The sequence below is a fragment of the Martes martes genome (assembly GCF_963455335.1).
Source record: "Martes martes genome assembly, chromosome: 1".
NCBI lineage: Eukaryota > Metazoa > Chordata > Mammalia > Carnivora > Mustelidae > Martes > Martes martes.
In genome coordinates, this window is record NC_137888.1 from 24,743,267 (window position 1) to 24,863,923 (window position 120,657).

Consider the following 120,657-nt stretch of genomic DNA (forward strand, 5'->3'; position numbering starts at 1 on the left):
ACACCACGCTCAGCATGGAGTCTGCTTGAGATTTTCTTTCTCCCTCTTATTCTGCCCCCTCCCCCTCCAGCTCTCTCTCTCAAATAAATAAATCTTTTAAAAAATCACATAGTTGTTGAGCAAATACATAGATTATGATAGGCACCATGAAACTTAACCTCTGGTTCTTCTGCTTCTGTAACATTAACAAGAGCTTCATTTTCTTAGCTGTGCTATTTTTATCCTTTCATTCATTTCAGGCAAAGATATTTATAACCCATGGGGCGCCTGGGTGGCTCAGTGGGTTAAAGCCTCTGCCATCGGCTCACGTCATGATCCCAGAGTCCTGGGATAGAGCCCTGCATCGGGCTCTCTACTCATTGCGGAGCCTGTTTCCTCTCTCTCTCTCTGCCTGCTTCTCTGCCTACTTGTGATCTCTGTCTATCAAATAAATAAACAAGATCTTAAAAAAAAAATGATATTTATAACCCTCTCATAAGAACCCCCAAAACTTCGGCATTGGCTCTACCTATTCCATCTCTCACTATATTCAAGTCTTCCTCCTTCATTCTTCACAAAACCAGAAACTATCATTCCCATCACTGAAATGGCCACAGTTATTTCCCCACTGAAAGCTTCATTATGACTATTAATGATGCTTACCTACCCAGAGCTACATATTTTCTTAGTCACCATCCCAAATGTATTATACCTATACTCCTTCTAGATCATCTTAGCTTTTATGGTTAAATATTTTAAATGTATGTTTAAAATAAATGTTTTACTCTCCTGTAGATATTCAAAGACTTCTATTAAGATGGCGGGGAGGGGTTTTCTGTAATTTCTACATTTCTGTAGTAGGAAATTCTATGCATAAAGTTCCAAAAATTTAATGAGCATTTAATAAAGAATAAAATATCACAAGAACTTCAGTCACATGCTTCCCTTTTCTATATATGTAAAATGGCAAAATGCAGAATAGCATTAACTCATACGTCCTAATCATCTAGCTCTGTCATTAGTGGTTCACTAATTTATTTCAAAATTTTAAGAGAACTAGCACAATACAAATATAGTTGAAGCCCCCTGGGTTGGTATACCATTCCAGCACTATCCTCCCCACTTCCTGCTTAAAAGTTACTACTCCTTAGTTGGAATAACTTGGAGAATTTTCCTCACTGTCTCACACAATCCCCAGCAGGATTATGTTCCTGGGCCCATGGGGATAAATGGCTTGGTTATACATAAAAGCCTTTATTGGCTTTATTTTTCCCCCTTTTTATTTCCCAGCTCCTCTCATGGACTTTCCTTAGGCGGCCCCCCAAATAAATTTAAGAAATCCATACAAAATCTTTCCCTCAATTCTGTTCTGTTGTTGCCAAAATAAAACAACCATAGTTGAAAGAAAGAAGGAAAAAAAAAAAAGAAAGAAAGAAAACCTCTTCTAGTATGTGTCTTGATTCTTACTTTGTTTTTGATAACCTTTGTTTCAAGAAAAAAGGGTGTTGTTGGGGTGCCTGGGTGGCTCAGTCTGTTAAGCATCAGGTCATGATCTCAGGGTCCTGGGATTGAGCCCCAGGTCAGGCTCCTTGCTCAATGGGGAGTCTGGCTTGTCCCTCTGCCCCTCCCCCTACTCATTCTCTTTCAAATAACTCTGTGATGAGCTTTATTATCTGGTAAGGCAAGTTCTATTTTATTTTACTAATTTTTTTAAATTTTAAGACATGTGATTTGTTCTTTTTCACATTGACCTGTTTGTCTTATTTTAGTCTATCCTTCGGAAATTATTGTCTCTTTTAAAGAAAGCTATTTGCTCACTCATTTTAAGTATGATTACTGAAAGCATATAATTTGAGGAGAATGTGTAATATGAATGCTGATTTCATTTCTGAACCTAAGTATATAATTTTTGGTTTTCAATCTCATACTTAATGTATTTTTACTCTGTGCTTAGAGTAGAGCGTGTGAACTCATTGTGCTCACTTCTCCTTCCCTTCTATAATAAAGTCCAAAGAAATATAACTAAGTTCTACTTCATTTTCTGAAAAGCAATTTCATCTGCATCAGCCGTAATACAGAAAACAGCAATTTTACTTCCAATTTCTTGGCTTCCCCAATTCATGGGTCACTCTTCAGTCTCCAACTTTAATGAAGGGTCTGGCCTATTATTAGAATCATCTCCTAGAATATAAGTAAAATGAACCTGTCCCAACACCGTCAGTAGTATCTCTCACTCCATGAGGATTTTAAAGGATGGAACAATATAATTGGTATTAATTCAGTTAAATAAAAAATAAAAGTGTATTCCATGAAATGCACTTAATTTTCATATCCTAGTTTTTATCAGCAAGGATTTCAGAGTACAACATATAATTCTCTTTTTTCAAGAAGAAAGAAAAGTGGAAATGGCTAATGCTTATTGCAGCCTATTATAATATGCCACAATTTCAGTGTATTAAAGCCCTCTGATCAAGACCTTCCTTATCTCTGGCCAATTTCACTTACCAGGACAAAAGCCAAACTGGTTTACTTCAGAATAGGTTTGGTTTTACCTATTAATGTTCAATTCTAGAGTCATTGCTTACTCAAAACATGGAAGTTCCCATCCCATGATAAACTGTTCTTTAATTATTAGAAAACAGTCTTGGTTTTCCCATAAAGTATAGGTTTACCATTGACCTGTTCTCTAACCTATTCTCTTATTACAATTAGCATGTTTAAAAAGATAAGGTTCAGAACAAGTGAGCAATGTCTTCCCCACCCAGAATACTTTCTTAAAATAGAAACAATTTTTTTTTCTGCTCTCTCAGCAGCTACTCCCATTCACTGGTCACCCTATAAGGCCATAAAGAGTAGACATGTGATGCCTTGTTAAAGTAGACTTTCCTTTAAGATAAATCAATACTACCTAACATTGCATGACTTCACATGGGTATTATGAAGATTACAAAATCTGTGATTATTTCAGTAGGGAATGCATATATGTGTATACAAATAAACATATATCCACACACACACACAGAGAGAGGAAGAGGGATGGAGGAAGGGAAGGAGGAGGAAGGTGGGGGAGAGGGAGAGCGAGATCTATAAATACATATGTTGGGCTTAATACATACCTGTACATAAAAGTTATTTTTAGAATGTCTACACCTACCTAGAACAGGAGAAATGCCTTAATAATGACCTGAGTCAGAGGGTAGAAGGTTGATCTGTTAGAGAGTCTTTTCAAATATCAAGTACATCTGCCTAATGACTAATTTGTTGGCCATGAATTTCACATTTTTCTTACTAGTTCTCAAAATGATAGTGTCATTTTTGTTTACAACATGTATTTAATTTCATTCACCTCAACAAATGGTTCGGGTGATTAACATTTATAACTCCGGACATATCTTTACTCATTAATATCTTCTTAAAGATTAACCACCCTTTTTAAACTATTTAACGTATAGAGACGTAATGTTGCTGAAAAGACATACACAGTTCATTTATGTTGATTAGTAACACTAAGGTAGACTCATGTGGTCGCTTTATAAATCCTAGACAACTTAAGAGGTTTTGAGCTCTGGTTGGCTGAAGGCTCTATATTCTTTTCCAGTTCTTAGATTAGCATACTTTCGAAAGCCAAAAATGGTGTCAAAAAGAAATAAACCTTCAAGGCACCTGTCTCTCAGCACCTATGAAGTCCTGTTCGCAGCTCTCTTTGTCTTATTGGTAGTCGTCTGTGCTGGATTATTTGCAGTGTCCTGGCTGGCAATCAAGGACTCGGAAAGAGGTAAGTCCCTTGGCTTTGGTTGCTGAAGCAGTTCCCAGATGAATGTGCCCATTTTAATCTCAGTTCTCCCGCCAATATGTTTTATTCATCGCTATACTTCCATGACAGGATATCTATGTTCCATTCAGATACTTTCAGTAGTTCACTTCATAAAATATTGGAAAATTAGCTCATGTATAATTTGAAATTTAATTCATAATTCAAGCATGAGACTAAGCTTTTAAAATGAAAAGTGTTAAGTTTTTAACTTGAACATATAACAAAGTAGATTTCACAGCCCCTGGATTCCTTCTGATACGATTTAAATCATAAACATATTAAAATATTGTTGACTGGTCAAGTCAATAAATAGGCAAGTTTAAAGAAAATACATTGCTTATTTCTAGAGAACAATATTTTCATGTTCTTATTAGTCCAACGATTTGAATTGCAACAATATAAGGGAGCTTGGATGTAATTGTAGACTTAGAAAGACCTCAAGATGCCTGAATAGCAATTTGTAATGAATAGAAATAGGAAAAAGTAACTATTATTTAGAGTTAAATTATCTATACCAGGAGATTTTCAATGATCTTCAAATATATTCTTTTCTTACAACAAACTTATGAGTTAGTTGTTATAGTTACCCTCCTTTTATTTATTTGTTTGTTTGTTTGTTTTTAAAGATTTATTTATTTATTTCAGAGAGAAAGAGAGAAGGATAAAGAGAGCACAAGTGGGAAGGGCAAAGGAAGAGGGAGAGAGAGAATCCCAGACAGACTCCGTTTCCTGATGAGCCCTGAGCCCTACTTCAGGCTCAATCTCATGACCATGAGATCATGACATGAGCCAAAACCAAGAGTTGGACACCTAACCAACTATACCACTCAGGTGCCCCATAGTTAGCCTCATTTTAGAGGTGAGGAATCAGAGGCTAATTTAAGTAACTTCTTAAATGTGATCAGTACTTAATAGTTTTATAAAATAATTCCAATATAATCTCATTTAAATACTATAGCTATCTACAAGGGATGTATTTTAGGAGAAAGAAGATTTGGGGTATTTTATGCAGAGATTCACTTAGATTTTTAGAACAGCGGCTGCTTTGGTTTTACTTAAATGCTGTAAATAACCAGAAGGATATGTAATCATTTTAAAGTCCATTAGAATCTTTAATGCTCAATGAAGGTACAAAAGCTATTTTATAAGTTAAATTAAAATAAATATTTATAAATGTTAACATGATTTAATAATGAACTACTAAATACAAAAAGAGTTGAGTTAAATCTGTAATAGAGCTCCAGAAGACATAAGTCATGCTACCTTCCATACACTGTGTTACTTTTTATTGATAATCATTTTAGACTTACAAAAAGGTTGCAAAAATTGTAGAGTTCTTACGTAAACTTTTCCTAGCTTCCCCTAATGTCGTATGTTATATATCCATAGTACAGTTGGCACAACCAAGAAACTAACATTGGTATAGTATTATTAACAGAACCACACATTTTAATCACGTTTTACCAGTTTTCCTACTAATGCTCTTTACCTGTTCAGGATCCAAAGCGGATTCCTACGCAGGATTTAGTTATCCTGTTCCCTCAGCCTCCTCCAATGCAGGACAGTTCTTCAGTCTTTCCTTGTCTTTCACATTTAAACATGCAAATCTAAATGTAATTTTGAGTACTTAAGAACAAATAAAATGACATAAATGATAATAGTTAATTGATTATGCAATGATAGCTGTTTAGACTGAATGCCAGTTTATTGCTTAAAATATTATTTCTAATGTTCCTCCCGGACTGGGAAGTTTGGCATCAATATATGACAGATCCTGGGTTCTAAATTGTGTCAATCCTATATCCAAATTCCAAACCTGTCACTGACTAACTTTATCACCTTGGGAAATTTTCATAGCGAATCTTAGTTCCAATTTCCCCACCTGGGAAAAGAAAAAATAACATCTTCTCCTATTACAATGTGAGAATTATGTATCACTCTTAATACATTTGCAAAGGATTTCATCATTGTGTCTCAGTTGAAGAGTCTCATTTTAAATTTAAATATATATCAAAAAAGATATTCTGATAAAGGGATTACGTGAGACTTGATGGCACAATTTATCACCCACATTTATATTCAATTTGTTACCTTTTCCCGTACATTTTCTTATATTGAGTTAATACACTTTCTGCGACATTCTCAGTAACTTCTCCAATAACAATGGTCACTGTCTAACGGCAAAATGTCGTACATGCCAACTTTATCATTATTAGAATAAAAGAAGTAATTTCAAGTCTACGTTTCAAAGTAACACACACACTGAAACCTTCACAGCAATCCATTGTAGAAAACCAACAGTGTCCCTGGATGCTAGATGTTCAAGAAGTATCTGAAAGCAACTACAGAACTTTTAAAACTTTTAATGGTCCATTTCTCACCATGAATCCCTGAATCAGTTCCCAAAATTGGTGAATGTTTATCCCTTATCTTCCAACAGGAATCTCAGTAGTTAAACACACACACACACACACACACACACACACACTTGGAAGCTTAGACTGTGGGGTAGATTTCAAAGAAAGAAAAACAAATTAGTAGGATAAAGAAGATTATTTTTAATTCTATAAAACAACCAATATAACCACACACACACAAATGCACCTAATAATGGAACATGAAGTCTGTAAAGAACAAGCAGGAACTACCACATCAACGCATGAAGCAAGAACATTACTTCTGAGTATTAGCTGGAATGTGCATCTTCTCTCTTATTCATAACTCACATTCCTAGTGTTTTATTTCTTATTAATTCATGTAGATGCAGTGTTTGGAGAAAGTCACAAAACCAGAGGGACCTTGAAAATAACATCTGGAGCAACATACAATCCTAATTTACAAGACAAACTCTCAGCGGATTTCAAAATTCTTGCTTTTGACCTTCAGCAAATGGTAGGAGACTGTCTTTTTCCAGCTGATTTAAAATTTCAAAACATAGTTTCACGAACTACTTGCCAGAAGATATGTAGATCCATTTTCTTACTTTGAGAAAATTAGTAAATAAATGTAACATACCCAGGGAGCTTAAATGTTTGAGTTCCATCCCCACCGAAAAGGAAAAATGTCTGTAATCCAATTCTAATCAGAACAGAAAGATCAGTTTGTTTGAAGTGTTTAACAAAAGTTTGTCTTAAATATAATATGCTTTTTTAAAACATTTTTTTAGATGGATGAGATCTTTCAATCAAGTAATCTGAAAAATGAATATAAAAACTCAAGAATTTTACAATTTGAGTAAGTATAGCTCAAAAATTTTCTATTGATAAAAAGAACACAATCGTAAAATAGGGACATTTTGCTAATATTTACTAATATTTGCTAGAGAGTCTTATAGTTAGAAGAAAAGGGAACATTTAAAATTTTCAACATTTTCCTGAGGATTTTGTGAGAAAAGTGGCACGGCATAAACTTTCATATTAGTAGCAAATAATTACTCTGGGTAATTTATCTTATGTTAACTTGTTCCTCTCTCCTGAGTAAAACCTTGCAGAGACCCATGGAAGGGACTGAGGTTGAATGTATGCAAATGACGATAGAGTTTGATGTGCTCTGAACATGTGGAAGACATTCACTCATTACATTCCATTTACACTGTAAGTCATAGGAGAGAGAAGGAGATTTTAAATGATGTCATCTAGCCCTTGCTTCCCTGCTTCAGGCTGGAATGCCCACAGCCTTGGTTGGAAATTCATTGTCATCCAACAAAAGAAAGAGATTCATACAGTTTAGAATGGATTCTCTCATACAAGGATATCTGATAAGAATTAGTAATCCATTTTTTCAACATTGCTGTGAGCACCACTGTTACTGGTTTTTTTTATTTGTTTCTAACTTCAGTTGCTAGAAGATTATTTCTGATTTCCAACCATGTCTATTTCTTTGGCTCTCACCCACTGATCCTCGTTGTAGTTCTTAATTTTTTGCAGAATAAATGAATTTCTACCTTTGTATGCTGCATCAGTTCTTCTTCCTGTACCAGAAAGGGTATCCCTTTCTCCTCTCCTTGGGTAGTCTTGTCTCCTGCCTCTCAGACTGTGTCTTGCATCTTTCACAAAGCCTTCCACCACCTGCCTTTCCAACCTAAGGGACTCTTGAATTCATAACACTCCTGTGCTTCCAGAGAGCTAGTTTAGATTTTTCTAATTAAAATTCTATTCTAATGAAAGTTAATGCCCTTGTAAACGTATATTTATTTTTATATCTGTAGGACAAGTTAAAGAAAACATGTAGCACCTAACATAGTACTCAGTATGTCAACAACAGGTATCAAGGGAAAGGTTTATTTATTTTCTAGAACTTTATATAAAGAGCACATATACTGCAATAGACATTAACTAGGCTCTGGAAATACAGATATCAAAGACATATTCTTTACTCCGAGGGAGTTCGTATTCTAACAAGAGAGACAAATTGACAATTATATTATGGTATGACAATTGTTACTTTATATGTTGGTACAAGACACTGAGTAAGCAGATTGGGGACAAACCTTACTGGGGCTAGAGTGTCAGGTAAGAATCCCTGCAGGAGGTGACCTGGACTGGTTCTTAATGGCTTCTAAAGGATGGGTTGTAAACGTGCATGCAATGCATAGAAAGGGAGAAGCGTATTAATTATATTTCTGGCTGTCCATGAGTGTCCACCAAGATGTTGCGACATCAGGAGGGTGTGCAATGGAAAGTCCAGGAGCCTGAGGTTTAACCTTTTCTCAAATGGAAGCCATAGGTCATTGGATAAATGCAAGGAGTCTAACTACGCAGAAAGACTAATCTCCTACCTCAGATCACAGACAACTGAGTCAGACCGCCTGGCGACAAACGTAGTGGATAACCATTCTTGACAAGAGTACCGACGTTAATGAAAGAATCCTTTCTTCTTAGTGGCCAAATAGGGGAAGGAAGTTCAAGTCAAAGTCAGAGATCATGCTTAGAAAAACAGTGACAAGTCAAATGAGGATTATTTCATGAGCAGAAGAAAACTCAGGGCCTCACCATTTCTTGTCACAAAACTAATTCTATTGGTGGAGTCACAATGAAAACACCAAGAACAGAAAGATGATAAATCTCTCTCTCTCACTCTCTCTCTCTTTCTTTCTTTCCTTTTTTTCTTCTTTCTCACCTATTTGTCTACCTACAACTCATCATTCTTTAATCTCATTGCATATTCATGACATCTTGGTTCCCGTGGCCAGACAGCCCTACACCCCCGACTGCCTTCATTCCTACCTATTGTACAGAGGCTTCTACTCTTGTTTTCCGGGGCTTATTATCTCTGAAAATCTCTTTCATTGGCTCAATATCAGTACTGGAAGGAGACATGTGGACTCTTAGGAAAGATTTTTGTTTGTATACTTGCTTGTTTTTGTTTATTTTGTTGTTGTTTTTTGTCATTCTCAAAGGGGTATTTTTAACATGTTTATTCAATACTCCGTGAGGATAAAAATGCTCATACAAGATTTTTTTTTTTTTTTTTTTTTGCCACTTTAAGCAATTTGTCTATTTTGGAGTGTGTGGATCCAATTTCCCTTTTCCAGTTTTGTAGAGGATTGAGTGTGGAGCTCTGCATTAAAGCATTAATTCAGATTTCTCAAAGGTTTTTGCATTTCCAAAGAAGAGGTATCCCAGGTACTTGCCTCTCCTTATATCAGGCTCTGCCCAGTGACATACATACAAAGCCTGGAGTCTATTGCAGAATTTATTAGGATAGTTTTGCTAATGGAATTCTTCCTATCCACATGTTTACAACAAGCTGGATAACTTTATTTTCACTAGATTGGGAAAAATTGCTGAATATAGAATTTTATATACAGTCTTGGTGGGTTATCAAAACCCCAGCATTTTCTCTGATGTTTAATAAGAACTCTTTTATTTCTCTAGATGGTAAAAATCACTATATTGGAAACTATAAATTATTCGGGCTGAGGAATTATTTCTTTATCCTCCTTTATAGCTACCTAGAAAAGCAATGTAGTATCTAAACCTTGGTATATATTTTATAATGATTTACAAATAATTCACTTTGTCATTGTAGAGATACTCACACCCAGATGTAGCTAAACTATTTTTAAATCAGAAGTGAGTTTTTTAACTCCTTTGCATTGCATGCAAAGGAATTTCATGAAAATATCTGTAAGATAAATTATAAGTGTCAGCTCTCTGGGAGACTGAGAAGAGAAGGATAGGAAAAGAAATTCAGAAGCAAGAAAGAAAGCAACAAGCAAACAATTAGGTTTAGTTAAATAATCATTTATAAAATGACATATTCAGAATAAAGTGGCAGACTCCTAATTAGCTTTATGAATTTTTTTTTAAGATTTTATTTATTTATTTGACAGACAGAGATCACAAGCAGGCAGAGAGGCAGGCAGAGAGAGAGGAAGGGAAGCAGGCTCCCTGCTGAACAGGGAGCCCAATGAGGGGCTGGATCCCAGGACCCTGGGATCCTGACCTGAGCCGAAGGCAGAGGTTTTAACCCACAGAGCCACCCAGGCACCCCTTTACAAATTATTTTAAACTCCAGTTGATAAAATCAGGCAACAGAAATAAGTAAGTTCTCAACTAACTACCACATGAACTATGAAAAATATATAAAAAATCCTTTAAAATACCTATTTTCCTTTTGGTTAGTGATTTCAATTCAACTCACCCTATATTCATGGGTATATGGTCAAATTAGAGCAGTCAGAAAACTAAACTGAGTCATCAAGGTATCCTTTCTTCCTTTTAAAAACATTACTGTATGGTGTCTAACATAACATAATGAAAAAACACTCTAAAAAGTTAAAAATTAAAAATTAAAAAAAATTAAAAATAAAACAAAAAAATAAAAATAAAAACATTACTTGATGTCAGTTCCCAGATTGTGTGTTAAATTGTGCTTGTGCATGTGCGTGTGTGAGTGTGTGTGTGTGTGTGTGTGTGGCCACTCTCGTGAGTTTGCTCTCTCCTCTGGGAACACTATGTTATGCTGCTTTGTGGAAAGTGTTTTGGGCATTTAGCCCAAATGCTTAGGCATTTAGCAGTTGATTCTTTTAATAAAATGCTCTTTACCCTTTGTGGCAATATGTGACTTATTTTGCCCTTTGAGCACAGATGAATCACAAAGTTAGGAAAAAAGACTTTTGTTTACTCAGCAACTCTAGAGGTTATCAATATCATTAAGAAAATAAGAGATAAGAAACATTTTGATTTATTGCACACAGGCTTTCTGCACAATGATAGAATTTATCTGCTTTAAGAAAAAAGAAAACAGATATTACACTGAAATAAGTACTTTGAAATGAAAATAGCCATTCTTAGGTGGTGGTGGTTGTTTTCCTAAAAGAAGAATTCTTATTTACTTTAATAAACAAAATCAATCTCACAGCAGTGATCAGGATCAGTATCCAACTAATCAAATAACAGCTTTCGAGTTCTCATTAGGTAAAACACAAATATTTATTATGATTTTCCTGATTTCTACATATTTGTCTCTTATCTCAACCTTTACAGTGAATGAGGAAATAAATTCAAAAAAATAAAACTGTATGTGATAATACGTTAACTAACTGGAATTAAAATAAAAACAACAAAAAAAGAAGTCATTTGTAAAAATAAATAAACAAAGCTGTATGTGGATATAGAATATGAAACTCTTGTCCTTCCAAAGTGTAAATAATTGACCGCACTGTATAATTTGCAAGCAAAAAGATCCATCTTTCATACAAAATGTTTTGTGCCAGAGAATGAACTAGTCTTGTTACTTTCAATTCAGCGAAGGAAAATTCCAGACTTGTACTTTCTCTATCAAAGATGCCTTAGCTCTTTACTCCCTAACTCTAACAAAATAAAGGCAAGTGTTCAGTCAAATTAAACATGAGGAAATTACATAAAGAAATAACTGAGGGGCACCTGGGTGCCTCAGTCAGTTAAGTGGCCAACTCTATTTCAGCTCAGGTCATGATCCCAGGATCTGGGATGGAGCCTCTGTAGGGCTGGGCACACGTTGGGGAATCTCTTAAGGGTTTCTCTGTCTCTCCCACTGTGCCTACCCCTGCTTGTACACTCATACTCTCTCTCAAATAAATAAGTAAATCTTTAAAAAAAGAAAAAGAGAGAGAGAGAAAGAACTGAGATTTTATCAGAATTTAAACTATCTGCTGTGTAACCAAGGGTAGAATTAAAATGTAGTTATGAAGATAGAGAAATTTATTTAATCTTGGTCCATAGTGGATTTAACTATTTGGGGGCAAAGGGCGGTTAAGGAGACATAATTAAAAGAAGAGGGAGGAGGAGAAAAGGGGAAAGACAGGGTGAGAGGGAACTAGGACAGGGGGAAGAGTGTCAGAGAGGAGAAGGGAGAGAGGCAGAGGGAGAAAGAGAGGAAAAGAAAAGAGATTTTATCTCAAAATTATGGAAAGAAAAAATATCTATCCCTTTTTCCCCCAAACCTCAACTAGCTATTTTCCCTATCTATTTTGGATATAAAAATCTGGTACCATTGCAAGATAAAAACCTGGACGTGCATCTAAGTAAATGTATTGTATTGTCTTTCCTCTTGACAGATAGTTCCAATGGTGTTGGTAGTGGCAGTGTTGGTGGTATGGAAATAGGAACTATGTAGAAATGCATCTGGGGAAATGGAGGCTCTGTATTTCATTCCTATCACTTACAGTAATAAGTGTAGAACTCTGGGCAAAGTAACCTACGTTAGTCTGAGTCTCAATCTCCTTATTGCTAAAATAACATTGTTGGCCAATATCAGGTGCAAAAAATAGAGTGATCTTCCTTTCCTGGAGCTTCTCTTTAAATAAATATGGAATAAAGCCTGGAAGTTGTATGACACTTAGGATTTTTAAAACTGCAATTGACAGGATTTTTAAAACTGCAATTCAGTGGGTTAAGCCGCTGCCTTCGGCTCAGGTCATGATCTCAGGGTCCTGGGATCGAGTCCTGCATCGGGCTCTCTGCTCAGCAGGGAGCCTGCTTCCCTCTCTCTCTCTCTCTGCCTGCCTCTCTGCCTCCTTGTGATCTCTCTCTGTCAAATAAATAAAATATTAAAAAAAAAAAACAACAAAAAACTGCAATTGACAGAACACATGACTAAAAATGCCACAGCCAGCAAATGCTTATCATCTGACATCACAAGAAAACTGAAAGTTTCAGCAGAGGTTAATTCAATGGTACAATGACAACCATATAATCAAGAATTTAGTTCCTTCTTTCACTATGCCATCTTTAGCTTGTCAATCATAGTTTGTCTCATGGCCCCAAGGTGGAAATGGCAGTTCCAGCAATCATATATAAATACAATAATGTTCAACAAAGAAGAAGAGTATTCTACTACGAGCCTTCCCCAGTTAGATAGGGACAAACTTTCCCGAAGTTTCGCATCAGTGTCGCCTCAGATTCCACTCAAGTTTCAGTTATATACCCATGAATAAAACCGTCATTGGCATAAGGAATTGTTGGAGAAATCACCTTTCCTGAGAAAATAAAGGGTTATTCTCAAATAAAATTAGGGATGAGCCAGCATGGAAAAATTAGTGAAAGTGGAAAAGTAGATTAAAAAATAGTGTGTGACAACATGTATCATTATCAAAGTAATGATACATACAAAGCAAGTGGTTCCGTGTATGTATGGGTAAATTTGGGGAACCCTGAACTAAACCATTACTAAGGAACCTTCTCATTTATAAGATTTGGTTACTATGATTTAAGCAAAGTCCAACATTCTAACTTTTTACCCTAATCTATTTAATAAAGGTGAAATGTGAAGTTATTATATCAGAGTAAGCCGGTTCATTTCAGAAAAGAAAAACCAGCTATGTAGAAAGGAATCACTTCTGCTAAACTATGAACCTGGATAGTAGCATAGACTTAAAGGAGGACTATCACACCTAGAGGTGATGCCAATCTACTATGATCTTCAAGGAATTTTCTGATCCTATATATAGTTCTAGTGAAAAAAATATATATTCTACACTCTACCAAGGTAGTGGTATGGACAAATAGATAAAGAGGGTTTTTAGAATTGATGAAGTCCTTGAAGAACCTCATTAACTTACAGACACCACAAGGATATGAGTGTAACTGCCCAAATTTCAGAATCAGCAAACATACAATCCACAATTTCACTGTCCCTAGTCTTCCTCTTTAGGATCCGAGTATGCTCTGAGTGCCACCACCCCCCACCCCCAGCTTTCTGAAGGGCATACAATGAAGATCAGGATTAGAATTTGTTTCCTAAGTGTTTTATCCTAAAAGAATACCATAAGCCAAGCATATGTGTGGGCAGGAGAACAAAAGTCTTTCAAGTAGCCCTTTTGGGCCAAAAATTTGTTCATTTTTATGATTCTTTAAACTATAAACAAATCCCCAATGAAGAAAACTTTTTAAATGTATGTTTCAAAACAGGGAGCAAATAAAAAGGAATATGATTTGGGCCATATAATTGAATTCTAATGTTCTAGTCAGAAATAACGTAGGCAAAATAATCCCAGCTTTTGACCATGAGACTGACTGAATAGACCCCAAATCCCAAGTGTATGTGTCTTCTTTCTTTCTATCCCTTGAAATATTTTGATATTTTATATTAAGAACAAAGAAGAAAGGGTAGATATAGATTTGTTGCTCTAAGCTTGCTATCAGACCTTTATATATATATGTAAACATATATATAGGAAACTTCTCTGAAATCAGTAAAACTCTTTTAGATTTCTCCTTACTTAAAAATCACCTGTGAAAAATTACAGATCTGCACTTTTCTTTCCTTAAAACAGTAAATTAAGAGTAAACATCATGATACCATGTGATTGTGTTTTATTTGACACAGATAACCCTGGGAATAACATGGCCTGAGGATTAGGGTTCTAATGCAGAAAACTCAAGATTCCAATTCTGGATATGTCTGTGTTCTTAGAGAAACATTTAGTCTTTCAATTTCTTTTTCTTCCACCTATAAAATAAAGATAATATTTGACATAACCTACCAAGTTTTACTACAAAGGTGTAATAAGGTGAGAACTATAGAGATTTTCAGACACCTTACACGAATTAAGCACAAATCATTTGATGAAAGCTGACTTTTCCCTCTTATATCATCTTTTGCTTTGCAGAAATGGCAGCATTATAGTTATATTTGACCTTTTCTTTGCCCAGTGGGTGTCAGATGAGAATGTAAAAGAAGAACTGATTCAAGGCATTGAAGCAAATAAATCCAGCCAACTGGTCACTTTCCATATTGATTTGAACAGCATAGATATCACAGGTATCTGTGAACACTATTTGATTTCTTTGAATCATTAAGCTATGAAATTAAAATTCTAGCTATATACTAGGGAAGCAGTGGGATCGTCCTTGACTTTAGGAACATGTCTTATTGCCTGAGGTAGCACATTTACATGAGAAATGTGAAATACGGAGAAACCATATTTGAAGGAAAATATCAGTCAGGAAAAGTTTGTAAAATATCAAAAAAGATCGTGAAAATATTGGCATACATACATGTTTGTGGGTCTCATCACATTCTTGGTGTTTGTCAAGCATACCCTGACTTTGCAGGAACCATCCAACAGTTTGTGAATAGTCATTACTTTCTGATAGAGTCATGGGCATTATTAAATTACAAAGTCAAATGTCAAGTCCACTCTCTAATTAAGAACTTAAAAAAAGGATAGGGAAAAATAGAGAGGTCAACGAGTTTGATTCATCCCAGATACTTATTAATAAAAAGTAAAACTTCATTTTTAAAATAAGTAATTTTAAAATAAGAATCAATCAAAGGGCAAGAGAGGCATCAAAAATAATAGCAGAACAATAACGTCTATCAATGCTTAGGTTGTTCTAAATTTTCCATTCTACTTGTCCTCTATTCAATTCAGTTCAACATTTACATTATGTCTTCATTTTGGTTGAGAACAATACTACTGATTTGCCAGGCCCATCATTCCTTATCTGTAAACCTTGGAGTCCAGTATGTTTTGGAATTAGAAATTGTTGGGCTTTAGAAAATGAATCAATATATAAATATCCACATCAAATGGAATAAAGACAAACTTTTAAGCAGTTTTGGCTTTAAATATTTTATTTTTTTATTATCATTTACTTATTTTTTTTACTACAGAATGAGATCAGTCAGTATAGGTTTGTCTCTAAAGCAAATGTATAAAAACCATGCTGACGTTTTTTTATTTGTTTTTGATTTTGTGATAGTAGATCTGAAGCTGCAGACCTCTGGTTGCTTTTCCTTACAGTATTGGTTCATCAAGCACAGTTTTCTCTTTCATTGAGCCTCCTGTTTTATCCTGTTCCACCTGTGTAATGAGAGGGCAACCAATGCTCTTAAGAGCCTCCTCTAGTGATGACTTGGTTCCCTCTGGCACAACTGCTGGAGTGAAGACTGTTTGGGATCTTTGATTCAGATAAGCTAAAAGCTACTACTCTAAGTTAGAATAGGTGCTTTACTTATGACACGTTTAACCCTTATGCTAATTGTATTACATGGTGTCTTTACTGCCACCCCCCATTTTAGAGATGAGAAGACCAAAGCACAGATAACATTGATAAATAGCCTTACATCATACAGTTATTTAGAGTTTGATCTAAGATTCTGACCCAGGTGGTCTAACCCCAATGTCTGTGCTCTTATCCATTACACTCGTTTGTTTACAATGGTTTTATCTCTTTATGGCCTGGATCCATACTTTCTCAATAGTCATTTTCTTCCAGAAACTTGGTTTCTTACTATCTTTAGTTGAATATGCATCAGTTTCTAGAGGTCTTTAATGGCAAATGAATTAACAGATATGCTGAAACTTATTTTCATGACTCCCTACAGTTGGGCTCTTTGGGAGTGGTCTTAAAAAATATTTATTTACTCAATAAAAGCATATCCTCGAGTTAACTTAGAATAAAAACCATGGGTGCAGTAAACCACATCACAACATCAACTCAAGAATATGCTCCACACATTGAAGTTACATTTAATTTGTTGAACTATGTTAGGACATATTCATAAACATGATACCAAGCTTAATTTTAGATATATAAGTTTAATATTTACTTGTCAAGTGTGACTTTTTAAATTTATTACATTTAAAATTGGATGACATGTTCATGAATACCATGGATTTTTGTATAGCTTACAGCCAAATCAGAATAAAAAAGTAAAATATGAAAATCTTTATGAAAAAATCTTATAAATGTTATTTTGTTATCTTTTTCATCAATAATCTACCATATATTATTTATGAAGCTTCTATAGATCTTGTAGGGACAAGACAATGCAGAAATTAAGAAATACTGAAACAAACAACCTAGTTAGTAGAAGAGGCTATAACTCTTCACATACTTATCATAAATACAGTTTTGAATAAAAACAAACTGACTAGATGAGGGTTTTTCATAAGGTATGATTTGGTTTCCTTTATATCTTTCATAGTTGTCATTATATCTTTAAAACTATTAAACATTTTAAAGGAAAACAGCTAGTTTTTACCTTTTATGTGAAAAACCATCTTCATGATTAAAAAGGACTCGGTTCTCAGTAGCTATTATTATGTGCAATATTATTTTGATATCTTCCATATATTTCAGTGCAAAACCATTGATTCTAAGTTTAACATGATGTGGTGTGCAATGTTATAGTACATGTCTTAAATATAAATTATCCTATGTAACTATGATGAATAGGTAGGTATCTTTCTTAAATGAGCAAAAGAAAGCAAATTTCTTGCATAGGTAAATTTTATTGAGAGAACATAGAGATTCTGGAAATCATCAAATGTATTGCAATCAAATAATGATAGAAACATCCAGCATGAGTTAGGATAAAATGGGAACTCTAGAAGAACAGATGCCCTTTGAATTATATTAAAACTGCACTAACTGTTTTGTAATATTTTTATATTATAATACCAAACTTGAAATCAACTTTTTACTTTATTCCAGCATCTTTGGGGAATTTCTCTACAGTAAGTCCTGCAACAACTTCAGGTCAGTACTTATGGCATTTTAAAAAATATAACTTGGTGATCATCAAACTGCATGACATTATAAAAGGATTTTTTTATAGCCCTGGCAGAGACATTTATTCTTCATATTAAAATATAAGAAGTTTATATTTGGTTAAGAACAATGTAATTCATAATCTTGCAGATTTTATAATGCCTAGTTACACATGCCAAAGACATACATTTCCAATTTCAATATTCCTTTCATATTTTAAACTCTATATACAGTTGTATACATGTATGGTGTATGTAAGCTTATATATGTGTGTATGTGTGAGTGTGTAGCATCCTAAAATGTGGCTCAAATCCTGAAGCTTTGGAGATGAATCCATAATATTTCTAAGGTCACTAGGAATAAAGAAAGAAAAAACATTTAAAAGATAATCAAATGATGACTTCAGAACGTACTGTGTTCTTGAGAAAGGAGAATCCAAAGCTCAATGTTAACTTTGTTCTGTTCCAGCATTTCCTTATCCCATCTTTCTAACTACAATTGGTTATTATTGCTCATGAAACTTAGAACTTCCCTTTGTCTGACCAAGATCACACCACTATCAAAAGAGTTTGCTTTGGGAAATTATCAAAAATTTTCAAATTATCCTAATCTATCTCCAAGTGTAAAATTATTATGTTGTAGAAAAATAATTTAAAGTCAGGAACCCTAAACATCAATCCAGGCTCTGCCAACTACCAGAAACACTGGGCACATCTTTTTATTCCTCTGAAAATCTGCTTCCCATAAAATGCAAATAATAAAATTTTTCCAAATATTTCAGACCCATTCTAAATATCAAACTTATATATAAATGCTTTCTAAAAATATAGATTGTTATAATACTATAAAGATATTACTTTTGGTACTATCTAGTATCATGAGCAATTTTATAATATTGGAAAGATCTACATTTTTTTAAAGTATCTACTTGGGCCAGGTACTACATTTTACCACCATTGCCTCATTTAATTCTCAGAATGATGCTGTAGAGATGTAATATTTTTTCCACTTAAAAAGAAATAAGTAAAAAGCAGTGTGCCCTGAGTCACACAGCTATTAGGTGTCAAACTTGGGAATTAAAAGCAATTCCCCTGGCATCCGAAACTCATGGTCTGAGCATATCCCAACCTTCTATTTCAAATAACATCAGATTAACCTAGAACATTTAAGTCCAAAGCCATTGAGAAATTAATGAATCTTTGTGTTTAGTTATTCATAATTGAATAACATGATCTTCTTTACTTAGAAAATAAAAGATGACTTAAAATCTGAAAACCTCTGCTCTACAATTCTAAAAATCAATGAAAACATAAAAGATTTATTCTGACATATCCTTAAACTAATAGATAATCATAATTCACAGTAACTATAAAAACTCTCAGGTTAAGTATTAAACAGAGAAAATATATATTGAAGTTCTAATAATCAGTTTAAAAAGGTAATAGTTGTCTTTATTTATTTTCACAGGCAAGCTAACAACCCACAGTCCTCTGTCAACTCCAGGTCAGTATTAATAATTTTATTTATACCTTTTAAAAAGTTTTCACTTATGTTTTATTTTAGGCTCTTAAGAATTCTCTGCTAACACAGCAGTTAATATTACTCCTATTTTATGGATAAGAAAATTGGAGCATAAAAGTTTGCAGCTTAAGCCTAAGATTTCACCAAAAGTGATCCTAAGTATTTAAGGCTAATGCCCGGATTAGCTGACCTCACTCCAGGCCTCTGTTAGAACCCTGGTTATTATCTGTTGCTAAGAATGCCACCAGTGGATCAAAATGTTTGCCAGAAGAGATGTAGGTTTCATCAGATGTGAAGGTTTTTTTTTTTTTTCCTTTGATTGTTCTGTCTGCATACAAGGTAGAAAAGCTTGCTGTCTCAACACAATATGCCTTGCTAACCCAGCACCAAAATAACGTTGAATTCACTCAAGCAACAAGTTCTCATTAAGTGGCTACTTTGTGCTAACTTCAGACATATCTTTGATGTGTCAGTTTCTCTGGATTCCTAGTAGTCGTTTACTGAGCTTTTGTCTATCTGCTTGTCAACTAAATCGCCTTTTCTGGTCCTAACTTAGTCTTCATGTTGAATAACCTGGGTGTGTTCCTTACTTCTTCAGATAAACTCCACAAAGGTAATATTGTATAGATCTTCAGCTCCTAAATTAACACTGCCATTTTTATGTTATTAGAATCCTTACGAAATGTTACATGTGTACAAGTTTTACATTTATAAAGCTATAAATGCCCTTCTATGTAAGACAATAATTCTTGAATAAATGGTTGGCCTGGTGTTTGAAAAATAAAGGGATGTGTAAATCATTAATCAAAATCCTTTATCCTCCAATCCATCACACCGCCAAATCCAGAGACTGTTAAGGTAGGAAAAGGCTGCTTGGAGTTGTGTTTGGGTGTTATCTCATATAGCAATCCAGCATCCTAAAAAATAAAACTGTTCTTGATCCCAGAGTCTCCTCTCCAATGTGGAAAATTACTTAACAGCGTTTAAAACCACCTTACAACATACTTCAAAAAAAAAAGTTTTGAGGATTGATAATGGCTAATTCCCTCAGTCTAAAAATAAGCTGAAAAAATAATTGGAGCATATTTTGAGAAGTATCTTTCTCAAACTTTGAAAGTCAACAACCAATATCCAAATTAGTGTCTGTTTTCAATTGTCTATTGATTCATTGAGTGATGCACACAAACCACAGTACTGAAGACATCTCAGGTGTATACAGTGTCCTAAGAGAAATACATGGAATGATTGGTCGGGGGTTGAGGGGGGCAGGGAGGGACAGGAATCAGTGTTAAAGCAAGAAAATCTTAGTTTCTTAAACACTTACTTAAAAAGTAAGTGTTCCTCCCTTTCTATCCTGAGATGAACTTGTCAATAATGGAAGAAGTGGCTGAACTTTATGCCAGTTTCCTCTGGCCAAAGGAGATGTTGAATGGGGGTCAAAGAGCATGAGAGTGTTAGTTCACCCATACTTTGCTCTCATGGGAGGTGAAGCAAAAATCTCCTTTCCTATACGTGAGCTACAGGGATGGGATCAGTCCAGAGTCAGCCCTATTCACACTGTAAGCATTTGATATGTAAATTGAAAACCAAAACACAACATTCAGTTCTCCATCATCGAAAAGGCATAGGTAAATCCATCGTTAACTAATTCCACCGATTACTTTGATTACTTTATATGTGGTGTTTGGCAAGCTATTTCCTCTTTTTTAACTTTAGATTAAATTATAGATCTTAGGGGCGCCTGGGTGGCTCAGTGGGTTAAAGCCTCTGCCTTCGGCTCAGGTCGTGATCCCGGAATCCTGGAATCGAGCCCCGCATTGGGCTCTCTGCTCAGCAGGGAGCCTGCTTCCTCCTCTCTCTCTCTCTCTCTGCCTCCTATCTGCCTACTTGTGATCTCTGTCAAATAAATAAATAAAATCTTTAAAAAAAAATTAAAGATCTTAGGGAATGATCATGAGAATTAAAAGAGAGATAATAGAGAATTAAAAGAGAGAGAATAGTACTGTCTGAATTTGTGACTGGCACACCAAGTTAGATTCCTTTTTCCTTCTCCCTTCTGACTTAGGGGGGAAAAAAGCATTTGGATGCTTTTTTTTTTTTTTTTTTTTTTTTAAGAAATATTTAAAGTCAATCAGAGAAAGACAATCATCATATGATCTCTCTGATATGAGGAATTTGAGAGGCAGGGCCGGAGGTCGTGGGGGTAGGGAGGGAAAAAATGAAACAAGATTGGATCAGGAGGAAGACAACCATAAGAGACTTTTAATCTCACTAAACAAACTGAGGGTTGTTGCGGGATCAGGAGGAGGGATAGGTTGGCTGGGTTATGGATATTGGGGAGGGTATGTGCTATGGTGAGTGCTATGAAATGTGTAAGCCTGATGATTACAGGTACAAACCTGTACCCCTAGGGCAAATAATACATGTTAATTTAACAAAAAGAAATATTTAAAAAATAGGACTAGGGTTAAAACAAGATAATTGTATTTGGTAATGCTTACTTAAATCCAATCATTCATTTGACCAAAAACACTCCATTTATTGGAGACTATTGAATTACCTTAATCAAACCTCGAAGAATTATAAGGTAAGGAAGCAGCAACATCTCATACTTCCTCTTACTGGATCCATGAGTCCCCAGTCATCCTTCCCACTTTCCCTCTCCTACAGCGAGATACTATAGATTTATAGAGGGGAACAAGGCAATTAAACTTGAAAACCACAGTTTCCAAGCAGTAATTTATTATGAATATGCCTTTCAGGGATGTTAAGTTTATTTTCATCTATATGCCTGGAAGACAGAGTTAGAGAAAAATCAACAAATGCACACATCATATACCTGGCATTAGTACTATTATAAATTCTGCCAAAGAGAATTTTTGTATGATAGCAGGTACAAAGTCCATGAGGATTATGTTCTATTGTTCAACTGCCTTTGTTGCCAATTACTGTAAAGTTTTATTAACCCGTTTGGAACACTAGAGGAGGGAGATGGGAACTGGGGTTGAATTACACTGATTGATTTCTTGGCTGCTACAGAGTGCCAAGAGGGGCTGTTTTGGGCAATCATTCAAATGCTTGAAGGACTTCTAGAATATAGCTTGTTCCAGTCTTTTGTTGCTTCCTATATAGGCAGTGATTGCAGAAAAACAAAAGTTTCACTATTGTGGGCTTTCTCGATTTCATACAAAATGCAATCTTGCTCCAATATTACTATGTGGGGGGGCTTGGGGATTGAAGAAAAAGAATCGGCTGATTGAGTGAAGAACATGAAATTGCCAAGAGAAGCTAAGGTAGAATTATACTCTTCAGCTGAATTGCCCAAGGACTAAGACACAAGGACTTGATCCAACACCAAATGTAACTTTATTTTTCTTTCTCTCCTTTGGAGAGAACAGCATGTATATTGCTAAGCACACTCCTCTACTTGAAAACATCCCTGTGCATGTGGCTTCCAAACTGTTCAAGTATCTTTCCACTGTAATTGCATTTGGATTGACCAGCCAACTAAAAAAAGATGAAATTAGTTATATCAAAGTTGATAAGAATTTCTGTAAGACGATATTTATTTTTCCAATACAGTGTAGAGAAATTAACTTCGTCTCTAAAGGCTAGTATTTGTGGGTTGAGACTCCATGTTCATTGCTAAGTATGTTATAAGGATTTGTGGCTGAATGTATCTCAAACAGTTTTGTCCACCCAGCATTCTATTTCCCATTTGAATAATAGGAAAAATAAAAATGTAAGATTTCCAAAACATGATTTGCAAGTTATTATCTTGTAGGTAATGCTCTTTGTAACTGGTCTGGAAGGAAAAAAAAAATGATAGATTTCTGTCTTTTTATCCTCTCCAATGCCTCGCACAGGTCCTGCACAAAGTAAACACAGGAGCTTCCTCACCACAAATCACTGAAAATTGTTGTGACTTTGGGTCATTCTGGAGCAATCACATTGAGTTTATACTGAATCATTTATGGTACAAATATAATTGGACAATTAAAACCTTGCATTTGCAGAATCCCAAATAATAGTAACTTCCTGATAGGTTTTCACAAAATGCCAAAGAATTAATTTCCCAAAGATAAAATACCAGATAGATAGAAAAATACATGCACAAACCCCCCAACTCTAGATAATGTAATTAATATTCAGGCAATTTGTTCAGCTTCTGATAAACAAAATCAATTATTATGTTGTCTGTGTACATTTCTTTAAATACAATTACTTAACAGCTTTCCTAGAAATTCTCTATTGAGAATTCTTAGACTTCTTAGACTTCTTAGAGAAGGAGAGATACCAGAGCAAGAATTAAGGAATGAAATGGCAAAGAAAATAATATACAAGTTGAAGAACTCTAACTTTAAGAATGGAAGGCCATTGTTAAAAACCAGCATCTGGCTAGTTTCTGTAACAAGTAATGTTTCAATGAATGGTTTTGTTGGAAATTGTCATCATATATTATGTAAGATGAAAGGAAGACAGAAGACAAGGTAAAAACACAATCTGATAAAATCCCCAGATGTACTGAGCTAACGTAACAATTATATTTTCCATATTGGTTTCAATATGAAAAACTCCTCTTTCTTCATGGACTAAGGCAGCTGAAAACTGTTTGGGAAACAGAGTCTGGAAAAATAGAGTACAACCCAAAGTGGAATACCTCATATTTCCACCTTTGTTTCAAAATACTTCCAATTAGAGTCATTTTCTAATCATTTTCTAATCCCACCAGGGGTTCCTCTTACAATTACCATCATGATTAATTACCATGAATAATTCAACTAAATTTAACTCCCAAAGTGTAGGTATCATTCTTAGCATCCCCCTTTCCACTCTCTTTAGTCAGGGGCACATCTAGTCACTAAAACTCATCTATTCTACTCGTAAAATAGCAATTGAGTCCATGCCCCATCTCCTCTACTAGTGTGAAGTTCCAACCCTTATCCACTAATAAGAGCCAGTCAGAGTTCCAATCATTACCACTTTCACTTTGACCATAAAAACAACTCCTTAGCTTGTCTCCTTATTCTACATGATTTTCCATTTGGTCCCAGAGTTGCCTTAACAAAACATGGACTGATCATACCACACACAGATAAAAACTTTCAATGCCATCACCTACAGAAAAAATATTTCTCACATTTTACAAAAATAAAAAAAGTCTCCTACACTTGAAACCAAACTGCCTTCCTGCCATGGTCTTCACAAACATCCTACCTTCCAGATAGGTTACACTCATCTGTTCTCTGTACATTGTTGTGGTCTTGTCACATCACCATGTATGCATTGCATACATCTCTCTTCCTGGTACATTTCTAACCATCCTTCAAAACCCAGTATGAAGACATTTTCAATTTCTGCCTCAGAAGAAGACTCCTCGACTAATCCTTGGTGTTCCCATAGCACTTTTTTATACGTCTTTTAAAAAAATACTTAATGAACCAGACTTTCACTAAACTCCAAGCTTCATGAGGATAGAAGCTCTGTTATTCACCCTTTTATCTCCATTCCTCAAAAATGTTTGACACAAGTAAATGGATAATAAACACTTGTGGAGTGAATGAATGATCATTATTGAGATCAAAAGATCCCACTGGGTACCACGTGCAAGTGTGGTTTTGGAGGTTCAATCTGTCGAGTTCAGTAAACCACGGAAGACGGGTGACCATCTTGAAGCACAGTTCCCATGAGAAGTGGTAGGACAGACAAAATTTTACATCTTGCCGGCTATAACCCCAAATCTCTTCTTTTAAATGCTGAATACGTAGAATTTTATTAACCGTTGTTAAAATGAGATATAGATTTTCTAGAATAATACTTTTTGTTATTTATTTAGCAAGCATTTATGGAATACTATCAACACTATGCCTTTAATAGATTAGGGACTCAATGATTAAGGACTCTCAATAAGTATCTCATCTATATCAACAGCTATAATATGCTTTAAGTATATTCAATATCAGTCTTATCACTCTTTTTATTATCTTAAATGGGGGTAGTTTGTCCTTTAGGAATGGCTCTGATCTTTATCATGTCTTATTTTAGATATTAGGTGATCCATGAATTTCCCAATGGTTTATATCCATTTTAATTAGAGCCAATTATAAAAATCTAATTTAGTTGAATATATGCCCATCAACCCTGTCCATAAATGTTTCTAATTAGGTATTACCTTAGTAGATTAATTGACACAAGCACTTTTATCTTCCAAATTAATTTCATGGAACATAAGGAGAAATTTCAGAATCAAATATATTTTTAAAACCCAGCAGATGGCAGTGCAGTGCAGAATATGACATTTTTAAGACTCACAGTTAAATTTTCCAAGTTAATTTCTAGAAGTAAAATGTGTTTCTTGGTGCATCTCTATATGTAGGCATGTAGAAGAGCAGGTGACGAGACAGACTGAGAACAGCAAATTGATCAGATTCTGGTCAGAGTATAGCATTGAATTCTCCAGGGGAATGTCTGCATCTTTCCCACGAAGAATCTCTGACCCAAGAAGCAAAGAAATATTGAATGGAAATAGCGATTGGGTTTCTCCACTGCTCCATGTAGCCAGGCAGTGGGAATTTTAAGTGTTTTATTCTGTTATAAAATGCTTTTGCTGACAAATTTTGCTCTGCAGAATGCAAACTTTGACTTCAGCCCCCATATTTTCAAATAGTAAGTTTATAAGTAAATGAAGTTGTTACTAGATACTCCAGATAATATAAAAATGATTCCAATAAATTTCCCCACTGAACACATATAAACAGTTCTAGGAGGTGTAAACATTAGGAGCTAAATGTCCAAACTGTAGTACTGATTTATCAAGGTTAAAACCAACAAACTAAACATTTATATTTAACATCGATGAAGAAATACATATCTTCTTTTCAAAATTTAAAATTCTAAACATTTACAAATGACTAAATGAAATAAATGTTTACATTGGAAACTGAAATATATGCTTATGAGTAAAGAGTTAAATGATGAAAAATACATAATAAATATCCAAACGTTGTACATATGTTTGGAAATTAAATTTACTATGCAAAAAACTTATAAAATCAATCTTTTTTTTTCCTAAAGGAAATGTCTCAATAGAATGTCCACCTGGTTCTAGTCCTTGTGCTGATGCTCTAAAGTGTATAGCAATTGATTTGTTTTGTGATGGAGAATTAAACTGTCCAGATGGTTCTGATGAAGACAATAACACTTGTGGTAAGTAATGCCGTCCACATTTTCTCTCACCACTGCCTTTTCATCCTCCCTCCCTGTCTACACACACACACACACACACACACACACGCACACGCACGCGCGCACACACACATCTCTGAGATAACAGAAACTACTGGAGAATGAGGTATCCCAATACTCATTATTGTAATTTAATATGGAACCTAATAAATAATTATATTAATGTTTTCTTAAGCCATATTATGCAATATTAAATATTAATTAAGTGAAATTCTATTTGATGACTATGGAGAGAATGCTGTGATTAATGTCAGTCATAAGTGAGGGAAGAGAATGTCATTGTTTTTCATCCCTTATTAAACAACTCCAAACTATTATGAATGTGAATGCTCTTTCATGTTTTTTCACCATTATACCATAATATCAATCTTTCTCTTTTTGGCCATTTCAATGGTCCCTCACTCAGTAATTGTCACTCCTTAATTTTCATTGTTCCTTTTGTTTGCCTTTTGACGTAGAAACAACAAATAAACCAAAAAAAATGTGCTGGAGTTATAGTTCTGTGAATAATAGAAACCAGTTATGAATAAGTTCTTGTCTTAGGAATAAAATATTCATGATTTGTACATTTTGCCATCTGTTTAAGTGTTAATATTATTATTATCAACTATTATTATTATTATTTCACACTTAAGTAGTACTTACTCTATACCAAGTATGACTCAAAGTAATTTAAATATATTCACTCTTTGACTTCATTTTATAGCTGGGTAACATATATGAAAGACTATCACATAACTGTAAAAATATATTGATAAGCAAGGTGAACTATTTGAATAACTCTAACTTACAAATAATTCTTAAAGAATTAAACAGAAAGCATGAATTGAACAATTTTTGGTGCTGTTTGTGATCATTATCAAAACAGACCATGAACACAATTATAGTTCCTGAAATGTATAAAGGTTCATCTTCAATTTGCTACACTTTGCTCTTCTTGCTTGTTATTAATTGAAGATGAATGCTCCAATAACAACAAAGCTTGAAAAGTTACCTAACCACTTGGTACTTACTTTAAAAGGCAGTTGGCCTGTTTTCCAGGACCAAGTCAGAAAAAAAGGCAACTTGACTAAAGAGGCTTCTACTAAGCAATCCCAATTCAAATGTTCTTTGATAAAATTCAAACCTTCAAAGTTTAACTACATACTTTGAAGTGCACTCAGTGCATATTGGAAGAAAGTGCAGGCTACAGAATATTTTTTAATCTATTTTATATAACTAAGTTACTCAAAGAAGAAGAAAGCAAAATTCTTTTTTGCTATGGCTTTCAGACAGTTTCCAAAACCTTTTCAGGGAGAATATGATACAAGTGTGCCATCATGAGGTAATAAGGGTGATTTTGCTTAATATTTCAAATAGAATAATGAATGTCAAAGTTAGGCACATAGCTTTATGCCTATTTAACGATGATCGATAAACTTTAGTGGGGAGGAATATGTAAGATGAGTTGAATAATCAGAAAATGTCTTTACTGTCATGGAGTTAATAATGTTCATGGTAAAGTAATAGCAGTGCATTTCCAAAAATAACCATAGAAATATCATGTAAGTGTGACAAAGTTTGTCCTAAAATAAGTTATAAGACCATGAATTCTTTTTCTGAGTCAGTATTGGTGATGCCTTAGTATTAGAGGCATGGCATGAGCCTATGTATTAGAACTGATTTAATTCTTTAAATTTGCCTGAAAGACACAGTCAAACTGCATATTTACTGTTCAATATCATGGAGGTTTGTGTTAATTGAACCTTAGTCTCAACTAACCTTCCATGTCACTAACTTTCTTGAGTCTCTAGATTCTCATTTTTCACTTTTCTTGTCTCTCTTCATTATTTTGTAGTTTAAAATTAGCATTGCATCTAACCTGAAAAATAAATGTAAAGCCTTTGTGGAATAAATGTGGACAAATCAATCAATTAATCTGTCCTTATCCAGCTAGGATTCAGGCCTGTAAGTAGTTCTAGTCATCACTCATCATTAAGGATGGTGAGCCCAAAAGCCCAATGCACTTCACCTCAGCACCAACTTGAACTTTTAGTAGCATAATTTCTACATGAAAGCTTGTGTCCATTAATCTACATTCACAAAAAATTAATTTAAGAGTATTCTTTCTATATGAAATGACCCTTGTGCACGCACACACACACCCTCTCTCTTTCTTCTCCAGCTGTGAGCTCTAATTCTAGTTTGTGTTATTAATAGAGTCACATTAATGTTGACTTCCTCACATAGCTTCCTTTTTTAGCCTTTAGTTATTTAGGTTTTACACAACTTATAGCTGACTATAGCTGAACCAAGACTTCTTTAAATTGTTTTTCTCGTGATTAGAATGGCGTCAGCAGGAAAGTTCACTTTTTAGCTGACCTATGAAAAGGAAAGATGCTGACTCACAGCCTTTAGACCGATGTTCAGACCTATTTGGAAGTTGTCAACTGTCTCTATAGATTGTTTGCATGCCTCTATATATGTGCAAGATAGACCTTGGTGGATGGGCATAGATCATGTTTATCCATCTTGGAGAATTTGAGGACCTAAGCAAACTCACAACTAGTAAATATTCAGCCAGCAGAGGGAGCTCTCATTCGGTTCTAAACGCATGACTTTTAGGAATCCCCTCCTATTACAGGCAACGGTTCAGAGAGCTCAGTAAATGTCTGATATTATTTGATAGGCTCGTTTATTTCCCACTCAGGATTTTTTTCTCACGTTGCACTGTAAAGCACTATGCATTCTAAAAAGTTATAATCCTGAGCAGTCAGTAATCCTACTTATCTGTGGCTGGGTTAGATCTATCTGAAAGCCTAGCCTGCTTCATTGTCTTGTGTAAAATTCACTCCTCCAGAAATGTCCTGAAATTAAATGAAAGAATATATGAGAAAGCCCCTAGAACAAGCCTATCTCTTGAAATAATAATATTTTGGCATTCTGAACTTTGCTATTATAAGTAGTTCAATACTATGATAATTTTATTTTAAATGCCTTCAGGAATATTCTTCTTCTTCTTCTTTTTAAGATTTTATTTATTTGTTTGACAGATAGACAGCTAGAGAGGGAACACAAACGAGGGAGGGGAGCAAGAGAGAGAAGCAGGCTCTCTGCTGAGCAAGAAGCCCAATGGGGAGCTTGATCCCAGGACCCTGGGACCATGACCCCAGCCAAAGGCAGATGCTTAATGACTGAGCCACCCAGCTGCCCCAGGAATATTCTTCTTAAGAATACTTTTATCCTTACATGCAAGAATTCCCCAGAACTTGAAATGTAGATTATCCATTCCCACTGAAACTCAGCAACTTCATAGACAACTGGAAGAACTGATCATATTTTTTAGGATAGGCTAAATACTATGATAAACAATCTTAGCAATTTAAGGCAAAAACAGTTTGCTTATCATATCATGGTCCAAGTTAGAGGGCAAGGGGCTATACTCTGTGTAGGTATCTGGGATGCCAGCTCCTTCAGTAGCCTATCTGTCCCCTGGATCCTTTGCAACCCACTGACAGACAAAGGAAGAATGTCCTAGAAGGTCTTTTTAGAAATCATATCTGGAAATAAATACAATTACCTCCACAATAGTTTAATGGCCAGGATCAGTCACATGGCTCCATTTTTTTTTTCCTAAGATTTTATTTATTTATTAATTTGAGAGAGAGAGAGAATGAGAGAGCATAAGAGGAGAGAGGTCAGCAGGAGAAGCAGACTCCCTGCTGAGCAGGGACTGATGTGAGACTCGATCCTGGGACTCGAGGATCATGACCTGAGCTGGAAGCAGTTGCTTAACCAACTGAGCCACCCAGGCACCGCACATGGCTCCATGTTTAAAAGTGCAGTCTAGTGATGTGCCCCGAAGGGTCTGAAAAAGAGTATCGCAAACCTACAACGATCCTGCCACTGGGGACACAACTCACGTTTTTGGAAAACTATGAATCTTGTTGTATGACCCAGACCTGTTGATACTTCCTTGCAAAGACGCAGTGAATGGGTGTGAAGAAGGGAGGAATCACTGAAATGTTATCAGATTTGCAAATTCGCTTTATAAATTCTTAAACCAGTCCTGTTTTGTGCCCTTTTCACTCTTTTTTGCTTCCTCCTATTTGTTGTAGAATGTTATTGCAAGTACAATGAAAATGATGGAATTCTTCAAAATTTCCTGTTCCTTCTTTTATTTGCAATTCTGCGCACACATACCCTCCTCTCTCTCCCACTTTTCAGTTCAAAGAGGAGATGATAACATCATGATAGCCCTGTATATCGAGGTATAAGGCAGGATAGCCTACTATGCTCAGCAGTAAGATGGCCTGCTTTTAAATTGTCACTAACAAGCTGGGAGAACTTTTGCTGGTTACCTAACCCCTCTGTGCCTCACTTTTGCCACCTATAACTTTATCAGATGGTTGTGAACATTACACTAATACATCTGTAATAACTTCAGAACAGGAGTTGGCACACAGTAAACACTCCATCAGTGCTAGCAGTTATATTCAAATATACCTGGTGGATTGATTGCTCTACTTCATTACATACAAACTATTTACAAAAGCAGTGGACATTCTTGAACTACCTGTAATCTTGAAGTCCATATATATATATATATATATATTTTTTTTTTCTGGAAAACAGATTAAAAGGCTTCAAATATCACCTAAAATATAAGCAGACACCACAGTCATTGACGTGGAAGGACTGACTGTCCCATCTTCTTGGCATGGTCTGCAGTGGGCAGCGAATTGACTTTGAAAAAGATTTCCTTTTACAACTAGAAAATTACTTAAATAACTTAACAACCAGAAAAAACTTAATTAAATAACTTTAATCTGCATTTAAAAATCACATGTTTTACTGTTTATCTTAGAATTGTACCAATTCTCCTTAATTGTCCTCTTCAGCTCCGGGAAGTATTACACGTAAGGAGATTCGGTTCTCTCAACAAGCTCGTATATTCTCCGCCGCCTCTCCCAAATTTGTCATGGATTTTTCAGTGCTTAATCCTTTTATCGTAGAGTATCTTTTCTGTTCTCAGTTTTTGTTATTGTTTATTTGTTGTTTTGCTTTTTGTCTTTTGTTGGGAGTCAGGCTACCAAGTCATAATCCAATGCAATGAATTCTTAGGCCATTATTTTTTAAATAGACTTTATGTCTTACAATTTACAATCTTACAGTCTTATAATCACAAAGTGAATTCTTATGTTTTTTTTAAAAATACCGGAACTAGTAAAAAGCCAACCAAAAACTGTTCACTTTTCAGTTTTTTCTTTTGTCCATATAAAACATTTGATGTCACATAATAGCTTGTATTTTATAACTTGATGGAAATATTGTATACTGTTACATGGGATTTTCCACCCATCCATTTTGGATTAACTTATTCTAGCTCTCAGATTCCAAGAGCACCGATTTAATTTTCATAAATTTCTTTAATCTCCCTACCCTCCATCAATGCTTCTGGCCTATAAGGAATTAACAACCTGCCAAGAGGAAAAGGACACACTCTAGGAGTAGTTATTTTAGAATATGGTGTCAACAGAATCAAGTAACTATATAGAAAATGATCTAAGAAAAATTAACGTTTGTGAAAATAAAATGTGTTTTATTATTTTTATTAAACACATAGTATACATAATAACTGTAAAGGGGACACAGAAAGTAATGAGGCATGGCTCCTGGTTCATGCCCTCAGTACGATTCTAAACTAGTTGGAAATGACTCAGATATAAGTTAAAGACAACTGATAATACATCACATCAAAGAGAAGTATATGAAGTAAATTTGCTATAAGAATTAAAAGAGGAGGGACGCCTGGGTGGCTCAGTGGGTTAAGCCTCTGCCTTTGGCTCAGGTCATGATCCCGGGGTCCTGGGATCGAGTCCCCACATCGGGCTCTCTGCTCAGTGGAGAGCCTGCTTCTCCCTCTGCTTGCCTCTCGCTCTGCCTACTGCTCCCCCTGCTTGTGCTCACTCGATCTCTCGCTCTCTGACAAATAAATAAGTAAAATATTAAAAAAAAAAAAGAATTAAAAGAGGAAAATGAGGGGGGCGCCTGGGTGGCTCAGTGGGTTAAGCCTCTGCCTTCAGCTCAGGTCATGATCTCAGGGCCCTGGGATTGAGCCCTGCATCGGGCTCTCTGTTCAGCGGGGAGCCTGCTTCCCTCTTTCTCTCTGCCTGCCTCTCTGTCTACGATGATCTCTGTCTGTCAAATAAATAAATAAAATCTTTAAAAAAGTAAAAAATAAAAAAATAAAAGAGGAAAATGAGGAATCATAAAAATCAAGACATATTCAGGAATATGTGAAAATACTGAGCTACCGAATTCATACAAAAGAAGCAAGAGGTTTAAAAGAAGGTGGAATAGAGTGGATGGATAGAATTCACCACAGGCCACCGGAAGCACACATATCATTTGCCTGGCCATATTCTGATCATTTTCAGGAGAACACAGTATATAATGCACATACTTGAAATTCACCCTAGCTCCAATTTAATGGGGAAAATAAGACCAAAACAGTTAATAGCTATTTGTCTAAATTAGAAGTTTATAATTTAAATATATTTATTTCCTTAAAAATATGAAAAAAAGTACTGAAAATGAAGCTTAAGTATGAGTATTTAGAAATAGAATGCTTTTCTAAAAGAATCTATGGTGAGTTATGTACATGTATTTGAAAATGGGTAATAGATTTTTTTTTAAAGATTTATTTATTTATTTATTTGACAGAGAGAGAGAGAGAGAGCGATCACAAGTAGGCAGAGAGGCAGGCAGAGAGAGAGGAGGAAGCAGGCTCCCTGCTGAGCAGAGAGCCCAATGCGGGGCTGGATCCCAGGAGCCTGGGATCATGACCTGAGCCGAAGGCAGAGGCTTCAACCCACTGAGCCACCCAGGCGCCCCTGGGCAATAGATTTTAAACATGAGATCTCATCTACTCCCACTTGATCGTTTCAGTTTTGTAAAATGGCCTCATACAGATTTCAGTCATTGATGTTCTAGGTGGTGTTCACTAGATGATTTGAATCCCATTTCATATGAGAAAACTCTCCAGGACTATTTTTTGTCTGACATGAATTCCCACTTGTTTCCACAGCCACAGCTTGTGATGGAAGGTTTTTGTTGACTGGATCTTCTGGGTCCTTCCAGGCTGCTCATTACCCAAAGCCTTCTAAATCGAGTGTTGTTTGCCAGTGGATTATACGGTAATAGAGCATCTTCTATTCCCCGTTAAGCCATTAAGTCTTTCTCTGATACAGTAGGTCCTACCACCTTCAGTAGTCTATTTATTTTTGAACAGTCATTTTCACTGGCTATGAAGCAAAGTCTTCCCAACTGATAACTTGTCCAAGTAGTTTCTCACTCATTCTTCACCTTCAAAAAGGTGTTCTGTGCTATGGATCTTACTGTCTAATAAATAGGGCCATCACTGGACTCTGCAGTAAGTTTTTTTTTTTCCCCCTATGATTGACACAGATCAAGGACTGCCAAGGCGAAGAGCACACATGTATATCTGTATATTGCAATACATAATATTTCCCATCACGTGCATCCTGGCCTCTGAAGAGAAGAGTTCCTTTCTCATTATGCCAGCATCTGTTTGAAAATCTTCTCTGATATGAGTTAGTCATGGCAGATTTAGAGCTGGAGACACCTTCTGTACACATCCTGTTTGCTAGATCTTGAATAACACTGGGATCAGTGACTACGTATTTGCCCTCCAAGCCACTTCAATCCACTAATTCAATCATTGTGATGATCCAAATAATCAGGCTGAAGGCTGACCCACCTTAATATTTATCTAAGCATTTTTCACACAGGACTAGTATCTGATTTTCTTTCCCAATATTCCAAAGGAAAATAATTTGTACCCAAATAAATAAAAGTAACACTGAATAAACTCATTACAACTTTTTTTTTTTTTAAGTCCAGGACTTCTCACAGTTTTGAATAAGTTAACAAGCAGTAAATATCTCAAAAAAAAAAAAAATCTTAAGCCACTAATCATTTTCCTCCACAGAGCATGCAGAATAAATGTTCTATGGAATATACTCTGATAAATGACATTCTGTTAGTTCATCTCTCTTAACAGCTGGATGGGATTATGGTTTCCCAATCCAACCTACTGTATAATAGGTTTTTTTTTTTTAACTTTATATTTTCAGTGTTCCAAGATTCATTGTTTATGCATCACACCCAGTGCTCCATGCAATACGTGCCCTCCTTAATACCCACCACCAGGCTCACCCAACGCCCCACTCCCTCCCCTCTAAAACCCTCAGTTTGTTTCTCAGAGTCCACAGTCTCTCATGGTTCATCTCCCTACTCTTTAATAGTTCTAATCATTGTGATGACTCACCAGAAAACCAGATGACTGACTAGAAAACATAATAGCTGATGAAAGGTTACAAGACAGTACCAAACAAGTTCTTTCCAACCAAATCGTAGAACCCCATAAAGATGCACAGTATTGTTTACTTGTGTAGACATATCCCAGACATGAGATGCATTATGAAGGGAAGATTGTCCTAAACACATTTACTTGGCATTATTCAGGGAAAGAAGAACATTCCATTCTCTTTAAATAATTTCTATTTTGGAGCTCAACCACATGTAAGTTATGTTTTCATGTTCCAGATAACAGATTACTTGTGTGCTAAAGATAAGATTTTGTATTAAAAATGGCAGCTCACTTGTCAAGTGAAGAATTAACCAATTTGGAAGATAGTGTTTCCAATATAATCACATCAAATTTTAAAAGAAACATTTATATGGCTATTAACAATGTTCATAAGTAAAAAGAAAAATATTCTATTCTTTATTTAAAATGTCAACAGAAAGCTATAGAAAAATCTTAAGTTACTTCCTTTGAAAATGGAAAGAACATGAATCCTTAATTACTTCTTCACGCAATCTTTGGAATTTTATTAAACCAAATAAAAATAATTTAATTGTTAAATCCACTGCTTAATAAAGCTCAGTCAAATTTATATGAAAGTTTATAAGCAGAACTTTTGCCATAATAATAGTACCATTTATGTAATAATCACACTATGTTAATTAAGGATTTGTATGGTTTGATTCTTTTTTCTTTCTTCTCTGTTACTTAATTTTTAAAACCATTTTTAAGAAATCCATCATTAGTTTTAGAGGCGAGAAGGGTGGGAGTTGGTTAGCCCAGTGATGGATATTAAAGAGGGCACATATTGCATGGAGCACTGGTTGTTATATACAAACAATGAATCATGGAACATTACATCAAAAACAATGATGTACCGTATAGTGACCAACATAACATAATAAAAAAAAAAGAAAAAGAAATCCACCATTAGGGGCACCTGGGTGGCTCCGTTGGTTAAGCGGCTGCCTTAGGCTTATGTCATGATCCCTGGGATTGAGCCCCACTGGGCTTCCTGCTCAACAGAGTCTGCTTTTCCCTTTCCCTCTGCCTCTACCCCTGCCCTTGCTCTCTCATGCATACTCTCTCTCTCAAATAAATAAAATCTTTAAAAAAAAAAAAAAAGAAAGAAATCCACCATTAGTGCAGCAATGATTTTAAAAACCCAAGGAATCCAAAATATTACCCTAAACACTGTACTTCAAAATGAGATTATAATTTAATTAATCATATAAACAACCTAAATATGTTTTCTTCTCAACCTGATTACTGCAATAGTGATGCATTGTCCTTGATAGTTTGTTTCTCCTAATGGTGATCAAAGTGGGGGTAAAGACAATGATGTTTCCTATAGGATTTGAAGACCGTTTAAAGAGTGGAGAAATGCCTACAATGCAATTAAACTATATTTGGGGCTATCCCATCCTTAGAATTATATTAAAACTACATTTAGCAGAGTGTCAGATATTAAGAATGTGAGCACTAGAAACAGTCTTTGTGAGTTCAAATCTGCCCTACAGATTCAAAATGTGTGATCTCAGGCAAATCATTAAATCTCTCTGACCCAAAATTTCTACATTCATAGAGTTCACAATCTCTAAATTCAGAGGCCAAAGTCACTATTAAATGTAGTAATAAATGTAAAGGGCTTAGCCCCATATCAATATATCAAAAAAGTGGGCTCTAAAGAGATTAACTATTGGTACAAAAATGCAAAATGCATAAATTATATTTAGAAAAAACTCCATTCCCTTCTAAAAATCTTAAGAATATCATGTCTAATATTATAAAAAACATATATTGTATTTTCTAATTAGTCTTATATTTATAAATGACCACATTTTTATTGCAGTTCAGCTAACTTTTCTGAGTCAGAAGAAAGAAATCGAGAACAATATGCACCAGTTTCTCTCTTCTACCTTTGACGTTATATTTTAAAAAAGTAAAAGAATACTGAAAACAAAAGTTTTGAAGGAGATTGTCTTGTATCCTTTGGTTTCTTAGCTTAAAAATATCACATGAAGAAAAACTCACTATATTCCTGCTTAAAGACACCAAAACTTCAATTAAAAAACAGAAATCACCCTTGAAGGCTGCTTCATTTCTTCTTCTTCTGTCTTCTTAAGCTTTGATGCTGGAGTCCCTAGAGTCTCACCAGAAAGCTCACTCAAGTGCCCATTCCTGAATAGTTCTAACAAAGGCAGAATTTTTGTACATGGTCTGCCCACAGATGACAAGATCTTATATGTAGAAAATTATCAAAATGCACACACAAACACACAACTAATCAAAGAATTTAGCAAAGTTACAGAATACAAAATCCGTGTAAAAAAATCACTTATGTTTCCTTACACTAATAATGAACAATAAAAAAAAAAAGAAATTAAGGAAACAGTCCCTTCTCACACACAAACACACATATACACACACACACTCACATAGCAATAGCACCACATCCACCCCACACATAAACAACACGTACACAATTAACACACACCACAAATCCACCATACCCACATCAAACATACATCACACAATCATACCACACATACAGAAAAAAAAAAAATAGAAAGAAATCTTCATAACACTGTTCTTCAATGACTTTAAAAGCATACACAGCTAAAGCAAAAATAGACAAGAGGCATTACATCACATTAAAAAACCTTCTATAGAGCAAAGGAAACAATCAGTAGAGGAAAAGGCAACCTATGAAAGGAATATAATATTTGCAAGCCATATATCTGATAAAGGGTTAATATCCAAAATACGTAAGTAACTTTTACAACTGCATAGCAAAAGAACAAATAATTCAATTAAAAAATGGGCAAAAATCTCAAATAGGTATTTCTCCAAACAAGACATACAAATGGTGAACAGGCATTTGAAAAGTTGCTCAGCATCAATAATCCTCAAGGATATGCAAATTAAAATCACATTGGCTATTACTAAGAAAACAGAAAATGATAAATGTTGGTGAGGGTGTGGAGAAAATGGAACCCTGTGCGCCACTGATGGAATGTAAAATGGTGTGGTCACTATGGAAAACAATATGGGGATTCCTCAAACATTTTTAAATGGAATCCAGCAATCTCATTTCTGGATATTTATCCGAAAGAGTTGAAATCAGAATCTCTAGGAGATATTTACACTCCCATGTTCAGTTGCATTGCAACATTATTCACAAAAACCAAGAAGAGATGGAAGCAACCTAAATGTCCATTTAATGAATGGATAGAGAAAATATGGTACATACATACAATGGAATATTATTCAGCCATTAAAAGAAGGAAATCCTATCATATGCAACAACATGGGTGAAATTTGAGGACCTCATGCCAAGTGAAATAAGCTTTTCACAGAAGAACAAATACCGCATGATTCCATTTACATGAAGCATCTGAAGTATTCAAACTCATAGAGACAGAAAGTAGAATGGTGGTTTCCAGGGACAAGGAGAGGGTGAAATGGGGAGTTACTATTCAGTGGGAATAGTGTTTCAGTCGTGTAAGTTGAAAAAGTTCTAGAGATCTGCTGTACAACATTGTGCTTATAGTTAACAGTTCTGTATCATATACTTAAAAATTTATTAAGTATCATTCTCATGTTATGTCTTTTTTTAATCACAACTAGAAAATACATTCAAATTTTAGAATGCATAAAGAGTTGTAAGAGCCTGTTAAGAGTGTAGTAATCTATTTTTTGCTTTAATTTAGTGTTAATCAAGGACTCTCCATTAAACTGAGCTTCGATTATTTTAATACATATTATACAGATGTATTAAATATTTATGAAGGTGTGGGTACAAGCAAGATTTTAAGAGGTAAGTTAAAACAAATATATAACCCATTATCAAAATGAAAATATGTGGTAAACTCCTTGAAGTAATGTGTTTTCTCTTGATTTTAAACTGAATGTGGACTTGAACTTTAAAATACTGAAAGAAAAAGCAAAACTGGTTCTTATTATAAAAGTTGATAATTTAGTGCCCTATGTCATCAATCTTCTTAGTAATAAAAAGGTTATGGTTTCCATTATTATCCTCTTCTACTTTCAGTTTTTAAAATCATGCGGAAATTTCCAAAGAAATGTAATTATGTCTTTGGTTACTATGCTTTCTTTAATTGTTACTCCCTATTAAGCAAAAATCAGACAAACCCTGAAAATCATTGTTCTCATTTTCTCTAGCATTGCAACTCACAGAATGTCTTGCTATTTTCAACAAGCACACTACTTCTTGGTCTCTTGCTATACTATTTCTACTTCTTGGTCTCTTACTGTACTATTTTGATAAAGTGGATAAAACAATGACTAGCTCAGGACATAAAATCAGTAAATGGTAGGTGTAGGTGGTATTGCTCTTATATAACCATTTGTCATTATGTACATGGACACCCTTAGAAGCTGAAAAGAAGGCAGGGAATGAATGAATATATATATACGCCCACTCCCCTTTATTCTGTTTGGTCTCAAAATGCATGGACCTGCCTACTCATGATAGCCAACAAAAGTAGGGGTGAAATTCCAAGAGGAAATAAAATAAGGATGAAGAAGAGGATATAAGAATGGAGCCCAGCGAATCAGTAGTTTTCCTCACACTTCGAAGGGAGTGTCAAGTATAGAGCTGATACGAGGTTACAGGTGACACCTGTTTTTCAAGTTTATATAATAGTGGCATTTATTTTAACCATTTTGGCTTTCAAATTGTACTTGTGGTAATGAAAAGTGAATCCTACCTAATAAGTGTTTTTGATTAATCAGTTTGAGAAATATTTAAGCATATGATATGCACTTTGAATTGGGTGCTATTGATGTAACATTCACCATACTGTGTGTTATGTATGGATATTCTTATTTAATATTTTCAATAAACCTGTGAAGTATGCATTACAGGAGAGGAAAGTGGGCCCTAAGGGGTTAGACGACCACAAGTCCCTGGAGCTAGTGAGTGTTGGAGGCGAAATCAGACTTAAGACTCTCTAACTTCAAACACAATGCAGTTACTCATTGTGTTTTAAAACCCCCTAGTACAAATATAATAGTGAATATACATAAATCAGATGAACTCAAATAAGTCACGTAAGACTAAAATAGATGGGCCAGCCATTTGATAATTTACTTATTTCTGTGGTTGATAAATCTAGTTCCTTAAAATTATAATCAACATAAGTATTTACATTAATAAACAAATAAACCAAGTCATATAAATTTCTCCAAGGGTTAATGTGATATTAATAATTAGTTTTAGCATACACTAATGACTTGTAATGTGCAAAATAATATTCTAAACATTTTAAGTTAACTAACTCAATAAATGCTTGCCAAAACCATATTATGTAGGTGCTAGTATAATTTTGTTTACTTCTATAGATGATGAAAACAAAATTCATAGAGGCTAACTGCCCAAAAGTTATAAATGTAAGTTACCCTCATGTTCCTCTACCCCTTGAATACCATGATTTGCCTAAATGCTATTCTCACTTATTTTCATGTGCTTAGATTATCAGTGGTTCATAAATAAATCTTAGAATCACCAGGCATAGTGATGTGAATAATGTACAAATAACTATCATAAAAAATCAGCAAAGAAATTAAATATCCAAATAGACAAAAATCTATGAGAGTGTATTTAAATTATAACAAATAGGTAGTTTAAATTTTAAGGTCTTTTTGAAATATAAATCCATTTTAAAGTTTTGAAAATTAAACATTATAATTTTCACTTGAAAAATATGAGAAATGAATTTGGCTATTAAAATTACATTTTAAAGTTAAAAATAATACTTTTTTTAAGAAGGCAATACCATCTTACCTTCGGCATCTAGTACAGTGCCTGATATATTAAAAACTCAGTATTTGTTGATTTAAATTTAAAATAACAGATTTATATGTCATCGTATTATAGCATGTAATACATGAAGATCAATATCATTCCTTAACTCTAAAGTTATTTTATTTTGTAATAACACCAGTACTTAATTCTTGACTCACACTCCCATCTTTTTCTAAATATTTTAGCAAGTTTCTTTGAGAGATACATAAAATGTTTACTTTTAATAAATTCCAATTCAGAATATATACCTCAAACACTGTTATTATTTTATCACATTGAAAATATGTAGATATTTTAATTAAATTAGAAAAAACAAGATTACCTAGAGAAATTATAAAAATGTTTAAGTATCCAGTACCATAAAATAATTATGTACTTGATTAGGGGTAAGTGAATATAAACAAGTTCAAAGGCATTTTCAGTCATTTTTATGTACAGTGATGTAAAAGTTCTCTAACTGGCAGAAAGTGTCAGAGATGGTGATCATTACATAAAGAAAAATGATATAAATTGCAAGAGGATCTTCTCCGAATAATTATGGGGATTGAGGTAAATCAGAATAGAATAACAGGAGAGTTGTTCAATAGATCAATTGGTAAAACAATAAACTGATAAATGCTTGGACAAAAGAATGGATGGATGGATAAACAGATAGAGATGTACATATAATAGTTGTACGTATAGATGTACATATAGATGTACATATAATAGTCATCCTTTATTTTATTATTTATTTATTTATTTATTTATTTTGGTAGCTTCTCTCTGGGAAACCAATCCTGGCACAATTAGGATCTTTTCCAACGAAGTTACTGCCACTTTTCTTATAGAATCTGATGAAAATGATTATATTGGATTTAATGCAATGTATACCGCATTTAACAGCACAGAACTCAATAGTAAGTATTGTTCATTCTTCAGCCTTTGAATCTTCAGATCCTTCAATATTGTAATGGAATTTTAAAAGTAGCAGATAGGACCTGAAATTTTAGAACAAGGTCATAATTTGTCCCATTATGCAAGTTCTTTAATGAGTATCTCTTATATGTAGCTGTCTCTACTTGATAGTTGGAGAAATTGGGAAATTGGAAAATAGTTCATGTTCTTCAAAAGAATCAAATATATATAAATATATATAAATTCCATATAGATGTATATGCATAAAACTAATTCTGAGAATATTCCACATCAACTTGATTTTGACCCAAGTATTTAGTAAAAAGAGGAGAGAAAAATATGAGCCAAAGTTTATGTGGGTAAACCAAAGAGAGGTAAGACGTAAAACTTAAAGAATAGTAAGAACAAGAAGCTTGTCTTTGCTAAAGCCCTACTGGGGTATAGGAAGCATATTAATTTAAGATAGTTGTCAACAAAAAGCAGGTTGTTTGTTTGTTTGTTTTTTAACTAAATAGAATGAAACAGAATTATGATGAATAATGAATTATGATGAATAATAAAAAGATTGTGTGCCTGACAATTATAAGTGTATAGGGAGGGAGGGAAAAATAAAACAAGATGAAATAGGAGAGGGAAAAAAAACCATGAGACTCTTAACCATAGGAAACAAACTGAGGGATGCTGGAAGGGAGGTGGGTGGGAGAATGGGATGATGGGCATTATGGAACACACTTGATCAATGAGCACTGAGTGTTATATGAAACTGATGAATCACTAAATTCTACCTCTAAAACTAATAATACTATATGTTAATTAATTGAATTTAAATTAAATCTAATTTAATTTAAAAATAAGTGTGTAAGACTATATAAGACTAGATTATTTTCAGTGCAATTGATTAAATTAGTTACACTGTGGACTAAAGTTGAAGTGTTTTCTTTTTTTTTTAATTCACAGATTATGAGAAAATTAACTGTAATTTTGAAGATGGCTTTTGTTTCTGGATCCAGGATCTAAATGATGATAATGAATGGGAAAGGATTCAGGGAAACACCTTTCCTCCTTTTACTGGACCAAATTTTGACCATACTTTTGGCAATGAATCAGGTATAATTCATATTTAATTCAAAAATCAAAAGGAAAGTGGTATGTATTTGTAGTTTAATATGAATAGTATTCCAAATTTATTTTCAAATTTTCTTTTTTAAAAAATCATGGGTAATAAATACTTTTAAATGAAAATGGTAATCAAATAAGCTATAAAAGTGAGTATTTAAAAATATATTCTTTTATCCTATATATTCATGAAACATTAAAAAGCACATGGAGCTGGTTACAGACAAGATAGATTATTGCCCTAGATTTGCCACTTACTATTGGCCAATTGGACTTGGAGGAAGCAATTAGCTTTTCTGAACTTTGGTCTACTTTGTCTTAATTTCATTTTCCAAATTATTTATTGCTGCTGTAGAGAAATACAGTTTTTTTTTTGTTGTTGTTGTTATATTGGTCTTGCACCCTACAACTTTGCTGAACTTGTTTATTAACTGGAATAGTTTTTAAATTCTTTCTTAGAATTCTCAATATCCAAGATCATGCTAACTTGGAATAAAGATCTAGGGATAGATTTACTTCTTCTGAGGAGCTGTCTTTGTTTAAGCTGCTGTGGCAGGGTACCACAGACTGCTTTATCTAAACAATAATTTAGTTCTCATAGTTCTGGAGAGGGGAAGTCTGTGGTTGGGGTGCCAGCATGGTCAGGTTCTGATGAGAGCTCTTCTGCTTCATGGACACAGGCTTTCTCACTGTTTTCTCACACAATAGAGGGAGAGAGACAGAGAGACAGAGTCAGAGAGAGACAGGTAGACAGCACTCTTTCCTGTATCTTCTCATAGGGTCACTAATCACTTCATGAGGGTTTCACTCTCTTGACCTAATTGTCTCCCAAAGGCCTTACCTCCAAACACCATCATCTGGAATTAGAGTTTCAACATATAAATTGTGGGGACACAGCCATCCGTCCATACCAAAAGGACGATGAATGAGCTAATTCTAAAGCATGGTCCTGAGGAAAGGGCTGTAAGTTTAAGTAGCTTTTTGTGTGAATATTAGATTTAGATTTCAGGGAGAAAAATAACATTGGAAACAATAATAGTTGATGGGAAAGACCAGAAATCACAGGGAATTATCAGGAGATCAGGAAGTCATAGTGGTAAGACCACCCATGAAAATCCTGAAAGCATGTACTTACGATACCAAATTAATCACTGAACAGGGAGTTACTAAATATAGAAGTAATATGGATCTTAAAAATAAGGAAAATTACAAAAGGACGAATAGAAATTTCTGCATTTAGATCATTTTTTTAGGCAAAATCCATCCTACGATATGACTTGTCAATAGGTTACTGGTGAAAATATGGTTCAATTAAAAAAAAAAAAAGAGCATTACAATCTTCTTTTAACCAGACATGGCTATAGGCATTGAGCACACAGATCTCATATCACCACTTCCATAAAGTCTGTTTAGAACTTCCAAGTTGAAATTTTCCTTTCCATTAAACAATTACAAACACTTCTTTTATTTCTCCTGCCACATGGTATTATATTTTCTTAGTTATTTGTTTATTTTCAGAAACAGGAAACTTGCCTTTTTCATCTTTGAATTCCTAGTACATTCTCAGTATCTGAATCTGATTAACATGTAAATTGTTTTTTAATTTATATGAATGTATATCTACAATTTTGACTCAATGGATAATTTCTGATTGAGTGAGTTATTGACTTACTGAAATTTCTTGTAATTTCACAAAATTGCTCAGGTTAAAAATACCCTGAGCACATGTGCATTATAATTTATTTTCAATGGCCATTTCTATCACAGAGATCAATACACTTATTTTTATGAACAGAAAGTAGCTGATTAAATGTCAATTTTGAATAACATCTGGTAAGAGGACATTAAAGAATTCATTTTTTCAGGCAAAAATGTATCTGACTAATCCTGTTCCTTTAGACAATGCTCTCCCTGGGATAACAAAATTTGGTTCATCATACTACTTCAACTTGATCAAAATATTGCTTAATAAAAAGTGACTTCTTTTGACCCATTTTTAATCTATTTCTATAGTCATCAACAAAAGCCTCAGTTGATTAATTCTTCTATTCCTTTATTCAAGAAGTGTTTGGTTTTTTGTTTGGTTGGTTTTGGGTTTTTTTTGGTTTTTTTGAGTCCTAGTCCCACTCAAGGTACTCAAAATATTATCTTTGACCAGAAATAAAACAGATTTTCTGCAATCATGGGACACGTATTCGGGGTGGGGGAGAAACTTAAAACTACAAACTGAGCAATGTGTATGACAAATTGTGGGTATGCTAGATGTGAGTCAGTGTTCTGAGAAAAATATATAGAACTTTGTAAGGGCAGTGGTGAGGGCAAGTATGCTGAGGTGCTATTGCAGATTACAACAGGGTGATCAGGTGAGTCCCATTGAAAGATGACATTCAAATCAAAACTTTACAGAATTGAAGGAATCAGCCATATAGATTTTTCTACACAGAGAGAACAAGCAGAACAAAGGCTTTAAAAGGACCATGCTTGGCCTATTTAAAGAAAAGCCAGGAGGTCAACATGGATGATATGGAATAAACCATGTCAGTAGAGTGCAGGTAATAATGGGTCTTCTACAGCTTTGGCTTTTTCCTCAGTGAAATGAAGAGCTATTGGAGTTTCTTAAGCAGAGAAGTGATAGGATTCACACTGGCTGGCAGAAGAGTTTATGGAAAGGCAAGAGTGTTGTCAGGGAGAATGGTGGAGAGTTATCACCCAACGGAGAGAAGAGGCCATAGGACTTTCAGATCAGTGGGACCAGATGCAGTGAGAAGAGGTCAGATTCTGGAATTAATCTGAAAGGAAAGGCAATAGGATTCTACTAAATTAGTTAGCAGTGTGGAGCTATGAACAAAAATGTGTTCTGTGTAGATGACCAATCCCATTAGACCAAACATGTTTAGTATTGAAAATGATGACATGCATACTATCATTTGTAGTTAATCTTCTTTGAACGAATGACTTTCCAGAGCCTGAATTTCTATAGATAAATTAGTAATCTGTATAGCTAAAGACTAACTCCAAAGTGATAATCACCCCAGCTCTCTGAAGAAGCCTGGCCTAAAAGAGTCAAATAATTTGACCACATCTTTGTCTTTACTGTAATAAAAAAAAAAAAAAAAAAAAAAGGGCTCTGCCACAGTTGGACAAGAGTAGTTAGAGGAAAGTACAGAAAGCGTTTATATCTATTGACTATGACAGATACCTTTTATGTAGTTGAAATCTTTGATGTTCAAATGATCATTTTTCTACTTTTATGTCATCATAATAAGAGATAAAATAATTCCACTGATATTTGAAGAATGTAAGTACATTACAGGAGAAAAAATGGTTTCAGCTTGCCAACATATTAAATAACTGAAGAAATAGGATGAAAATGACCAAAGTGAAACAGGTTGAATGTCAGGTGGAGGTTTTAAATAGTTGGGTCGGAAATGGAGTCTCAGGAGAAAGTCGTGTAGCTGGAGTTATTTAAAATGAGACAAGTCAGAGCAGTTCAGAGCCCACCAGAGGCCGTGGTGTAATGAGAACGGATGATAGGATTTAATAGGTTCTCTCCAACTCTCATACCAGTGATTTCATAATCTACCAGACATTCCGCCCCCACACCCCCAGGGGCATTTTTCTTCCAACCTGCATTTTTATGTGTCAGAACATCCTACCTCTGAAATGGAAGAGAATTAAATCTCTCCTGCTGTTCCTCTTATCCGTGCAGGGCTTTTTTGTTCTTTGCCTTCACTTTAAATGACAGAAACGTCTAAATGAAACAGATAAACTTTGAATTAACATTGCTTTAGGGAGGAACATCTAAGCCCCTTAACTTTTGGCTCCTTCTAAAGAACTCTCTCCTGGTAGAGCAGAGAGCTATGGCCTCCTAAATCTCTCCACTGTCAAGGCTCCGAGTTTCTCTGTACCTCTTAGAAGCAAAGGGAGTCAGTGGAGATGGTGGCAATGATACAGGGCAGCATCTGGGGGTGCTCAGAACTGGCTCGTTTGTTCAGAACATTGAGAGAAAATGAGGTCAGTTACATGTGAAAACTTCAGAAATGGAGGGGTCACAAGAGGGTAGACAACCCAAAGAAAGCGTTTCTTTGTTGGCCTTTCTGAATGAAATCATAATTGTTTCCAATGCATAGGGGTCAGCATAGTGTAGTAGTAAAGATCATTAAAATAGAGACTCTGAAGTCAGCTAGATTTAAACCAGCACTGCAAGTTATCTGTTCTCTTCTTTGCCTTAGTTCCATCATCTGGGAAATGGGTTGATGATAATAAGACCTGACTTTAGAGGCACGTTTTGATCATTAAATTGGTTACTATGCTTACCAAAAAAAAAAAAAAAAAAGGAAAAGAAAGAAAGAAAGATAAAGAAAATGCCTGGCACATGACAAGTGCTATAGAAATGTTAAGTATTATAACTATTTTCTTGTTGTGATGCAAAAGCATTCAACAGACACAAATTGGCTGTGGTACTGTTGCTTTAAGTGGTAGGCTTGGAGAAAAGTAGTTACATTGCTCAATTTTCAAAAGAATATTAAGCCTTTTAGATATTTGCATTTCATTTAGCATGGATTTTTTTTTCTAAAATAAGTGTGATTTTTGTGTTTTCAAAGTAGTGTTGTCTTTATTCCCTTATCTTTCCTGTGATGTCGAATTTTAGAAAATGATGTTACTTTCTAATATACATAGACTTGAATTTGAACCATTCTATAATCTAAAACTTTCAATATTTATCTGCTAGGTTCCGTTAATTTTACATAGGCATGCACTACCCACAAAATGGTTTATAACAGCTAATTTTCTTCCTGAGAGGGATCTCCAACTTTCCATAAAGTTCTACTGCCTCTCCGGTTGCTGCTATCTCTATACCATATCAGCACATGTTCAACACTTTTTCTCTTTAATTGACGTGTTGGATGTGAAAGGTTAGGTTTGTTTCATGGAGAAATAAGCAGAAAAAGGGATAGAAAGAAGTTGTAAGAAAAACCTAAGGCTCAAGAAAGAGATTCACTGTATGCTTAAATTAACAAAATATATTCAGTCTTCAGGGGTTTAGGCTGACTCTGAGGTTAATTCCAAGTGTTCTCAAAGACATTTCAAGAAATTTGTAGGACTTTAAAAGAAACTATCATTTGACCATAGCAATTCCTGTGTGGTTATGAAAAATATCTATTTAATCATTCCTTTTGTATATTCCTTTATTAATTTAAAATAAAAAAGCAAGTCAAATTGGTATAATAAGAATAAATTAAGCAACATTCAGCTAATCCATATTGAGATTTCAAAAATGAACTAAGTGTCGTTCTTTTCACAAAGTCTAGCAGTTTTAAAAGTCACCGTGAACATGAATATAATAGAACATACATAATAGAACATATAAGTATGTTAGTGACTATAGAACAAATAGAACAAATTAAGTAACATCAGAGAAGTACACATGTAACAGATTCACAAGGAGTGGTCCCATATAATTGGGAGCACAAAGAGGAGCTTTCTAAAGGAGATGGCAGTTTGATTTAATGATCTCAAAAAATTAGTAGGATTTTGACATGTGCAATTGTAAGGAGAAGTAGAGTAACATAAATACACAGAAAAAAAAAAGACCCAAACATCTTAACATTTTTAGGTGTTGAGCAAATTAAAATAATCTAATATTGCAGAAGTGCTGTGTATAAATGAATTATAAGAACTATGGCTAGAAAATAACATTGAAGTCATACATAGTACAGAAGCCTCAAACATTAGAGTAAATATATGTTTGTTTAGTAGGAAATAAGGAGATGGTAAAAGATGTTGAATAAGGGACCAATTAGATTGCGTAGAAGGAGGCGTTATTGAGCAAGAATGTTGGAGATGAATTCTCAGAGAGAGTTGGAGAACTATGAATAAGATAAACTTGGAAATAAATAGTGCCAATGATGTTATAACTTAAATCATAATCCCAAGTGTTAGGATGTCCCTACTTGTACACCTGGTAAGATATTCCAACAGCTATGTTGTATGAACTTCTGGTTTCCATACTCTGAGAGGAATCAACTGGATATACAGCTAATTGAGAGTTTATCAAATGGAGAAACAATTGAAATTGTGCCATATTAAATTATTGAAGGCAAAAAGAATGAATAATCTTGAGAAGTTTTAGAAAAAGCAAAATAGTAACCTTTAAATATTTGTAGAATTAACATAAATTCATTTATCCTTAATGGGCCCAGGAGCAAAATGAGAAAAAATAAGCACACAATAACTTACTTTTTAAAAAGAAAAGAGATTCTAATTGTGTTGAAATGGAATGCACTGCCTTGAACACAATGATTCCTTCTATATCTGAGAGAGATTAAACAGAGGTCAAGTGACCCCCACAAGCAAATGTTGGAGATGAAATTTAAGGACAATTAGGTAGACTAAGTAAATTTTTATGTAAGCAATACTCTATTTTTAAAATTCATGATTTTATGAAGAATTTCCTTCATCTTCTAATTTATTAAGAATTTAACAGGTATCACAGAAATTATTAATGTATTATTTATCATTTATTATTTAGTTTTATTATATTACTTACTATTATGTTATTTTATTTTATATTCCAAAATATGCAACTCTATGTGATATTTAATAGATTATGCTCTTAAAAATTTATTTATGGAAAATTCTTAAGGTACTGTAGTCCACCTAAGTACATGTTATCTGAACAATGAAACAAAACTCATAGCATCATATCTTTATCAAAGCAAAAATCTCATATATATTACTGCTTAATGAGTAAGCAATAGATTAAAAATATTTCTAAATGTAACTAATTGATTGAACATGGACAAACATAAATAGAAGCACAATAGTTTTTATGTTGTATAATTGCTGCTAACTAGAAATATTTCTTAACAGGGTAGCCAGTTCATTATTTATTCAGGGAATTCAATGGCATTTTAATTATTCCCTCCCCAACTATATTCTAATCAACTAAAATTAAGGTCAACTCAAAAGGGATTTGGATTTCAGCACTTAAAGTGTAGATTCTGGCTCATCCCCTCTGTATCTACGCTACAGTTTTTGTTAGACTGAGCGCTAACTATAGAGCTAAAATAAGTACTCATGAAATGCCATAGCATTATATAAAGTAATGTGTTAATATAAAATGTTAAACATGCATTCATTTTCATTTTACATTTTATAACTTAAATCCAGTGGATGTATATTTGTTAATATATTTGACCATGATTTCACCTTGATAAAATATTCATTCTGAGGGTTTTTTTTTTTTTTTTTTGCCTTACCAATCTAAATATAAACTGATATATCTGTTGGCAGTTTTAGTAGTATTTTCTTCACATCTTATCCTTACGCTACATGTTGTAAATGACTAACTCTGAATTTTACACAGCATTGTCTATAAAAATTTCTGTTGGAAAACACAAGAGAGAAGATGCTTGATTTCAAATAAACATTAAATTTCAGCATTTCATAAAAAGCTACACTAATTAGAAATCAGATTTAGAAATTATAAATCAGATTTACCCAATATTGCCTTTTTTCATAGCATATTTTGCTACATGTTTCCTGCTTTCTGTCATAATATCTGAGCAGCAAGCTAAGAATAAAAAAATTCAATTTCCCTAAGAAAATGTTCAAAATTTTCTCACTCTAGCAACTCTTCCCACACTTCAGATGACTCTAGTCATTGGTTGGAATAATGAATTCCAGACCAAAAACACTTTATGCAGTGGCTTGAGCTATTATAGAAAGCTTTTATGTAGATTAGCATGTTTCCTACTCTTCTGTGATCTGATTAGTTACCATTCAAAGGAATATGGAAGATGAAACCATTATAAAATCAGGTAATTTCTTATATAGAGAAATGCAGTATAGTCAATGGAATAAAAAACTGATGGTCTTTGAAACTCTTAACATCACCTTCAAATTTGTGCTTAAATACTTGCATATATCATGAGTTAGTCTACCGGCATATCTAAATACTCTTATGTGATCATTATCTCTAAAGAAGTGAATTGATAAAAACATCTAGTAAGTGGGAATCGAAGTGGTATCTGGTGACAGTAATATGATAAAATAATCATGTGGACTCATAAAAAGTCAGAATTTGATATACCCTTAGAGATGCTCCAGTTCAAGCCTTTTGTTTTATAAATTGGGAGGTCCAGAGTTGTGAAGTGATTTTCCTAAATAATAATGTATTATGGAATCTACCTTCCTTCCCACTCCTTATATTTTCACCTTAAAGTTGTTTCTTTCTCCTTATAACATGATATATCTCACATAATGAAATTGCTGACAGTTAAATGAAGTAAAAACTTCTTTTGTTGTTTTTACAGGATTTTACATTTCCACCCCCACTGGACCAGGAGGGAGAAGAGAAAGAGTAGGACTCTTAAGTCTCCCTTTAGACCCCACTTTAGAACCAGTCTGCCTCAGTTTCTGGTATGTCCTAGACACATGTTAAATACTCTTATTTATGTGTACCATTGCCTTTGTCACATTGCCAGGATTGTGATTTCACTAAGACATCCCAAGTTTTAATGGATTTGCATTATTTTTTCAATTGATAAAATAGCAAAATTCTGGAAGATCCCCCCCACACACAGTTTACTAACAACTCTTTCATTCAAGGAAAAAGGGAATATTCCAGAGAAAGTAAAGGATTCAGAAGAACCTAAACTGCACTTATTCTAATGTTGTAGAAATCTAATCATATGTGCTTGTTTCCAAATTAGGTATTATATGTATGGTGAAAATGTCTATAAATTAAGCATTAATATCAGCAGTGACCAAAACATGGAGAAGACAGTTTTCCAAAAGGAAGGAAATTATGGAGAAAATTGGAATTATGGACAAGTAACATTAAATGAAACAGTGGAATTTAAGGTTGGCAAAATACCTTGTGATTTATAATCATGTGTTTGTGTTCTAAAAATGGTTATACAATTATAGTTTAAGATAATATGATGAAAAAAAATATTTTCTGAATACAGCCAAGTCATTTTCTCTACTTTCTTAGTCTCTTTTTAAGAAAATCTCGGAGTTTGGAGGACCTGGGTGGCTCAGTTGGTTAAGCACCCAACTTTTGATTTCAGCTCAAGTCATGACCTCAGAGCCATGAGATCAAGCCCCATGTTGGGCACTATGATGGGTGTGGATTCTGCTTAAGATTCTCCCTTTCTGTGCTGGCTTTGGCAGCACATATACTAAAAAAGCAAACAAACAAACAAACAAACAAACAAAAAACAAGATTCTCCACCTCCTCTTGTCCCTTCTCATTCCCCATCCTCAACGTGAGCATGTGCACTCTCTCTCTAAAAGAAAAAAAAAAAAAATCTCTGAGTGCCCTTATTTTCATTTATTCACTAACTTATTTAAAAACTATTTATCGAGGGGCATCTGGGTGGCTCAGTCATTGAGTAGTCTGTTGTCAGCTGGGGTGTGATCCTGGGGTCCTGGGATAGAGCCCCACATCAGGTTCTCTGCTTAGCGGGGAGCCTGCTTCTTCCATTCCCTGTACCCCTCCACCCCTCTTGTGTTCTTTCTTGTTATCTCCCTCTCTCAAATAAATAAATAAAATCCTTGAAAAAAAAAAAAAACACTTATTGAGGAACAATTTACTACATGAAAGTACTACTTATAATGATCCATAAGATCCATAGAAATATTGGGGGATATTACAGCTTTCTTCAGCAACTTTCTAGCAGATGCCAGCCATGTCTTCCTATGTCCCCTGCTCACCTAGAACTTCCAGCTTTTCACAGATACCACCTAGATCAGCCCTGCACTTTCCTAGGGAGCCATTTTTTTCTATTAGAATAGCCATGCCCATCGGTATCCATCTACCCTGCCCAACTTTGATGACTTAATCTATATATTTCCTTTAGAAATAAATTCCATGAGCTGTATCCTTGGGATGTCTCTGGTCATTTATTTCACATTAAGGTGAATTAATTTTTCAGATAACAGCTTAATGTGTTCTCTTCCTAAGGGTGTTTGCAATTAAAATACAGGATAATGCAGGCTAATAGTTTGACCAAATTAACATTGTTTTAATCAGGTCATTTCAGGCAAGAGAGTATAACTTTCAGAAGGTGTATATTTGGACAGACATAGTCATAGTGAAGGCTTTGGTTTTTCCTAATGACTTTGCAGAAGGAGGCAGTAATCAAACACCTTCATCTACATTCCTTCCATCTTTCTTTCCTTCCCTTTTTCTTTCTTTTCTTTCTTCCGAGTCTATCTAATTTTTTTTTTTCTGTGAAGTTTTCTTCTCCAGCTTTGTTTTCTGATAATACATTGAAGGATAAAGGAAAACAGAACATCAGGGGAACAAAGGAATGGCAGAGCATAGAAATAAGTACAGTAGTCTCCCTTGTCCGTGGGGTATATGTTCCAAGACTCCCATGGATACCACAGATAATAGTGAACCTTATATATGCTATGGGTTTTTTCCATACATATGTACCTATGGCAACATTTAATTTATCAATTAAACTCAGTAAAAGATTAACAGCAATAGTAAAAAAGTAGGGCAATTAGAGTAATATACAATTAGAGTAATATAGCAAAAGTTATGTGAATCTGGTCTCTCTCCCAAAATTATCTTATTGTATTGTATTCATTCTTCTTTTGATGATGTAAAATGAAAAAATTCCTACATGATGAGATGAAGTGAGGTGAATGATATAGGCACTGTGACATGGCTGTGATAATACCTGAAGAAGGATCTTCTTATTCATAACCCAGCTGATCATGAGGCTCTGAAATCACAGAAAGTGAAACCTCAGATAATGGGGGACTACTATATTGCAGAGGCCAATCTGGCTCAACCCACTGAGCTTTTTTTTTTTTTTTAATAATATAATTGGATCCACTTTTTCAAGGTTAGCTTATCAGGCAGAATGAGAGCATTGAGTTCTACAAATACTTGCACCTTGACTTTGTCACTGTCGTGAAATCTTAAGTCACTTTAGTCTCTTTGAAATTCAGTTTGCACGTGCATGAAAAGGAGAAAATAATCCTTATTAGGAATTGTGTCTAGTGTGAAGAAGGTGAAAAGAATGAACAAATGAGCAAATGGATAACTCTACAATAGTATTGAAAAAATTAAATGAGATAATGTATACAATGTGCCTAGGAGAGCAATTAATGTATTGTGGGTATTCTGTTTATGTGTTTCCTACACAAAAGAGGATCCAGGAAAGTTCAGATAAAATACCCACTGTCTTTAAGAACCTAATAGTTTTCATCTGACTACTGAAACTTTCTTCCAAGTCTGGGTCTGTGTCTTCTGGACATTACCCTCACAAAGTATCCCACATCAGTTTCCTGGGTGAACTATGACCAGTACTAGTTGGCCCTGAGTGATCATATTACACTTGTATTTTCTCTTGTCCCTTTCTTTTCTCAATTAAATTATCTAGTTGGTGTGTCTTCTCTTTATGGCTCATTTGCTATAAGAAGGCAGACAGCTACTCAGATTTCTAAAATAGTTGCGGGGAGGAATCTGTGAGAAGATTGCTGTCCCTTGCCAGAAAATGTGAATCCATGTCAGAGTACAGTAGAGTATGATAAATCATGAGACAGAGACATAGAGAAACTGTGGCAATATTGCCTAAATCTGAAGAAAAACACTAGTGAAAATTTAGATTAGTATGAACCCATAAGAAGGGACGTGGACTCAGCAGCAGGATTATAAAAAGCAGAATCTATCAATATTTCACTGTGTAGAAACTTGCCCTCTTATATTTGGAGTTGGTAATACTGATTCTCCAGCAAATATTGGGCCACAAGAAGAATCAAGTCAGAAAAAGATTAGAGTAGAATGGTTTCATATCCCTCTCTGAATTGCAGGTTGCTTTTAATGCTTTTAAAAACCAGATCCTGAGTGATATAGCATTGGATGACATTAGCCTAACGTATGGGATTTGCAATATGAGTCTTTATCCAGAACCAACTTTGGTCCCAACTCCTCCACCAGAACTTCCTAGTAAGTAACTTTAACATGTACTTTACTAATGAAAGCATTATATTTTCAAGTAGATATTCTTTTGGCTTTTCAAATTATCTCAGCCTAATGTTATTTTTTCACTAAAAGTTGAAGATTCCAAAATATAAACAAAATGGAAGTTAGCAAAATATTGCTTTATACATACACTCACAAGGAAATCACTCAGTACTTTGTTATGCACCATATTTATAATCATTTTAGTATATTTTTATTTTTTAAAATAAAGAAGGTGCTGATTTCCATTTCGTTTTCACTAGAATACAGACTAGTTCTATATTGGCCATGTGGCATGGTGGATCATTTTTTGGGAAGAAGCCTTAAGGGTCTCATGGTCATCTTAAAGAGTGATGTTAAGATCAAAGAGAAGTTTGGTTGAGCTTGAAACGTACCGAGCCTATTTCCAGAATAATTTAATAATAATTTAATAATAATAATAAAGTCCATTGGGCCTGGACTTTAACTAGACTGACCAAGATCACACAATTTTTTTTTTTTTTAAATCCTGAAATGGTGCTTCTGTAAGGCTCTGCAATGGGCTCCCTTCATGGAACCACTAATGTGTTACAGTTGAGCAGTGTCCAGGATTTCCCATTCCTATGGGGTCTTTTTTTTTTTTTTTTTAAGATTTTATTTATTTATTTGACAGACAGAGATCACAAGTAGGCAGAGAGGCAGGCAGAGAGAGAGGAGGAAGCAGGCTCCCCGCCAAACAGAGAGCCCGATGCGGGGCTCGATCCCAGGGCCCTGGGACCATGACCCGAGCCGAAGGCAGAGGCTTTAACCCACTGAGCCACCCAGGCGCCCCTCCTATGGGGTTTTTTAACACAAAAGAACAAAATGGAGTCTCTTTCTATACTCTTAATTAAAATTGGGAACTGACATTTCAGAGGAAAAATAGGCATATTACCCATCTTATAATATCAAAGGAGACAATACCTTCATACCACTTTCCAACTATGGGATTTGATAGAGAAAAAAAAAAGCATATAATGATAAATTGTATCAAACATGTATTTTGCCTCTACTAGTATGTCTTCATTGCATTGTAGTTTTGATGTAAAAAAAAAAAAATCCTTTTTATCTTTGGATTATGGCAGTTGGAAACTGATCTAGTCCTACAGCTTTGCTTATGTCAAACCCCATGGATGTTTTTGTTTTACCATGGATCTCAGCCCACAAACACAGCATTTTTTCCATTTTCATTTCCTTCCAAGTGCACTTGAAACTCTTCCCATAATAACATCAGCAAATCAACATGGAGAACATATCCAAATTTGACTTTACTTCTAAAACTATATATTTTTCTGCTCTCAATCTTTAAGTTAAAAAGAAAGAAAGCAGTCTTTCAGATGAGGATTTTTAACAATTCAAAAGCTCTAAAGATAAATGACCGATATTTGAGAATGGATAACGAGTAAGCTATCATTAAGATGAGGATAGTAATTACATTGCCCTACTAATTCCATGCCACCATATTGAATGTGCACTTAGATTTTACCAAAAGGATAATTTACACTTACCATCTTTTGTATTAACATGTTTAGATGCTTGTATGGGCTATACATAAATTCTTCAATATTTCAAACATTTATTCAAATTTTATAAATAGCTACTATGCACAAAGCACTGCACAAGAAATATAATATGTAGTAATAACCAATGCATGGAAAAATATAATCCACATAAAGAAATAATTAAGGCAATATATAATCATGTGCCCCTAAAAGTAGTAAATGAGAAAAGTAAGTGATAGATTTTAAAGAAAGTGTGAACTGGAGAAAGTTTTAAGGAATTATTGAGACAGTAGGACACTCATAAAACTGAAACAAAGGCAGAAAAGTAGCTTACCTTTTCATATATATATAGACCACAAAATTGTGGCAAGAAGTGAGTTTCATGGAGTGCTTGGGTGGGTCAGTGGGTTAAGCCTCTGCCTTCAGCTCAGGTCATGATCTCAGGGTCCTGGGATCAGCCCCACATCAGGCTCTCTGCTCAGCAGGGAGCCTGCTTCCCCCTCTCTCTGCTTGCCTCTCTGCCTACTTATGTTCTCTGTCTGTCAAATAAATAAATAAAATCTTTAAAGAAAAAAAAAGTGAGTTTCATGACACCAAACTCTGGGTCTCATTCACCTTTGCTTCACCAGGGTCTGACTGCTTTTTAACATCACAGAAATAGATGATCAAAAAATATTAGTAGAGATGAACTAAGTTTCTCTCTCTCTTTTTGTGTTGGCTGTAATTTTCTTTTGGTGACACAAATATTTTTGTCAAATGAAATTTTATTATCAGAACTAAGTTTTGAAAATGAAGGAAGGGATGGGATGGAGCAAAACCCAACATGAATGCAATAATTTGAGCCATCTGGCATTGTTTAAAATTAATTGCTTCATTTCATTTTGTGTGAGTGCCCCATGCCCTACCTGTCTATTATATAAAACATTCTCATGCAAAAAACCATTAGGAAATATTCTAATTACTGAAGTCATTAAATGGTTTGATAAATAATTCCTATGGACACCAAATACTAGAAACATCTTGCTGTTTTGACATTTCAATCATTTAAAACAATTTTCATAATCCTTTCTGCCAGTGTGTTCTCCTATTCATTAATAAGTGGCCAAGAAGCAAGATTTTCTAGTAGAAGTAATAGCTACATAGGCTTGATATTTTTAAAATAACAATTTCATCATTATCTGAAATAGAAGATGTGAGATAATTTCTGTACATAATATACATACAAATAAAAGTTTAATATAATTTCCCATATTAAAATTTTAACTATATAACCCATACAGTCCTCATATCTATTCTGGTCATAAAGGGGGAAAAAAATAACACTTCAAGGTCAAGGAAGCATGATATCTCTGCGTATTTTAACAATAGGGAAATTATAACACTAGAATAACCTATCTGATTTTAAAATATAAGCTTTAGAATTTGCCCAAAGTATATTTGTTCCAATTTCCAAATGGCTCACTTCAGGGCAATATTTAGCACAGCAGAAAATGTTAATTACCATCAAATGCATTCTGAACAATTTCATTCTAATGCCATTTGCAATTGGTTCAGTGAAATTCTTATTTGAGCAGAGCTTTTCTGGTTCCAGATCACTGATTTGTTTAAGCAGAAATAAAAGGAAACCATGGTTGACTGGCTAATAGCCTTTCTTTGGCTCTTACAGAGCATTTGAATAAGAAAATAATCCCAGACCAGTAGCTGACTAGCAAAATTCCTCCCTTGTTCCTAGGGATCCGTGTTGTGCCTAGTTTGGGGAAATGTTAATTTCAGTTTTCATAACTACAGGGATTTTTCCATTCTGTGATTTTGATCTCTTGCTGCTGCATTAGCTCTACAGTTGTTGTCCTATGGCATCAACACAAATAATTTAAATGTGGGGATTGTATTGAGAACACTTTTAAAAAGTAAACATTCCATTACACAAATATCATGTCAATTTGCAACACAACTTGGGTGACTGATGACAAGATACCTACTCGATAAAACAGGTATATAAAAAAGGAATCCACACTTCAGGCTCTAACTTATTTCTGTGACTGTTAAAACTACTTAAGAAAAAAAAATTACAAGATATAGTTCTAGATATTTTAAGCCACTCTTTATTTCCACAATTTTGCTCTATTTGGCCCTTATTTAGGTCATTTTCCATTTCCAAAGACAAAAATTAACATTAATTTGGAAAGTTTCACAGATAGGACATTATATTTTGAGCTAAATAATCTAACTTCAGCTCTTCATATGGAAAAGAATCGGTACTTATCTACTTGTCTTATAATTTTGTGATGGCCATTTTCTAGCAGAGCTGCTTGTCTTTTTTTTTTTTTTTAAGATTTTGTTTTATTATTTATTTGACAGACAGAGATTATAAGTAGGCAGAGAGGCAGGCAGAGAGAGAGAGAGGAGAAAGCAGGCTCCCCGCTGAGCAGAGAGCCCAATGAGGGCCTCGATCCCAGGACCCTGAGATCATGACCTGAGCCAAAGGCAGAGGCTTTAACCCACTGAGCCACCTAGGCACCCCAGAGCTGCTTGTCTTACATATCATTAGTGTGACTTGATATTTAAATCCCTAGCAAATTCCATATTAACTTCACTCATATGCTCCTATATCAGTATGTTTTGTCTATTCTGCTTTGTTTTTATATTTTTACCTTTAAAACTAATAGCCTGTTTGTTGGCTAGATTGTTATTCATTACAAATAAAATGTAGACTATAAGAAATGAAAATTTAAACATCATTGTCATAAATTTAAGGTAAAGATTAGTATCATGGCTGGTCACTAGAACCTGTGAATAGAACATAAATTTTGATAAACTGAACACAAAATGTTCATGGGATAGTCCATGTTATACTGCAACCTAAATTTTTAAAATGTTATCTGTAATAGTGTAGGACTTATTATCTATTACTGCGATAATGAAAAATAATACTGATTTTAATAATATTCAAATATCAGTGAAAGATTATTTCTCAAGGTACAGTTATTGTTTTGCCACAAATACCTTTCGTTTGAACCCTCCTATTGTAAGTGGGAGCTGGCTCTTCTCTTTTTCACCTCTCATTGACACATATCTCATGAACATCAGAGGCTTAAGCATGGATTAAAAATGATATGCCTCAAAGAAAATACCTATCCTTGACAACCACTTTGCAAAATAACTGCATGTTATTTACATTCTCTATGCAGTGAAAATCCCTGCTGGCATAGTAGGAATTAATCAGAATACAAATCTTTGAGAGAACAACTAAAAAAAAAAAAAAAAAAGGAAAATGAAAAAGTTTCACAACTCTAAGTAAGTAGAGTTCCCTGTACCAGAGAGACTGTTTAACTGTCATTCTCTGGGTGGAGAGAGTTTATCTAATGTTACAGTATGACTGTGGTACCCAGAAGTACATTTTATGAGTCTTTGGCCCCTCTATTAAGAAGCATATGTTATATTTCTACTATAGCAACACCACCATTAAATTAAACAGTGTGTTTGTATTTAGAATGGCTGAAAGTGCTTTTTCTAATTCCTTATTACCGTAATTATATACAGAGAGTAACTGATATATCTTAACAGTTAAGGACCAGAGATATCTTACTGGTCAGTTGTTTGATGTGACATTATATCTGAGATTCATTTCAAAAAAGTAATTCTTTTTTTATTATTTTTATTAACATATAATGCATTATTTGCCCCAAGGGCACAGGTCTGTGAATCGTCAGGCTTACACGTTTCACAGCCCTCACATATCACATACTCACCCCAGTGTCCATCAACCAACCATCCTATCCCTACCCCTCAACTCCCAGCAACTCTCAGTTTGTTTTGTGAGATTAAGAGTCTCTTGTGATTTGTCTCCTTCCCAATCCCGTAAAAAAGTAATTCTTAAGTATTTCAAGAGAATTAATTTTCTAAGACTTGTATTTAGTGGAGAAATTCTAAGTGAACTATCTTGACAGGCATAACAATTATACTTGACAACATTTTCATACTACATATGTATTAATTAAAGTCCTACCTACTCATCTACATGTAATATAACGTACTGTTGCATTCAATTATGTGAAAATTCAATACATTCTCCAAAATGTCAGCTATTTACTCCATTAGGAGACTACAGTTTTGAGATTTTCCCATTCGTTGAAGAGAAAATAAGAATGATGTCTTAAAATCAGCGACAACAAAACAAAAAACAAGTCCACTGGCCACACTGGCCGTGTCTAAACTAGTGAAATCCAAGAACTGGCTTTCTCTAATCTGCAATCCGCAATGTCAGTTTTGCCCCTGCAGAATTTTTATACTTCCCCCTTCCCCATTGATTTCACAGAGAATTGAAGAGAGCATTTCATGGTACTAAGAACTATTAAAATTAAATGAGTTGTGTATAAGTGGGAGGAGAGGGGTTGTAGTAGATATTTCTTCAGAACTCTTTGTGAGGTGATTAGTTACAAAATCAAGCAGAGTATTGACTTCAGAGATCGGATCTTACAATTATCTGGCCTTTCCTTCACCCTTTCCAGCAGAGAACCTGCCCTTCTTCCCCCTTATCACTCTATCTTTGGTTCAGATACCTTCTTTAGCACCCTATGTATAGTGCCTTCTTCCTTCTAAATCTATCCATCATTGACCTTACTTGTTAGTACTTTCATTCATGTTCCCTTCTGCCCTCCTTCTCTTTGTCTGTACCTAACAAGTATATGTCACATACCAACCAGTGGCACTTACTGAGACACAATCTAAACCCTGTCTATGGCTTAGACCAGATGGTGGAAATGATGTAGAGTTTTATTAACCTAATAAGAAGACGTATTGAGGGATAAGCTAAGATAACTGAAGTCTTGATTTTGACACTAAATAAATGTACACAACATTAGCAAGTAACTGAGTACTTCCAATGCTCATATTGTCCATCTAAAATGGAAATAATAAAAATAATTACTTAATCCACAAGTGTGTATTGAAAATCAGTACAGAATATGCCAGGTAATGCATAGGCATTTTTCATAATTATGTCTGACTTTTATAACAACCCTGAAAATCTCTAATATATATATATATATATGTATATATATATATATATATATCTTTCACATATGAGAAAACCAACTCTCAAAAAGACAAAGAGCTAACTCAGAATGACAATTTTAATCCACCAGCTCAAACACATCTTCCTTTTATAGACCATGTTCTCTCCTCAGATGAGACAAAATTCATGGAAACAATTTGCAAATGATAAGGTTTTGCAAGAGTTTTTGTTATTCTTGCTAAATGCATCTGGGTGTGGACCAGCCTGCGCGGGGGGGGGGGGGGGGGGGGGGGGGGGGGGGGCGCATTAGAGATAGACCAGGCTCTACCACTGTACAGGACAGGATGGGATGGCAGCCTACTGTTGAACCACAACAAACACTTCTCTCTATCCAATTATATACATCATGAAACCCAAATTAAAGATGCTTATTATGTACAAACTTGGAAGAGGACATAAACTGGAAAGAGCTACATAAGTGAGGCAGAAGACATGTAAAGAGGGACTGAAGAAGAGGGTATGACTGAAGGCATTGCTATAGGTGTAAAGACATTCAATTCTCTCTCCTATAATCTGATTTCTATCTTACTGGGAGTAAATAACTTCAGCATCATCTGCCTTTAAATAGAAAAAATATACACTTATCTCAGTTCCCTGTGTTCTTACAATTAGGTTACTTTTATTCTTTTGATTTTAAATGTAACACATCAATACAAATAAGATAGAATTAGGATCCTTTAAGTAGTTGATTTTTTATACTACTTTAGAATTTTCTTTGAGTAAGCAGGAAGAAAAATATAAAGTAGGTTAAGAATTTCATAAAGTTAATCTGCCAACTTAAAATCTTAGTTTTAACTAGAATTTTGTCTAATAAATTTTTCCCTAACCTGACTCCTGGGCAATGTTAAGTAACAGACCAGTCTTGAGCAATTATTTAGCAAGAGGAGTTTCTGTTTGTCTCCCTTTCTTAACAGTAAGACATATCAGTATACAGGACAGTGAAGCTCCCTCTCTACTGAAGAAAAAGAAAAAAAAAAAAGTCAGGGGGAGGGGTGTGGAGAAAAAAGTAGAAAAGCGAAAAGAAAGAGAAAAACACAAGAAATGGCAGAATGAGTGATTTACTCATCTTTCTCATAAAGGAATGTAAAATATAAGATTTTTTCCATTATCAATATTCATTTTCTATATTTCTATATTTCTATTTTCTTTAGCAGGGAGTCGATACCTTATTTCATAAAGCCTATTTATAACAGATGCTCAGCAAAATTATTCCTTGCCGAAATAATTTTGGGAAATGCTCCACACGATTACGCCGCCTTAGAGATTCAAAGAACTTAATGGTATTTAAGCTTTTGCAAAGTTCTGCTCAAGAGACCTGTTAACCTATAGTTTTCCCTTACTTAGGTTGCAAGGTTTTCCTTTAACAATCTATAAATTCTATCTGTCAAAACCAGATTGGATTTTGGGAATATCCAAATAATTGGGAATTTGTTGGCATTTATCTCTCTGAAATAAGCATTGTGTTACTAGTGATTTTTCATTGTTTCCCTTTTCTTCTTTTCAGCGGACTGTGGAGGACCTTTTGAACTGTGGGAGCCAAATACAACATTCACTTCCATGAACTTTCCAAACAACTACCCTAACCAGGCTTTCTGTGAGTCATTTTCTCCCCAGGCCATGAAAAATAGATGTATTTGTCAAGGCTAGATCCCCTCTTTGACACAGCAAAGTTGAGTATAAATTTGCCAAACCTCAGTACACCTATCACATCTAGAAGACTGCATAATATAATAGCAACAATAACAGTAATAATTACTAACTTATTTAGCATTTATTTTATACTAGGCACTCTGTTAGTGATTAATATATTATTTCAGTTCAATTTTTACAATAATTCTTTGAAGCAGGTGCTATTATTATAATCTCAAATTTAAAAATTGAATAAAACCAAAGTGTGAAAGTACCTTACTCCAGGTACTACTGTCTTAATCACTCTTCTTGATTATGCATATAATGTCTATATAACATATAACAAGTCCGTAATTCCATAAAGTCAGTGGAAAGTATAGTAAAGGGCCAGTTGTAACATCCACACCTTTTGTAAATATAATTAGTGTCAATGAAGCATGCAGCTAGAGTAATGTATAAAAGATGAGATAGGGGTGCCTGGATGGCTCAGTCGGTTGAGCATCCAATTCCTGATTTCAGCTCGGGTCCTGATCACAGGGTCTTGAGACTGAAGCCCACCCATGTCAGGTAGCATGCTCAGTGGGAAGTCTGCTTGAGGATTCTCTCTACCTCTCCTTCCACTTGCACACTCTCTATCTCTCTCTAAAATAAATAAGTAAATATTTTTTTAAAGATAAAATAATGAGGATTTACTAAAAAAATCTTAAGCCTGGGAGAATAGTTTGATAAAACTGCACAGAGTCTATCTCTTGGTCATACTCCTAACTGGAGGAGCAGTACAGCCTACAAATTGTGTTAAAAGTGCCAATTCCCCAGCCCAGTCTACAAATATGCCACTTTAGTAGGTCTGGGAAACAGACTTGTTCCTCTCATGGCCATACCTAAGATAGCAACACCAATCTAAATGGGTAAATCTACCAGTGAAAGAAATCCCCTAATGACAGTGAAAAATGTGTTGTTTAGAAAATGTCAACTTTCCTTCCTTCAAATGACCCAGAGATAAGGAAGCATCAATTTCATAGGGGAATAGAGCCACAATTTCAGGGACTTATCTGATCCAAAAAAATAAACAGCCATGAATCTCATTTGACTTGTATGGGGAAACAGAGATTATCATCTTTACTTCACATTGAAGACATCTTTTAAACATATCATTTGCACAACCTAACGATCTAAGCATTCGGAAAGTCAGTGGGATATTAAAAGAACAATTTAAAGAAATTTATTGAATTTATTGATTTATGAAATAAGTATTCATTGGGCACTTTATTTGTTAGGCACTGAAATGAGAAAAGAAGAAACAAACATAACACAGTCTAGATGAAGATGTAGATAAGTTGTCAGGCTTTACAAAATGCCCAAGCTATTGTAACAATAAGGGAAAAGGCAGGAGGGACTAGAGAGGATCATGAAAAATTCAGAGAAATTTGAAATTCTCACAAGAGAGAAGCTTTTGAGGGAAGTCAAAAGAAGCATGTTCTAACCTGTGTTGTCATGTATTATTTTTAAGGTGTTTGGAATTTAAATGCACAGAAGGGAAAAAATATACAACTTCATTTTCAAGAATTCGACTTAGAAAATATTGCAGATGTAGTGGAAATCAGAGATGGTAGAGAAGATGATTCTTTGCTCTTAGGTAAGTCTGTGATTTAAATACTGTGAAAGTTGTATGGCTCAAGACATTGGATTGATGGAGAGAGCATTTCCCAATAACTGTAATCACTTTTACAACTAGCAAAATGAAATTACAACAGCAGAATAACATGTCAAATTTTATGTGGAGCTTCCAGAATGAGAGTATTTACAATTATGACAGAGTAATATTCTTCTTGAGCACCCTTGGCAAACCAGAATTAATATTTTTGCATGAGCAGTTTCAACTAGCTATATTAATATACTACAGTAAGCATTACCCATTGGAGAGTAAAAGCTAAAAGACATATATTACTCAATTTAATATGCATATGTGTACATCATATTTCCAAAAATAGCTATTAAATCCAGTTTTGTTTCACTTCAAACTAAAAGAACAAATTGTGTTTTATGCAAATATTTTTATGATTTTTTATTTACATTTCATTATTGCTCTGATTGCCTGTGTCTCTAGGACCAGTGGCTCCTATATAAGTACCTGAGAATGATTCAAATATTGACCAAAGTTGAGTTTTCCCTATCTTCTACTGATTACTAATTTTTTCAAAATACACATGGGGGGAAAGTGTACTATTCTAGAGGAAATTCTTGTATGTAGGTCCTAAAATAACACGGTAACATAATAAAAACTATCAATCAAATGTAATAGCTAATATTCTATTTAACTACTACCAGTTTTTAAGGAAGTGTCTCCTGATAAATAATGCATTAATTATGAAGATGCTTATAGGGTCAACTGGAGTGCATGAAACAACATACTTCACAAGTAAAAGTGTTTTATCAAAGTGTTATCAAACTGTATTTGGGACTCATATTAATCATTTCCTACAAAACCTGGCCAGCTAGCTGTGCAATGAGGATGCAATCTCATGAACATGGCAACCAATGGAGGAAGACCAGAAGGAACTTTCCATAGCTGTACAGGGGCAGGGTGGTAGAGAGGGTTCCCAGTGATACCAACTGATGACTGCTTATGCGATGTTCTTCCGCAAAATCCCACGAAGTTCTAAAATTCAGGCTTCCTAGAAGAGGATTTTGAGAGCCACACACAGAAGACATCAACAATGAAAGTCTCAGTGGGGCTGGAAATCTAATGGTAATAAGAACTGATGAAATTTAAATTTTATTTTGAGATACATAGTTGTGAACATATTTTGAGTTGTTTTCCCATTTTTACTTTATATTGTCCTTCTAATGAAAATTCAGTTTCTCATGATCTAAGAAGAATTCATTTACATCATTTCACCTCTTAATATTACATCAATTATTGAAAAGTAAACAAGAATTCCAGAGGATCTCAAATCATAGTTTTCAAAATTGTAGGCAAGAAGTCCTTTTGAAACATAATCACTTTCCAGGATTCTAATATATAAAATATCTAATAATATGAGGGATGCCTAGGTGGCTCAGTCAGTTAAGCATCAAACTCTTGATTTGAGCTCAGGTCATGATCCCAAGGTTGTGAGATGGAGCCCTGCATTGGGCTTTGCACTGGACGGGGAGCACGCTTACAAATCTCTCCCTCGGCCCCTCCCCTGGTCCCTCCCTAAATATGTGTGTGTGTGTGTGTGTGTGTGTGTGTGTGTGTATGTGAACATATTTTTTAATTAGCCTAAGCTTTATTGTGTAGTAGAGAATATTTCATTATTTATGAAACCCCCAAAGCCCAGGACTTAGTCGAAAACATTTTGAAAACCACCACTTAGGTTTATATTATCTGTCTCTAATTAACCTAATCCTTCAGCTTAGGTTAATGATTCAACTCACAAGAAATATCAAATACATTTGGACAAAAATTTACTAAGGGAAGTTATAATCCCCATTGTTTTATAAAGGTCTTTAACAACAGTCATATAATCTTTTTTTCTTTTTTTTTTTTCTGGGAATAACATGAGTTTGAAGAGTAGTGGTGCTAAGCCAGTAAATATTAGGAGAAATTTATGATTAAAGCATAGAGCCACAGAAATTTCAGACAATCCTGGAGAAGATCAATAGAGAAGTTGGCTTTCCTAGAAGCAGTGTCCAAAATCTAAAAGGAAGTTCACAGTTGTGCACATGTCGTCACATCCTGACCAGTCATGTTGCATGTTGCATACCTCTAGAAGATGGAACTGAAAGAGGGTATGATTTCTTCTAGATGCAAAGGACTATTTCAGTGATTTTCTTGTTTTCAATTGGAACAGCTGTGTACACGGGGCCTGGCCCAGTAATGGACGTGTTCTCAACCACCAACAGAATGACTGTGCTTTTCATCACTGACAAGCTGTTGGCAAAAGGGGGATTTAAAGCAAACTTCACTACTGGCTACTACTTGGGGATTCCAGGTATGTGCACTTGGGATTACATGTTGCATTGTAACGTTTGGAGCAAAATGATAAAAGCATGTAGTATTTCAAAGCCGAAATGCGACTTCAGTGTCTGCATTTGGATATACTCATTCTCTGTCATCAGATCAGAGATTTTCTTTCCTCCTTTACATCTGCATAACCACCTCCTAGGTCAGTTCAAAGCAGGAATGCACATCATTTTCAGCAGGTTTACTTGCTCTTCGATGGGGTGTCAAGTTGTGAATTTTGTTCACTTAAGAGGGCCATTTAAAATGTTAAAAAGTGGATTACTTGGCACTATGAAGAAGGAGGACGATCTGTCAAGTTCCCTTTGCCAAAACCATTTTCAGAGAACAGCAGGGAGTCAGGCAAGTGAGCTGTTTGGATTCCAACAACATCCAGTTAAAAAATTAACATCATTAACTTCTTAAAGACAACCAGTATAAAGCTGCTGCCATGAAGGATACAGGAATTTGGTGCTGATACTACTGGGATGCACAACCTTCTTATTCTATATTTTTTATCATACCATAACATAATCAGCAGGAAAAAACAAAATTGCCTGCCTGCTCATCATGCATATATCTGTATCTCTATACCTGTAGGTTGAGGATATAACTCCTTGCTTCCGACAATCTAGAGAGAATTTGTGATTACTTGCTGCTCCCCTTGGACTATGATTTTTCTTATACTACTGTCCCTCCACTTTGGTTCTCTCCTGGTGCGAATATGTCAGGAAGACAGAATACATGTCACTTCCTTTATCTATCTTCCCTTTCCATAGGAGACTATGATCAGTTTGTCTTTGACTAGACTATCTAGAAAAGTGGTAGTGTCTAAGCATTGATCTTCATCTGGCCTGTTATCTAATCGTAGATCCAGCGGTACAAGTATCTGTTCCTCCCCTCACAACTAGCTCAGAATTTTTACTTCATCTGTGAAAGTTGTATGCTTTCTGCTTAACTGCAAAGTTGGTCTGTATCTTGTCCACCTTCTGGCCATGGAAATAAGCCACAAGTATTATCCAATCTACTTAGGTAGAAGTGAGTAATAAAGCCCAATCAACTAATCTGCCCTTCTGGGTTTCATGATCAGTTTTAGAAACAGCTACTTGTGACTTATAAGCAATAGTGACATATATCAATCAAAATATTCAACTAGTGAAATAAGCAAACAAAATATTAAGAACTATGACAAATAAATAGTATAAAAAATAGGAATAAAGACTTTGAGATTTACAGCAACTAGATTTTTATCTTAAAATACCATACATAAAAAGGAGAAAAGGTAGAAAATGACTTAATTTAAAATTATTTTTACTTTACAAATTAAAACTATTTCTTTTAAAATCATATTTATAATTATTTTTCAAAGAAATAAAAAATATAGTGACATGAAAGTAGCACTAGACGTTATATATTTATATAACCATATGTTTATAAATATATAAATGTATGACTATATATAATATGTATATATAGAGAGACTATATATATAGTCAGGAACTAACTTAGGAAAGAACCATATCATTGTTTTGAAATTTATTAATCAAGATAATTTTGAGACTATCGTTTTGTTTTGCTTTTGTTGTTTTTAATTTCAAGTTTTCATTTAAACTCCGGTTAACATACAATGTAATATTAGTTTCAAGTGTACAATTCATTGATTCATCACTTACATATTATACCCAGTGCTCATCACAAGTGCCTCTTTTAGCCCGTCCCCCACCCACCGCCCTCCATCACCCCTCAGTTTGTTCTCTATGGTTTGCTTCCCTCTCTCCTTTTTTTTTCCCCTTCCCATACGGTTTTGTTTCTTAAATTCCACGTATGAGTGAAATCATATGGTATTTGTCTTTGTCTGACTTATTTCACTTCACCTAATAATCTCTAGCTCCATACACATCACTGCAAATGGCAAGATTTCACTCTTCTTTATGGCTGAGTAATATTTTGTGTGTGTATGTGTGTGTGTGCACGCCACAACTTTTTTATCCATTTACCAGTCAATGAACATTTGTGCCTGATATCTATAGCAGCATTTCAACAATAGCCAAATTATGGAAAGAGACTATCATTTTCGAATCAAGCTACTGATTCTGTTCCTTGGAAATTTTGTTGCTACTGATTGCACTATGACAACCATGTTTGTCTGCCTATATTTTATTCCAGTTTTTTCTCTTTGTGGTGTACCTATTATTTTAATTTCAATTTCATTAAACATTTGATTTAACTTAGGTTAATCATTTGGTTTTCTGATGATACTTTTAAAATGTAAATCAGTATTGGACATGGATGAGAAAAATTTGATATGTAATATTTAGTTCTTCTAAGATAAAAAAGACTTTGGATGTGTATTATCGGTAAATCTAATTGGTTCTTATTGTTACATAGAAAGTAAATGACATAATAAAGAATTTTAGTCAATAATAGAAGACACAAGATGGTTTCAGCATTATTTTTATACCTAAAATTATGGCTTCTAATTTTTTGTAAAAAATTAATATTTAAATTTAGCTTCTAGTATCTTGCTGAATACCTGTCCCCCAAAAATGATATTACAGATCAGTTGCCCCTTAAGATATTGAGAATACCATGGCCATTTTCGGGCAGAGGAATTTCCAGCTAAAACTCTATCACAACCGAATTATTCTTTCTGATTTGATTAGAGGTCTTTGTTAATTCATTAACGGTGCAGTTTTTTGGTTGATAGTATACCTATTCAAACACTCTGGCACCAAAATATCCACATTTCCACAAAAATTGCTGCACAGGGGTACCTGGGTGGCTCGGTCATTGAGCATCTGCCTTTGGCTTAGGTCATGATCCCAGGGTCCTGGGATGTAACCCTGCACAGGGCTCCCTGCTTAGCAGGAAGCTTACTTCTCACTCTCCCGCTCCCCCTGCTTATGTTCCCCCTCTCACTGTGTCTCTCTCTGTCAAATAAATAAATAAAATCTTAAAAAAAAATTGCTTTACATAAGCATGATCAAGAATGTAAAAACAATAGATAAAGAGGTGGAAAAATGTGAGAATCTGCAATGGGCATGCAGGAAAAAAAAACACCAAGCCGCAATTTGAAAATAATAAGCATTTCCAAAAGAAAAGAACCAGTCAAAACTGAAAATGAAAAGTATAAAGGGAGAAAAATTATATATTTTCTGGATTTGAATAAATGCCTAAAAATCACAAAGTCTTACTGCTGTCTGTAAAAAAATTAATAAGCAATTATCAGCATTATAAAATTTCTTATTGAAATTTTTAAATTTTAACAGAAAAATCCTTTGACAAATTCCTAAACAGAATAAATATGTTAAAAATCAGATCAGCTTTGGGGCATCTGGGTGGTTCAGGAGGTTAAACACTTGACTGTTGATTTCTGATCAGATCATGGTCTCAGGGTCATGGGATCCAGCCCCGTGTTGGGATCCAGGCTCAGGAGTCTGTTGGAGATTCTCTCCCTCACCCTCTGCCTCTCTCACCTCTCTCTCTCAAATAAATAAATGAATCTTTAAAAAATCAAATCAGCTTTATATATTACCCATTTAATGATGAATACTTACAGACAATATAGTGATATTTCTGAGATTTTGTGGAGAATTTAATGTATCATCTATTTGGCATCTATCATCTATTATTTGAATGCAAAAGAATTAATTCTTCCAAGTATCTTAAAGTAGTGTAAGAAAATACCTAATACCTACTTTGCTGGAGAAGAAGGCTTCCCAAACTTTTTCAAAGAGTGATGTCATGGAAATAACTTTTTAAAAAAGTATTATATTTTTTAAACATTATATTGTACACCTGAAACTAGTACAACAAAGTATGTTAACTATACAGGAATTAAAATTAAAAGCTTAATTAAAAAACAATCTGAATTTTTAAACAAAGAGGAGAAGAACTGAATATTTTTTTCCAAAAAAGATATAGAAATGACCAAAAAGTGCATGAAAAGATGTTCAACATCACTCATCATTACGGCAATGCAAATGAGATATCAACTCACACCTGTTAAAATGACTGTTGTTGAAAAGACAAGCAATCGGTAAGTGTTGGTGAGGATGTGAGAATGGGAATGCAAACTGGTACAGCCACTATGGAAAACATTATGATGGTTCCACAAAATTTAATATTTGGCCTACCATATAATCCGGCAATCCCACTTCTGGATATGAATCCAAAAGACATGAAATCAGAATCTCGAAGAGATAACTGTACTTCCATGTTCATTGAAGTGTTATTTACAATTGCCAAGATATAGAAACAACCTCAGTCAATCTATAGATAAATGGATAAAAGTGACGTGGTATATTATATTCAGTGGAACACTATTCATCCATGAGAAAGAAGGAAATCCTGTCATTTGTGACAATGTGGATAAAACTTGAGGGCATTTTGCCAAGTGAAATAAGTCAGAGGAAGACAAATACTACATAATATCACATAGATGGAATCTAAAAGTCAAATTCTTAGCAATGGAAAGAAAATAAATAAATAAATAAATTAGGAAAGAAGTTTATTTTTAAAGAAACGAAGATGAACTATAAAACCAACTGAACTAATGAGATAAAAAAAAAAACTAACTCTAACCAAAAGTGATTTTTTTCACAAATCTGAACAATTGGAATAATTATTGGGGATCCCACCATCTGCAAAAAAGAAATCACTTTGATACAAAACTTTAGAGAAATGTAGGTCTTTAAAAAAAAAAAAAAACTTAAATGAAGACAGAGGAAAAAGGTGGAAAGAATAGATCACAAAAAGGAATACAACAATAAATTTCTTCCAACAAAGATATTACAGTTTCTGGTTTTTAGTAGATTTTTATGAGATAAATACAACACCAAGGATTTTGAAAAATATCACAAGCAATTCTCTTCACAGTAAAAAGCCTAAAGAGCACAATCTACTACTTCTAATATGAAATAAATCCCAAGTTTTTGGTGTAGGGGGTTGTTCATATTTGTTTACCCATTTGCTAGATTGCAATTACTGTGATTATGTTATTCAAGAAATAAAACATTTAGAGAGAATTTCCGATTGAAGCTTGAATGGAGGATTCCATGACCAACATTGTGTGGTGAATATTATGGGAATGTGGTTTCCCAACACTCCCGGACACAGGACAGATGCTGCTGCAGAGTAGAAAATGGAATGAATGAGTCGTCATCAGCACAATCTTCTCCCAGCGGGATTTTTACACCAAAAGACTGAAAAGCAATTATAGAAACAGGGAATTGGCAGTGGAAGATAATCAAGCTGGTAATGGAAAGAGAGGTTGAGCACACTTATCTGTTTATATGGTGCCCTGCTTTGATGATCATTTTAGAAAGAAGTATAAAAGGGATATCACAAATTTTCAGCATGTATGCACTTTGTTTATCTTCTGAGACATTTTAAGGGCACCTTCAAATGCATTCAACTGAAATATAAAATAATCGTATAGCATATTTTTGTATCTCCTTTCCTTGTCCTATTTTTAGCATTTCCTTGTAAATTAAACTAGAGGATATGAAATATAGATTTATTAAGATCTGTCTCCCATAAACGTCCCCTCATTGCTCTTTTCTGATACTCAGGGTCTTAATTTGGAATTCAATAGTGCTTATCAGGCAACTGTGGAAGTGGCAGCTGATTACATTTAGGGGTTTAGAGCCCTCCCCAGATTGTGTGGCATGTGCCTTAGAGATCAATTCAGTTCCATTTAAAGCCAAGCATATGTTGACTAAATGAGGCAGGGCTACTGGAGACTTCATAAAAAGAAGATGGGAAAATTCAATTCTTAGCAATATTTCTTCTTCCCTCTCTCACTATGGGCATAAAATGTTTGGAAGTAAGATTTCAGAGGCCACAGAGAGTTACACTTTGGATTAAAGACTTCTTAATGAAGCTGAACTGCTATATGTTGCAAAGAATCAGAATCCAGTTCATGCATGGAAGGACAATTTTGAAAGAGTTTATTCACACTTTCTCCACATTTTATAATTTCTACTCAGTGTAGGAAGAATAGATCATTTTGTCCCATTCAGCATTTTTTCATTGTATGCATCCATTGTGTGGAAGCAAGTTATTATTATTTTTTTCTAGACTCGTAGAGTATAACCTCAACAGCTTCAGGCCACAGTGCAAAAATAAATCACAATTTTCAGATCTTTATACATGTATTCATTCATATTTTCATTCAGAAATTTAAATTTCCATTCAGCAAATATGTGCTTTACTAAATAAATATAGCCTGATGACACTAGAAAAAGAGTAAAATTATCAATAAACTTATCTATGATTAAATTGTTGGCATTGAGAACTCATTTGTACATAATGATTTTAACAAGCTATGAAAACAAAGTAATGAGATAATTTAAAAATAACTCATGGTGACTAATATTCTCTAGTAAGATATTTAATCATGGATATGTAATTAGGCTATCAACTTTTTAAATAAACATAATATATATCAAAGTATAGATTTAAAATAGAATATACAAATACAAACACATGTATACCTAATTTTGAGCCTTCTTGCTTTTTAAAGGAAAATTAGTAGTGGAGAAATAAAATATAAAATCAGTAAAATATTAATGTTTGCATGTAGAATGTACAATTGACTTCACCCATTTATCATCTCACTAATCGGGTTAAAAAGTATGTGGTTTGTGAAACAAATTGATAATTACATTTACAAGAACATCCCTAATAGTATTATAGTTGATATATGTAACCTACTTCTCTCATTGAGGTAGAGATTTGTAGAAACAACCAGGCCAGCCCTGTCTCCCTTAAAATATTTTTTTTTTATTAATGTGACTTAAATTTGGGTTGCAAAGCTTCAAAGTTTAAAATAAAGTATAAACAACTCCAATTATTGTTTTAAGAGACCCAGAGGAAAAGATTAAGGATGCTTTCTTGTTGTTTATATTGTTGTCTGGAGGAAAGTAGCACAACCGGACATGGAAATGAGAATGTTAATTTAAAATATCAATGAGGGGTATCTGGGTGGCTCAGTGGGTTAAAGCCTCTGCCTTCGGCTCAGGTCATGATCTCCGGGTCATGATCTCCTGGGATCAAGCCCCAGTCGGGCTCTCTGCTTAGCAGGGAGCCTGCTTCCTCCTCTCCCTCTGCCTGTCTCTCTGTCTACTTGTGATCTCTGTCTGTCAAATCAATAAATAAAATATTTTTTAAAAAAATCAATGAAAGGGATGCCTTCAAAGTGTTACACCTTTTCCTGTTCAGAATATTATTCATTGAACATTCAATATATCCATACTGGTATACCAAATACCTTTCTTTTTTTTTCAAGATTTTATTTATTTATTTGAGAGAGGGAGCAGGACCAGGAGCAGAGGGAGAAGCAGGATCCCCCTGAGCAGGGAGCCTGAAATGGGGCTTGATCCCAGGACCCTGGGATCATGACCTGAGCCAAAGGCAGATGTTTAACCAACCTAGTCACCCAGGTGCCTCCCAAATACATTTCTTTTTTTATTTTTAACTGACTCTCAGTATACACTAAGACATAATAGTCTTTATTCCCATTCGACAATTAAAGAACCTAAGGCTCAGAAAAAGTAATTTAGTTGCTCGAGGTTGAAAATAAGCGTAAAGAAAATGGCTAAATAGCAGATCAAACCAAAGTCATAAGATTCCAGAGCTTATGTTTAAGCCACCATTCAAACATAAACAAGCATATTTTATCTTCATAATTTGTAGAATCAGTTTCTGTTTTGCAAATCAATAGAGTCACCATTAGCGAATCAATTGCCCAATTTAAAAAAAAGTATTTCTTTGAAATCATACTTTTAAAGATTGCTTTATATTATGTCAACTCTGTTACTAGGGTTCATTCTGATCTTTGAGGCATATTGCTCATTTAACATAAGTTAATTCACTTAATGTTTAACAGATACTACTGATTTCCCACTTTATGCCAGGCATGTAAAGAAGGTGTATGGATATTTCAGTTGGTAAACTGTATATTCATTTTTTTTAAAAGATTTTATTTATCTATTTGATAGAGAGAGAGATCACAAGTAGGCAGAGACACAGGCAGAGAGAGACTTAGAGGGGGAAGCAGGCTCCCTGCTAAGCAGAGAGCCAGATTGGGGCTTGATCCCAGGACCCTGAGATCATGACCTGAGCCGAAGGCAGAGGCTTAACCCACTAGAGCCACCCAGGCACCCCTGTATATTCATTTTAAAGAATGGACTCAATAAGAGTGTAAACAGAAAAAGCTTTCTTTTTCTCCACCTACTTTATTTCAAATCTCCCTTTAGCCCCTGGATATTTCGGGCAGATCTCTTCACTCTCCCAGTTACATTAGGTATTAAATTTTCTTAACTGGGTAATTAAGACTCACTTCTAGATATTAAGATGTAATGTCAAATACAGCATCAAAACTTTAATATAGTCTAGTTCAAAGTTTCTTTTATCTCCCAGTTCTGGTACAAAACTTAGCCTAACAGCTTAAGGTAGAGGAGAGTAGAAATGTTGCCTTTGACTCATTTTTCACCCCCTTTCCCTTCCATCTTGCTGTAGCCATAGTGTCCAAGGAGAAGCAAACAGGAAAATTCTATCACCACTGTATTTTTCTTTTGGCTAGCAGTGGCTCCTGGCCAAATGCTAGCCCTTTTGTAGAACAGAACTGTGGTTTCTTTGGAACATTCCTCTCCTATCCCCTTCCCCAGGACCACTGCACTGTTGGCACGAGTAGTACTCTTCCTAGACTATCTCCTCTAGCCTTACTCAGTGGCTAATCCAGCCCCACCCCAGCTTCTATCTCCACTTTGTGTTGGAGGCTGCTTGTCCTATACGGCAGCTGTCACTCAATTTTCCAGTGTCCATTGGTCAAAAGGAAGGCCATGCACTTTTCCCACATGGAGAAAATGCAGGTTATTTCTACTGCCATCCTCTCTCCTGGCCCCTAACTACCATCAAGGGAAGTTCTAGACTAACTTCTGACTTTAAATTCATTACACCGGGTGTGAACATAAATCTTTATTTGTACAGCTATATGCCCACAAACTTTAAGAAACCAAAGTCACCACCTCCTTTGAAGTTATTCACTATATTTCAGTTTTATCTGATATTTTTTAAAAAGCTGATCATGAAATCAAATTATCTGGCTTTGACCAGCATTTCTTATTATAAAATGGAATAAAATAGAACAGATAAAAATTCAGAGTTGAATAGAATAGAAAAGAACAGAACAGAATAAGGGTATTTAATTTAGTTACACACACACACATGAGTTGAAAGAAAATCTGAAAGCTCTTACATTAATCCCATGGAAGCACCACCCCTTGTGATTCTTTAGTGTAAAAAAATTTCAGGTGAGGAGTGATTGATGGCCTTCCTCCTTTAAGGCAACTCATATGAATTATTGTATTGGAGCTTCCCTCACTTGGTGTGCTGGATGGCACCGTCTTCCCCTCTTCCACTTGAAAATCCTCTTCCTCAAAGACATTATGCATTTTTTTAAGAAAAAAAACTAAAAGAGGATTAGCAGAGTATATATATATACATATATACTGCTGGAAATAGGTGATGGGTATTGGTAATTACCACACCAATTTTGATACCTTTTTTAGTAAGTGTTGTATGTCTACATTTGGTATTTCTTTTTAGAGTGTAACAGTACGTATCAATACTCTCAGATTCAGGGCTACAACCTATTTCTAAAACTATAAGAGTAATTCCTTTCGAGTGACATTACATTTGATCATCATAAATTGAGAAAGTCCATATGGAGATTAATACAGTTCAGTTCTGAAACAACTTCAACAAGAATTGTATCTCCTTGAAAACAATATAATAGTTTATGATTAATACCCACAATAGCTTTCAAAATATAGGTTTCCTTAGGTTTATCAAGTGCTTTTGCTTCCCCATTATAATCATCCTTGTACAATGTAGGGGAAGAAACACCAAGCTTCTCCATACCCAGCCACTATCTCCCTTCTCAGGGAAGCTAAATCCCATGTGGCCTTCAATGGAGATCCTAGTACTGCCATGTAGCTATCCCTCCCAAGTCATAGTTAGAAATCATGTTGAGGGAACAAAACCCACTTGCCCTGAGCAAAACCCTGTAAGATCAAACGGTTCAAGGAAAGAGCAGCATCCACTTTCCTCCAACAATGAATATTTCCTGTAGGCCTATTTTTGTGTCACTCAAATTCTGGAAACCACCAGCTGCCTCTAGATCCATTCAGTTCCTTCCTTGTCCAGCCTCTTCATTTGCCTTCGGATTCTTCACTTGCCAATCACATGCTCGACTGCAACCCTGGTTTACTTGTTTGGAGCTCCATCTTTAAGCTCCTCACAAATTACTGCTGATGCAGGGTTTCCTTTTCTTTGGACTACTTTTCCCCACTGGCCCCACGAACTCACTGTTTCCAGCCTGGTCCAGCTTTGGTCCCACCCAGAGGCAACTTCTACATTTCTCCATAGAATAGGTTTGGATGTATCATTTGGATGGTGAAATCAATAGATGTTTTTATGCTTCTGTAACATTCCAATGTAACGTTTTTATGTTCATTTGGGGTAGACAAGTTTATTGAAGAGACTATCAGAGATTTTGAGGGAGAGGTGTATCCTAAACCTCTCAGCCATCTCTTGGAACTGCTCTGTGCTCTGCTACAAAGATGCCTAAGGTTTTCTCCACACTTATCTCAAGCCACGTCTCTGGCTTTGACACTGGTTTTGCAGAGGTATTCTGAGCAACTAAGTGTATATAGTCTTACCTGATATTAAATCTAGCTCAACCATGCACTGCTATAGAAGGCTGATGTGTAAAGAGGTAGAAAAGGGATGGATATTTGGGATCTATTTGTCTCTCTTCACCCTGTAAATAAATATTTTCTCTCCATAGAGCCCTGCAAAGAAGACTATTTTCAGTGTAAGAATGGAGAGTGTGTTCCACTGGTGAATCTCTGTGACGGTCTTCTACACTGTAAGGATGGTTCAGATGAAGCCCATTGCGGTATGTTCTATTTTGAGGAGAACACTTTTGTCCCTTTAGCCTTTACATTTGGAGTCTACACATGTAAAAAGAAAGATTAGGAATGTGTTTATCAGGATGTGTTTTGGTGCTTTTGGGTATGATCATCCCCCGTGATTTCAGCTCCTCCAATGCTGTTCTGGTTTGGAGAAAAGTTAACACGCAGACCCCTGTTTTTGTTTATTTGTCTACTTACATTTGACTACATTTGGTAATTTTAAGTCTAGGACAACCCACATTCACATCGAAAGCATAAAACACCACAGAGAGTCAGTGGCCTGCACCAGGCCCTCTAGCACTGCCCTTAGTGACTATGATGCCCTGCCCACTGCCTGCATACGGAGACACCCTCATGTTTACTTGGAACTATGTTAGACTTGCTCTTTTGCATTCTTGGTTCTTTCGTACTTATTCTTCCTGCTTTGTTGAGTCTGTAATCTAGCCCACTTCTAGATCTCTATAACGTGATGAGCAATGGTTACTTTTACTATGTTTTGCTTTTATTTCTAAGCAAATGTTTAATGCTACTTATTTTGTGTCCCACACTATAACTGAGCACTGTAAAGCAATCTTAACAGAATAAGAATTAGCTCTTTTTAGCCATGAGAAACCTGGGGCTTGGAGAAGTTAACTGGCTGCCAAAGATCACATACCTAGTAAAGGCTAGAGTTGCCTTTTCAACTTAAGTCTGTCCGATTCTAAAGTCTATGCTCTTATTTTGCTCAGAATAGGGGAAAAAAAAACTGTAAACAATAACATTAATTACAGAATTACAGTATGGTATTTGTGGTGAAACTATCATTGCTCATATTTCACCTGTTTGATAAACTCACTCAACTTGGCCCAGTCCCTACCTGGCCACTCATAGCCTTTATACTGTATCCAACATGCTTGTAAGATGGCGGGGAAGAAGATGGAAACCAATCAACAAAAGAACAAAGCCAAAGAAAATAGTTTCTAGAGAAGGAAGTAGAGGAAAAAAAATGCTTGACGTTGTTTCTGAACTTGAATTTTCCTTCTTTTAGAAATTAAGCTTGTAAGACATGCTCCTCACCAATAATTTTATTTTCTGTTTATTTGCTGTATTGATATGCAATAAACTTCCATATTTCTGCCTTTTCCATTTTTATAATTATATGAAAGAGCAACGTTAAGTCTATCAGATATGTATTTTTCAATTTAGGCCTTCTAATGTACTCTTAAAAATTACGATCAATCTCTAAACTCTAAATGTTAAGAACATTACACATGTACTTTACTATTTTTTTTTTCTTTTGAGGGAGAGAGCAGCAAGGAAGGGGGAGGGGCAAAGGGAGGGAGAGAGAGAGAATCTTCAGCAGGCTCCACCCCCAGTGCAGAGCCTAGCAGGTTCCATCTCAGGACCCTGAGATCATGACCTGAGCTGAAATCAAGACTCGGATGCTTAAACGGCTGTGCCACCCAGGCATCCCAACACATGTTGTTTAGAGCCCATGATTTACTTTTAACGACTTGGGTCAAAATGACCTTCTGTGTGATCACATCTCTTTAGTGCGTCTTTTCAACGGCACACTGAACAACAATGGTTTGGTGCAGTTCAGAATCCTGAGTACGTGGCATGTAGCTTGTGCTGACAACTGGACCACCCAGATTTCAAATGATGTCTGTCAGCTGCTGGGACTAGGGTAAGTAATTCTACTCAGCTCTGTTTTAAGAGATTCTCAAACTTTTTTATTGGTATTGAATTGGGTTTATTAAGACATTTTTAAATTTACGGCAGTTATGAATTTAGAAAACACATGTGAGCAAAAGGAAGAAAATAAAAATCTTGAGTAACACCATTTTCAAAAAACATTTCAAAAACAACCACTGTTAATAACCTTTTTATAAATATGATATAAATATAAGTATATAAAAATAATGTCTTGTAAAATCATACAAAATGTTATATTCTGCTGTTTTATAGCTGACTTACACAGCATTTCTCATGCCATTACACATTTTCTATAGATTATCAAAGAAAATGAAATATTCTATGTTATACTATATCACCAGATATATACCATATACAAATATATATATATATATATATATAAAAAATATATCACTAACCACACAGGTCCGTAGAGAACATGCGATTGCTATATCTTTGCAACATTTCCACAATAATTTCTTTGGAAAATCTGTAGCAGTATAATTACTGTGAGAAAAGGTATACAAAATTTCAAGATTTTTTGAAGTTGCTTAATGAAAGTGATAATTCCATATTAACGATGCACCTAAAATTTATTATAGTTCCAGTCTGTCATAATATATTACATCAAAAATACAAGTTCACCATATTCATTTTTTTTACTTTCCCATCAATCTCAAAAGTAATGAGCTTTAAAATAGAAGGAAATCATAGTGATAATCTTCTTTTAAGTTGTATAATCAACTCTAATATAGCATTCTGGTCCTTTGGTATTCGTGATTTGGGAGATTTAACCAAATTAGATCATGGATGGTTATTTTATCACTTATAGTACTATATTATTTGCTAGTCTGTCCTGTCATATTAAATGATAAAATCTATAAATACAGAAACTATGACTGTTTTATCCATTACTGAATGCTAATATTCAGACTTACGATTGTCTCAAAATATAGATATTAAAAACATATTTAAAGCAATAAATTATTCATTACATACAAATATATGTGCATATAAAATAGAAATATCTAGCTATTTAAATGGTCAAAGTTGTTCTACTATAAATCATTATCATTTTCCTTCTGTCCTGATGGGGATTGATTTTCTAATTCATCCTAAAAATTTTGTATAAAGTGAAAAATTCAACATCCACACATACCCTCAGCATTTGACAATTATCTCAACTGTTCCTAGTTCATCAAAATCAAAGGTAATTGATTGCTTTCTTTATAAGGGGCCCTTCTTTCTAGTAATAATCATATAGTCTTCCTGCTATAAACAGATTTTCAAAATTTATTTCAAAATGTTTATTTTTTTAACCCAAGACAAATAACCATAGGTCTTGATGTAATCTATAACGGCTATTTAATTTCTAGTAGACTAGGAGAGTTACATTGTACATTAATACCAATCTAGTGCCTAACCACCACATATAGGTATTTTACCATAGGAAAATGTGCTGAGTTCCCATTCAGAGTGTCAGAAATGCCCCATAATTTCTTGCAATTTGAATTGAGAGTTCTCAACTTCCTTTACTTCCTAAAATGCTGTTCATTCAGAATGTGAACTCTCTAGCTTTAAGCCTCATTCAAGTGATGTCAACCTCATCAGGAAATCAGATTCCTTAAAGAGCAAAGGGAGGATGTGAGCTTTATCACCCTTTATGTAAATAATCCTCAATTTGATTTATATGCATTAAACGGAGACTTCCTGCACTTTATATATATTAGTTTCTATAATACATTATAGCTTGCATTCTAACAAAAATTCTTTCAACATGGGAAACTTTGAGACATAAAGAGGCTTGGAGGAAGGTAAGCTGTGGAGGGAATAATGTTTTTTTGATGAAGGGTCAACAAAACTTTGAAACTGAAAGTTGTTTACTTATCCTCACTTCAAGAAAAGCACAGGATAAGTGGCATTGATTCCAGATTCCTACTTTAATGTTGACTTTAGTTCAATAGTAAGTTCACACAAGTGAGCCCCTAGGAAGTCATTTGCTTTCACTACTGAATTTGTCAGTAATTCTTAGGAATTGTTTTATAGACTCAGGAATTTAGTAAAGATTAAGCTAAAGCGATTGGTAACTGAGCTTGTTTCCACAAGTGATGAATCCACATACTCTGGATGATGGAGCTTGTGTTCCAATTCACCGTCTTTTTATCTAGGCATCATTGTATGGTTATAGACACAGGAGGTTCTTTTTTTCATTCTGGTTGTGAATCTTAACTGAAGAGTTTCCCGGAGGACATATGGGGTCAAGATGAATCATTTATAGAAACCAAAATATCAATATCTTCACTGATAGAAGTTCTTAAAATTTGAATGAAATACATTGGCGATTCCTACAATTGCATGAAAGAGTGTATTACAAAGGAAAATATCTTTATTACTTTTTAACAGTTGCTAATAAAAATGTATTATTTTGATTACTTCTGGATCAGAAATTTAAGCATTTGCAAAGACATTGTGTCTGTCCCATGGATGGGTAAAACATGGTTTTTGCTTTAAATACGGTGGGAACAGACACATAAAAAGATAATGACAATGTAACATGATAAATACAATGTCCTAGAAGAGACCCACTCACTTCGGGCATGTCAGGGAAGGCATTCTAGAAAACAGGTTGAGCTGAGTGAATGACAGTACACAACTGTGTACTATCTATTTACATGTTTCTCCCAGCCAGATTTTATACTCTCTAGTTCACTGACCTCATTTCCTATGAATCACAGTCCTTCCAGCAGGAGACAGGGACAAAGAACTAGATTTTTTAGTGTGTATCAAGCAAATCCCACTGCCTTAAATACAACATTTTTGATGAAGGTCAGGCACTTGCTTTCTTCAGAAATGAGTCAGGTAATCTCTGCAAAGACTTTAATCTTTGGGCCTACACTTATTAAATAGTCTCTGTAGTGCTCTAGTAATTGAAGGAAAGTTATAGCCTTAATGAGAATGTGTCTAGACTGGTGTATGGTAACCGAAAGAAAACTTAGTGAGTTTAAAATGATGTGTTTGGTACAGTGGAAAGTAATTTAGGAGTCAATTTATTAAAAAGGCACTGTAGTCTCTCAAGATTATTTATGCAGATAGGGTACAAAATGCAATTCCCCGAAGACTCTAGTAAATCATATGAGGCAGATTTCATCAGCCTTCCCTCTTTTAAATGAAACATTTTCATTCTCTGCCATTTATAGCATGCATAAGTAAAAAAGTACTTTAAATAACACTTTCATGTCCCTGATCAAAGTATGAAAGAAAACATTTTACAGCAGTGCAAGGATAAATGTTAAAGAAATTTAAGGTAGTGATTTTTAAAACATTTCCTAGGAAAGTACCGTACCTCATTACTAACCCAATAAATGAACTACGTGGTTGACTTGTCTTGCTAAGCCATTTAAAAACTACAAGTCATCAAGTCTGTACAGCTTCACAGAATTTAGGAAATACTAACGTCTTAAAGATAGAGTCGAGTATACATGCCCCTATTAGGCTGCTTATGAGGAGCTGCTGTTAATTTTTAAATCCTATAATAGTTCTATGCAAGATACCTTCAGTTCAAATGTGAAAAGCCTCAGGTTGAGTCTCTCATTCCCAATCCAAAATAAGAAATGGAATTACTTCTTCCATTTCAGAGGTGTTTTGAAACTGCAGGGGAGTTGGGGGTAAAATGTTGTTTTTATTAGCCTTCCAAATAATCATAGCATTAATGATGTAATATCCTCTATAGGCACCACCACAGATTTGTATCCACAATTAAACACTGGGTCCTGGAAAACTGAAACTAGAACCTGTGTTTCATAGTAGTTTTAAAAATTGGTAGACAAGAAGTTTTCCTGCTCTTGTCCATACTTCCTGTCATTGTCCCCAAATTTTCAACTATGTAGGAAAAGCTTTAACACAAAACAACAACAAAGATAAGGTACAGGAATTAGTAGAAAAAATTTAACTACTAACTTCTACTTTATTTGTTTTGGTATTTGCTAACTTCACAAAGAAAAAATTAAATACTATTTTCTATTATTTTCAATTTCTAATTTGAAAGTGTAGCACCAAAGGAAAATTTTTATCATATTATTAGCTATTTTCCTAGAGTGAGATGGGGTGGGGCAGGTTGTGGGCAAGGTGGTGGAAAAATTGTATTCTGCTTGGTTTAATTGACCAAGCGAAAGCGTTCTTCATTTACCCGATATACAAACTATAACTCTGATATTTTTCCTATTTTAAAATTAGAAAAGAATTAACTAAAAATAAGTAAGGAGAAAACAATTACAGCAACGCATAGTATTTTTATAACTTTCTAAGATTCGTATTTAGTAAGCTTATTATTCACCATATTATGAAAAGTGCAGTAGCTAGAACATTCTATCTGCTATGGGCAAGGGAGTGAAAGCAAGTGTACCACTGACTAGTAATTAAAGAGTTTGGTCAGCAGCCCCTAAAACTGGTTATAGTTAAAATCACCTGGTCTTTTACCCAGACATTTGGATTCAGTGTGGTCCACGGTTTTTGACGTTGGGTTCTTAGGACCAAACTAGCAGCATCTGCAAGCCTGGAATGCATTTACAGAAATGCAAATTCTGGAGTTCCACTGGGGACCTATTCATGGGCAAGTCTAGGGTAGAATTGGCAAACTGTATTTGTGAAAGAGCCCTTCAGGTGATTCTAATGCTAAAGTGTGAGAACTGCAATCTGGGGTAGGCTTTCTTAACCACTTTTGCATGCCATGGACACTTTTGGCAGTCTACTGAAACTTACCAACCTCTTCTTAGATTTGTATATTTAAGAGTAAAAAATAAAACACACATAATTGCAAAGGAAATTAACTTCCTTAAAAAATAACTGTCAACGGGCACCTAATGGCCCAATTGGTTAAGCATCGAACTCTATTTCAGCTGAAGTTCGTGAGATCAAGACCTGCAAGGGACGCCCCATGCCGAGCATAGAGCCTGCTTGAGATTCTCTCTCTCTCCCTCTGCCCCCAGCCCCCGCAACTCACGGACACTCTCTCTTTCCAAGAAAAAAAAAAATTGATAAAAAAAAATAACTAGCAAAATATTATAATATCACATAGTGATATGTATTTATTTAGGTTTTGGATAAGATATGTTGGTGGTTGGCTCTAATGATTACTATAAGACAAAAATGAGCATAAATTATATTTTTAGATGTGTGCACCAACTGTAATGTTTGCTTTGGTGACAAAATTATAGGTGTTGCTATCAGTGTGACTGATGATAGTGACTATCAGTCACCTACATTTGTGTAAGAAAGGAAGATACATTTCAATTAAAAGTTAGCAAAAGTTGGGACGCCTGGGTGGCTCAGTTGGTTGGACAGCTGCCTTCGGCTTGGGTCATGATCCCAGCGTCCTGGGATGGAGTCCCACATGGGTCTCCTTGCTCAGCGGGGAGCCTGCTTCTCCCTCAGCCTCTGCCTGCCACTCTGTCTGCCTGTGCTCCACTCTCTCTTTCTCTCTCTCTGACAAATAAATAAAATCTTAAAAAAAAAAAAAAAGTTAGCAAAAGTTAATATGTAACTATTTCTTATCTAATTACAAACCCCTTACTTATTATCACAGACAAGTAGCTTCACAGACCTCAGACCTAGGCTAGTGTGAGGCCTAGAGATCTTGGGTCTTTGCAGAGTCCCAGGTGATTTTGGCGGGGTAATCTTGTCATCTCAAAGGAACCCATGAACTTTTGTGTACTTGTTTCAGTAGAAAACAGAGAACTTGTATAAAACATCTCTAAAGTCTGGCAGTTTGATTTCATCTGGTATCAAAAACAAAATAAAGTGAAATGAAACAGAAAATCAAATTTTTCTTTCTCTCTTTTTTTTTTAATTTTTTTAAAAGATTTTATTTATTTGACAGACTGATCACAAGTAGGCGGAGAGGCAGGTAGAGAGAGGAGGAAGCAGGCTCCCCGCTGAGCAGAGAGTCTGGTGCAGGGGCTCCATGCAGGGCTGGATCCCAGCGTCCTGAGATCATGACCTGAGCCGAAGGCAGAGGCTTTACCCACTGAGCCACCCAGGCACCCCTCTTTTTTTTTTTTTTTTTAATTGAAACCAGCTTGAGGACCATCTCTGACTAATCCAGGGGACTCCTTAATTTGTCTTTCTGACACCAGTCTATTTTGGCTTCTCTAAAAAAAAAAACTTTCTTGTCCAGTAGATCAAAACAAATGTGGAGAGCTTAAAGAAATCTCTGTAAGAAGGACGTCATTAAAAAGGAAAAAAAAAAAAAAAATCTGTTGCTTGGTTTTCACCAACCACACCCTGATATTATTGCTTTCTCTGAAAAATGCATTCCTGATTTCTCTCACTAAGAATTTGAAAACAAATTATTGGGAATTAAGAGACTCTTTTATATGAAATGTCATATTCATATTGATACAATTCAGGGAGAATTCTCACTGTCTCTAATTCTTATTTTGACTTCTACTCTAATGGATATTTTGTAATCCCAGAGAGATTTATGTGGCAAGGAAACTGTTGAGACTATAATCATACATATAAAGGAGTAAGAAAATATCTTTTATGTTTGGCACAACTATGAATCATCTACCGATAAATTTTCTACAACATATAGCTATTTGGTCTATAAAAGTCTGGTACAGACTTTTTTTTTTTAAACTCAAAAACTGTTTTTTACTCAATCCATTATATACAAGCCAAAATCCTTTATCATTTCCTTAGATCCTTGTTTTTGAGGAAGTTTTTTGTTTGTTTGTTTGTTTTATTTAAATTCAAGTTAATTAACAAAAAGTGCAGACAGCCAAATGCAGAAGAATGAAACTGGACTACTTTCTCACACCATGCCCAAAAATAAAGTCAAAATAGATGAACGACCTAAATGTGAGACAGGAACCCAACAAAATCCTAGAGGAGTACACAGGCAGCAACTTCTTCGACCTCAGCCGCAGCAAATTCTTGGCTAGATGTGCCTCCAAAGGCAAGGGAAACAAAGGCAAAAATGAACTACTGGGACTTCATCAAGATAAAATATTTTGCACAGCAAAGGAAACAATCAATGAAACTGAAAGGGAAACTATGGAATGGGAGAAGATATTTGCGAATGACATATCAGATAAAGGACTAGAATCCTTAGATCATGTTGTGAGGAATTTTCTATATTCTAAAACAGAACTAGTAGAGAACAGGAGAAAACTTTTGCCCTGTGAAATGAATAACAAAAGTTTTCTTGTTCATTTTATTTCCTGTCTAAAAATAATTTCCAATCCAAAACCTGTAAATAATGCTATATATTCTATGAGATCAGGGGCCGTTTTGAATAAAATTGATAAGAGCGAATAGAATATACTCTTTGTCCCTTTCTTTAATTTTTCCTTCTTCCTCTTTCCCTTATTTTCATTCTTCCTGATTTTTTGCTTCCTTCCTTTCTTTCCTAGTCCCTTTCTTCTTTTCTCATTTCCTTTGATTTTCTTCCTTTCTTTATACTCTTACCTTTTCAAAAAGAAATTGAGGTGAATAACAAAGGGTATGTGCAATAATATTAATAGAATAGTAGCTGAAAATAAGGTCTGAAGAAATAAAGAGGCAAATCTATAAGACATACAGGAACAAAACAATTACTAGTATTTGTGCCTGAGCTTCCTGGAAACCTGTGCAAAAAGGAAAACGTTAAAAATTGTGTCACTTTAATTATGAGATAGGATAAATGCTCCCAGTTCCATAGGGGAGACAGACACTAAATTCTTTTTTTTTTTTTTTAAGATTTTATTTATTTATTTCAGAGAGATTGAGTTCATGAGCAGGAGGAGAACAGAGTGAGAAGGAGAAGCAAACTCCCCACTGAGCAGGGAGCCTGAAGTGGGGCTTCAATCCCAGGACCCTGGGATCATGACCTGAGCTGAAGGCAGATGCTTAATTGACTGAGCCTCCCGGGTGCCCCAGAGACACTAAATTCTAAAGGAAGTTCTCCATGCATGTCCTTATAAAGTAATAATGCATTGAACAAATACGTGCACTGATGCATCCCAATGTTTACAGCAGCTTTATCGACAATAGCCAAATTATGGAAAGAGCCCAAATGTCCATCAACTGATGAATGGATGAAGAAGAGGTAGCATTTATATACAATGGAACATTACCCAGCCATAAAAAAGTGAAATCCTGCTATTTGCAATGACATGGATGGAGCTAGAGAGTACTATGCTAAATAAATTAAGTCAATTAGAGAAAGACAAATACCATATGATTTCACTTATGTGTGGAATTTGAGGAACAAAACAAATGAATGTGGGCCAGGGAAAAGATAGGCAAACAAAGAAACAGACTCTTAACTATAGAGAACAAACTGAGGGCTGCTGGGAGGGACATAGGTGGGAGAGATGGGTTAAATGGGGGATGGGGATTAAGGAGGGCACTTACTGTGATGAGCACTGGGTGTTATATGTAAGTGATGAATCACTAAATTCTGCACCTGACACTAATATTACACTGTATGTTAACTAACTGGAATTTATTTATTTATGATTTTATTTATTTATTTGACAGAGAGAGAGATCACAAATAGGCAGAGTGGCAGGCAGAGGGAGAGGGAGAAGGAGTTTCTCTACGGAGCAGGGATCCTGATGCAGGGCTCGATCCCAGGACCCTGAGACCATAACTTAAACCAAAGGCACACGCCTAAGCACTGAGCCACCCAGGTGCCCCAACTAACTGGAATTTAAATAAAAACTTGGAAAAAAAGAAATATGTGCACTGAAAAAAACCTCATAGTAAATGTAGAGGTATATGTCATATGCCTCTTACCCAAAAATAAATAAACTCCAATGGCAGCTAAGAAACTATAGTTGCAAATGAGTCCAGGATATAGTATAGGGGATTAAGACCACATTCTCCACGATGTTCACCATTAAGGATCCTGTGTCTGACAATCTTCCCTAAGTATTACTTCTCTCAGCCACATTTGAGGTAGGAAATGCCAGGAATTTGTTTCCTTCCTAATACCATTCCATCTGTGGGATAATACAGAACAGCTACCGGACTGACCCATTAATTTCTCTCTTCTTCTTAATACAATAGCTTGGGCAAAGGAGGAGAATTGATTAGGTGAAAATAATTTTTTCTATTGGCATTTTTCCCCTTCTGTGTATCACAAGATCTTAGGAGTTGAGGTCAGAAAATCTAAAAATAATTCAGCTTACCTATTTGCTAAGCTATGGTAGTGTTGGGGACTGCTAGGTGTGTTGTGATAAATGTGGTCAAGGAATAAGCAATGTTAGCTGAAATGTGTCCAATACAGTCATGCCGTTTACCCAACTGCCCACATGCCCTGACTCTGAGTAGGATGTTTTGCCATCCTTTGCCTCAAATCCCTTTCATCCTCCTTTCCCCTGCCTATTCAAATGCTCTCCCCACCTTCTGCCCTGCCAAATCAATCCCTTGCTTTCCCAACAATCTGTAAAAGAAGGTCCATCCTTCTCTAAAACCCTTTTCAGACTAATCCCACCTGGCTCCATTCATGACTTAAGCCTTGTGGGGTGTGAAATGAGCCGCAGTGCCTGACTGCAGCATTTGCAGTATTTGTTATTATTCTGTTTAGCTTTAGTGTGTCCAACAGCTTAACAGGTCCCTACCTAAGCTCTTGCTTCCGGGAGGGATTCTTATCAGGGCAAATACAGTCTGGGGAGCAAGACAAAATAGGAAACCCAAACAGGCCTGAGAAAAGACACAGATTTAATACTGTACAAGACCCTCCAGCATAGCCTTCTTATGCTCCCTAGAATCCATCTCTGCGTGTGTTTTTATATTCCATATAGGACCTTAAAAATAATGATTGATGGTGGGTTGCATTTGTAGGCTTCTTTTCTCACATAGAATAAGGTTTTCCTGAAGCCAGGGGAGCCCTCTGAGGAGACATAACCTATACAAATGGTAATAAAGGTTTAGAAAGAGGTAGTCAGGAGGCATTAGTGTGTCACAAGGTAATGCCATACGGGCATGTTTCTATGTGATACCATATTTCTACAGATTCCAAACAGCTGTGCAAATGTGTGGTAGAGCTATCTAAATCTGCAGAGCTAAAATTTTTAGGCTTTAAAAAATGCAAACTCTCAGCCAGAATCTTGACAGAGTGCCTCTCTAAACATCAAAAATGAATTTTGTTGCAAGAAAAGGAAACTGAGGCAGGGAGCGATTCAGTGACACACTTCAACTGCAGAACTTAATGTAGCTTATTCTTTCTCAATTCAATTTTTCAGTCAATCTGAGATTTTGTTTTCCAAAAATAAATGGTGATAATAAAAGGTTGCTAACCTTTCATGTTGCCAGGAACATCTTAAATATATTTTATTGTCTCCATCATTTCTTCAAAATAAGAAATAGTTGAATAGTTTACACTTTCTCTGCGGCTTATGTTCTATTTACTGTGACTACAAACTGGAATAAATTGTGTTCAGTCCGGAAAAGGATGTGTTCAATTTGGCAGGACTTTAAATGCAAGTAATCGGTCCCAAATTAAATTCCAAATTCTAGCATCCAGTACTGACACTTGGAAATGTTGTATGACCTGATGGCTCTAGACATCGTTCTTGGGCTGCTGACATCAGTATGTACAACACAAATTTAATTTCATGAATACTTAATAATTTTCTTTCCAAAAGAATGTTTCAATTATTCTATTCTGTATTCTATATTCCAAAGAATAAATCTGTAGTATTAATTGCAGTCTGTTTCCTCATGTGAGTTTGAGACTTAACATGGAAATGTAAAGAAGACAATCTCAGAATACAAACTTCATGTCCTTTTTTTTTCCATGTGCATGTATAATCTTTATTTTTTCCCTCTGCCAGATAGTGAGAACATCACAATGGAACAGCATTGAACAATTCAAGGGTAGAAGTATTAACATTTACTAAATATTCTTTATCTTTAAAGCTTTGCCTCTAGTCTTTTTTTTTTCTCCTAGAATAGGCTTATGTTAAAAATTTACCTGCCAATCCCATCATAGTATGCCAGTGGTAAGTGTGTAATAAATAGATACTAGATTTTTAAAAATGTATTTATAAATAATATTTCAATATTTTTTCAATTTAATTTTGTCCAAATTTTATTTTGAATTTCCAGAGATATTAATGCAACTTCTCATGGCTTGTATTAAAAGAGCTAGTGGGAGTGCCTGGCTGGCTCAGTCAATAGAGCATACAACTCTTGATCTCTGGCTCATGAGTTAAGTGTAGAGCTTACTCATTTAAAAAAAGAAAGGGGGGGGGCGGGGAATCTGGGTGGCTCAGTTGGGTAAGGGGGTAAGCTGCTACCTTCTGCAGGGACTCTGCTTCTCCCTCTCCCTCCCCCCAACTCTCTCTCTCAAATACAATCTTAAAAAAAAAAAAGGAGAGAGATAGTCAAGGGATAGAATATAAAACAGGTAGAGATAATGGAAAAGTGTTAAATCCCCATCTCTGTCTGAGATATATATAAATTTTTTTTTAAGATTTTCCTTATTGGGGCGTCTGCGTGGCTCAGTGGGTTAAAAGCCTCTGCCTTTGCCTCAGGTCATGATCTCAGGGTCCTGGGATCAAGCCCCACGTCGGGCTCTCTGCTTGCCAGGGAGCCTGCTTCCCCCTCTCTCTGCCTGCCTCTCTGCCTACTTGTGATCTCTGTCTGTCAAATAAATAAATAAAACCTTTAAAAAAAAAAAAGATTTTACTTATTTATTTGAGAAAGAGAGAGTGCAGGTGTGACCCAGCAGTGGGATAGCAGAGTGGAAGGAGCAGGGGGAGAAAAAAGGAGGAGAGGCAGAGGCAGAGGGAGAGAGAGAATCTCAAGCATTTTCCCTGCTGAGTGTGGAGCCCAACAGGGAGATCATGACCAGAGCCAAAACCCAGAGACTGAAGCTTAACCAACTGAGCCACCCAGGTGCCCCTCTGAGATATATTTTTAATGAATTACCCTTGATGTCCCCCTATGTCACTATGAATATTGTCAAATTACCAAACTAAAACAGTTTAGTATGGAGTTTGATGACCTTTATTCAAGGGAAAACAATCTACCCATCAGAGGAGCGCCTCACAAGTCTCAGAGTAGCCTTTCTGAGTGATTTCTGCCAACGGGGAGGGTTTTTGCTTTGTTTTGCTTTGTTTTTAAGGAGAAAATTGAATTTTATTATTGTTCCTTACTTGTTTCAAGGGGGAGTTTACAGACTGTTAGAAAAGGCGACAGGGCGTGATTGGCTAGGAGGTCGGGGATTTCCTTACAAGTTTAGCAGGTCCTGTTTTCCAGGGTAAAGTAAGCTAGCCAAAGCTGAGTTGGAAGATTGTCTATTAAGATTCCTTGACAGTGAGGCCTTTCCTGTGTGGGCTGACAGGTTTAGATCTGTGAAGTGGGCTGGGCCATTGCTGTGGCCTCCATTTTGTGGGCCCTGAAATAATGAATTCACTTTATCAGTGCCTTAAACAGATTGCCTATCAAATAACTAGAAGTCATGTTGGAAGCCAAAAAGCAGACCCCCGAATGAGTGAAAAATAGACATTATATTTGGCATTGACAGGGGTTCCCAGACTTGGCAACCATCAAAATCACCCTGAATGTGTTAACAGACAGATGGCTGGGCCCCAACCCCAGGATTTTTGATGTGGGGGTGAGGGGTGTGGGGAGTGGGTCTGGAGTGCAGCTGGGCAATTTGCATTTCTAATATATTCTCTGGAGGCTCATGCTGCTTGCCTGAAGAACATACTGTGGAAATCCTTGAGTCGGGAACATAGAAAACTACCTAGAAGAATATCCAACACGGGTAGGAATTCGGCAGAATAATGATACTAAGATTTTTTTTTTTTTTTTTTTTTTGGTATACTGAGAATATTGTTGCAGGAATTTTCTGCCTTTAGTGCCCATCGTTCTTGGTCACACCACTTGGAAGAATTGAGAGGTAGACCAGACCAAGAGTGGTGGCAGGCTGCAAAGCAGTCTGTTGAGCAATAATATAAAGCTCGTTGTGGGGGCAAAGAGTTGCCCTGACCCAGAGAATTCCTGGTTTCTATACTCTCCACCGCTTTTTGGGTTTTATGTCTATTTTGTTTTCTGAACTATAACAAATATATTTTAGATAAATACTTAAATAAGATGATGCTTCTGCTTACCTGGAGGGAATGCCTTCATCTTTAAAACTAACAGGAACAGCACTCATTCTCCCTTTGGCAAATTCATTTCAGGTGTTATTAAATGAATAGTCAATGATTTGTGTGTTAGATTTACTTTTATCTGTTTATAAAGTGAAAGTGCAAGATGCTGAATTCTGGGGCATTAATTCTGGGGCTCCCTTGTTCCAGTTCTGTGCTCAGTGGATAAAAGGTATCAGACAAACCCTTTCAGTGTTTTTAGGATATTGTCTCATCTGAAAGAGACTGGAAATACGCTCAACTTAGTTCTTTTCTTCTTCTTGATCATAATAGCTATAAATGTTCCTTGGAAATTCCCTGTACACAGATAGAAAAGGGTCAGTGTTGGCTATAGTGTGGGGAAGACACTGGAGCTTCTTTTGAAGAGGCAATGGGTAGACCCTTTCGGTTATTGTAAAGGATAAACTATCATCTCCCTGTATCAACTCCCAGTAGAAGTTTGCAGCAATCAGGATGTTTCCAACCTAAAAGCATAGTTTTCTATGTGAGGATTAAAATCTGAAATAAATGAAAGGCAGGAAACAAGCTTAGGAACTGAGACACTAAAAGTTTCCAGTTAAGCCTAGGGAAGAGAGTCAGGATAACAGAGAAAAATCTTTAATTATGGTTCACAGTCGAGAGCATGGGTGTAACATGTTTTCAGGGATAAGAAAGATCAGTAACTTAATAATGTCTCTTGTCACATGGAGATTGTCTGTTTCTCCATCCCACCCTGGCCCTTGTGTTGACACTTGGAGGTGCAGGCTACATAATCTCTTTTTAGAGTAATCACAAAGCTTCTGGCTTTACATTAGGGCTAGGTAGACCTTGAATTGAAGGAAATATCAAGAACAAAGAAACATTTGGAAAAGCAAACACTGAAGATATTCTTTTTCTAGCTTGTTTTTAGGCTACATGCATTTTTTAAAAGACGATTACACTCGACAGGAAAAAGGTTTAATAAATTATGGTGCAGGAATTCTGTGAGGTTGTCATTAAAAGTGATCATTATGGAAATTATTGAATAACATAGAAGAGTCAAATGAAAAAAATCAGATACCCAAGTAATATATATTCACTATTTTAACTTTGTTACGTAATATATGAGTGTGCAAACAATCAGAGATTTACACAAAAATTAAAATTACATTTCATGTCATTATGGACAATTCTACTGATTTGTACCATCTCTTAGATAGCAAAACACTTGAAGTTTTATATTAAAATGTTAGTCTTTTTGTATGGAATCCCATGATTTTTTCCAATGTCTACAACATTAAAGAACTAGAAATTTATGTTTTAGGTCTTTGTTTGTGCTTTTGGTTTGTCTTTACGTGTCTTTCCTTAGGAGTGGAAACTCATCAATAGCAGTCTTCTCTACTGGAAGTGGACCATTTGTAAAATTAAGCACAGCACCTAATGGCAGCTTACTACTAACACCAAGGTAAGTCCCAAAATCTGGTCTTGGACTAATCGTACAAGGGCTGGAAAGAAGATGGATTTTGAAACTGGTCAGATTTAATGTCACCACATACTAGCCATATTAGCTTGAAAGTTATTTATATATTTATTTTATTATTCAGGTAATCTCAAATAGTACCTAATTGATCATATCCAATAACATTGACTAACTCTCATGTATATTGTAATACAGTCAAATGAAATATTGCATATATATAATCAGGCAGCTCACCGACAGAGAGTCAATAAATTTTACTTCTATGTCTTTTCTATCCTTACCTTCAGATTCATAAACAAGTAAACCCCCAAAGAAAATAATTGTGAGAGTTGGGATAAGTAAGTCCACTGTTGGTCTGACTAAAGAGGGTGACACAAATTAACTATCAACTATCAAGAGAAGAGAAAGGAGGGGAAAGTCATAGTATTTAGCAAATAATACATGAACATAAAGTGAAGGAGACCAGACTTCAGTTGTACCTGCATATTCTCTTTTACTCTTTAAAATTAGGTTCATTTTTTATAGCGTTTACTAATGTTTAAAAAGAACATTCTTCCTGTATTCAAAGATAGGTTTTAACTTACATTATGTCATTTCTCCTGTTTGGCCATTAATGATACTTTTTGCTGAAATGGGCTTTTGAATTTTGCAGTTCTATTAAAGGCCAGCTGTGGTGGCAGGGGGGCGGGGGGGCGGGGGAGACAGTAACTTCAAGAAGCCGCCGTGACTACTGACAAAGATTTAAGACGTCATTGCTGGTGCATTAGCTTGCAGTTCTTTGAATAACGCACTTAATGGTGAAAATGAAATTATGTAATTATTCAACTATTCATGAAAAGTTATCATATCTGTGAACTCAACCAGTAAAACGAATTGATAAAGGAGTATTTTTAGTGCCAAGGACTTTGCAATTGAATGTTTCATATGAATGTTTGCTGGGCCTTGACTGATATTATGAGTCTCATAGGGGGTAAAGCAGAGCATTTTCAAGTGAGAAAGCAGATTTCTAGATTTCCTTCTATAAGCATGTCTAAACTTCCATTAACATTATAGATCTTGAGCAGTTTGCACACTGAAAATTTATTTGTACCTTGTAGGCATTTAAGAATAAGAAAAAGAACAAAAGAAAAATATTTTTTAATATTATCTCAGTCATGCGCATGTTTCAGAGCAGAAGTTCGTTATGCCATGCTCATCAACAAAATGCCAGTATCACTGATGTCCCTACTGTCTGTAGGCTTATGTTACTCAAAAGAGTTCTATGACTGAGTATTGCTCTACTCTAAGGCAGAGGGAACAGAAGCGTGTTATCTGTAAGTGACTTGGACAAGTTTTCAAAGCCTGGGCAACCCCACATCCCTCTGCTTTTCCACTCTACCTCGCAATCTTCTAAATTCCCCAAGGCAACAGCTCAGGTTAAATAGCACTTCTGGAAAGGAGAAAGAAAGAAAGAGCATATTCTTTTCAACAACAAAAAAAAGGCCATGTTGTTGGGCAGGTATTTGGAGAAAAAATAGTTTGTTTTGTCAATACTGTGGCTATAAACCCATCCATTTATATCACAATAGTGCCCCACAGGGCTGAGAGAAAGACACAGGATCGTGGCATTGTCTTTCTTCAAGTCCAGAGGGCTAAATTAGCTAGGATTCCAGGGCCAAAGGCCAGGACCAGAATTCTATTTCCATCCAAACTCTCTAGATACACCTGGACGAAGTGTGGATTCACTGCTCTTTCTAACCAGAGACTAAGCAATTTACTTCTCTACACTGAGACAATGCATTTGTGTTTGTGCCTGAAAAGTCCGCCTAACTGAAATGCGTGGAGAATGAATGGGAAGTTCAGTTCCATTTTCCAGTTAACTTAATAGTTACTTTAATTTTAAAAGTTTATTAAACTTTTTATTTATTATTTATTAAACTTTTAAACTATGCTTGCTAAAAACAATTTCAGCAGTTTTGCACACACCACAGAGTATTAGGCATCATTTACTATCTAAGAACACTGAGCCATTTGAATATGGATTTTCACTGATGAGTAGTATAGATATAGAAGGAGTTTGGATGAACTTGAAAGTATGTTGGAAAGCATCCTAGAAACTACTTTTCTCCCAACTGTGAGTTTAAACAGAAGGGGAGTCTATTGAGGCTTCTTCTTTAGGGAATTATGAATATATAATGATACACCCCTTTCTAGGTAGATATACATGCATTCACATTGCTTATTAATAAAACATAAATATATTTTCTTATATTTCAATTGAAATTACTTCTATTTTAAAGGGTGTGTCAGTTGGACAATATGAATGCAAGTGTTTTCACATAAACTTGTCACGTATGTTCCTGAAACACTGAATTGTTTTGATAGTACGTGATCTCATCTGGATTTGGGGTCTTGTTTCGTGTTTTTTGTTTTGTTTTTCCCTAAAATTTCAAACACCTAAATAATATGCACAACAGATGCAGTTAAATTTAAAAATAGAAATCATTACAATTACGAGTTTGTTTCGACGTGACCAGTATCTGCTCTAGCCACGTCAGGAAGAGTGTGGGCAAATACTTTGATTCCTTGTATTCTACTGATCTCTAGTGGTCAGAAAGTAGAACACATTTTTAAACTTTTCCTTTGTTTAAAATAGAATTCTTAGCTCTGAAAAAGAGTTGGTATCCCAATATTTGAACAGGTAGTGAGTTTTTAAATTATGTATGCCTACACTTTATATTTTCCTGTTTATATGTTTATTTCCCTTGAAGGCAGGGCCTAGGATCGATCGTTGAATTTTCTGAGTGGAGTACACAGCGTCACACATGGTGCAGGGCGCTGAATTCTTGTCTGATTAGCCATACTGAGACATATTCTGTATTATACAATGATGCAATCTAAGGTTGGTCCAAGCAACCTAGTAATAACTATCACCTATTGAATGTTCCTTGTGCGTATGGCACAATATTTACTCCAGTGCAAACATTTCTTTTACTTCTCACAAATTCCCGTAAAGTAAGTACTATTGCCCCCATTTTATGGATGACAAAACTGAATCTCAGGGACACTGAACAACTTATCCAAAAATCACTTGAAATGTAAATGTTAGAGATAAGGGTTCAAATTCAGTTCTACTGGATCTTAATTAAACTCCAGGACGATTTTCCCACTATGCCTATCAACCTCCCCACATTTCATATACGATACTTACATTTGAAGGTTAATTCTACTAAAAAAAAAAAGATATTGTACACTATGTTCTGTTTTAAGATGCCAGGTGCACAATTTCTGAAATATAATTGCTCTTCTATTACAGTAAACAGTGTTTCCAGGATTCATTGATCCTGTTACAGTGTAACGGTAAATGTAAGTCACCATTTTGTCATGTTTTCTTTCCCTTAAGCCTTCCCTTTAAAATTCTGAATAACCTGAAGTTGTTTTGTAGCGATGCACTCAGTTTTCATGATCTGGGGACATCCACCTCCACCTAAATAGAATAGATGCTCTTTCTTCAATTATTTTAACAGTATGTGGAAACAAATTGGTGGCCCAAGAAGTCAACCCGAAGATTGTTGGAGGAAATAACGCCAAAGAAGGAGCCTGGCCCTGGGTAGTTGCCCTTTACTATAATGGCCAACTGCTCTGTGGCGCTTCTCTCCTCAGCAACGACTGGCTAGTGTCTGCGGCCCACTGTGTGTATGGGTGAGTGTGACGTCACAGTGTCCCCTCCCAAGTGAGAGGACGGCAGCAGACACCGTGCGTCCTGTTTCATGCCGCCTCACAAAATCATCCTCTTGGGGAAATGTTCCTGCTCTTTTTGACACCATAGAGTATCAATCATTTTCCCATTAAAATCATACATAAAAACTGAGAAAGTTAAATGAAAAATCATTCCTCATGAGATACTTGCATCAAGTATAGTGTTTCCTACATACATAAAAATTGAAATTCTTACCTACACAAAGTAAGCATTTTTATAGTTGTAAAATTCATATTTAACATGTAAGTTGCAATGGTTATATCAATCAGGCCAATATTTAGTGTCAGAAATTGTCTGTATCAAAAAAGCGTGTTTAAGTAGCCCTCAAGTTATAAATAAACTGTGCTCCAGAAGTTCATGTGTGAGGACTTTATTACTAATTAGGATAAAAATGCTTCCTTCTCAAGTCAGATCTACTTTGATGCTACCCATAAGTAAAACTTAGAAGTAATATCAGACCATATCTGACTATTTTTTCATTACATAATATGACAAAACACATGCTGAATTCTAGGATCTATCTTCTCCTTCTAGAAGCAGACATACCCAAAGCAGTGGCACAGGAGAAAATAGAGCGAGCAAGGGACAGGGAGAAAAGGCTGGGGGGGGAGGGTGGGGAATATTCTTAGGCCCAAGAATATGTTGATTTTCTGCTTTTGCCTAAAAGAAGGCACCTTTCTAGGTAATCCCATCCTAACACTTCTAAATTGGGCCAGAAAAAAAAGGAGCTTCCTCATAGAAGATTCATAAGCCCTGACCTAGAGCAGTTTCCTACCCTAAGAAGCGTCCAGAGAATGATCTGAGCTGTAAGGATTAGAATGAACCTCTCCGTGGCCTGCACCCAGAATTTCTGAGGAAAGACCCATGCATGCTCAGGAATGGAAGACATATCTGCAGTTTATCCGATCAAAAAGTTAACTCCCTACCAACACAGACATTGAAGGTTTTTGGTTGGATGGAGACCAATTGTCAGATGCAGAAGGTTATGAGAGTTGTCTGGGAGGTGGGGATGAGGGGCAGAGGGAATGAGCATTGAAGCGTTGATCCCATCGCACCAGAGGGAGGGCAGACCCAAAGTCAGAACCTGAAGAATCTGAAATGAGGACCCATAGCCGGATCCCAGCTATCACCTGGACTCCACAAGGGCTACCCACGATACTGCTGTCCAAACCCAAAGCTCTCTGATTCTATGCATCATACCCTCTATCTGGGTGAGTAAACTACAGCCTCTCCCGTACTTAAACTGCTTCTTGGTGACTTTTCCATCTCTTGATAATTACATTTTAATCTGTTTTCAACCACACCACAACCAGTATCTATCGCAGTCAATTTTCCCAGCCCCTGCTAAACATGACTTAATTTCGCCTATTCATGCTCTATGTCTTGGTATGCCACAGGTGGTTAACGTAAGCCCCACTTGACAGGTAAAAGGTAGCTTTAGCTACAGATTCATTGTGTTTCTATTGCACAAAGGTAGATCTTAGTAAGTTAGTGACCTCCTATATTAACCTTGGATTTGGTAAATTAGTCCATTTGATGTTCTTGCAGAACATACACTTTCTAAGTGTCAGTCAGGCTTACAGTAATATTAATGATATCTTTCATTTATCTACCTTACAGATGTACTTATTGTAGGTCAATGTTACCAATATACTATCTTTTTAAACCACAAATATCCAAAGGAAATAGAAAAGCTATTTCAGGGGCGCCTGGGTGGCTCAGTGGGTTAAAGCCTCTGCCTTCAGCTCAGGTCATGATCCCAGGGTCCTGGGATCGAGCCCCACATTGGGCTCTCTGCTCGGTAGGGAGCCTGCTTCCCTTCCTCTCTCTCTGCCTGTCTCTCTGCCTGCTTGTGATCTCTGTCTGTCAAATAAATAAATAATTAATTAAAAAAAAGAAAAGAAAAGAAAAGCTGTTTTGCCTAATATACACACACGTCTTCAGTCATATAAGACATAAAATGTATTTTCACAGTTTCAATTTGTACACAAGCAAACAAGTGTAAGCTGTAATAGAATGGAATTGTGATGAATTCAAACTCATCCTCACCAACCTTGCATTTTGCCCTCGTTAGCCACTCAGTGATATTATTTCTTCTTTCCCAAGAAACGTGTATCTGGTCGACGTGTTTTAACCTGCAGGTGACTAAATGGTTTAATTGGACAGCTCTTTCCTGTCTATATTCTTACTGTCCACACTCTCATTCCCATCCCTCAGCCATTACGGATGTCACTAAATTTCCCTCTGCCTGTTCTTTTTCTGGGTCACTGATCTGTCTTCTTTTTGAACCTTAAAAGAGAGATTGGGAGAGTATGGACCACCTTTACTGTGGCTTTAAGGCAAGGCTGACTGTAAACCCGAGGATAGAATTTTGATCCTGCTTGTGCTATTGACCCCATGTGACTTGGTGTCTCCGTTTCAATATCCTCCCCCACAGGGTGTTCGTAAGGAGATCTGCCTCCTAGAGTGATTATCAGGACAAAAACAAGAGGATGCAGTGCTTTTGGATACTGTGAATTACATAGATGTACAATAAAATGTTCATTGTGCTGCTGTTCCTGTGCAGGAAAGAAGAGTCTAATTCTTGCCCAGGAGACGTTCAGTGTATTTATTTTCTAAACTTTTTATATTGCTACAATTTCAAACATGCACACAAATTTCAGATAGTAGTATAGAGAACTCTTGTATACCTTCACTGAGTTTCACCAATTGTTTGCATTTTACGCTATGAAAACCTTCTCATTCTTTCATTCTCTCCGGTCTGGAGAAATACTTATTTTCTGAATCATTTGATAGTGGATTAGACATTGTGTCCTTTACCCTATATTTTTTACTAAGGACAGCAAGTTATTTTATAGAAAGCCCTCCTATTTGGTGAAACTCTTCAAGCTTGCCCCCTTGTTGGTCTTGATATATCTCCATTCTTTGAGAACTCCTTTACTTTCTGCAAAATAAGACGTTCATGTTCATCTTGTGCTTTGTCCACTCTAGTTCCCAAATCAAGTTTTCTATAAGAAACACCAACTCCATTTAGCTCATTTTAGTTTCTCCTACATTTTAAAAAACAAAATCTTACATGCTCCTTGCTAGTGCTGTCATGTCCTACTTCTAGACCCTCTCAATAGATATAGCTACATCCCTACAAATATGAACTCAAAATAACAGCTCTAATTAAAATAGATCACCATAGGCACATTCTAGTCTTTTCTCCTTCCATATTGGCAACACTTATCTCCAATAATCAGAAACCTGTTCCTACAATCCACAAAACATGTATGGATTCACAAAACAAGTAGTCTGAGAACTGCTAAGCCTACCACAGTAAAGCAAACTCACCACATAGAGTTTAATATTTGTTTTTCTCTTTTTCCCACTGACATAGAACAAATGAATAAGCTTAAGTGCATGATTTTGATAGGTTTTGAAAATGCCTGCACCTGTGTAACCCACACTCCTATCAGGACATGAAACATTCACATCACATATAAAACTCTCTTATCCCTCTTTTCCCGTCAGTCACCAGCCCCACTTCTTGAAGCAACCACTATTCAGCCTCTTCCGTGGGCAGGTATATATAGATTTAAGTCTGGATCACAACTCTTTTTCTTAATTGAATTTTAGACTTATTTATTTATTTGAGAGCGAGAGAGAAATAGTGAGAGCAGAAGCAGAGAGGAGAGGGAGAAGCAGATTCCCTGCTAAGCAGGGAGCCCGATGTGGGACTCAATCCCAGGCTCCATACCAGGACCCCGGGATGATGACCTGAACCAAAGGCAGACACTTAACTGACTGAGCCACCCAGGTGCCCCTGGGTCACATCTACCCTACAGACATATATTGGTGATGAAATTTTCCACAGAGAGGCCTCTTGCCTATCTTCCATTCTTTGATTTAGCCCTTTAGAGAAGACCAAATACATGTGTCTCATTCCTTATTGAAATAATTCCTTGAAACAGGTGTTAATATTCCTAAAATAGACTATTTCATATATGAGGTGCTTGGGGGTATGGCAAAAAATCCATACTACTATTTACACTTCAGCGTTAAATTAATTAAACTGATGTAGCTAATAAAGCTTTGAAGCAAACTTTTTAAATAGTTTAGTATTGACTATAAAACAACATAACTTAATTGGTACCTCTATTACAACTTAAAATCTGGATTCTTTTGAATACCTCAAGCATCTTATATAGCACTAGAATATAGAACATATACAAATACAGTACCTAGAAAATTATTTCATTTCTACTTAAACTTATCCTAACATATAAACATCATAGGCTTAATTAATTTCTCTATTTATCTACCTATTCAATGATGACTTTAGGAGGTTCCATATATTATCTCCTTCAGGTTGCAGAAATACTTTAATACCTTTTCAAGATAATAGTAACTTTTGCAAATCTAAAAGAAGTGCATTTTCTTAGGCCAGTAAAGATTTCAAGAGTAAGTTAGTGACTTATTGCTTTTTTGTTATAGGGTAGGCCTTGGGTACTTTTTTAAAGACATTTCAAGTTTGAGCTGCTAGTCATCTTTTTGATAGTTAAAATTCTCTTCTTCCATCATTAGGACTTTTTAGACTGATGCCTTTCTCATAGGCTTTATCAATTTCCAATGTGAAGTCTTTTCCTTAAAATTATGTATTTGTAAAAACCCCCTTGGCCCATATTGCGTAACCTGTTTACTTGATGCTACTCTTAAAGCACTATTTTTAATAATGTACTTTTCCTTTTTTTTCATTTGTTTTTTAAGTTTTATTTTAGTTTTTACTCCCTTCAACAATTCCACACACATCCCATCCCTGCCTCCAGCAAAGCACATTAATAACATATTTCTTATTAAAAGGTATCTCATTATAGTTGTAATTCCACCTAGAAGAAGTTCCTGTATTTCCTAGAAGCTCAGTGACAGATCCCTGAAGTTATCTCTACTTTGAGAACTAGGTCATTATCTTGAATCAAGGGGTTACAACAAGTGTTCTAAGTTTTGGAGAAGATGATGCTCTACAGACAAAGTCCTTGCCCTAGAAAAATATTCAAATAAATATTTTATTTTAGGGAATGATTAAGTGCAAAAAAGGAAGATAAAAGTGGTATAAGCAGAAAGCAAATGATGGAAGCAGGGGACTTTATTTGGATACAGTATTTGGAGAAACCTGCACAACAAATGAAAATTGAAGGGAGATCTAAAGAGATGAGGAAGGAATCTAACACAAGTTTCCAGAGAGGTAACACCAACTCAAATGCCCTGGGGTAGGAATGAGATTAGCCTGTTCTAGAAACGTCAAGAAGCCTGCCATTGCTGCTGGCCAGGAAGTGATTGGCAGACAGGAAGGAACAAGATTGGAGATGTAGGCAGGACCAGATTCTAGGTCCTGGTGAGGACTAAGGAGGCCATGACAAATGGGATGAGAGACCATCTAGAAGACAAAGAGTGACATCAGCTGGAGAAGAATCTGCTGGGAGGAGCAATAGTGAACCCAGGGAGACCAATTAGAAGGAAACAATAGTGATCCTAGGATTGTGGCTGAGGAAGCTGGACAAAAGGCAGGATCTCATTCATGAGTAAGTTCAGGTGGATAGAGTTACAGACAGATAAAGAGAAAGGGCAAGGGCAGAGTCAAGGTTTAGGCCTCAAGTAAACAGGGTGTATGTTGTGTGTTGATATGATATCATTTACTGAAGTGAGGATAATGAGAAGAAACGGGACTGCAAAGAGAACAAGAGTTCTGAGTTTTTTATATCAAATTTAGGATTTTCTGATAAAATCCAAATGGTACTGCCTAATTGGCATGTGGCGTGTGAGTCTAGAGTTCAGAGAAGAAGTCAATTATTGAAATACAGATTTGGAAAATTTGCACACATTGCTGATATTTGAAGTCATGACATTGGTTATGATTATCTAGGCAGCTAATGGAAAAGAGAAGAAAGCGAAAAACAGAACTCAGGAGTACTCTAGTATTTGAAATTTGAGAGGAACAAAAGGGCTGGGGGGAAAAGCCAGGAAAAGCAGAGAATGAGATGAAAGGAAGACAAGTATGAGGAGAGTCCTGGAAGTCAAGTGAAGACAGGCATTCAAAAACTATTCCTAAAGTTTGTAGACATAACCCACCAGATCAAATGATGTTGAGGATTATTTCACTTACTCTGTGTTCCCTGTATTTCCTTTTCTAACACCTAAACAAATAAAGGCATACCTCTAGTTTAAAGATAGGTTTCTACTTAGTAGTTGAACTAAAAGTACCCTTATGTGTGACACTCTTGTCCTTATTCATAAAAAAGAACAATAATTAAACATATCCTCACTATTCATCCTTTTTCTTTTACAATACATCTGCCTTTTTATACACCTTAATTTTTCTCCTTTGAGTTTCATTATGGGTTCATGGCCCTTCATTAACAATTTATTTTATTAACTAGGATAATTATTATGATTACCATATGATACTTATATTGTTAAAACTGGCCACTATAATCCCATTTAATCTATCTTATTCGTTCTTTTAAAATTGCCTCTAATATTCTGGAAAACTTTCCTTTTTCTTTCAAGTTTTTATCTAAATTCTAGTTAGTTAACATTGAGTGTAACTTAGTTTCAGGTGTAGAATTTAGTGATTCATCACTTACATACAACAAACACCCAGTGCTCATCACAAGTGCTCTCCTTAATCCTCATTACCCATTAATTCATCCCTCCTGCCAACCTTCTCTCCAGGAATCCTCAGTTTGTTCTCTAAAGTTGAGTCTGTTTCTTAGTTTGCCTCTCTCTTTCCCCCACCCATATTCATCTGTTTTGTTTCTAAAATTCCACAAATGAGTGAAGTTATATGGTATTTGTCTTTCTCTGACTTACTTACTTCACTTAGCATTATCCCTTCTAGATTCATCCATGTCATTGAAAATGGTAAGATTTCATTCTCTTTTTTATGGCTGAGTAATATTCCAGTGTGTGTGTGTGTGTGTGTGTGTGTGTGTGTGTGTGTGTGTATCACATCTTTATCCATCCATCAGTCAATGGACATTTGCGCTCTAGTCTTGAAAAACTTCTTATTCTCTAACAACACCATATTTCAGAGGCATTCTAATTTTCATATGCCTTAAAAAATGGAATTGGTTATCCTCATAGGAATCCTTATTCTAATGAGTGGAGAATAATAATAATAGAGACCTGAAATGCGCTTGGGGGAAACATTGGGGTTGGCAGTGGGCAGACTTGGCTAAGGTACCATCTTTGTTAATGGTAGAACAGAAAACTTTTTCAACCAACCTCCCCTACCTCAAGGTACCCTACTTCTGCATCTTTAGCCTGTGTCACACTGGGGCTCACCTACCCAGTGGGGCTACCTCCTGTTCCCATCTCCATCTGTCTTATGTCTATAGTTTGTCATTGTTTCACAAGAGTGTAGTTGCTTTGAGACAAATATATTTTTAAAAATTATCCCCTCCTCAGCTGCACTGATTTTTCTGAAGGCTTTCTTCTTTCTCTTGGCTTTGGGTGAATGGAAAAGCCAGGGAGGATTCTGTACTACTCAATATCCCAATAGTAATTACAAAGTGCAGATTCCTGTGTCCCACTCCAACATTCCAAATTAGAATCTCTGGAGATGGAAATTAGGAATCCAGATTTTTAGCAAATTCTTCAGGTGATTCATGAAATTGAGTACAACTGGCCAGGGGTTCTCAAGTCTTTCTTCTGAGAGAAGGCACTAAGATTGCAGTAGGATGTAGTTGTTCTAGTGGTGCTTGTGCTAATGTGAGCCTGTGGTGGGGAAGCTAAGCACATAGACAGGAAAAGTTATGTGGAGCAGAACCTGAGAGAGAAATGCAACTGATACATGTTGGAGGAGTATCTCCTTCTTAATGTACGACTTATAGATAGATGCAGGAGAAAAAAAAATGAGAAGAGGCTATTTCTCCGTGTAGCACTATAACAACTTTGGAGCTCATTAAGAATGTGTCAGATTAATATTGCTATAACTTGTATTTAATTAGACCAGTAGCTTGAAGCATGTATGCTTGATTTTCACAGTCCGTGGTTCATGGATTGGTTTTCTACTCCAAACCTTGAAATAACAAGACAAAATGGTGATTACTAAACTTTGTGCTGCCTGCAAGCTCTCTCATATCGGTACCTAATATTTATTATTCTCAGAAGGTGTACAGTACTTACAAAAGAATTTGGGAGATTAGCTACTAAACTGCATTATTTTTTCCTAACTGCAATTTTTTGGAAGATTTTATTTATTGATTTACATAGTGCGTGAGTAGAGGGAGGGGCAGAGAGAATGGAGGAGAGAGAAAGAATCTCAAGCAGACTCCCTGCTGAGCACAGAGTTCTGATGGGGCTCCCTCCCAGGACCCTGAGGTCAAGACCTGAGCCAAAACCAAGAGTCAGACACTCAACTGACTGAGCCACCAAGGTGCCCGGAACTTCATTATTTTGTCATTGAGTTAAATCTCCAACAAATAGCGGCATATATCTCTCTGAATTTTTAATGTATGTTTTCCTAAAGATAAAATATGTAGAAAGTATTTAAGAAAACAATCCTATCATTTTTTTAAAGAAATGCACTCTATTAACTTCAAAATAGAACCTCTATAATGGGCTTATATTCCTTTTGAGCAAATTTTACACCATTAATATAATTACTATTATTTATAATATGAATATTAATATAATTCCTTGGTTACATAAAATATAATTATAATACAAAATGTAATGTGTATAGACATAATTAAATGCAAAGTAAGAAACATGGTGTAGCGCTTGTAGAATGCATTTTTTGCAAATATTGAGTTACTATATATTAAATGTTTAAGAAAAAATACAATTCTTAAAAAAAAGAGTAACTCCCTATTACCTGTCAGCCATAACAGGTATTCTAACTATTCAAGCGAAAACCATGACCAGCTGAGCTTTAGGAAACATACGTAAATATGTGATGTGGAAAGAAATTCAGATATAGGACACCAGAAACAAGATTTCATTATGTCCCCTCACTTTGAGGAAGCCAATGCGGGCAGGGGAGTCCCAGGGTACAGTGAGAGAGGGTACAGTCAGAATGTCTGAAATTATCAGTGAGTCCAGTTTGGCTGAAGTACTGATTCCTCTGACCTGGAAAGGGGGAAGTGAAAAGGTCTCTTGACAAGCAAACAGAACCTTCACAGCAACATAATGCCCTCCTGGCTCACCAACCACTAGGAGCAGGGACCTTCTCCCCTTTCAGAGCCCAGATAATCCAGCAGCCTAGCATGTCTCTCCTCCCAACCCTCACTTCATGCTCTCAACCCTGCCCACAGAACCCTGCCCAGAGCCACTGGAGGCACCCCATGCTGGTGTGAGTATAGTCTCTGAAGTCAGATGGTCCTAGTTCAAGTCTCTGCCCCACCACTTAAACTACCAGCATCCAGGTTGTTCTCAATGTAAAATCCATAGCACGGTGGCAAAAATGAAGAGTTGATGCAAAGTACTGCCCTTGCCACAAAATAGGTTCTCGGTAAATGGGTCTTACTCTCTTCTATAAAGCATGTCAATAAGTTTCCTCTGATTTTAATGCAGTGTGGTTATCGGTGGATGTCTCCTGAATGCTTAGGCATTCCCTGGCTTTATTGATGCTGGAGACTTGATCAAACACAATCCTTTGTTTAATTTCAACAAAGTAATGGATAGGTAAAAAGATAAACAAATGGACTTGAAATAACTTCATGCCCTTTGTGTATTTGTAGGTGACCTGGATTCTAACAAGTTGAAAGACCCCATTAAATGAGGCATTTGTAACGATGAAGAATTAGATCACTAGCTCTTCTAAAATAGCAGTTATTGAATTTTGACTTCATTGTGAATATGGCTTAATTGGCTTAATTCCAGCTGTCCACTAGTAGTTTCTTGGCGTGATGATGTTTCAGCCAAAAGCATAGCTGGAAGTCCCTGCACACTTTCAAACTGTCATTTAATCTGCTTAGAACACAAATGTTGTCCTTTACCAATTCGTTATCAAGGACCAACATTATGTGTGGAAAATTATTCATGTTCATCGGATATGAAAATTACTCGAGTCGGTATGTTAGATTGTAAATATCATAATAGGTTTTATTGCTTGTCTTAACTTTGTGTGAATTCAATAACCCCCTGAAGAGGAGAATGCTCCCGAACCTCCTTCCTGCTGGCTGGGGCTTTCTGCAGAAACCCTGGACCAAGATACAATCTCCACAGTGGAATGGGATCTCAGGCAGTGGTTCTCTAACTAGGCCGTACAGTAGGATAAACTTGGAGATTTAATTTAAAAATTTTAAAAACCTATGTTCTTGAAGTCCCCTCTCTCCATTCCAGACTCATTAAATCAGAGATAGAGAAGGGGAAGCAGGTTACAGTGTTATTTACAAGAACTCCAGGTGGTTCTAATGTGAAACTGAAGATTTGAACCTCAATCTAGAACTAGAGAACAAGAGATGATCTAAGGGAAGTGATAGAAATGAGCACTAATTAAGGTTCTCTCTGTGATCTAAACAGAAGAATAAAAAAATTAAAGGAAATGTTTTTAAAGAAGAATCATTCAGAGAAATTCAAGAATATTTTAGGATGGGCACACTTAGTTCTGAAATATCTACTATGAGCAGCATCTTTAGAAAGTAACAATGGTGGATGGAGGGTTTCTTACACGTCTTTTTCATTATCTTCAGGAGAAATTTAGAGCCATCCAAGTGGGAAGCAGTCCTAGGCCTGCATATGACATCGAATCTGACTTCTCCTCAAATAGTAACTCGGTTTATAGATCAAATTGTCATAAACCCTCATTACAATAAACGGACAAAGGACAGTGACCTCGCCATGATGCACCTTGACTTTAAAGTGAATTACACAGGTAAAAGACATCAATTTTAGTCATCTTACCTGGCAAAATCAATTCAAAATTAGATTTGAAATACTACCAGTACCAATGAATTAATAATCCATAAATGTTGGATAATTTGTTATAGAAATCATTATAATTTAAGTGGAATTGGGGAATGGAGCAAAACATATCCAATTATCTTCATCAAGTGTTTAACTACAACGTTCTAGAAAGTTGGCCAGCAGAATAAAATATTCTGAGCCCCCTGTAAATAGTGAACTCAAAGGAGCAGCATAGAGAAAATAGGTCATGTTCCAATGCATGTCTTCTGTTTTTCTCATGTGGAAGAAAGGCAGGTCCATCTACCACAAAGGGCAGAATAGGACAAACTGAGAGAAGAGCATATACTCTAGAATGAACTTTTTAAAGGCGATTCAATAATATTAATAGAATGGCAGGTGGAAGACTTTCTCCAAATACCTAGATGATGGGCAAGAAATCACTTGATGGAGTGAACATTATCCTGAAGGGCTCTGCCCAACTCCATCTTTTACTCCGAAGACTTTTCCAACCCCTGGTGAGGATAAAATGCTGCCATTTCTGGGCTCTCATGGAATTTGGTGTACACATGTCTTAGAGCACTTATCAAAGGCAGGCTATTACTGGATTAATTAGGTAGCCCTGTCCTTGAGGGTAAGCACCATATCTTACCCATTTTTGTGTCTGCCCTGGGTCTTAAGTGTAGTGGGCGCTTAATAAATGGTAGACAGCTTGTAAATTGTTGGAGAAAGGCTTTAAAAGTCAGTGACCAATGCTGATGCCTCCATAAGTGCGCTGTAAAACAATCACCTAAAAGCTTTTTTAATGTGGAGATAATTGAGGAAAATCAAAAAAGCTTCAGAACATTTGTCCAAGTGTCTTTTAATTGGCCCTGAAGAACAGCCTTCCCAAGATTTTCACACAGCTGACACTGTAAATAGCATGATTACTTAAAATCAAATAAAAATGATCAACTCTAGAACTAAGACATTGTTTACATTCTTAAAGTGTCATTAGGAGACAATGTAGAAAAGGATCCCAAAAGACCACTGGGGATACCTAGTCCATTGTCAAAAAGTACCACCCTGAGATGCTTCTTTCCTCTAAGACTGATGTCTAAAAAATGTTCAAGCAGCATAAAACAAAAATACAAGTGTTTTAGATAAAATGTTGAAAATAATTGATTTTTAAAACTTGTTAGAAATGCATGTTTGTCTGTTTGTGTTTGTTTTTCCAGATTATATACAACCTATTTGTTTACCAGAAGAAAATCAAGTTTTTCCTCCAGGAAGAATTTGTTCCATTGCTGGCTGGGGGAGGATTATACATCAAGGTAAATCATCAGACTCAATAAAAGGAAAATGCCTACTAGTAAGAAGGACGCTATTGCACTATCCTGTGAATATTTTCAACATCTTTTGCAATAGCTCTTAAAAGCACTGTCTGACTTAAATTCATATGCTATACTCCTTATTGGAGGAGAGTTCAAGCATTCCCCCAAACTTAGCACCTAATTTTGGTATTATGAAAATTACTATGATAAAGAGAAAAGATATGTCTGTTTAAGTGAATATTACAAACATTACAAAATTTATTTTTGTAAAGCACCTGGATAAAGTCTGATCAGAAGCCAAATTATTACGTTACATTTTTCAAATCAATAAAACTATATTTATCACATAAAGTCCTCACACTCGATTTCCCTAAAAAATGAGAAGGGAATCCCCTTTAACTTCACCATGCTGAGTCAGCCTACTCTGATGTGGCACAAATCTTACAGTAAAGACTGTAAACTCACTGGTTAGCATTATTTAACAGGATGTTTTCCAAACACATAAAAGATGCATATTAAAACTAACCGAACATAATTTTTTTACAAAATTCTAGTACTCTGTTCTCTCTTAATGTAACTACAAGGAACATTGGCCTCAGAATTCCTGATAGAAGTTATTCCATCTAGGGCAGAATTTTGACTACCCATTAAAAATTAAGCAAAAAGGAAAGGCACTATATAGTCTGGTGGGAGAACCCAGCCTCTAGAGTCGCAATAGATCATGGCCAAGATATTTAAAAAATCCTAATTGCATAAGATGAAAAGCCACAGAATTTTGTGGAAAGGTTCAGCTACCAGAAGCAAAGCATTCACAATTAAAATACCCTTCTTACTAACTGAACATAATAAAATAAAAATTAAATAAATGTTAAAAATAAGTTTAAAATACTAAAATATTTTAAAATATTAAGTTAAAATACATAAATATTTAAAATATTCTTAAAAATCAATCAGTATTTTTTTTAAACCAACAAGAATAACACCCTTTTTCCTTGTAAAAGAAAGGGTGACGTTCTAAGTCAAGTCTCTGCCTGATGATTTCAACAGGGTTTCTCCATGGCAATTGCGTTATGTCACTGAAATACCTCATGTCTGCTGTCCGTAAAATGTATTGAAGTCAAAGGCAGTATCTTCTTTTGTTTCCTCCTCTTGAAAGATGCCATGATTTATTAAATTTGAAATCTAAAGAGTAAAAATGATTCCTAGATAGATATTTTCTCTATCTGATTTCAACTAAAAGACATTTATGGCCACAATGTAGACTCTTCAAAAACAAATTATCCCCTAACAAAATTTAAGACTCTTTATTTCGTAGGAAATGGATATTTCTTTTAGGAGCTCAGTAAACTTGGCTCACATTTACTTATTGTTACTAAAGATATGCATTTAATTGACTTAAGAAGGGTCTCTAAGAGTGGTATGGAGCCAAGGAAAATCAGTATCTGAGATCAATTTCATTTAGGAATAAATGGTCAGATCATGTTTACATACTTCCTGGGTGATAGAAATTTTAATGAATTTTATGAACTTTGTCTTATGATTTCCAGCTACTTAACTGTGTAAAACCCAAATCCCCCCGCCCCCACTGTTATGAGTATATTATCATAATTAACTAGGAAAACCATGAACACATCGTTTACTAGGAAGAAGTGAAGTGATATTAGTCCATTAAATTAAGGCAATTAGGAAACTTAAAAGAACTTTATTGATATTTTTATGTATTTTTAAATGTGTGTATCCTCAAATATCCTGATGGCAATTGTGGACAAATAAATATTAAATATAAGAACACTGCTCAAATTTTTCTTTACTGAAGAGTTGTATCATATACCCATCCAATCTTTTTTATTCCTTGATGAGCAGTAAAATGGGCTTTGATTTTATAATAGCTTATAATAAAAACTGGAGTCTACCAGCCCATCATTGGTCTTCATAGAACGAGTAACAGTGAGATGCTGAATTCCCTCCTCCATCTTCACATCTTAAAGTCCAATGTCAAACTTTCAAAGTCATCCAGTGATTAGCAGCTGGAGTCACTGGCACCAGCCGGAAGTTGCCACTTGTGCACATCTCCCAACTCCTGTTCACCGTCATGCTGGTACCTTGAAAATGGCCGTGGTTGGAGTGTTTACATCACGCAAATGATAAATATTGGGGATTTTTTCCTTGAAAACCTATGTTAAACATTGACCAACACAGCACTGAATCTTACATATATTGCTTTGCACCTTATATACATACACACATGTCCATGTACACACACACACACACACACACACACTTTTTCCTGTTTAGTGTGTGGATTAAACTTGGGTGGAAATGAAGTCACTACATTTTGGCAATAACACTGGCTGTCATATGCACTAAGTTATCATCAACTTTCTGCCTCTCTTGTGGAACCACATAGAATTGCTAATTATTAGAAAGTGCTTCTCAGGGGCCTTTTCTGAGGCACTAGACACCTGCGGGCTTCACATCCCCTCTGGAATTAATATTTCAGTAAACAGAGAGTCATGCTTGCAGTAGATGAGTCATTTTGTGAAAAGTGTGGGAGTACACTCTGTTACAGAATGCCTCCTTTCTCTTCACCTGGGTGTAGATGACAAGCTGATTGCCCTTAGACCAGGGCATAGTTCAGCTGAGCTTTGTCTTCTGTTCCGTGTGCACCTGCTCATTCACAGAGCCTCACAAAGTTGCTGAATGCCATTATCAGGGAGCACCTCTTCAGGTGTCAAATGAAAAGCCTCCTGGATTTCAGAGTCATTGCTAATTTCCATAAATGAAACTTCGTATTGGTGGGCTATTTTTCCCCCATGAGCAATACCGTAACCATTTAAAATTACTGCAAATTCCTAAAGCCTGTCTAGTCCAATCCCCCATTCCTGTTAGCCCTTGGAAACAAAAGGAGTGCTTTACTGTTATCCGTTTGGCAAAATCCACAGATGGGCTTTATTATGTGCTTGAAAAATACTAAGGTTTAGCATTTAGTTTCACTATCTATACACACAGTACTGGATAATGAGAGTGAACTGTTGAAATAAATAAGACCAATGGCGGCTCATTCAGGGACGCACATTGATCCCTTCTGACTGGCGGACCGCATTTCCATTTTGAACAGGCCCTACTGCAAACATATTGCAAGAAGCCAATGTCCCTCTTCTATCAAATGAAAAATGCCAACAACAGATGCCAGAGTATAACATTACAGAAAACATGGTCTGTGCAGGCTATGAAGAAGGAGGAATAGATTCTTGTCAGGTAAGTGTGTAAAACTGTTCACTCTACGTCTCCAGAGAGCATTGCTCTATAATGATTTTATGGCTTCACAATGATTAGGGAATAAAAAAACATTAGGTTTTTAACTTCATTTCTTCTTTTACCAAACTGTGACTTTTTAAAAAATTTGTGGCCTACTTGCATAGTATTCCTAGGGTAGATGTGAGCATTAGAAAGAAAACTCATTTTTAAGGAGAAATACTAAGATTGGATAGCTTTAGAGCTGAGGCATAAAATATGACTGTATGAGAGAGTCAGATAAATTATGTAGTGCTGACCCACAGTCGACCTTAGCTAAATCTAATTCTAATTCTTTAAAACCCTATACAGACTTCAAACAAAACACAAAAAGGGAGTCGGAAGGCCAATTTCACCTATTGGCTTCCAATTTTCAACCCTGGTTTTGAGTCTGGGGCACGGGTCCAGGGACAAGAAATAATTTTCTGCATAAAACCAACCTGAATACCTTGGTTAGAACCAGTTTGCAACTAACCACTTGTAGGAAGGTTAAAAACTAGAACTTACTCAACAGCCTGACATAAATCTGGACCTGGAACTCCTACACTAGAATTTTCATCTTATCATTTATATTTCATTTTAGAGATGTAATCACATGATCTCACATGGCAATATATCTGATGTATCAGGAGCTTTTGACTTACATGATCACCAGAGAAAACTCCTACCCACAAATCACCCTCACCGAAGACAAGAACATGTTATCATTTGAAATAATGTAACCATCTATTAGTGCCATGAAATTCACATGTACTCTACAAATAAAAACTAAATTCTGCCAAATTTTATAATTATTGTTCATTTTTAGGTGCAGTGTGGAGTAGTCACGAAAGCATAGACTCTGTGTTCAGACTAGTCTTATTTTATTTTATTTTATTTTATTTTTTAGATTTTAATATTTTGACAGAGAGAGCCAGCGAGAGCAGGAACACAAGCAGGGGGAGTGGGGAAGGGAGAAGCAGACTTCCCGCCAAGCAGGGATCCCGATACAGAGCTCCATCCCAGGACCCTGGGATGGTGACCTGAGCCTAAGGCAGACACTTAACGACTGAGCCACCCAGGCGCCCCTCTCAGACTACTCTTACGTTACCCTTGTCTAAATACTTATGGGTGAGACTTTGGGCAAGTCACTTAAGTTTTATTTAGAGGTTTAAAAATCAGGTAATACGTAGAAGGCATTTAAATAAGCACTGAAAATATTAACAGTTTCCCCTATGAGACTTTAGAAATAAATCTTCTGGCATGTTTTCTGTATTTTCAAATTAATAAAATGTTGATGCCTTAACATCTGCTGGATTAGATTAAACCTGATGGCAGTAATGAACAAAGTAATAATTTACAAATGTGGACACAGCCATTTGTACCATGGGAAAATCCTTCACTGTTAAAATGCAAATAACTTGTTATATATACTAACATCTATGTCAACATAATTCGACTTGATACAAGAATATTTTTAACAGACACTTAAGCAGATGAATCTTTATATGTATGCTCTAGTTAAATCAGTGTCTCAAATCATGTTAAACTTTCAGCCTAGTTTTACATTTATTCTGCGTTGTTGAACACTCTCAAATTCAAGACAAATAAGACAGCTTTCTTCTTGCTTAAAATTTATCTCTGGATCTTAAACGTTCCTTTTAAAATGAAAAGCATGCTAAAGGTAAGATATATTGCCACTTAGAGGGAGATTTATAGAATTATTGTTCAGGAGGGAAATCAGCTGTACAACTTCAATTACAGTTAATGGGGGTTGTGTGGCAGGTGCCTCATACACGAGGTAGAAAATATGACCATGAATGCTACTGATATTAGAGTTACATTAAGCCAGTCACTTGTGCCGGATCTCTCAAATCTTGTGTTTGGGTTTAATTTCTAGAGAGACTAAGTATGTTATTCATTCGCAAGTAGGAACATCTCCAAACAGGGCAGGATCTTATGTAATATGTTATCGTGATTGAGTAATCCATAGTATAGAGGGTCACATGATCTTTGTTCAACTTTAATACTATTTTATACAAAAGGATTAACTGATTAAATAAGAATACCTTTAAAATTATGGATATGCTACAACTGATACATCAGTTGAATGAGCTCTTTTGAAGCATTATTTTCTCCTCTACAGTGGCAAAGGATTGGCCTTATTAGTCATTCATACGTTCTTAAATATCTTCTGGCTTGCCAAAAGCTTGTGTGTTTGGGGTGGTTGTCTAGATTTTGAGGCCTCACAAGTGGTTGTAGAAGTCCCCTCTATATAGGACAAAGTGAACTACACAAAAAGCAAACTCGTTTTGCTAGCTATGTAGACCTTTGTTCTATCCCAGTGGTGTTCCAAGATGGCCTCCAGCCCAGCAGCTCAGCAGCACCTGAGAACCTGTTCAAGGAACAAATTCTCAGGCCCCAGCACAGACCTGATGAGTCAGCAACTCTAACCCTGGGACCCAGTAATGTGTGTTTTAGCATACTAAAACCACTGGTATGACAACAGAAATTTTAGGTTGATACTTCACGGTCTGGACATTCATTTATATTTTTGAAGTCCACACTTCCACCATCTCTGAGATGGTGGAAGAAGAGAATGGCTTCCTTGAACAAATGAGCAAATTAAGGCATGAAGTTATGTAACAGAACCGAAATGGTAGAGTTGGATGAGTGAAGTGACAGTCCCATGCGTAGTAGGTCTCCAGCCACATAGACAACCCAACTGTTGGGCATCAAGCCTCCCTGTGGATTGTTTGAATATCTGCAAATGATCCAGCACATGTTGGGCAACTTAACAACATGTTCATGGAGGGATGCCTGGGTGGCTCAGTTGGTTAAGCAGCTGCCTTCGGCTCAGGTCATGATCCCAGCGTCCTGGGATCGAGTCCCACATCGGGCTCCTTGCTCGGCGGGGAGCCTGCTTCTCCCTCTGCCTCTGCCTGCCACTCTGTCTACTTGTGCTCACTCTCGCTTCTCTCTCTCTCTGACAAATAAATAAATAATAAAAAACAACATGTTCATGGAGTCAGTGTCTAGATTCTATTTCTTTTTTAAACCAAAGGACTTCTTTTCAAAATACCCAAACAGTTGAGGTTTATTTTTCATAATCTCTGAGTCTGTATTAAGGATATTAAGGATGTTATCCTTAACTATCCCATAAATAGTTCTGGACCCAAATTATAAATTAAGGGTTTAGGATATGGAAATAAAAATCATAGTCCCTGCCTTCAAACATATTTGTTACATTTAGAAAAGAGGTAACCTATGTTGCCAGTGCAATTTATGTTCCTCTGTACCCAAATAAGAAAAGGTACTTTTATACACCACATTTTTTCCCCTTAAACATGGTCCCAAAGATAATAAAGAATCAAGACAAAAAGTATCTCAGGATATTTTTTAACACAAACTTGGGTTGAAATATTCTATTGTACCAGGGCTTGCAACCAAAGTACACAAGGCTTTAAATTCCTTCATAAATATAAAAAAAAAAAAGATTAAACATTTTGCACAATAAATGTAAGAGAAATATCTGTCAATGCCATTATTAAGTAATGGTATGATAAGTTTGCATTATGTTCTTTTGCATTACATACAAATACTCATGTGCAAATGAAATTAACTCTAGCAGAAGCCGTTATAATTTTCAAAAATTAAATATTATTCATCAATTAAAATCTATGAAAATATGTGTGCTTACCATAAATTATATCATTGACATACCTATTCCCATTGAAATGTTAAGATTTTTTCAAATCTAATTGTCTAATGACAAAAAGTTAACGCTACCTGAAAGAACTAAAATCAACTTTCTGTGGGAGTTTTTAATTTCTCTAACACACAACGTGGAATAATTGTCTTTTCTGCAAAGCCTCTCCCAGTTCTTAGAACATACTTCTTTTTGTTCTGTTTTTTGTTTCAAGTTTTTATTTAAACTCCATTTGGTTAACATATAGTGTAATATTAGTTCAGGATTAGAATCTAGTGATTCATCACTTCCATACAATACCCAGTGCTCATCACAACAAATGCCCTCCTTAATCCCCATCACCCTTAATCCCCATGCCCCCACTCAGCTCCCCTCCAGCAACTGTCAGTTCTCTGTAGTTAAGAGTCTGTTTTATGGTTTGCCTCTCTCTTTTTCTCCCCTATGTTCATCTCTTTTGTTTATTAAATTCCACATACGAGTGAAACCATATCATACCTCTTTTAATAAAATGATCAGCTTTTAGTATATATTTTGGTTGGGATTCTTCTCCTAGTTGTGCCTTAGAGAATTTCTTAGTGCCTATCAAAATGCCATAATGAAAGTAAGGAAAGTTTTGCTATAAAAGTGCATTGTGAAGAGTTACATGCAAATTATGTTTTAGTTGTCAAGAGTTTCTCTGTGTCATTTCTGAGCAGCCAAAAGTTCTCATTCTTAATGGAGAGTGTTGGTGAAGAGATATACAGATGACTTGCAATTAAATCATATTTTGCTCTTTAGTTTTGAATTGATTTGCTAAAAAATAACCTTAGATGTTTATGCCAATTGACAACACATCTACAATTTTCTTTTGCAATTTCTCTTTAGGGGGATTCAGGAGGACCATTAATGTGCCAAGAAAACAACAGGTGGTTCCTGGCTGGTGTGACATCATTTGGATACCAGTGCGGACTGCCTAATCGTCCAGGGGTATATGCCCGGGTCCTGAGGTTCACAGAATGGATACAAAGTTTTCTACAGTGAAGTGTTTCCTAAACCAACATGAAAGTCATGCTATTTTCCCATTTCACTCTAAGGAGCATGGAAATTGAGGCTTTTATCAAAATGACTTCTAAAAGACTTTATTCTTACCTAAGTCACTGCATTCTGAAGGGTGAGGGTGAACACAAAAAAATAATACCATACAAAATAACTTTAAACTTAATATACTTTGATTTCATTGTGATCAGCTAATCTTTCACAGAGGTCATTTTCTTTGTTTTTAATTATTTTTATCAAATTCTCTCATTCAAAGGAATGCTATTGTAAAACATATACCATATACTTAAACTTCGGCAAGATTAGGAAGAGAGGTGAAGTAAACTGTTTTGTACAGTGTGTTGTTATTTGAAGTAAACTGCTATAAATTATCTAGTTTCAGAATCTCAGTATTCTTTCCACTTTTCTATCTAAATGCATTTTCAATTCATCTTGCGCATATCCTTAATATTTTCCCCACTCATTAAAAATACTCATTTTAAGTTCATGTCACAGATGTGAACTAAATTGATTGCACAGTGCTCTCAAGCTAATTAAATAGCAAAAAGCGCAAGTCTCTGTATCACCCTTGTATCAAAATGAGGAGTAAATTAACTGTTATTGTCATTCTGTTATTTGATCATTTTTTATCTGTATTAATAATACCATCCATTTATTTCAAGTTAATATTTTTTAACTTTCCAAAAAGTAACCAGACGTATCAAAAAAATGCAACTATTTCAAATGTTTTTTTTTTAATCTATGTTTTACAGTGAATGTTTTTAACATGTGCAAAAGTTACTTAGACACAGCTGAATCACCCATTAGAAGGCCAAAAATGTGGAATAAATGAATTTGCCTCACTGCTTTAATCTCTTGGATCATTTCCAGAGTAAGTGCAAACTTCAGTTTAGCTTACCACACAAAATCTATTGATTTACTTGGGAAGACAAAATTCACACCTACTTAATACACACACACACACACACACACACACTTGTATGGGTCTATATGGTCCAAAGTAATAGAAGAAAGAGAAAGGTTTGAAGGAGTATAGACTGGGCCTATGGAAAAAGCCACATAATTTGGGCTACATCTGAAAGGAATGACTATGATTGATGTATTGAAGAGGCATTAGGACCAGGGGTAGGGGTTCAGGGAAGTTCAGGGATTGAGGATAGTAGATAATCACATGTTACTGTACCAAAAGTCTCTCTTTCTGGGGAACAGAGAAAGGGAAAACAATATCATATAAGAAACTGCGGCCAGATAGTTGGGCACTACAAAATCCTGGTAAACATTTGTGGTATTTAGTCCTAGGACAAAAATCAGGAATCCTCGAACACACTACTCTTTTTAAGACCTTTCCAATTATTTGATCTTAGGAGCAGTTAGAAAGGATGAACAAACAGGGGTAGGGTGTGTTGTTTGATTTTACTACCTGGATATTGTCCACAGTTCATCTGCATTTCAAGACACACATATGTGAAAATACAAACACACCAGATATACAAGGTACCAAGTACTTCTTTTCATTTTTCAGAGGTCAGCTAAAAGTTTAAGAAACCCTAAGGACAGTCTCACTGTCACCATCTCATAAAAGGGAAGTTGACTGTATGGGTTTAGAAACTGATACCAGAGGTGTTTTGCAGGCGTGGATCAAGACAACAGGCAAAACCACGGCCCTCCCCCATCACCTTGCCTCTCCTGCCATGCAGCTGTTGTGGTATAGTCATGGGTGGCCAGACGATGGGGCAAGCACTGTCTCCTGTCCCTCAAGACCCAACTGAAGGAAGAAACACATGGTAGGACCTTGGAGGGAAGACGTAGATCCCAGCAAAGATGGGAAACCAAGTAGGGAAAGGAAGTGCGAAATGTGTCAGATTGGAGCTTAGAATGCAGCTGCTGCCTCCCTCAGTCTCTAAGTAGGTGAAAGGGTGCCAGCACCCACTCATTTCTATTTGTCTCTAAGTTTTGCCAACCAACTTTCGTTGTGAATTGCCTTAATAAAAGCTCTTTATTTTCCAGTTTAAATGGTTTACCAGGGAAAAGTTGAGGTTTAAAATGCTCTGTAACCCCAACTTCCATTCATACCCTTCTTCAATAGTCATTTGTCTTCCTCTTCATGTACGGATGCAAAACCTGTATTTTGCTCACTTAAAAGATTTAGACAATACCCATGTTCATTCTTCAGAAACAAGAACTTTTTATTTAGTTAAAGGGAACACAGGAACATTTGTAGACCCGAGAGTTACAAGTCTCTTGAGAAGAAGCCACAAGCGTTGAAGAAACTAGAGAAGATAAGACAAGAGGAGTCACAGTTCACTCTCTCAGGCAAATCCTCAACACGAACCCAGGATCACCAATGCCCTCCAACCCATATTCACAGTAATTCATAGTTTCTCTCCTTGGTGAAATATCTGTGTGCTGTGCTTACCTCCACACTGATGGTGACGAGGCACCTGGTCCCAACCAGGTGAGACCACTTTACGACTGATAGAGGCTGAGCAGAGCTATGGGAAAAC

The 120,657-nt window shown here is 35.5% G+C and overlaps 1 protein-coding gene across 1 annotated transcript; it reads left to right on the forward strand.

Moving 5' to 3' along the window:
- Positions 1 to 3,609: 3,609 nt before the first annotated feature.
- On the forward strand, positions 3,610 to 118,138 carry TMPRSS15 (transmembrane serine protease 15; the record flags this gene model as incomplete). Its single annotated transcript, XM_080822906.1, has 26 exons — positions 3,610 to 3,754; positions 6,555 to 6,685; positions 6,960 to 7,027; positions 14,889 to 15,040; positions 17,722 to 17,766; positions 19,246 to 19,281; positions 26,374 to 26,505; positions 33,614 to 33,722; positions 38,629 to 38,735; positions 41,504 to 41,644; positions 42,600 to 42,749; positions 51,077 to 51,182; positions 51,476 to 51,626; positions 54,597 to 54,732; positions 62,846 to 62,935; positions 64,481 to 64,606; positions 66,807 to 66,947; positions 77,811 to 77,921; positions 79,471 to 79,603; positions 94,084 to 94,179; positions 97,490 to 97,539; positions 97,701 to 97,875; positions 108,613 to 108,794; positions 110,041 to 110,136; positions 113,255 to 113,394; positions 117,983 to 118,138. 26 exons carry the CDS (start codon positions 3,610 to 3,612, stop codon positions 118,136 to 118,138), a joined length of 3,105 nt encoding a protein of 1,034 aa, XP_080679032.1.
- Positions 118,139 to 120,657: the final 2,519 nt, after the last annotated feature.